Here is a 142,656-nt window from a genome sequence, read left to right on the forward strand (position 1 = left end):
CTACAACTGTAGGCTCCTGCTGTGACTGCAAAGACCAGGCACAATCTGCTGGTTCCCTTCCAGATCGCTTTGGCCTTTAGTTTCAGGAGAGAGTTTGGTGAGGAGGGAGGAAGGGAGACCCCCAAAGAGCCCCAGAAATGTGGTTAAAGCCAATTCTGCTGCTGTGCAGACTATAAAGACAGAGGATGAGATGTACCCTCCAGAGCAGTCCAGCATCAGACTAGACAAGAGGTAAGCCAATCAAGAGAGGAAATGGGATGTTACAACAGATTTATTTTTCCAAATGTGGCTTCAATTTTAGAAAGAAACACTCTCCCCCCACCCAATGCCGTGTTTTGTTTTGTTTTGTTTTTGTTTTGTTTTGTTTTGTTTTTTTCTTCAGGCATTTAATTTGTGTGCATTCGCTTTTCTGGTGGTGGTTTGTAAGCGACTGTCAGCCTGAGGGACCCAGTTTGGTTGGGGACATCGGGGTTATTTTTTGTTTGTCAGCTCAGTTGCCTGCCCCCTTCTTCTACGTGCGTTTTTCTGTTTAGCTTGTGCTCGATCCAAAGCTCGCTGCTGGCAGAGGGGATCTGCAGAGCCTGGCCTGAGCCAGCTCCAGCCCCAGCTCGTCCTGCAGCAGGCATCGCCCGGCCGCTGCATTTATTTCAAACTGCCTCAAATTCATGCTGAAAAACATCCCACAAAGCAACGTTAAATGACACATGCTTGTCTCAGAAAGCGGCTGCATGCAGCTCGGCGTCTCCTGTTTGTATTAATATCCAAGGGGGTGGCACCAAAAAGCCCATAACTGAGCTGTTAAATGAACGAGTGAACTATAGGAGTGAGTTTAAGGCTCCTAAATACCGAGGTTGGTAGCGAGGTTCTTCCCACCAGCACCAGGTGTTGAAGAGGGGGGTGTCTGGGGCAGGTTAAGCATCTAACCTGCATCGATAGGCAGTGGGTATGAAAGCATGGGACTAACATCTCAAACACCTTTCTTCTTATTTCTCTTTAAGGGAGAAAACAGCACCACACACCCACGTGGCACATCCTGGGGAGATACAATGTGCTTGGAAACATAATGTGTGCCCACCTGGTTTATTTAAGCAGCAATGATTTAATTGCACCAGCACCTCTAAGCCCTCGAGGGACACCTTGCTAGGGCAGAGCTCTGGTTGTACCTGGGGAGATGGGGATGTCCTTCTTCAAGGTAAGAGGTTTGTCCAGCTCTGAGCTCCAGGCCAGGCCCTGGGGGCTGCTCTCGGCCAGGGCTGCGGCCACGGCCAAATTTTGCTCCTGATTTCTTCTGGCCCCCACCAGGCAGGAGGAGGGCGTGCTGTATTTGGGAGCTGGGTGTTTCTGGACCGCTTGCTTTCCAAGGAACTTTCCATGGAAATTTAGAGGGGGGAAAAAATAAAAATAAAATTACCCTTGCTTTGGAGAAAAGCCTCCAGGACATCGTCAGGAACTTAATGTGATGAAGCAGAAACTGGAGCAGTGTCAGGCATTTAAACACCACCACAGGCTGTGCTCTGCTGTTCTGTGCAGAGCTTCAGCTGAAATTAACTGCAAAAACAATTAGATATAGATATATTTATGAATCTGATCCATACACCTCAGGCACTGGAGGAAGTCTCAGCACTACACCTCCTTCCCATCGATGCTGCCCCAAGCTTTGGCTGAACACATGCGTAGGGTGCAGGAGCAGACAGGGAAAGAGGTGTCTTTCATAGCACCAGCTGAACACAGCTCATCCAGTCCCAAATCTTCATTTTCAGACACGGATGATACCAGGACAGCCTCACACCCTCTCCCCTACCCTCATCCCATGGCACATGCCTTGCAGCCTTTACATTCAATACCCACGATAGTTTTCTTCCTATCTTCCCCGGAAAAGGCTGCTGATTTAATGCTTCCTCTTATATTTTGTTTTTCTCAGGAAGACTTCCCTCAGTACGCTGGAATAAAAATTTCAAATATATTGAGGATGATACAGGAGCTGTTGTTAACTGGGATGAATTTATCTCTTGGAGTCACTTGGCAAAAATAAATCTTTCATGTCCCTTGACAGTTGTAACTTCAATTGTAATTGTAAAATTACTGCTACTTATTGTCAAGATTATTAAGAAGGGAGAGAAACTGAACCAATCCTTATCCTCTTGCTTATAACCCCATGTCCTATTCCAAGTGAAAAAAATATAAATTTGTCTTTTTTTTTCTTCCATTTTTTCTTCTCAAGTTCAGCTTTGCTCAGATTTTCTTTCCACCCTCCCTGCAGCCCAAGTCCATCCCCTCTGGGTTGGGATGTGCTGAGAGTGCAAACAAAGCCATTTGGAGCATTTTGGGTCGAATTCCCCAGCACAGCATTTTAACGAGGGATTGTACCATTTTGCTTGTGCCCTGCTTTTAATTGTGCCAGACCCAAAGCTGAGGCTTTTGGCTACTGAGCAATGACTCAGATAGGACACAAAAAAAATAAATCTTTTCCAGCAAAGAGCACAACAGGCTCCTTTTTCTGCTGGAACAGCAGCACATGTCAATAGTGCACCAAACAGCCCCAGTATGCTCTCTTTGAACCTTATATACCCCTGCTCACCTAAAAAAAATAAAATAAAAATTAAAAAAAGAATGCTCCATGAGCATCCCTACAAGATCTTGTGCTTATTTTGTATACAAGAAAAAAGATATGTTATATGCATAAGGTAACATGAGCAGCTGCAGAATTTGCTGTGTTAAACCCTATCTAGAGAAAAAAAAAAAAAAAAGGAATGAATCAAGATTTTCTTTTTTAGTGACTCAAACTCTTGTTTTGGCAGCATGGCCCTCTGCGCCCTCCCAGAGATGAGTGAATTTAGTAAAAGCCCATCTAGATTTTTATTTTTTTTCCCCTCTTTTCATAACAACTTCATTACTTATTTCTGCAGCTGTAAAGATGAGGCCACAAGCCAAACTTTTCAACCTTGACCGATTTATCTGACATTTCAGACTGTTTTAAAACAGCCTGGACATGCTGCTGGCTCTAACCGCCTCCAAGCTGGAAATTCCCCTCTCCTTCTGTGCCTTTCCTTGCACCCCTCATCCTGCCCCCTCCACCCCCCCCCCAAAAAAAAAAAAAAAAAAAAAGAGTAATAATAAAGAAGTGGAAAAGGAGCCAAACCCTCTCCACTTGGATCAAGAAGCAATTCACCATTTCCATGGCATGTACAGCCATGTAAACCTTGCTGCTGTTGTACTTTTTTATTTTGTGCTTCTCCCTGACACTGAGCTTTTTTCACCTGGCTGGTAAAGCTTTTAGAAAAATGAAGGGAAAAAAGTTAATGATAAAAGAAAAAGAATGGAAAAAGATAACATAGACCAAGATGGTCCAGCACTATTCACCTGCGCACCTTGCCACATGGAAATGTTCCCAAAATGATGCTGATTTTTGGAGTGACCAACATGGGAAACATCGAAGGAGGGACTCAAAAGCTCCCCACACCCCACTTTGCAATATTTGTGCAGAATTCATTTCCCTTTGCCTGGGAAAATGGCATGTGCTGCTCTGCCGGGAGCAGCAGACTTTACAACAAAGCCTTTGCAGCACCAAGCCCCATCTGCCTCTCTGGGGATGTAAGGAGACAACCGCTGCATCCAGCTGCAGGTACCAACGTCCCCAGAGCCGCCCTGTAGGGGCAGCAGGCGCTGCTGAAATCTTTGTAATGTTTTAATTACCAGAAGTGCCAACAGAGACAGCGGGCTGAGCCTCGGGCAAACTGCTGCGAATCAAAGTTGGTTTCGTGTTTTGGGAGCCCAAAACCTCATCTTAACCTAATCAAGCGCTATTGTTTTGCACGCCTGTACTGACGTGGAAACAAATTACGTTTCCCCCCCTCTCGCAAAGGTTTTTCTTTTCCCAGCAGCTGGTGCTGGGCTCTGTGAGACCAGCAGTAACCTGACACGGAGCTTGATTCCTGACAAACACGGATTGCCAACAGCCAAAACCTCAGCGCTGTAAAACCGCTGCTGAGCTCCGAGGCAGAGCTGAAAACCCCGCGGCTGCAGGAAGGCTGCTGAAGCCGAGCAGGGGGCTCGCTCCTCACTGTGGGCAGCCCACTTGGTGGCCCCAATGCCTGCCCCCACTGTCACCATCACCATCTCCTTCCCCACCACCCTGCAGCCAAAATCCAGCCCGCGGGACACCAAGCAGCAGATGCCTGTCAGGATGCACTCCCTGCAGCTCCCTGCTCCGTCCCTGTTCGTCCCCTCTTCCCTCTTCAGCACTCCGGGCGGAATCACTTGGCAGCATGTATAAACCGGGATGTGCAAGAAAACTGATGTATCTTTATATGACAGTAATCATTTTGGGCTTTTCAGAGGCGTTCCCATTGAACTGTTTGGCTGTGGCTTTCAGGGTGGCAGCGGAGAAGGGGACGGAGGATTTGGGGCAGCACAGCACACCCGAAACACGGCCGTGCACCCCGCGTCCCGGCTGACCTCACCTCTGCCATCCAAGTGCCACTGGGGACGCAGTGATGGTACAGCATATAGCACTCCCCCATGTTAAATCTCACCTCCTGTGGCTCTCCAAATCCCTCCTCCCCTCACATCTCAACCCCACTGCCCCCCGGGGGGGGGTCTCCGCTCTCCCTCCTCGCCCCCCAACCACGCAGCTCCCCAAAACCCCATCTGCATGCGCCCCATCGGGGCGGCTCCGCCTGTTCCCCCCCCCCTTCTCCATGCTCGGCAGCGGCCTCCCCGGGGGAGGGAAGAGGCTCGGCCCCCTCGGAGGCGGCCATAAAGCGGCGCCGAGCCCCGACCCTGCTGCAGAGCAGCTGCAGCCATGGGAGCGATGATGGGGGGCCCCGATGGGGCGGCCGCGCGGTCGCTGCTGCTGCTGCTGCTGCTGGTCCTGCTCGGTGCCCTCCTGCTGCTGGCCGGGACCCACCGCCGAGCATCTCGGGGGGCTGTGGGGAGCAAGAGCCCACCAGGACCCTTTGCGTGGCCACTGGTGGGCAACGTCCTGCAGCTTGGCCGCTTGCCCCACTTGGCCTTTGCCCGCCTGGCACGCCGCTACGGGGCCGTCTTCCAGCTGCGGCTGGGCGGCCGGCGGGTGGTGGTGCTGAACGGCGAGGCGGCCATCCGGCGGGCGCTGGTGGGGCTGGGGGCTCACTTCGCTGGCCGGCCTGACTTCCCTTCCTTCGGGCTGGTGTCCGGAGGGCGCAGTGTGGCTTTTGGGGCATGCTCGCCCCAGTGGAGGGCACGCCGGCGACTGGCCCACGCGGCTCTCCGCGCCCGCTCGACGGCGGCTGAGGTGGAGCAGCACGTGGCGGCCGAGGCGGGGGACCTGGTGCGGCTCTTCCTGAGGCGCAGCCAGGACGGAGCCTACTTCCAGCCCTGCCCGCTCCTGGTGGTGGCCAACGCCAACGTGCTCTGCGCCCTCTGCTTCGGCCGCCGCTACGGCCACGCTGATGAGGAGTTCACCGCGTTGCTGGGCCGCAACGACCGCTTCGGGCAGACGGTGGGGGCGGGCAGCCTGGTGGACGTGCTGCCCTGGCTCCTGTTGTTCCCCAACCCCGTTCGCCGTGTCTACCGCGACTTCCAGGCCCTCACCCAGGAGCTGCATGGCTTTGTGCGGGCCAAGGTGGCGCAGCACCGCCAGACCTTCGACCCGCGCACCATGCGTGATGTGAGCGATGTCATGATCGCCACTGTGGAGCGTGGCAGCGTGTCCCCCCATGGGCTGGGGCCTGAGGATGTGGAGAGCGCCATGACCGATATCTTTGGTGCAGGGCAGGACACCACGTCCACTGCACTCTCGTGGGTTCTCCTGCTGCTGCTGAAGCACCCACAGCTCCAGCAGGACCTTCAGGCCGAGCTGGACCGGGTGGTGGGACGTGGCCGGCTGCCCACAGCCGAGGACCGGCCCCACCTGCCTCTTCTGGAGGCCTTCATCTACGAAACGCTGCGCTACAGCAGCTTCGTGCCCATCACCATCCCGCACGCCACCACAGCAGATGTGGAGCTGGAGGGCTACCACATCCCCAAGGACACCGTGGTCTTCGTCAACCAATGGTCAGTCAACCACGACAGCAGCAAGTGGCCTGAGCCCCAGCGCTTCGACCCCACACGATTCCTGGACGAGCAGCAGTGCCTGGACCGTGACCGGGCCAGCAGCGTCATGATCTTCTCAACCGGCCAGCGGCGCTGCATCGGTGACCAGCTCTCCAAGCTCCAGCTCTTCCTCTTCACCGCCATCCTCCTCCACCAGTGCTCCTTCCATGCCAACCCGGTGGAGAAGCTCACCATGGACTGCATCCACGGGCTGGCGCTGAGGCCACTGCCCTTCACTGTCACTGCGCGGCCGAGGCTCCCCATGCTCATCCAGCCCTGAGCACCGCACCCGCCTGGCTTGGGGACAGGAATGGGCAGCGCCAGGGTGGCAGGGGACACACTGCCTTGCACGCTGGTGGCTCTTGCCGCTGCGGAGGGTCAACGGCAGCGAGTCACCACAGCAATAAATGCCTTTGACATGGGACCTGTCTCTGCTCATTTTCTTTGTGGGGTGGCTGGAAGCACCACTCGTACCCAAGCCCTTGTCCTGCATCCTCCTGAGCTATCCAACCCTAAAACAGGTCAAAACTGCAGGGTCTGCCTCCCTCCCAGTTGCCCCAGGGTACAGCTAGAAGTGATCTGCTCTGCCTATGGCAGGAGTGGGACATTTGGAGTAGATGCACCTTGTAACTTGGGGAAAGCCAGGTGGGAGCTAAGGGAGGCAGGGGTGGGTCTTGTCTCCAGGGCCTGACAAGAGTTTAAGGACCTAGTTTTAAGAGCTTGTCCTGGTGCACAGCCCCATCAGTTGGACCTCAAGAGCACATCCTGCCCCGATTTAGGTGTGCAAGGAGGTAGGGACAGGTTTTGGGGGGGCTAACTCACCCCCCATCCTGAATTCTACTAGTGGTTTGAAGCAGATGAGCAGCTCCAACCTAAGTTAGCAGAGCTGGTTTTGTAATAGGGATGTGTATGACGCTCAAAAGGGCAGGCAGAAACTCCACACAAGCCAACGCCATGCTTCTCTCAGTTCCACCAGACTGCGGCCAAACCAGGAACCTTCAGAGGATGGGAGAACTCATCTCCTAATGACAATAATTTACCAATAGGGACTTCATCCTCCTTTAGAGACTTTAGCAAAGACGTGATTTAACTATCCGGGGTGGGGGAACAACGCAATTTTCCACTTGCCAAAATTGCAGCAGGATGGAGAGATGGGGAAGGTCCTCCTGCCCAGATGCTTGAAGCTGTGTCCAGCCCAGGTTTGAGCATCTCCAAGGACGGAGACTCTACAACCCCTCTGGGCAGCCCATGCTGGCATTTGCGCTCCCCATGAAAACGCTGCTCCCAAAACCATGTTGGGATTTCCCAGCGCTGCCGCCAGGAGATAATCATTTTGGTGAGCATGAAACGAGACGGCGGCCAGCAGCAGCTTCATAATACCAAGTTTTAAAAGCAAGATCAGGTTTTCTCTTCTGACACATCTGTGAAAACATCTCTTGGGATGTTGCAAGATAAAAAAAAACACAATGGTTATCTCAGCACCACCTGTTGCCAGTTTTACCACAGGTGGGTGTCTTCAGCTTTTATGGTCCAGATGGGAACCCTTTGCCCAGGAGCAGCATCCTCTGGAGATTCTGGCTCCTGCCTCCTTTAGCAATGCTCAGCCTTCCCTCCTGGGATCACAGGCTGGATATTTATTAATTTTATGGAAAAATTGAAAGAGATGAATGAACATGACATGTTACAGCCATGAGATGAGATTTGTGGCCTTATGGCTCTGCATAAACCCATCGGCATGTTGGCTGTGTCTTGCTTCCCCTTCTTGGCCCCAACACAAAGAAGGCGAGGACGTTATTACTCATTGGAAATCCTAAAGCTGTAAGATGGAGAAGGTGGGGAGAACGTGCTGGTAATATTGCTAATTTTCTCCTTGCCCCGATATTACTCCCTATGTAGCCAACCCAGAGCCCAACATGGGAGCACGGCTCTTACATCCCCATCCCCTTTATCATTAGAACTGAACAACCCAGTACTCATTACCCAACGATGGCTGAGGAGGAGAAAAACGCTCCCGGCTGAAGCCAAGAGTATCATTGCTCGTCTCCACGTTTCGCAGAGCCCAGCGATGCAGCAAAGGCAGAGCCATGTCAAGCCTTTCTCCTAGCTCCAGTCCCTACCCCTAAATCATTTAAAATTGGAGCTCTTCAAACCCGAATTGTGGCGATTGAGGCGTCCAGGTTTGACACGGCGCAGAAATCCTCCCGGACCGCTGGCTCGCGGCAGCGCTGTGCAAAGCGTGCGGCTGGAGCTCCTCTTTCTGTGGGGGGAGGAATCTGCTTACGACACTTACGCAAAGGATTTTGCAATGCTTTGACCACCTCATTTCTCAAGCTTAGGGAGAGATTTTGCCAGGAAATATTATTTTTTTTTAATGGGAGCAGGATGCTGGGAAATGCATTGTATATTTAGAGTCCCCTGCGTCCAAATCCATTCCCGCTCGCCATCCAAGATTACAGCCGTCTTTGCACGCAGGCAGGTGCTGCGCAGCTTCCACTGGAGCTTCTGAGCCACTGAAATGCTGGAATATGATCTCTATTATTTAGCAAAAGACACACAAGAGACCCCGTTGCAGAACTAAGCCTTTTACTAAGAAGAAAAGCAATCAGCGAATTATTAATCTTTCCTTCAAAACAATTCACTGCAGGTATGTAAGCAACCCAGAGCCTCTTCTGCTTTTCATAAACAATTTGATTATTAAAACCTTATCCAAAAGGCCTTTAACTTCTTCATCAGTCAAGCTGACATCCGCCCAGTAAATAAGAAGCTGACCTTTGTTATGGGATCCATTTATAATGGCAGGGACTCTCCATAGAGAGGGAACAATCCTGCGTTATCTTGTCTTCCTTTGTGGTCTTGAGCCCCTCTCACATTTTTATTTGGGAAAAGCAAAAATTGTCTTGGGAAAGCAAAAAATAATACACTAAGAGAACTAAATCTCCAGCTACTGAAGTTGTTGAGATCATGCCTGCGTGCTTAACTGAGACTGCAACACCTGTCTGTATGTGCAAAGCCTGAAACAGTAACTCATAAGCATCACAGGTCTATACAAAGCAGTAATTGTGTTCAGACCTCCTCCTCCTCCACCCCAATTTTAATCTTGATTTCCCTTCACGCTGAAAACGCTCCCCTACAGCTTATTCATTTTAATTCCCAGAAGACTCTGGAATGAGCTTATGCTAAATGACTTGGAGTAAAATAGTGACTGCTTATTTGTATCAACCCAGTGGTTTGCCATGCAGCACTAAGAGTTGCTGTAAAAACAAGATGGAAAGCCTACTGCAGTCCTCCCACTTTGGGTTCTTTCTCAAACCAAGCAGGATCTCAGCAGGTCAGGTTTTGCCAGGGTATTTCCAAGGAACTACGGATGTCACTGAACCAAAGAAATCTGGATTTAGCAGAAATCTCAAAGCCAGGGTGGGGGTCAGAAGGACCATTCCCTTCCTAGTAGGAAGCAGTGCTGACATTTCTACTCCAGTACTGAGTCAGAAGATTCCCAGCACATTGGAGAGGTGGTCACAGCTCTGGTATGCTCTTTTCATTGGAAACCAGCTTCATAACTGACTTCGTCTACTTTCAAATCCCTTTCTGAACAGGCTACGCTGGCCCAAGCCAAGGGCAATGCTGACCTCCTCTCTGTGATGTTTAAGTTGCTTAAAAACATTTTCCCAGCTGCATCCTCCTGCCCATGTCCATTCACTCCCTTGATCACTAAGGTAACATGGGAGTACTGCAAACTGTTACTTTAAAAGTCATTCAGAAACTTCTGCTGGCCCGAGAGTCACAGAGATTTCTGGTGACCAACAGGGTACCTACAAGTCCTTCCCTGACCTGGTGTCCGCAGTATCACACCTGCCTTGGGGCTAAGCCAAAGACTTGCCTGTGGCACAGGTCTCATCCTGCCCAGCACTGTTCTCTGCTTCTGGGGGGTTTCTTCTCTGCAAAGCAGCAGGTGTTGGCAGATTGTCCTCTGTTTATCAGCTCCAGATCATTTTCTTAGGCAAGCCTAAATTCTCTGTAAGGTGGCCTAGCACACCAGAGAAAATGCCCCAATTTCACCTTGAGGAGGAAATAAAAGGGAAGAGATTACAGAGGAGTTGCGCACTGATTCTGCACCTTGGAGAGACAAAGCTGCCTATGTGGTGCTTGCTGGTGCTCAGAAGGGCTTCTTCTGGGAAGGATTTCTTCCCTGCCTGTGACTGCGGGCAGCTCCCATGTCCTTCCCCTAGGGATGGGCTGTGGCTAATGTGTGGGTAATTTAACACAACCAAAAACACTTTTATGTATCCCCCAGACAGCCCAAACTTTGTTTCCCACTGTACTTACTCCTTTGCACAACCACCATATCTTAACTCCTCAACTAAGCACATTGTAAGGACGGCTGAAGCACAAGTTGTGTTGTTATTTACTCCATTCTGCAAAGTAAATTGGAGCACAACGAGGTAAAAAGTGCCAGGCGGTCTGAAACACCCCAAACAAATGCTAAGCACATCTTGCAAGCCCCTTGTTTATGTCTCCTGTCGGGAGAAGACAGAAGATGGCCTTTCGGGTCATGAAGGCTGAGCACAGAATCCTTACACCCTGTCACAACGTACGTTTATTTAAGAACGACTTCACCTGGAGTACATCATTTACCACAGTGTGTGGCTGCATTACTTTGGTGCATTTAAAAAACGTAAGCAGGAGTCACTGTATGTATGTACAAAATGTGCTACAGGTGTAACCCACATTATTTTATATATATTATATATAAACAGCAGTATATAAACAATAATGTTACATGTCACTCTCCCATAATTTCCTGCTGCATTTGGTACACCCACCATGCATACAGATACTGTGATATTATATAGAAGACTTCCTCTTGGCTATTGGGGTTCTTCACCTTTGTAAGTAACAACGTAAAAAGCAAGACAGCAACACAGGTAACTTTACACGGGATCGTTTCCTCCTGATTTATAAATACTTTATTTCCAACAGAGCAGCACAGTGAGGATAAATTAGTTAAATAGCTTCAGTTATTCTTTAGTATTGTAATTGAACCACAGGTAGGTATATTTTCAAGGAAGGCAAGACTAGCTCCAAGAAACTTGCCCTGCAATAAGTCTAGAAGAACATCTGGAGTCTCTCTACCCAATTTGCACTAGGCAAACCCAACTGGTGGTCGCAGAATGTATTCAGTGCAGGCATCGTCAAGAAATTCACATTGTGCTCTGGGATTAGTCTGCAAAGCATGTGCAAAATGGACAAAGTGACGATTTCTGTGTTGTCTGAAAGCTACTGAAGCGCCTTCCCCTTGCGAACAGGAGAACAGCTTCCCTCACTGCCATCCTTGCCAATATACGACATAGCACGAGCCTAACAGAGGACTGCAAATTCTATTGCTAAAAGAATTTAAAAAACCCCAAGCATTGCTGAATGGGAAGCATTTTAGTTACATGACCTTGTCTTATCCCCACATCAACCACGTTATGCTATTAGAATTAAATTATGTTAATTAGTCACATTCTTCTCGTTCATAACAAGCCAGGAAAAGGGAAAACCAAAAAGAAAAAGGTTCATTTGACTGTGTCATAACTTCCTGCAGATCAGCCTGAAAACAGCAAAAGGCAGCTTTTATCTGCACTTGAAAGGATCTGTGAGCTCTGTCGTCTTTCATCATAGCCTTGGATGCATAAATTAGGTTCCAGCTGATGTAGCAGACTAAAAAAAACATATAATGGTACACACTAAACTCCACCCCAGCTATTAAGCAGGAGTCGTGCCTCCAGAGGAAATCTTTCCTGTATGAAAACCAGAACAACAGATCCCTAAACTTCAGAAAGCCCAAGAAAAGGACAAGACCACACACAAAAGACAGAGGGAAGCAAAATGCCAGAGCCTGTTTTTAAGCCAAAACTTTTCAAGCCAAAAGCAGGCAATCAAATGCATGGAAAGCTTAAACAGAAGGTCCGAAATAGAAGAATAAATGAGATCTGAGAGTTATACTCATGTAAAATCATCCAAAAATTAACACCAACTGAGAAGAATTAACATAATTTAATTACCACCTTTTCCTCTGAGGAAGCAGGTTATTTTTACTCAAAGACAGAAAAGGTTCTGGTCACAGCCCAATGAGCCCTACACAATTACACCAAATATTTTCTCTCCCCAAGAAGAAAATTATTTCAGCTTCTATCAGTAAGAAAAACAAGCCTTTGGTATTAGTTTCTGAACGTGCTTTGTTTTGACTGTAACCCAAAGCTCTGTTTTTACAGCACTCTTTCTTGCAGGCCTTCATCAGAGGCTGCTTGGCTGAAGGTGTGCTTCCACCAGTAAGGCACCCTGAAAACTAACTAATATCTCTCCTCATCCATGCTCTTTTTAAAGCTAAGGGGACTGACTAATGCCATCACCTACATAAATGAGATCCATCCATATCAAATACTCAAATCTAAACCAGTGCAGGATCTGAAACATGAAAGGAAAAAACAAATCAGCATTTCTTCCCCAAGCCTACAATTGCTTGTTGTTTGGAAACAGACATTAAAAATAAATAAATATACATATACATATATGTATTCTTTTTAAAAAAGGGAGGATTTAAATCTTTGGAAACAAAGTGAAAGCTATCTCCAGAAAATACATAATTCAAAAGATGCTGCTAGCAGTTTAACTCATCAAAATACAAGTAGGTGAAGGCTTGAAAGTAAATAAGCTATGGACTTTTGGCATTAAAAATATTTCCTTTTCACACTCTTCCTACTACATACACTGAAAACATTTACTTTTAGAAGGCAGCAATGTTTAAGCAACACGCCAATTAATAAACATGTCTGATTAACATCACTCCAGGACTTGCTGACAGGGAAAGGCAATACGAGCACACCTAATAGCATGGCTGTTTTCAGAGCTGTTGTTTTTTTCTCCTCAGCAAAAAAACAAACCAAACTACATGAAAGAAGCAAGTTGCTGATCATCATCTTTCAGACATCACTGTTGAGTATTTCCCAGCTTGGTTTAAGCAACCAAAACAAAAACAGCTTACAAGCTCATGCAAATATTTAAGACTGGGTGTTTGGAGGGGAAAAAAATAAGGTCGTGCACTGGGAAATACTCAAAACGAAACAGATTCCCATAAATTAAAAAAGGCAGCCTGATCATGCTGCTGAAGAACTGAAAAGAAGAACATACATTAATGAAAAGAACATACATTAAGCAAAGCAAAGTCCTGTAATTAAGGGTCAGGTACCCACCCATCACAAGGGGAGCTCTGCACAAAGATACAGGGCTCAAATTTGGCTTGTTAGAGTTCAGTTCTCCATTTATAAGTACCAGTTCATACAGCTCCAAGCAAATAAAGCTAATTGCACCCTTGCCTGGATCTTTTAAGATGAGCACATCCTCAGAATTTCAGAGAGTTTAATTTGGACCAAAATAGAAATAGTTAAGAAGTGTAGAGTCTATAAACTTGGGAAGTTTGTGAGCTCGTGCCTACTGTGCATTTCCCTCTCAACATTATTTTCACAAAATAAAAGAACCATCTGTCTAATACACACGTGCAAGGGACTAAGAAGGTGATGGAGTGATTTACTCACATTTTTTTTACTCTGCGCTTCACAAACATTGTACAACACGACAGTGTGTAACAAACATTTAAAAAACCAGAAGTGTCCAGTTAGCTGCTAGCTAAAATTTAAAGGGACAAAGAAAGCCTTTCTAAATTCTTTGGGCAATTTTTGAAATTGGTTTTGCTTCAGCATTTTTGTCAGCATACAGCACAGTTCACCTTCTCCATTTGGTACTCAGCAGCTGTCAGAGAAAAGGTGAGCTGCCAGCTTCATTTTCTCAGTGCCAGTGCAATAGTCACCAAGAACTGGCAGAGGTACATGCTAGCAAGGTGTCAGCTCTGCCACAGAATATTCCTGTTCTGATAACGAGTGTTTCATCGTTAAATAACTGCTTTTAAATAGCTGTGAAGTTGTTACATCTAAACAACAGCAGCATAGTTTAGAGGGACACACAAGGTTTTCACTCTCATGTGAGTGATGTCAGTGGGAGAGAGTCCAGCAGTTTAAAATCTTATTACTCACTCCCCTGATGAAAGCAATGCACCTGTTAGAAGTACGTTCTTCTTGTGAAGGACATCATCTTGGTCCCTTGGTATTTACTCACTGCAGTGAGTGGTGCTGATTTCTCCTCAACAGAAATCCAGTATAGGTAGTTCAGGCATAGTTGGAAAGGACCAACAGGAATGTGTTTTGGACATGGTCAGTTTTTTCAAAGCAAGGACAAAAGGACTGACAACTCACTTATTTTAAGTCCTTTTTTTGTAGTGGCCTTTTCTTAAGTCATAGCATCAGTGTCCACTTGAACCAACAGGCTGCGGGAAGTGAGGACACCCCACAGCCTCCAGTGCATCAAGTTGATAAAAATCAGTGCTACACTGCCCACTGAGCACAAGGGCTCTCAAATTTATACACGCAGCACAGTGATACAAAGACATAACCAGTTATTTAAACTGATTAAATTAAAATATTTTACAAAGCAAATGAGAAAATAGTTAATGAGAAAAAAAAATTATATCTGCTGAAGACTTCCCCAGAGAGAGAGTTTATCAGTAAGCAGACCTGAAATTCAGGTATTTCACACCCACACACACATATATACACGTGTGTGTGTCTATATACTCACACATGTACATATCTATTTTTAGGGATTTGACTTTTTTTTTTTAGGAATTTTAAAATCAAAACATACGCAGTGCTGTAAGTAGGAAAATCATACAAAATTTTCTCATTAAATCCCACAGAGATCTTTTCCTGGAAATGCTGATGAGACGGCTGAGTGTTTATTCCTGTAAACTCCTGCGGCTTATCCATGAAGTGCAATCAAACTTGTCAGGATCGTGAAACCCCTTTAACTGGAAATTAATTGTCTGTGCAGTATCAAGCAGAACAAGCTCTTCTGTTCTTATTCTTCCCAGATTGACCGCATCTCCTCAAGTTCTCTCTCACTTTCTGCATCCTGGAAACGCAGCAAAAGAAGGGACTCATACACAGGTTAATTGAGACAGTTAAAAAATAAAACCTCCCTTTTCTTCTACAACCCCACACCAGGTTTTAAGTATTAATCCCATAGCAGCCTCACATTTTTCCTGCTAATGCTTTTATTTTCATATTTCTCTCTTATTAAAGTCTTCCAAGTCTGAGAGTTTCTCGTATGTTTGCTTTTGAGAGATGAGAACTGGAAACCAGAACAGCAGAAATCAGACCTTTGCTCCCTCACCGACTTTCCTGCTCTAGACCAGTGCCTTTGTTTTTCCTTTGCAATGTGATGGAAGTTATTTGATTGCCTCTTTGGGATGAGAGGAGCTAACATTTGCGAAGACTCGACCAGCCAAAGCCACTTCCTTACTAGACTCCCGCTTTTAATTTCGGATCAGAAAAGACAGTTAACTATTCCTGACTTTTCTGCCCACGGATCTTGGCTGGCCAATCCTGAAAATCGCAGTGCTTCTCTGGTTAAATTCTTATGCCTCCAATACAAAAAGAGAGAAAAAAAAAACCAACACTCTATCAGATATACCAGTCTAACTCTGTCTATAGAGATTTCTAAGCAGTGGATGGTGAGGAAGCGCCTCGTCTGGCAGAGCTAGGATATTTCCTTCTGCAAGAAGGGGATTTTTCTGCTTGATGCCCTGGTTTCCCCAGATCCATACAGAAGCCAAGTGGCTTATGCAGTACTGGATGGTGCCCTGCAGGTGGTAGCACAGGCAAGTCAGCATTGCTGGATGGTGGGCCAAGACTTCTTGCCCTTGAGTTTGAAACTCAGCAGAATACTTTTGCTACAGCAACCCAAAGAATAATGATGGCCTTAAAAACAGGGTGCCTGGAAAATCCTGCCAATCTGTATAATTCTGCCTTACATCCAGAGTGATTATTTCATCAGACAAAGGCTGAAGGTGTAAGATCTGGGAGACCTTGTTCACTTCACTGCATTCTTCGTGACAATGCAAAGAACATCAGATTGATATTAAAAGCTGCTGTGCCTTTATTCAATTTATGACTGGCTGTAATTTGATGGCATCTTCTACACAGCTTCTGCTTAACAGAAAAAGTGCAAAAGAAAAGTAAAGTGGAAAAGAGCTCCCAGATGGGAGACACTGCCACATGGCAGTTTCTAAAACAGTATGGGTTTGCTCTCAGAACTCTGTAAAATTAAGTGATACAAGAGCTGAAATAACATAGATATTAAAAAAAAAAAAAAAAAAGTACTGTGCAGCACACACAAACTTCTGAATGGCTCTGCACAACGAGATCTAGTTTGGGAGAGCCTGGGAGCTAACTTGGCACCAAGAGTTCAATCTAGGCTGCTCCCAAAGCCACAGAGGTAAGTAGAAATAATACAGAGCTCCAGTGCCAGGACAACCACTCAGCTTAAGTGTCCCCAACTGAACTGAGTTGGCTAGGAGAGACAGTGCCCAAACCAATAAACCTTCCCCAGCCCTGGTGCACTGGGAAGTGTACTGCAGTTGCTCTGTGGTTTTGCAGATATTCCAGTTGACAAGCTGCAGTTCCACAGACCTGCTAAATATGTGCAGGGCATTCAAATGTGTCTGCAGCCTAATCCTGGAAGTAACAGAGCATTTGTATGGTGTTGTGCTGGAATTCTAAGCCCCTCCTGGACACACTCTCAGCTTCTTAATATTTTTCATTATGTTGCTGAATTGCTTTAGGCATTCTCATAGCAGGTCCCAAGGAAGGAAAGGAATCTACGCCAAGGAGCAAACTACTATAAAGCCTGTGCTTGCAAGCTAGAACATCTTTTATAAAACAATTTTATCTCTGCAAACAGAAGTAGCTCACCATCAGTGTGTGATTATTGATTTTTTTCCCCCAAAATAAATACCTTAAATTCCGTCTGTAAGTCCCTTTTTAGTGAAGCAGACTCCCACCACCCATGAATACAATGTGGTTATAACTCTTTTAAGCATGCAAGAAAATTAACCATTTTCTAAGAGCAGATAGGAAGCATGAGGAGGAGAAATTTTAGCTTTCATTTAAAGCAACAGATAGGAACTACTAAACAACTGGGGTATAAAAATGTTTACAACCCTCAGTTCTTTAAATCTAATTCAGAGATAGTCTAAAATATTCTGATAAGATCTTAAAATCGTGAAATCTTTAACTGAAATAATTCAGTTAACCTTTAGTATTTAACACATTAATGTAATTGCATCTTATATAATGTTGAATGGCCTAGTGAATACATGCAAAATCAGATTTCCAGAGAAACCATCAACCTTAAATTATATGACTGAGATTTAAAAAAATTTCCCAATTATGTGGCTTTTGCCACGTAATACATATGTAGAGGATTTTACATAATCTCACTTGATTTGATGGGTCAAACACATACAACGTAAGATTAATTTTGGTTTCTTTCCTTTCTTGGAAAATAATCCTATTCCAGTGTCACTAAGAAAAATAGCAAAGACTGCTACCTCTTTTGTATTAGCTGGCAGTTCTGATGCAAGATTTGTCCAGAGAAGAGCTGCAGAATTGTTCCCCAGGTCCTTGTAACACTGTGAAGAAAAAATGACAACGTGAGAAAAGATAAACAGGAAAAACAAAACAGAAAAACAAGCAGCTGAACGTAACAGCAGTTCTGCAACCTGGCAACAGATAAAAAGGACTATTTCTCTGTCTTAAGCATTTGCACTGTGTAGTTTCGGGCTTCCAACATTTCCTGCAGTGTCCTTCATTCACAAAGGATTATAATCACCATCAGGTTATGGAATACTAGATTTTATTTTTGTTGTTTTGGACAAGGAGATTTTTTGTTGGAAGATTTTAAGGTGATTTTCACCATTTTCCAAGGTCTAATTTATTTCCACTTACACAACCACTATTACTCACACTGCTTTCATCATAAAACCTCTGTTCTGACAGCGTATCATTTTATGCAGCTTTGGTTCCCCAGGCCTTTGAAAATTAGGTCCAACTGCAAGCACTGTAACATATCATATTTGCAGGTCTCTGAGGTTTTACAGTAAGTGTGAACCATTTGTCAGCACGAACTCCTCTTCAACAGCACAGAAACAGTTATCTCTTTAAGCAACATGAAGGTTTTTGGTGCCTACAGAGTCATGTAGGCATTTGAGGACTACAAAAAAAGCATGCTAAAAGGAAGTGGTTGCTAAAAAAAAAATCAGTTAATCATTGTTGCAACTGCCACCAAAAAAAAACCAAACAAACAACAAATATATTCATTTAGGATCATGGCAAGAGTTAAAATTCTTGCAGGGCTATTACTTCAGACTCTTAAATGTTACTGCAGAGTATGTGCATGTGTGTATTTTGGTGATTTTCCTGTATCATGGGATAGTTCTGTAAGAGAACTCTCTGTTCTACTGTGAGTGCTGTCAAATTTCTGCGTCTGGTGAATTTGAAACAGATGGAGTCATGGACATCCTTGAAGCCTTCACAAATCCTGTGTCTCTTTATATCAGTCAAAAATATCAGTAGATGACTTAGATGACTACAAAACTCTTTTTTTTTTTTTTTTTTTTAGGTTTGACTCATTAGAGCACTAGTTCCTTAAAAACAATTTGTATTGAACTGAACTTTTAAAATGTTATCACAAAGGATGTGATCCAAAATGACAGAGGCTGGGATTGGGAAAAACAGAACAAACAAAAAAATAGATACAAGTACTCCTATTAACTTCCAAGTCCCTTTGTGTTCGCAGAGTGTTTCTGAAGCTCAGTCACACCACATCTGCCAAACGTGGAGAAATAAAAAAAGTAATAAAAAAAGGCCCAATAAAAAAAGTATTGGCCCATGTAGATTACAATTTAGCCACAGTGAAACCCAATTTTTTTACATCAACTCTGAAAATTCTCTCAGGTTATAACTTGCAATAATTTGCTGCTGCTGTAACTTCACAGCAAATGAGTTCCAAGTATGGAGTAAAGAAGGGAAAAAAAGACATTTAGGGAAAGATATTGAGTTTGCATGAATGCTGGCTATATTTACAAGCAGAGACAGAAGCAATCAAGAGCACATTCATTATGGTACATAAGCAGTCAAAACAAAAGACTAGCTGATGTACAAATACATAGTTTAATTTACTTAATAGACTCTTCACTAAGTAGATATAATGAGCTACAATGCATCACGGACAAAATCCAGCTGGTGTGAAGGCTACCACATCTCTTGCTGAATTTTCCACTTCTCCTTTATTTTTCTTTAACAAGACACTTACTGTGAAATAAATTCTGCACCCCAATTCCAGTCATAATGTATTTCAGACCAAGCAGATCCTATGACTTGTGTGCTACTCTGATAAAGCTCACTATCTTTGGGACATTGCAAATTCAGTAATTTCACAGAGAATGACTACAGCTACTCTTTGCTATGACCACTCTGGCTGATACTTCCAAAGCTATTTGGGTTTTAAACATTTCTAGACTCCAGCTAGAGGTCCTAGGAACTAAGCAGCAGTTTTAAGATTTAAGAGTTCAAACCCAATTATTCCCTCAAGGTAAACTCAATGTGAACTCTTTGCTCAGTCAGAGGACAAGGGGGAGTGGTTTTAAACCAAAAGCGGGGAGATTCAGGTTAGAGGTTAGGAGAAAATTCTTCACTCAGAGGGTGGTGAGGTGCTGGCACAGGCTGCCCAGAGAGGCTGTGGATGCCCCATCCCTGGAGGTGTTCAAGGCCAGGCTGGACGAGGCCTTGGGCAACCTGGTCTGGTGGGTGGCATCCCTGCCCATGGCAGGGGGTTGGAGTTAGATGATCTTTGAGGTCCTTTCCAGCCCAAGCCATTCTATGATTCTATGATAAACAAAAGATATTAGGAGCTTCAGGCATTCATGGCTTATTTAATCATTACCTTAAGACTTGCATCTGTATTAGTAAAATAGAGACACTTTATATGTCACCTTTTCCCCCATGATCATCTTCCTGTATACACCATATAAATCCAAGGTGCTGGTGGTGGCACTGAACCTCCAAACTGTGGCTTACAGGTTACCGTTGCTGCCTTAGAACAGAATTTTATAGAACAGAATTGCATCTATTGTATTTATGCTATAGAATTTTATCTGTTAAGAGCCAAGCAGGACGCTACACCGGATGACTCAAAGACAAAATCCTTCCTGAATTTTAATGCCTCTGCGCTAGATGATTTAGCTTAAGAAATGTTATTAACTTCTAAAACCTTGTTTCTGCATGGAGGAATTTACATGTGTTTAGTACTTTCCATCCGAAGAGGTATATGTATTTCTTAACACAAATATTACTTATCCTAGAACATATGACTTTAAAGCAAAAAGTGACTGGTTACCTTGGCAATGTATACTCTTACTGCTTTGGAAAATCCTGGGCTCAGCTCCTCGACCTAGAAAAGCAGAGGGGAGGATGGAACAGAGAAAAGCAGACATTAGGATATGTAAAGGACACAGTTAAAACCTGTATCAAGTTTTTTACATCTCTTAAAAAATAGATGAGTAAATCCCACTTTTCAAAATATATAAAATAGTGTAAGAACTTTGACAGGCTAGCCTGGCTGCATTAGTAAATGCCCTCATACTCTCAAAAAATGCCTGTGACTCAGCGAGTAACATCCATATACTTTGCTACTGTGAGTGCCAAGGAGGTTGCAAAGCCAAGTTCTCAGAAGCTAAGGGAAGCCCAGAAATATCCTGACTACCTCCTCCTGCCTGTGCACACACTCTTTTTCACCTCCTTGCCTAACCAGTGTCATCCACTTGGGTTTCTCCTGAATGTGCTGGTGCCAAACCTCAGGAATCTTCCCTCAGTTTTCTGTCTCCTCCTTACTGGTTGTTAATTCCCAATTTCTTTATTACTAACTTCCTTCTGCTTTCTTCCCTCCAGCTCAGTGCCAGTCATCACTCTCCAAGCATCCTCGTTCCAGGATGCTCCTACAACAAATGCCTGGATTCACCCCGCATCCCATCTGCACTCAAATTCAAATGCACTCAGTCAAGGCAGCAGAGCCTAGGTATCAGAGGAAGCTCTGAGAGCACAAGACAGACAACGTTCCTCTTGTTAATTCTGCTGTCTGGTCTTAGACCTAGTTCAGCTGGTGACTAACCCAGAGCTGCAAATTTCAGGATGGTTTCCATTCCCCTGAATCATGCCAACTGTGGCTGAAAGCTGAAGTGGATGCTGCTGAGCGTATGGGAAGTGCATTTGTTCAGAGTATAATTAGCTTCCAGAGTAATGGTTTTGTATCCTCTCTTTATATTTGACCAAAGCAAAACCTCAGAAAAATCCAAGTTCCCGTTTCAAACCACAGTGCCACTCTAACTTACTCTAACTCCTCTAATGAAAAAAAAAAGCAAAACGCTTTGCTTCAAATCTCTCTCTGAAATGATATATTCATTTTAGCTGAAATTTGGCTGAAAAGTATACTGCCTAGGGCAGACACCTATCACAAACTTACTTCTCACATAATTACCTTTTGGCAAAATTACAATAAATTGATATAAGTATGATATTCCCTGACACTTCACAGAACTGCTGGTGCAATCTATGAGTTATAAAGTGGTAGGGCAATTTGTTTCTGTAACGCTTCATCACAGGTGCTTAAGAGTAGTTCTCACAGGCACAGCCAGACAGTCTGTTTAACTCATTCAGATCATGCGACCCTTGCAACAAGAGCTATGAACGCTAAGATGTGACTCAGACCATGTCTTAAATTAATTTTTCATCAACAGGAGGACAAAAAAAAAAAAAAAAAAAGACAGCCAGAGCTCCTGAGAGTTTCTTTCTAGAAATACATATGCAACCTGTCTCTGAAAGCTTAAGAGTTGTCCTCAGAAGCCTGGAGAACCTTATCTGAAAGTCTTTTAATAAAATATTGAAAGAAACTAAAATGATAGAACACTGTGAATGTCTATGCAAGTGTTCCCAGGGAGAAACTCAAACTGATATTACGGAACATGAAAAGAATACAGTACAAATGCATTTAGTATCAAGCTATGAATTCTTTCATTTTTGCAGCTACTAAAAGGAAAAACAAAACCCTTGGAAAAAAATCTTAACACCCTGGATCTAGTTCTGATGTCTTCAAAATTCCATTTTTCTGTTGGGCTATTCTGTAATACAGGCTCAAAATTTTTTGCTTTCATCCGCTTTTCTTCCAAAGGCTCCAGTCAGTGGAAATATATCACGGAGCACTCGGAGAGTGATGAGCTTAAGCAGAACACAAATACTCAAATTCCACACTCATGGTTGCATGTCAGGTTAGTGACTCCCTTGCATATCACATTTCCATACCCTTAAGAAGTTTTGCAGTGCATCCTGTACGGTGGCTGTAGGAGGGGTTTCAAACAAAGCAGAAGCAGTCTTTTTTTCAAGCCATCCCAGATGGGAAACCTGCAGAGACAGTAGGATGAAACTATCAAACCCGGTGAAGACACAGCATGTGCAAAGGTATACAAAGACAATGAATTATCGAGTTCCTTGTAGCTGGCTCATGCACATGGAAGACAGACAATAATGTTGGGTGTATCTGAAGATTCTGGTCAAGAATGCAAGTCCAGCTACAGAATTAAACCTGATTTTGCTTTCCTTTGTCCCTGCCTTATACCACCAGTCACCTGCAGTTTCATCCATCAGCTGCCACATGCTGGCATAACCTTCAATACAGGATTTGTCTCTACAACTGAGTATCACAGCTGGGTAACAGTGTGGGTGTTTAAAGTGGTCTAAAATCCCAAACCTCCTTCTTGCAACCACACCTGTTCCTGGCAGTTCTCACCTATGCACTGGAGCCCAGGCGCAGATGTAGCCCTCCTGTCTCCCAGCTTAAATCTTGTACAAGAACGTGTTCTCATCATACATAAAGATCATAGACCCCTTGAGAGAGGCCAGCTAAAGCCACCAACACACATCCACATTTTGAGATGCAGGTAGCTATTATAATCATTTCTTGAAATCTTACTTTACTGTTCCTAGCTCCTCTCTCTAATATGAAACTCCCTGAGATTTTACTGGGGGAAAGATGCATACGATTCTAACTTCTGCTAAGACCATCTTTGTTTAACACCATGTAATTCTTGTAACAATTAGCAGAAGCACTAACTCTCATAGCAGCATGGCTGACTAGGAAGTCCAGAGCAGAATACAGAGCTAGGAGCTGCCACTGATTGAGCTTGCCGCTTCCCTGTAATTACCTAAGGCAATTATCTCAGTTACAATCTCTGCAATGTGACTTCATTTCTGACAGCAGCAAAGCACTTTCAAATTGCCTAAACTGAAAAGTAGATAGTTACTGCAAACTCTTATTTCTTTTTATAGGCACTAAATGTGATTTATGGCATTTGATTCTAAGCTTTTCCTTGTCAAGAAATATAAAGCAGCCGGCACACTTCTTGTAATACCTGCAATACTTTGTGTAGCAGAGGAAACACATGCAAAGGATTATACAGATATACTGTGTGCAGAAGCTCTTGCCAGCCCTGAAATGTCCTTGATTATATCCATATGTGTTAAAGGTTTGAAGGTAGTTTGTTTTTACTGAATAAAGCAAGGGAAGCAGTAAGCTAGTTTGCAGCTAGTGCTAGTCCATTCTTTGCCGTTTCACTTCCCATGCCACCTGCAGTGACTAACAAGAAAAGATTGGAGCCCCAAACCCTTCAGAGCTCCAATTTTTAGTAGTTCAGGGAGAATACTTTCAGCAAACTGCTTCTACTTGGAAAGAGACAAAAAAAAAAAAAAAAAAAAAGCCCACCAGGGAAAAAATGAAGAGCAGAATAGAGGCAGTATATAAGTGAAACAGCAAAAACCCAGAAGCTTTCATTTAGTTGCACAGAGGTACAAGCACTTTTAACGCCTTTTTTATTGCGGGACAGAAGTATTACAACAGCAAGAGTAACTGATATTGCCAGTTTGAAAATGCATTCTTCATGCTTTTAAAAACTCCTTCATGTTTTTAAAATCAGTGTGTCTTCCATACCATGAACCTTTCTCTGCCTCCTTCTGGCCTTTGATCGTGAGCACTGAGCACATTGCAAATTTGCTCAGCCAGTTCTTGTCCTGATCACCAACTCAGCCTTTCTGTACTATTTCTCTCTCACTACTGAGGGAGCAAAATTTATATAAACTCTCAAGAAAAACCTCTACCATTTAAAATCTACGGCTTTAAGCAGTAATACCAGTATGAAGGTATCATTTTAGGTTTAACAGGAGGTCAACAAGGGAGAAGGACTGCCTAAGACTTTGCAATTACAGTTAAGAAAACAACTTGGATGGAAAGCTCAGAAATTCTGAATGAGACACTATGTCCTGGCAGGCATTTCAATAGTGCTTTTATAAAAGCACTGAGGTGCTACACGTACAAGAACATGAACGTACAACATGTTCATTTTGTTACAAGAGGTTTCTGACAGTATTTGTCAGTGATGCGCTCTTCTTGGCACTGTTTCAGGATCGAAGTGAAGAATTTCCAGATCCCATGAAAGTGCAACTTTTAAACAATTTCTTCTAGCAACTAAGACATTTCCACACTGGTACTTTCTGATACAATATCTGAGTTCAGCAACTAAACAGAATGTGCTCACTGGTTATGGCTGGTGATTTCAGCCTACCTGTCTTTCATTCAAACAAGAAGCTAAATTACAAGGAGGAAAGAACAGTAATAAATATTAATGAACTATTTTACCTGGTAACACCACCTGCCCAAAAGATAGTAGGACTTTGGATCCTCTGGTTTCAGTGCAATCGCTTTATCAATGTGTTCCTATGGAAAATCATCACCAACACACATTATATTCTTGTTACAAGCAAATACAACATCCACAACAGCAGATGAACTTATGTAGAAAGAGGAAAGTCCACAATTTCTGAGCAATCAGTGAAATTACAGCTACAAAGATATTCCAAATTTCCTTAAAACTGTTTCAGCTGAGCACAGAACATCAGCATTTTATCAGCCTCAGAAAACAAAAACAAACAAACAAAAAACCCCTACATGTAAAAAAGTGAAGCTGTCCTTCACTTTATTCTATCAGCTTTTCATAACTTTGACATAACCAAATTACTGGTCAGGTGAACAACTGACAATGTAATAACGATATGTGGCCAGTTCTGTAGCAACCGGTGCATCTTCCTACCCTGCAATATAATATTCCTGTTCTGGTTGAAAGACAAATTAAGGAAGCTGAGGCAGATCAATTGCCTGTGAAAAATAATTATTTTGCACTTACTTAGGGCACAAGCAGGCTCACGGCAGTTAGTGAAGAAAAGTTGGTATCTTATTACCACATGGTAATTTCAAGCTTAAGGTTCTCAATCTCATTGTATGCATGTATTTTATTTGCAAACCTTTTATTCTTCTTTTTTTTTTTTTCCCTCCCACTATAGTGTGCACAATTGCAAAGCAAAACTAGTCACCCCCATCACGTGTCACAGGAATCGCCCTCCTCGGCTCAAACCACCCACGGAAAGCATCCCTTTGGTACCTATCACTTCTCTAATAAAAGCTGGAGCCAGTCTTAACTTATGACCACAGAAGTAAGCATTGAACAATACTCACAGAAAAACCAGCACGTCCTCTTTACTCACCTTAAAAACATACCCCGTTTGAATGCGTTTCTGAATGCTCTCATGTTCTGCTAACTGCCCACAAAGAATAGCATACCTGCACGGAGGAGACATTTGTGGCAAATCAGATTGTCAGTTTTAAATACACATTTACATTCTGCATGCATCTTTCCTCTGAAGATATAGGTGTGTTTAAGTTGCACATTGTACTGGGGAAAGCAGGGCATACTGCCCACATACACAGCAAGTATTTATTGCACAGAAATAGCTCAAAGGATGTTGACGAGTCAACAGCAGCGACTTGACGTGACATAAAGTTTGCTGCACTGATTGCTGAAGTCTTTCTTCTACATAAGACCAAAGCAGCACACTTCTACACTCTACATTTCTTCATTCAGCAATGAAATTGCGTCAAAACACAGAGTGCTGAAGAGCAAATCCTACAGCAGTGAGAGCCAGAACTGCTAAAAGCTCTAATTAACTAGAAGGATGCACAGCCATCTCCTACGCAAATCTAGAGCACGCTGGATGTCTACTTCGAGGGAAAATATTGTGAAAACCTACCTATATCCTACAGCCCCACACGGCCACCGAACTTGGAAAACAAAATAATATGTTTTGAGTGCTGCAAACTCACACCAATTCAGTTTTGTCTAGTAGGAGACCGCAAAATTTAAGCTTGAGAAGCACAGTGCTCACGAAAATTAGGTATTTCATGAACAGTGAAAGCAACTAGGCTTGGTTACCCATGGATTTACACCCTCCCACCTCACCTCCCCATGCAAGTAGTCCTTTCTTGAGCTTTCTTTCACCACATCCACAGCTCTAACATGTGCTTGTGTGGCTAGATTCTCTTTCTCGTCTCATCATACTGTGTCCCAGAGAGCCCCTGGTGATGGTTAACCACAGCAGATGTTCGTGCAGGAGTCTGTCAGACGACTCGAATCCCCAAGCCCACTTTCTTCAATGTCACGAAGAAAACCCACAAAACATTTCATACCTTATTGCTCTTGCCAGAACTAAATTTTCAGTGTGTAAATTACAATGCAAAGAAGTTTCGTCTCCTGAATGTTTACCTCATTCTTTTAAGATGTTAATTTTCTTTTGGAAAACTCTGGTTCAATTCTAAAATTCTTGTTTCTCACGACAAGGGAAAAATGATCTTAATTGAGTAAATCCCTTTCACCCAACCAAAAAAGTTCACAGCTGCATTGCCATAATCTGACACTTGCAGATGATGAAATGTTTTTACAATCTTCTGGAGCTTGTCTCACAACAAGCACAGCCTGTGTAAAGTATTCCTAACCAGAACACAACCAGGATTTAGGAATACACTCCAATAAAAAGCTTATTTTTTTTTAGACCACAAGATAAATTATTCTCATACACTTAATCTTGAAGTCTATAGCTCTGTTGGATGCACACGTATGGCTCCTCCAAACACATTGTTTAGGCTCCTGGATGTGTGGGTAGGCATTACATACAATTAGGTCAGGTTTAAGGTCCCACAACAAAACGTTAAGTCCTAGAAACACCCTTTCTTTTTAAAATGGAAGCTACCACATAACCTTCCTTTATTCCACTCCCTCCGCAGGGGAAGTCTAACACGTCTTCAAAGGAGCAATACATCCAATGGGCCACGAAGTGAGCCCTGATCCCTCCACCAGCCACCACATCAATGTCAAGTGGTGCCATATTCAGCTGTCAGGAGAAGATAAATATTACATTTGTTGACAGCCTGGTGAAATGTTAGTAAAATAAGCAGTAAATAACAGTCCTATCTTTGTGTCATTAAACTAACTTAAAAAATGCAGCAAGAGATTCCTCAGCTGGTTTTTCACCAGTCCCTGAAAGAGAAGACCCTACCAAACCCAGGCTTTGCACGAACTTTCCTCTTGTATCTGTGCTTCGAGGTCCAGGTCCTGGTGGTGCTTTTAACACATAAGACTCTGTGGTACTGAGACCTCTGAGGTCTTCAGATCCCAGCTTCCCTTCCTCTCCCTGTCTGAAACCCAGTGTGGTTTTATATTTTTCTTCTGCTTGTTTAGCTTGGTTTGCCTTTCAATATTGAAGCTATTTGTTTTAATTCCTTTTGTGAAATGCCATGGGATGAGTGTCACGAGAGGCAATACTCAGTTGCAGGAAGACTAACAGTGATAGGATGGATTAAAAATAATGAGTTTGGGAAGGGGATTTTCATCTTTTGTAAACATTTTGTAACTTCTGAAACACTGTTCAGATTGATGTCTCAGCAGTTACCGAAACCTGACGTTACAAGACTTGCTGGACAAATTATTAACCAAAACTACTCGTGAAGCTGACACTGGTCAAACCACAAGTTCCCACAGAAAGCTCAGCTCAGTTAAGATTTCCCCGTTCATTAGAAAATTAAACTCCATGCAATGGGAGAGCAGATACTACCAGATGAGTGACTGCTGCTCTTCCTGCCCCAATCCCCAAGTTCAAAACGCACAACTTTGTTGAAACTTCATTTTTGATGCTGCACTCTGGCTGACTCCCATTTACAAGCAGAACTTTTGGCCTTTTCACACAAAATACACAGCTCTCCACAGCCCAGTACCTCCAGCTTTGTGGTGAGGGTGGCCTGCCAACCCAAATACAGCTCTTATCTTTTTTAACTGTTTCAAAGAGTCACTAGCTAAATCTGCTGGTGCTCCTTGCTGCCTCAGACAGACAGTAAATTAAAAAGAAATGGTGAGGCAAGAGGGAATAAAAGGGGAAAGGGAAAGAAGTGGTGAGAAGCAGCTCTTTTGCAGAAAGCTGATAAAAGTGAAATGTAGTTTGGTTTATATTGCCAAAGATGAGTAAATCTGTAAGTTGGACCACTGAAAATAGCACGAAGACATGAAAATCCTTTCGTTTTATTGAATTCAAATTTTGCTTCGTATCTATTCAAGTAATTTTATGTCGCAATACCCAACGAATTAACAAGCTAGATCATATTCCTATTCAATTGACGCTAGCTGGGAATTGAAAACATCAAAACATCAAGGCTTGCCTGTAAAACTGTTCAGTGCTATTCAAAGAGCATTCCTAGTAAATCAAGAGAGCTTTCATCACACACAGACACGGAGATAAAAATCCATAGTTGGAGCTCAACCTCCAGTTACTAGAATCAGATTAAAGGCTAGGAAGAATAAAACATTTTTAAATCAAGCAAATAATTCAAAGAAGCATAGCTTTTAAAGTATACATCTTTATAAAGAATTTAGAAGTTTGTGCAATATTTTATGAATATTAACAGTTTTTCAACTTCCTGTGCACTGAGTCTCTTCACTTGTAAGGGAAGCAGACAGATAATTAGCATGTAGGTATTCAGACTGCAGTGAAACACACCAGAAATGAAGTGATCATTTATTTAGGAATTAGTACCTTGAGAGAGACAGCAGAAGCCCCAGTGACTTAACCTGGAATTAATGACCATCTGGTCATAAAGAGCTTGGAACAAAGGGGTCAGGCTTAGGCTTTCCTGAACTCAAAACAAGAGGAGACAAGATTGAAGCTAAAAATCAGGAAGCCAGAAGTACTCCTCCAGGCTTGTCCAGAGAACGTGGTGAGCAAGTTGGGGTGTGGATTCACATGGAACCAGTGACACTGCATTAATTCCCTATTCTGATTTACTCAGAGCACCACACTCCAATTGGAAGTGGAATTGCATAACCAGAAGATTCCCCTTTATTAAAGCCCAAACCATGCATATGGCAGAGTCTGTGTATTCTATACATATAACCTAGTTTCTCCACCAGCTTTGCAGCATCTGTGAGCCCCAAGCCAAAGTTTGGCTTTGACCTACCAGCAGCAGAAGTCGATGGTCTGTGTGCTGAGTTGCGTAATAGATGTTGGTTTACTTTGTATAAAGCCATGTCACTGCTGTGCTCACTGTGTTGTATGTCTGTGCCTTATATCTTCCCAGACAGGGGTAAGAATTCATCAAGCGCCTTGCTGGTTCAGCAAGGGAAATAAAATTCTAGTTTCAGGAAGAGTCAACATTTATGCTGATATGCTGAATTTACACGTGTGGATGGCTTAATAAAGGAACTTGAGATGGTGGCATACACACTAGAAATTTAAGCACAATGAATTATTCTGGATTAGAGCAACAGTAATTTCCTACTGTCTCAATTTCCCATGGAGATTAAAAATTTTAAGTATTTGATCACATCAAAAACCGCAGTGATGAACAATAGCTTCATCCCTGTTCTGACTTGCAAAAATACTTACAGCAACTCTTAACTGTAAATATATATAAAATGATTATATACATATAAAAATAAAATATTGATACATAAAACCAAGTTTGTATATAGGAACACTTTTCAGGATGCTTACCACAACTCCTTTGAAAACATTTCATTTAAATAAATTCTGAAAACTGACTGCTGGCCAAAGACATGAACTCATTTCTGCAGGAAATATGTATTAAAAGGTTGCAGCCTGCCTTAATCTCACAACTTAAAGGATATTTTATGTGAAAGATGGACTTGATTATCATCTCCACAAGCTAATAAAACAAAAGCTTGTAAATATTCCATCCAGACAATGAATGAGGTAAATGAAATGAACCCAAGCCCATGATATCCACCCCTTATCTTCCAGTACCAAAACGAGCCAGTTCAGATGAAGGGATCAGTTTTAACTTGGGAGTCATACCAAGCTTTGAGACATCGTAACATTTTAGCCTTCAAATGATCCACACAGATCACCATGCATGGCGTCCTTCAGCTCTGTGAATAGTTAGTAGGTAAGAAGTCTTTTCATGCACACGCAGATAAAAGAGTTTACTGCATAAGTATTTCTGTCTGCATTAAAGCTTTTTGCTTTATCCACACAGGTTTTGCACTCAGTCCTTTGGCTCTGTGTTTCAGAAGCTCAGTAACGTTTTCTTACCAAAGGAAAGGAGCTTGCTTCCTGTTTTTAGCTTATTATTAAGCCAAAGAGGTTTATACATGGTAGCTTAGTATCATTCACAGATGTGCAGAAGAGAATTTCTCAGACTTTCCAAACTCCAAGTACACAATGTCAATGGTCAGCACCCTCTTCCATGCAGCTTTCTTCAGATCTGTGAAACATTTCTGCACAAAAGTGGCATTTTCTCAAGAAGATGGCATGCGCTATTAGCTTCCAACTTTTATTTATCACAGCTGTCATAGGTAGGGTGGTCAAGGAAGCTGGAATTAGTTGGTAGTTTCCTGGATCCTCTCATTACCCTCTAAAATCCACATTGCATTTGCCACCTTTCACTGTTCACACACTAATACAAATTTAAATTGTTGTGTATCACAGGCAATATTTGTCAGTATCTCAATGTCTTTGAAAGACCTTAGTAGTGTGTTTAATTTCTTTACAGGGTCCCCTGTCACATTTTCACATTAACTTGAAAGAGTTTCTTCTCTGCTCCACCATACAGGACATTGAAAGACATCTTGTAGTTCCTGCAGTCTCCTCTGATGTTTAGATGGCATTTTTAAAGTACCATGATTAAAGGCTTCTTTCATTTTTATTAATGAGTAACCAGTATTTATTCTGAACCTCTAAAACACTGCCTTTAAACAAGCTTTGAATTATCTGCAAGCGCTTTACTCCCATGGTTCTTCCTGTACTCAAGCTTCCTTGTAGTCATTCTGTTTCTTTTGAAGTTATCATTAATTACTGAAATCTTTCCCATACTCCTACAAGGATGTTCAATCTCAATCCTTTATGGTAATGACCATAAAATAGTTTTGCAGTGTTATAGCACCTTGAACCTTACCCTGCTAATCACTTAATGCAAAACCATGACTTGTTTCTCTTTTAATGCTCTGGGGCACTGTCATATTCTTATCATGCAATTTACGATTAAAAAGAAAAAAATGCTACATTATGTTCCAACATCACACTGAGTTTTGGCAGAGAGCAAAAGGAGAAGTGGTCTCCCCACATTATATTTTAGGGCAGAAACTACAGTAATGTGCGTGCCATGATTTTCTATAGCTTGTGTGTCCCTATCTAAGCCAACTAGTGTCATGTATTTTCTATTTCAGCATGGAATTTAACTCACAGAAATACTCAGGCATCTGAGGGGGCGGGGAATCATACCAATCCACAACTACTATGAACTTCTTTAAGCCAGATAAATATATTTGTTTTCACTTTCTGCTGTAAAACCACAACTGATGCTGCTATAAATTCTGATTGTTTCATGTCAGACTGGTTCAAAGAAACCTGCATGTCTTTTGTCTAACTCAAGGGAGCAGGACTTATCAGAATTAACTACCATACACAACTATTTGGAAGTCCAATTTTTATTATTTTTTTTAGATTAATATTCTTCTTTTCAACCTTGACGTTTCCTAGACAGATTGATTTGAGAATGCTATGAAGGCAAGACTTCTAGCTTTACATAAGAAAAAGTAAAGAGAATACACTTTGAACAACACCCATCAGCACAGGTCTTTGAGAATGAATGCTCCAAATGACAACACTGTCAAGACTAATCATACTAAAACCAAAAATTGTCATAAAGTATGGAAATATTTGACAATTGTAGGGTCTACTTTACAACCCCCCTCTTGAAACCATCAGACATTTAAATAAATGAGCTTTCAGCTGCTCACATTTACCCTGAAGGCAAGCCTAAGCAAGGAAAGCAAACCTACAGAGATGCTTTTTTACTCAGCGTGACCAACTCTAAATCCTAAAACACTTGAGACTGCACCTTCAATTCTAGGACTGATTACAAAAGAATTAAAGAGCTAGTAATTCACGGTGACTTTTGCACAAGAATATTATTTCTTTCCTTCTCTAGTTGTTGTTCTGGCCAGGTAAAATAAGGCTTAGAATAGGAACGATGCTAATTTAGTGGGAATTCACATGTTCCTCTGAGCAGCTGGGAGGCTTGCTAAAGGCAGGGAAATGAATCAGCTAAGTGCAGGGTAAGAAATACAATCCAGAAAAACTTACCCCTAAGGTCCACAACACTTCCTTCTCATAAAACAGAGGTTTTAAGAGACGAATCAATTTGCTCTGCCTGCCTCCTGCTGTCAGAGAAAGACTGCACAGTTATAGAAGAAGACAAAGGCTATAGGAATGGCAGCTCAAATCCTGCAGCAAGGGTGCTGGTTTGAAGGAAAGGCTTATACTCACTCTGTAACTGGGAAGGTATTTATGAATCTCGGATCTCTTGCCTGTTTATAAAAAAGTTCACGCAGAAGCAACATGCTGAACTTCACTCTTTACACTGGGCTTCTTACTGAACCCAAACATTTGACAGATGCAGATTTCCTGTTCCAGGAAAAAAAGGAGGCACAAAGGGCTACCAGCTCTAAAGATGTCACCTGCACGGAATAGCTTATAAAGTTAAAATGAGCTCTGAAGACATGAGATTTATTATGAGAATAATAAATGCTGAAGGGTTAACTGAGGATAATGGTGCTAAAAGATGACAGATTTTGAACAAGATATCCCATACTCTTGACACCTGTGGTCATTATAATGTTGTATTTCTGCAAAAATAAAGGTATTTACACTGGCAAACAAAGAATACAAGAATGACCACACTATCAGAAGTTGTTTTTTCCTGGAAGTGAAAATAGCAGATGCATAGATAATAAACTAAGAAGGCAAGCACATAACAACACTTCCTCTGAATATTCTTTGGATCAGGCATTGGACTTGCTCTTGGAAGAATACTCTTTTTGTATTTGACACTTACTTTTTGAAAACACACAAGGTTTTAGTAGGCACGATGGCTTGGGGAAGGTTTTTTTGCAGCTTAAGTGTGGACATGATGTAAAGAACTTCTTTTGTTTGAGCCTGATGTAAACTATTTCCTTTTGTTTGAGCCTGATGCTTAACAACTTTATTTGATCTAGTTCTTGCTCTGGAAGAAAGTGTTTCCACTCTATCAACCCCTTGTCACTCAGCATATGGATATGTTGTATTCCTGTCAGTTATCTTTCCTCCAGCCTCACTAGTCTTAAACCTATTCACTAACTCTGTTTGTTTTCAGGTAAAAAAAAAAGTTCATCACTTTCCACCCTAAGCTTTAGGTGCAAGGACTCTGTAGGACTAAATAGCTCACAGATGTTCATCCAAATGACTTTTTAGTTACTTGGACAGGATTCTGAGACTACTTCAGCACTTAATGTTGCAGTCGTCGACCATCAGCTCTCGTGTAACAACTAATCTGGCAGCTTTGTGCATGTAAATTCCTCTTACCAAGGTTTAAAACTGCTTAAAGTTAAGTAAATTAACAAATATGTTAAAGCATTTAAGACAGAAATGCTTTTTTTCGTAAGCCACAGATTTGTTTCTGCAGTTTTTGTTTTGTTTTGTTTTAACAAGCAGGCTGAGAGAGCTGGGGCTGTTCAGCCTGGCGAAGAGAAGGCTCCAGGGAGACCTCCTTGCAGCCTTTCAACACTTAAAGTGGGCTTATAAAAAGTATGGAGAGGGACCCTTTACTTGGGTAGATAATGATAGGACAAGGGGGAATGGTCTTAAACTAAAAGAGGATAAATTATACTAGACATTAGGAGAAAATTCTTCCCTGTAAGGGTAAGTGAGGCACTGGACCAGGTTGCCCAGGGAAGCTGTGGATGCCCCATCCCTGGAGGTGTTGACCAGGCTGGATGAGGCCCTGGGCAACCTGATCTAGTGGGTGGCATCCCTGCCCATGGCAGGGGGCTGGAATTAAATATCTTTAAGGTTCCTTCCAACCCAAACCATTCTATGATTATTTTACTTGAATGTATGAATTTTTTTTCTCTATCCACCACAACTAAACTGCTATCTCCTAACCTACAAACTGGCCGATTGACTTTAACTCCATGCCAAGCACAACCACACCCAAGTACACCTATGTATAACTTTGCTGTGTGTACTAAGTAAATAAGTACTTATTTTAGTTAAATAAATTATGGATTGTAACTAAACATTTATTTAAAACATGAATGACTCAGCGGAGAGCAAAACAAGCTATTCTATGGCGTACAAGTAAGAACAATAAGCAATTTAGCAGGTCCTCTAGCAGTATTTTGTTAACAACAAAAGTATATCTGTTCTATATGAGTATGGTGGGAAAGTGGAAAAAACAAAACACATTAATTTCTTAAATTAGACTAGTTCCAAATCTTTTCAAGAAGCTTTCTTATGTCACACGCTTGTGCAACTTGGTGGAAAAAGTAACTGCAAATCCAAGTCTTTGTGACCAAGATATATTTGGATAAAAGCAACAGCCCGACGCATACAAATGAATAATTCCTACATCACATTAAAGGCTTGACAGAGAATATCACTTAAAATAATACCACTCTCAACTTGGAAGACAAAAATGTGCAACCCTACAAATCTGAGGATGAATTCATATCGCTCAAAACCACTTCCAGTTTACAGACAGAAAATCTGCTCAGAAGCTTTGGGCTGTCTTTAATTTTGGTGCTTCACACCAATGACTACCAATGAGTTCTTCACAGTTCATATAATCTCAATGTCTTAGCAACAAGCTCTCAGGGAAAAAATAGTACATGAACACCCCCAGCCCCAACAGAGCAGCCTTGCTACATTTGGGATACAGAAGTGTCTAGTGGCTTGATTTCCAAGTCTTGCCAGTGAGAGACACAAGAACAAAATACCAAATGAATCTAAATTTCCTGTTTTGAGAGAATTGATTTAGGGGAAAAAAAAGACAGATAGATTCAATTTTAGCATCTCCAGCATCCTTTTTGTGAAATTTTCATGGCTAAACAAAAGAAACATGGTATAGCTGCAACTGGTATAAAATTGATTTGCAGTTCATCGAAGGGTGAGGTCAGGAGCTTCATCACTGGAGGTCTGCCTAATCTGTTTTGAAAATATGCATCAGGAAGAACATGACTTTGGGTTTTCTTGTTTGCTTGTTTGTTCCGAGTAAGTTACCTGAATCTCCTTTACCCCAGTTTTACATGATTAACTGATCTTTGAGATTGACTGTGAACTAATGGATATTGAATGGAGTGGCAAGGAACTCCTCCAACATCAACACTGTTGCTATTAAACAACTTCATTAAGCTTGGTAATATAACACAGATTAAATTTAAATAAACAGCGGATTAACCTATGCTAGAAAGTTCATCTATTAATGGCAGGTGGCAGCAGAGAATTAAATTTAAAGGTAGATCAGAAGCAGCCCTATGCTGCACTAGGAAGACTGAGCTCAAGGAGTATATACAAGTTTTGACTACTAAATTAGAAAGGAAATAAGTATAGCTGGATAGAGTCCATGAAACAACAATAAGAATAGAATGCTTGCAGAACACCACCACACTAAAAGGTTATGACAAGCGGGTCTGCTTTCTTTCAAAAAAGATTGGATGGAGTAACTATTGTATTCTCTTACAAATAGTTCCTCGTGTTAATTTTTTTTCCATGTCTAGAGAGGATAGAACAAAGCTTTGGCTGATAGCAAGGAAAAAAAAACAAAACCCAACAACTTGACCTCATGACTATTGTCCCAGCTCTTTAACTGCTCTGTTCTGACAGGTTGGATGCAAGCCCCCATCAAAAAAGGGCAATACAGAAATCTTCCCATGAAGCAATCAAAACCGTCTAGGTTCCTACTTTCCAAAATTTCCTGCTGGAAAGGTAGCAATAATGCTGGTAAAATAACGTTTTTTGGAATAGCCTATGGTATCTGAATTCCTTCTTTAATAAAAGCTGATATCTGTTAATAGACCTTCTCCCTTCTACCACGATGAAGTTAAAAGTGAGTACTAAGCTGAAGTAGAAATTACAGCATTTATCTTTGGAATCACACATTTAAACATTTTAAAGAAAATATTGCTACTGACACATACAAAGCTGTATATCTACTGAAATTTGTGTGGTTAAACAGCTTCCATCTAAAAGACTGAGATGCAAATCTAATGGTATACTAAAAATCAAGTTGGAACGCTATTATTATTCCAGAACAACCTCTGTATTTCTGCAAGATTCATCAGAATCATAATTAATACTTGAAGATTTCATCAACTTCACCTGCTCCTCTCCAACAACAAGCCCAGACCAACTTATCATATTCTGAAGAACTACTGGTGGCCAAATTTTTCATGGGAACAGGGTACAGAATCTCATAAAAATCATTTTCTTACAGCTTGCTTCCCTTCACACCACTTTTATATTAATCATCCCTTGAGATATTTTTTTTTTTAAAAAGGGAATATGTTGGGGCCAATTAGTAGTTAATAGTCCTTGATTCAGAGATTACAGTTTAAACAAGACAGCTCATTTCTTCATGTCTAGCAAATAAAAAACAACCCACGGTCTGTGACATCAAGTTTCTTTGCTGTTTTCAAGAGAAGGACAGAAAGAAGGAAGGATAAGTGGTGCCTGCTGAGATTTCTTCTGTCCCTGCTCACAGTTTTCATTACTTTCGCCTTCCCTGGCTCTCCTCCAGCATCCCCACTCCTGAAGCCTCCATGGCTTGGGACAGAGAGGTGCTTCAGGATGCTGCCAGCCCTGGAGAAAGGCAGGACCTTTGGGAGCCTGAGGAATGCAATCAGGTGGCTTGAGCTGAATGCTATTGTTCCTCCTGTAAGTGCTGGAATATCATGCAATGAATATTCCTATTTGCTATAGTTGCTTCTGCCCCTAATTTGTTGTCAGTAATTCCCCTGTTTAATCCACCTTGGGAACACAAAAAGCTCAGCTCAGAAATCCAGGCATAACTCAAAATTGGCCAATTCTGGGCAGTAATCCATGAAGAGTTAAATCCTGAAGTACTGCCAATTGTTAAAATTAAAGCTATCTTCAAGTAATATCCGGAGTGCTGTCACTTCTCAAAAAAAAATGATATCCACCCACAGGACAGCCAAATGTACCAACTGAATTTAAAAGGGCTGTTACACCATTCAGCGACTATCAAGTGTGCAAGCTGATCTTTGAAAGCAACAGACTTGTAGAAGAGGGGGCACACACTTCAGAGGCTCATCCAGCCCAAGAACACATCCTCCCCTGATTCACATCAACATACATAATACCTCCAAGATGGGCCAAAGCTCATGACTTCTGCAATGACAGCTTTCAGCAGTCAGCATTTCATTTTCAAAACAAAATATTCAACTCAGACAAAAACTGGGAATACAGCACCTGCAAAATTTTTCCCAGATGGACCTCTGAAATCCCTTACTGCTCTGGTTGTACTTCCAATATTTCTTTTAACAACAGGAGCTGAAGCCAAGGCTAACACACTGCTCTCTGCTTTCCTGATCCTTACAGCTGCTGTTACGTGCGTGCTGTTGCACTGAAAACACACACATCAAAATGGGCAGGGGATTCTAACAAGGGTGAATCTGTTTCTCACGCTTCATCCGTGACAATGTCACATACTCACGTCTAAGCAGCAAACTGCACAGGTTTGTAAAATGATGACTCCTACATCCATTCCTGAAAGTAAACGAGAACAAATCTACAAGCTTGTGCTGTCCTCCTATTCATGAGCTGAAATCTGTTAACAAATCAAATTATTTACTTGGAAATATCTACCCAATTAAAGCAAAAGAATTACATTTATATCTGCATCAAAAATAAGAACCAGGTAATTATAAGAAAGGAGTACGTATGCATAAAGAACACTTGGCGTACTATCCATCAGCTCACACTATACAGATCTATTCGGAAGGCACTAAATACATCAGACACCCAAGACAACCCTTACATGTTTCTGTGTTCCAGAACAGTGCCTACAAGCAAAGCACAGCCAGAGGTCAGTCCTGCTGTACAAAGGCTGACTTGTCTGTGTGGCACTGATCAAATCTCAGCTCTGCTTCAACCATTCTGCGGAGATGGCTCTTTTGGGACCAGCTGAGTTCCAAGAGCACATGGCTACAATAGCAGCTTTGTACCAAACTTAATGTCAAGAAGACCCAGGAGATCCATGAAAGGACTCTCCTTCATATTTGGGCAGATCCAGACAGAGTCCCAGACACTTACTGCTTTCCCTGTTGTTCTTGAGAAACCATTTGCTATCATGCTGCCAAAGCCTTCAAATGATCCAGCCACAGAACAGTCCCAAGCTGCAGCCAGTCACTCTCCACTTGCTGTTGCCTTAGCCAGCACTCAGCAATTCCTTCTTGTTCACTGTTACTTTGTCTATAGCTTTTAAATATCACTCATTACTGCAATAACTATGAGACATTGAGAAGAAAAAGAAGCTTTGCTTGCAATGATGATTAGACTGTATGCAGAGTATCTCCTGTCCTGCTTAACATGCATCTCAATGTAAAGCCAATTAAACAGGGAATGATTTGTGCAACAGGAGCGAAGAATATAAAATAACATAGAGTGCAAGGAATAAGCACCAAAAAGCAGCAAAACTGTACCTTAAGCCATAAACATTAAGTTGCAATTGAGAAAACAGAAAATAACAGCCAACATGACATAATACACACATGAAAAATGCACCCATAGATACATACACAGTCACAAGCTTCAAGTGAAGAACTACTAAAATTGCTGGGAATATTTCTATTAAAACATCAATTTAATACATTGTGGAAAAAGATAGCATTGATTACTGTATATGGAAGTAAGAACAAAAAGGATCATCACATTAGAATTACAGAAATCCATGCTGCTCCTTTAACTCCCGTCTTAAAAAAAAAAAAAAAAGAAAAGACAGTCAAAATAGAATACAGAGAGACAAGGGGTGATGAGGACAATAAAATGATTCCTCAAAATAATCTAATAAAAGATTAGGAGTCTTCAGCAAGGGGACCGATACAGAAGAGAAACAACTGAAAGAATAAAACTGTAAATTAAGAAAGTGTGCATAATCAGCCCCTGCTCACTTCTCCATAAACCAAGAGCAATGGCATCAAATCAAAACCAAGGAAAGTTTTAAAACCTCTACCCACAAATTCAGAGCAAGCATTTTTTTTTCTACATGGAGCATGTTGCAGCACCTGTACTGGAGGATGGTATGGACAACATGGACAACAGAAGTACTGTGGAGGTGCAAACAGGACTGCACAAACTGGCAGAGCACAGGTCCATCAAGGGCCATCACCTGACAGTGAACGCACCTCTGCACTTCTGCCTGCTGCAGTTAAGGATGGCAAACCAGAGGAAATTGATCATTGTATACTTTCCTCTTTTCCCTCCCCTTATATTTTCCTGAACATTTTTTCCTAAGCAGACAGCATGATGAACTAAAAGTAATTCTGAGCAATATACTCATTACTCAAATAAAAGGAAAACAAACTATAATACTAGTCTTTTAGGATTATACTTTATCCCATGTTTTTCAAATATATGAACAATGTATTTCAATATCTTTCAATGTACTAAGCAGTATTTCATTAGCAATACATTTTTTCTCATGGTAAAATTAATTAGCATAAGAAGAGACTGTAATTAAAACAGCTTGCGACCATCCCATGACTCCAACAGAGCTGGAATGGGAATTAATTTCCTGTTAGATTCATGACAGCAAATAATCTCTGCATCTGATAAAGGTAGTTAGATATTCATCTCCAATAAATCCCATGCCTCCCACATACTGTTCTGCTATTTCCTTTCTCCAGCAGCCCTTTCTGCAGCTGTTCTTTATAATTAGAAGGAAGATGTTGATGTGCAGAAGCCTTACTCCTGTTTGGAAAAAGGACAGGTCTAACAGGACGAGAATTGTGTGCTCTTTCACCAAAGCTGTTATGGAACAAGTTCAGCATGGATTTTAACATGGCAGCGTGCTCAGCTGAAAAGGCTTGACATTTTGTGTTGGAAACACATGACTAAACGTCCCATTGCAGTAACTACTCTGCATGCAATCAAACTCTGTATTATAAAGCTAAGCTTTGTAAGTATATATACATTATACCCCAAATTAGAACCAAAATCCTGTCAACTGCAGCATTTACACAAATACTGCTTGGTTAAATTGCAGATCATTTCATCTTTTACCACAAAAAAAAAAAAAAAAAAAAAGTATCTTTGGACAAAGAAAGCCATGTGCCTCTACTGCTATTGTCTCAACTCATTTCAAAGATTTCAATCTCATTTGCAGAGTGACAAGCAGCATACACAATCAGACTACAGCAGTCCCGGACAGCAGACACTCTCCAGACAACTAAAAAAAAGCTATCTGATAAGAACGATGTTTCTCCTTCCTCCAGAATTAAGATAAATGTAGGAACACTGGCGCAGCACTAAGCCCACGCTAGCAGGCCTAGCCGACTGAGGCAAATACATCACACTCCTGACATAAAGCAAGCATCTCCGCGCAGCAGAGCGTTATTGAAATGTCAGTGACAGAGGAAAAACCAGCAATTAACCCAAGAATGTTGGAGGAACACAAAGGAAAAACTTCGTACATATTTAATGTGTAACTCCCAAGACTTTGCCCCCACAGCTGTGCAGCTGGCTGTGAGCTGGGCTGTAAAGGATATACATCTTACTCTACAAGGGGCTGAAAAGGGGCCAAAGGAAATAGAGGACTTGTGAAAGAAAATAAAGTGAGCCTCACCATGCTGAGCGCTCAGGCTAGCTTTCTGTAGCTTATCTGTGAGAGACGTTCTCTGGCAGCCCGTCTGCACCAGCACAGAACAGGACGCTCACAGACACATTTTCCCAGGGTCTGCACAATCACAAGTGGTACTGCTGGAGTTCAGCTCGTTTCTGTGGCAAGAGGCTTGCAGCATCCTGCTCAGGCACGTACACGGGCCCAAAAGTCGTCTGCTGAGCAAACAGTCGTCTTCCGCTTTCTACAAGGGGAATTTCCCAGTTCCCAGGAAGGCTTCTAAAGCAAACTTGCCTCCATTTCAACCTTTCACAATATATGCACCTAAGCTATCAGAAGCCCAAAGAAAACGCAGTTTAGTCTGCTAAATTCACACTGATGCTAAATTTAATAGGGCTCATTGTACTCATTCATCTCAAACCCATTTTGCCAATAGCTTATTTCTCCAAGCTTCATCTAGAGGTGCATCCTTAGTTTACTTCTATAACTGCAATGAAAGCTATTGTCTGTAAAACTACTACTTACGCCAATTAACCAAAGCTATTAAGAAATGTCTTTTTAAGGAAAATAGCATTAACGAAGTGTACATCAAATATGAGCATATAAGCTTTTTTTCCTTAAACAGTTTTTAAATGCAGCTCAGCTCACAGCAATCTCCAGTTTTCCTATCCTTCTTAAAAACAGGACAGAGAATTACATACCACTGATGACACTCAGCACTTTCATCCCATTTCTGAAAGGCAATCTCCAGCTCTTCTTTCCCTGCAAGTGGTCAGAGGTAAGAAATTCAGCCACTTTCAGTCCTAGCCTCCTCTAAGGAGGGAGGGACCTCACGTGGAGCAGGGGCAGAGTGATGGTGAAGGACAGTCAAGTGACAAAGTGGTATGGACCAACCACAACCCTTTTCCCCTGCACTGCCCGGGGGGACCAGGTAGAAAAGGATGGGGGGAAAGTGTTTTTAGTTTGCTTTTAACTCTTACTGCTCTAGACTCTTAGTGATAGGCAATAAATTATTCTTCCTCATGATGAGTTTGGTTTGCCCATTTCAGTAAATGGTAAGTGATCTCCCTGTCCTTATTTCAACCTGCAAGGTTTTTTTTTGTCATCACATTTTCTCCCCCTGTTCTGTTGAGGAGGGGGAGTGAGAGAACAACATGGCAGAGCTTAGCTTGCTACTGGTGTGAAACCACCACATCCATATATAATTTCACACCCTTGCAGTGATATGGAGCATCCAATATCACTCAAAGAGATCATGTGAATTTTAAGCACAGTAGCAAATTTTCTTGACCTGTCAACATGATTTCACCCTATTTGGAAGTACACTCATCTGTAACAAAAAATATCTTCCCTAACGTGTCAAGAAAAGTTAACAAAGTTTGCAATGGTTTTGTTCTGATTCATTCCACAGCCTTAGATCTAGAATTTGCCTCACTTCCCTTCTTTCCTCTAAGAACCTGCAGACTCAAAAAAACGAGAATTAAGCACCTATTAAAGGCAAAAAGAACTATCCAAATAGAAGGTAAATTTCACATTTTAAATGGCTACAGTGGTTTCCAGAAAATAATTATATTAGTTATAATATTAAAAAGTATATTTAGTTATTTGGATAATAAACAGGATAGAGATGTTTTAGAATAGAATCTTTTGTCACACATCTTTAATAAAATAAATATGATAATTTGTTTTGTTCTGACCCACCTACAAACTTGCCAAAAAATCAAATTCAAGACAGTAAAGGAGAATGAAATGAAACTGATTTCACTAACTAAACAGACGCATTTAGTTTTTTTTAAGTACCTGCACATGTCAGCAACACAAGAAAAAACAAATGGAATAAAGCAAAAACTTATCTTACTATCACACAGGATATATTTGAGATAGGTTTGAGAAACAAACTTGTACATTTTTAAGTAGCTTTTGGTCCTCTTATGCTGCCTTTCAGAATGCATACCACCAACCACCACAGTACAACCACATAATGCCCCCACACAGTCTGCAGTGCAGGGTTTGTAAGTGTAGCATCAGGTTTAAACACCCCCTTCTCCTTTCCATGAACACACAATTCCTTACCATCAGATGCATATGTTTTCTTCTCATCCGTGTCTTCTGTGATTTCATACATATCACTATATGCTCGGGCCAGGCGCCAAAGAAAGTCTCTCTGGTCCGCATACTGCAGTAAAAACATAAACGAGATGCACCAACTATGTAAAACATCCATTCTGCCATTGATAGAACAAGAGGGAAAAATCAAGAGAGGGCAGATACTACAAGTTGCACAGACATTTCTGAAACCTTAAAAGGTCCAAGTCTACAAGAACTGAAGCAGAACCTCAAAAGAGGAAATTGAGTGGCTGAATTTATAAGCTTACAATGTTACACTTCTGGTACTAATCTAGTGACTGCTGCCCTCTAACAAGGCCTCCCTTTACTTCAGAGGTTATACTGGGGTCATTTTTTTGGCAGTCTCCACTAACCTGAAAACACTGGAGGAAGAAAACAACAACAACAACAAAAAAACAACAACCCCAAACCTTACCACTTCATTAAAATCAGAAATTGAATGTTATTATTCACGTTTCAGTCAGCACTCAGTTTCAATTCCTGGGTCATTCTTGAACCAGAGGTGCACTAGTAAAACTGGAGCAGTTATATTCTAACAAATGCAAGCTTTTTTTTTTTTTTTTTTTAAAAAAAGTAAACTTAAAAACACAACCATCTAATCTGGTTTATTTTGCAATGGTGCTGTAAATATAAAAAAAGTGGGAGATCACAATAAAGAAGCATACAAAAGTATTTCAGAAACTGACAACTCCGCCATTTCTTCCCAATTGGAAGGAAAAAACTCCCTTGGAATTAGAAATGATCAAGTCATCTTTTATATCTTTCCCTCTGTAACTCATGGAAACACAGGAGTAGTACAGGCTTTGCTTTTTAAAACCTAAAAAGTTGTCTTTAATGGCTATGTAGTTCTCAGATAAATGCTAACAGAGGGTGATGGTACAACTGCAGCAAAGGCAGTCCTGAATTAGCCACTGTAGATCACAACAGCAGCAATGCTGCATTCAGCAAGGCACATTACAAGGCTGGGTGCATCACTGTGCACGGCCAGAGATAAAAGCTAGCTCCCTGTGACAGCTGGAGTAGAACAGACCTGTGCTACATTCTCTCACCTCAGCTGCAGCACCAACATAAACTGAATCAGGATAGTTTTGTATCACATGTATGACACAGTGACATATCCAGGTTATCAAAACACTAGCTGAGTTTATTGTATAGACATCCCGCTGTTACTTTGCATTTGTGCGGTGTTCACTCAGGGAAAGTGATGACACGATGTAGTGGAGCTCCAGGACAGATAGGGACTGGGAACTGGCTGCTGCTGTAGCCTGAACCGTTTTGGTCTTCAGCCAGCTCCTAGGCTGCTCCTGAGAAAGAGGGCAGCTGAAAAGGGGCCCAGTTGTTGTATAGAACCTGGATCCCACTAAGAAATGCAATTTCCTCTTTCCCAGCTACTTAGCTAAAAACACAAATCACTGCTGGAAGATATAAGAAGGCAACCTTTACCGCCAGTTTATTATTCAGAAGCAGCTGGAATCCCTCTCTCTTCTCTTGCTCATGTCCATTATGCAAGCGGTCAGCCTGCTGTAGTAGCTGACCCAGTCCTTCCTCCAGCAAGGAATCTAAGATTAAAGGTGTTTCATCCTCGTTGACAAGATCCAGGGAATCCCGGCGCACTGTTCTCACTGTTTCACAGCTCACTTCGTCCTCCCCTTCTTCACTCTCTCTCTCTGACTCCCGGTCATAGTCAGACTCCGCATTGGCTGTGGTGTACCTTTCAGGAAAAAAAAAAAAGGAAAAAAAAAAAAATAATGGAAAATTAGTCTGAGGAGATGCTGGGCTATGACACATATGGTACACAAAAAACAACTCTTCCTAACAGAGTAATGTATCTCAGTTTATCTCAGAGAATGCTGTGTGATACAAGCCTTTCAAATGACACACCATTCATTATTTCTCATGTAACATATACAACCACAAAAGGTTGAAGAAAGAAAGGAAGCCCCTGAAAAGTTAAGTAGAGCCCAGTCACAAGGTCCATATCTTGTCCACATACTTTAAAAGCTTCCCTTAGGCCTTTTAACTGTAAGAATTAAACACTAAGAAGAGAGCTAGAACAATTTAGTTAAATGCATGAATTGTAAAAGAAAATTTCAACAAAAGATCCAACACGCTCATCCACGTAGAAAATATAATTTGAGATTTTTAACCTGTTCCAGGAAATTCAGACATAATAGCTGTTTTGGCAATACCTAATACCTCCATTATATTGTTTGAGTGCTAAACACAAAACAGCTTGTTCCCACTGAAAAGGTACAAAACAGGAGGGGAGCAATCCAAACTATTTGGCTTGAGCAAAAGTCAAGCAAGGAGATGGCAGATGAGCCAAAGAAGGGCACCCCATGAACAAAAACCTAGGCAGTGATTAGCTGCTAAATTAGTCAAAAGAAACAGGATAAAGCTTAGATCAAAACTGCTGAAAATGGCTAAAATTCAGCTCCCCCACATCATACACAGGCACCTAAGTTGCAAATTTAAAGCAGCATAATATAATTGTGGTACAGTACCTACTTACAGAATGAGTGTGAGGGCATAGTTTCAAACAACTTGAAGAAGATTTCTTGACCTATTTGACCCCCTCACATTCTTCTGTGAGTGCTTAACTGGAAGGAGCAGCCCAAGTTAGCCAGGAATTTAAGAATTTGTACTTTTATATTCGGATTTCATTAGTTTATCTGTGTAGAAGGCAACCTTCCTGAAGCAGTAAGCTTCAAATCCCATAAATGTTTAATTCTAGACGATATTTGTTGCTGTTTCCTAATTAACCTGTGCCCAAGTTAAATGCTGAACTTCTAAAAGTTAGAATTAAAAGCTGTCACAGCCTGGGAGCATTCGGTAACTTTAGCTGTATTCCCTTTTGTCCTGGCCACACTGTTCTCCAAGGCAGAATCCATCACTCTGCATGTGAAGCTAGCTGCCTTTGTCTGGAGATACAGATATGTGACTAGTGTGCGTATCTAAAGAAAGCAGTTACACTAATTTGGCCACAGACAGATAACAAAGTACATTTGGCTATCAAAACTTCAGTTTTCTAAGAACCACCAATTATGCTCAAGCATTTCCCTTTCTGGTAGAAGGCAAATAGCCTCATTCACCACAGGCTGCAACTATAAATTTTAAAAAGTACTATTTTGTAGTTTAAAAAATATACAAATAAGACAAGAAGTAAAGTAACAGTCATCTGGCATCCCTGCACAATGTGGAAACCAAACACAAGGTGACGTGCTGAAGGTTTTTCATTAAATTCCGCACTGCCTACTTACAACATGGTGGTAGGTGACACTGGCATGGCTCTCATTCAGATCGAGCTAAAAGCTTAATTTCATGGTATTTTCTCACGGTTAATGATATTATTAGTTCCTTAGACTATGTCATTTTCAGTACTTAAACAAAAACTCCTCAAATTTCCTCTGTGGCCGAGATTTAGCCCAATTCATTATTTCCCATCCTAACCCACTAAGCAGCATGGCTGTGGGCTCCACTGCGGTGATATTGTTTCACTGCAACATTTCACTGGTGGCTGCAAAGATTTCAGTACTTAAACCACTTTCCACGCTGAAGGATCCTGAAACACAGTAAGGCCTTTAAAAACAAGCAGCAACAGGTGGCTCCTATACACTCCTTTCTTCACCACAAAAATGTGTTTTCTCCAAGACAGCTCATACAAGATGCTGCCAGCTTAAAAAGAGATGTAATGCTGTATATAATTTCATAAACTCAAGAGTTTTTAGAAAGATTAAGGGATTTAGATATTACCGGCCTATTTTCCCAAGTTTATGATGATGGAAAGTCCTTAAATGCTTTGGTATGTTGAGGCCTCTGGCTAGTACACATCCCAACAGAAAATGAAAACACACTATCTGGAACTGAAAAGCACATGGAAGGAGGTGAAGAAGCCCGAAAGACCAAAGCAGTGCCAAAGCAATATACAGAAATTAAGTTAGGTAACAGCCCAAGACCCCCAGGCTCCTGAAAGCTTGTGGAGATTTTTGTCAATTGTATGTGAAATCGGAGAAGATGTGGTTTATATGTGGTTTATATGTGGTTTATATGGTCCATGTGGTTTATAAAATAAAGCTGAAATGTGACTTTTTTTCACCCCCTGAATTTCATTAAAAGCATGCAATTGCCAGAAATGAATATACGGCTGAAACGTATCTAAGGATAGTCTTATTCTTCCTCCCAGCGGCTGCTAAAAAGCTCAAATATTCTTTTTCCAAAAAGTGCATTTTCTACCCTGATTTTCTACAATACAATACAGTATTTACATCTCTAGAAGAAAACACTGCATGCCAAAGGCAGCTGGTCCTGAACAGACTAACCTTACACTTATTTATGTAGGACAAATACCACAGTGACAAGATACACCATTCAAATATCCTATACATACATATATTTATATTTACCTCAAACGAGAGCTGCTTATCCATTAGTTCTTCACTCCAGTCATTAAAACTTCTTATAGATTTTAAATAAAAAGTAAAAAATCCCCTAACCATGAGAAGGTTCCTGATAAAGTAACAAGGTTTTAGAGTAAAATATGCCCCCACTCCACACTTCACTTGAGGTCCTCCAAGAAGAGTCTGAGCAAACCTTAGGATCCGTCCTGGCCTCTATTGTGACTTAAAAATTTCTAATGATCAGATGCCACTTGGGGCTGGTATCTGTTGAAAAATATCACCCTTTTCAATATGCTTTATGAAATATCTGTTGGCAACCTGATGATTAAACACATCTGTTGTTATCTGGATGGCACAGGTCCTGCCTTCAACTATATATATATACAGACAAACATATATATATATATATAATTTATTATGTAGCTTTCTGACACATTACACGACCGTGACTCACTTACTCCCAAATTTTGCTTTCATATGAACACACACTTCAGACGAATGAAGCAGTTCTATCACCTGAATGACACCATATCAGCTTTCCTGCCTCACCAATTCCAGTTACTGAGACTGAACACTAAAACGACCTATTTGGAAGTAAGAAAGCCTGCTTTCCCACAGATCTGTGTCCTTTGTTCTAGGAGGCTGCTCCAGTAATTGCAGCTTTGTGTCCTGATTACAAACCCATGTTGCAAAGTGTCAGTGTGCACCAGGTGACTGGTCATTACGCCACTACCAAACAGCACCTTTCATCCCAATTCTGCCTCTCTTTCTCTTTGTGCCTTAATTAACTTCTCTCTTTAAATTGTATTTCATGTCAACTTCATTGGGAAAATGTTTAGTGCCAGCACTGCGTGTTTTAGAAAATGTCTACATACTTCAAAAGCTGTAAAATTCATCTGATTAAGGCACAGTAGCCTTTCATCAGAAAGGCAGAAGTCTGGCACATGTATGCAGCAGACCTCTTCCTTTAATATCACAATACTTGCATTTATACTGGATTCTTTGTGTGTGTTCTTCAATTATACTGTAGTTTTCACCTGGTTTTAGATTAGAAGAACCTAAGCAACAAAAGTGATCACTGATACACACTGAGAAAAATTCACAAGAAATACCCGAGCCAACGACATGTTAGTTAACGGGAGTATGTTTAGATTTCTCAAGTTTTCCAGACATTCTAAAATGTATTATGTATGGAAATTTTATTTGTAGCCTGATAAATCTCTCACTTGATTTTCAGGCTGGGGTCCTAATACCCTTCTTCCTGCAAGGTTTCCTAATCAAATGTTTGTGGTTTTTTTTTTGTTTTTTTTTTTTAAGTCTCTCCTACCACCTCCCTAAAAGTCATGCTTGAAATCACAGCACTTATTTCTGGCAAAAGCTCCTGATCACCCATCATACATTAAGAATGAATTCCTGAAACTCCCAACTCCCACTAACAAACACCTTCTGAGGTTTTATCATGTGTGTGTGTTTGCTTCAAATTGTGCCGTGTCATTCAGATTCTCAGGGAGCTGTATCTGCCTTCAGCAATCACTATCAAAGTGTAATAAAAAAAATCTATATTCCAAAGTTATGATCCAGACCAACTGGAGCATTGCTGATTTCCCTATAGTACACTGTTAACTTTCCTACCAAGCTGCGTACAGTAGCAAAGACATGTCCCGTGCTGATAACCACCACTGGAAGGCTTCAGTTTTCTTTTTAAGGAGCAGTCTTTATCATTGGGGCCTCAGAGGGAAATAACTTTCCCTTACATAATACATCAGGTGGACTTATTGCAATAAAAGCAAATAAAACCAGGATGACAGCCAGCCAGCAGGGAAAAGAAAACAAACCTTTTCTTTGCATGACACTGCTCATAAGTAAGTAATTGGGCACCAAAGTCTATAAAAGCTGCCTCAGACATGGTGTTCTGCTTACCCGCCTTCGCTTTCTCCATCATCTGTGGTAGCTGCTCCCGAGTTGGCTGTGAAATAAATTGAACTGGACCCCGTGGAATCACTTCTTTCCCTATGGAACGGGAAACGCCTTCGGCGTGTCACTCTCTGCGTTTCTTCCAGATGGCACCTGTAAGAAAGGCAAAAAGAGAAACAAAACCCACTTGATGGTGAGATTCTGCTTCCGTATGCTACCTCTCTCTAGCAGATTCTATCCAATGTGCTCTATACCCCAAAAAATTCACAAGGTGACTTGCTCTTGCTTACACAAACATCTTGCTACCATCAGTACCATGGTATTCTACTCTTGAAGCAAGTCTGACCACAGCAATACATATGCAAAAGGATAATCATATCACATGCCTTCCTCTGATTTCCTCAGTGAACAAAGGCAGAGGAATCCTGAAGCCCCTTGCAGAACCTAAGACCTTTTATTATGTATCATATGTCACCTACAGTTGGCAGCACTTAATGACAAAACAGCAGTAACAAGAGACAAAGATTTACAAAACAAATAACCTTCCTAGTCTAGAATATGTCCTAAGCAAGTGTCAATACTTACTATTCCAGAAGAAAAAAAATGCAAACTTGGCTAAATATACATTTTTACATATTTTTATATTAATCTCACTGGAGGCCAAGACGCCAGTGGAAACTAAGGAGACTTTTTTTCCACTTTTTCATTCTGCACTTAACATACGCTTAATTAATCATGGCTGTTTTCCTGTGCTATGGAGTACAAAAGCACAACGATAGGAAAAGATGAGGAAGGAGAAGGGTCGATACTCACCTGACTTCACCAACGATTTCTCCAGCTAAGTGCTGCAGGCTGTTTCGTAGCTCCTCCACTTCTTTCCTTAGCTCTGCAATGTTTCTCAACATGAAGTCCAGGCGGTCGAGAACATCCACCTGTTCGTCCTGTGTCAGCAGAGGTGTGTACACAACACCATCTCCTGCCTCTACAGGAACTGGCATTTTGGACAGGGCTTAAAAAAAATGAGAAAAAGTTCATTAGATGCAAATGGAAAGGGATTTCTCGTAGGAAATCTCAGTTCAGCTTTGTTTTCAGAAAATGGAGGATATAAGAGTTAATCTTGAGTACTGCCTCCTGACCTGGCCTAGGGTTTTGGGTTCTTCCACTGGTTTACCACTCCCCTCTCTGACACCAGCACATAGCCACACCTAACAGTTGTGCAACACTAATCCAGGTGAATAAAGCTCTTTTAACTACACTTCCCTAGATATCCCTTTGTGAAAAATCTAGAAAAAGAGCAAAATCTATGCTGAACATCACTAGGACCACTGCAGAAAAGCAAATTGCTGTTTTTAAGAAGTCCTGACTGCAAATTAATTCAATTTCTGTTCTGCATACTTCTGTATCAACATTACATGTGAAAACTAGTCTACTTTTCTTTTGAATTGCAATCAGCTCTGGAGGCCACCAGCCAGGAGAACAACCAGCCTACAAGGTAACACGTGGCAATGAACAAGGGCAGTACAGCTAACTGTGGACAGACTATTCTGTCCCCAGTGTTAAACAAATGTTAAATAAAAATTATGTTAAATATCTTAAATAACAAATAAAAACGAACAACGATACAAGCCAAACCAAACCAACTAACCAAAAAAACCCAACACCCAAGCCACAACTCTATTCTTATTCAGGAAAACGAAACAGAAACCCAAAGAGCAGACAACGGGCTTCAAATTGCAGCTATCATCAACACACGTCATCGGCATGGGCCAACCTACAACATTTACCAGTTTGCCTGATCTTTTAAGTCTTCTGGCAGATACAGTGAGATCACCCAGCCCATACAAACAAATGAACATTTGTGAATTTTAATTCATTACCTCCTCACAGGACTGTTTACAAGTCCGTCCGTCCCCCCCCCCCCAACACAGAAGCAGTGACAGGTCTTTAGGTAACCCAGCCGAGGCATTCAGGTGAGAGCACTCTTTTTTTTTCCTTTTTTCTTGTTTTTTGGTCTTTTTTTTTGTTGGCTGCAGAGCTACGGGAGCACCTGTCCGTGGCCAGTCCCCTCCTGCCAAGCCCTGCTCCTTTTAAAACCCGAGCGATGCCACAAACAGACGCAGCCTCGTTTTCTACCCCTGCAGCTTTGCCCAAGCTTGGGAGAAAAACAAAACAAAACAAAACAAAACAAACAAAAAGGAATTAAAGAAAAAAGAAGAAAAAACCTGCCCCCACGTGCGTTAACCCCGCGCTCCCCGCGCCGGTCCCTACCCTGGCTCCGCCGCCCCACGGCCTCCGCGCAGCCCGGGCCGAGCCCGCCGGGCCGAGCCCGATCCCGGTCCTGATCCCGATCCCGGTCCTGATCCCGATCCCGATTCGGATCCCGCTCCGGATCCCGGCCGTCTCCCGTGCGGCGCCGCCGGAGCAGGCCGAGGCCGAGGCCGAGGCCCAGCCCCAGCCCCAGCCCCGCGGCGCCCAGCGCCAGTCCCAGCCCCAGCGACGGGCGGCCGGGCCCGGGCCGCGCCATGGCTGCAGGGGGACGGGGCGGGCCGGGCCGGGAGGACCCGGGGGGACCGGGGGGAACGGGGCCGGGCCGCGCTGTGGCGTCAGGAGGCGTCAGAGCCCCGCGCCTCGGCCGGAGGGAGGGGCCCGGCGGGGGCTGGGCCTGTGCGAGGGTGTGTGTGAGTGTCTATGTGTACATGTGTGTATGTGCACATGTACCTGTAGCAATACCTGTACCTACACTTGTACCTGCACCTGTACGTGCACCTACAGCAACACCTGTACCTACACCAACACCTGTGTTGATACCTACACCTACCCCATACACCTGTACGTACACTTGTACCTATACCTAAACCTGCACGTGTATCTGTACACCTAAACCTAAACCTACACCTATACCTAAACCTACACCTAAACCTATAGCTGCACCTACACCTAAACCTAAACCTACACCTAAACCGACACCTGCACCTATAGCTGCGCCTACACCTAAACCTACACCTAAACCTAAACCTACACTTGCACCTACACCTAAACCTAAACCTAAACCTACACCTAAACCTATAGCTGCACCACACTGCCCCAGTTCCTACAACTACACCACCACAATCCCTACACCACCACAATCACAGCAACACCACCACAAACCCTACAGCCACAGCACAGCCTCGCCAACAACCGTGGTGCCACCAGCACCCAACGAAACCCTTGTGCCAGGGACCTGCCCCATCCCTTTCTCACTGATACAGATATTTCGGGCAATGACTACAGGAGCACCTTCCAGCGGGCACGGAGATGGAAGGCTGAATTTCTTCGTGCGGTTATTACGTATAACCCAGGGCAGCACAAATTCATGGTCCTGCGGATATTAAAGATGTTATCAGAGTAACACCGTGCTGCAGCCTGCTGTTCCTGTTCGTCTCGTGTCGCACTTTAATGAAAGTAGTAAAAACAAGGTTTTGTGAAAGAAATAATTTCCGGAAATAATAGCTCCTGCTTGAGCCCCGTTACTCTTTCCCTTTAACCCCTCATGATTCAGCAGAAAAAAAAATTGGGCTGGTCAGGTGGAGTGTTGTAAAGACCTGATATCCCCACTGGATTTCATTTTCTTTCTTTTTCTTTTGGTTTTCATAAGCTCCTTTGGGTTTATCACCGTAACAGGCTCAGCTGCTCACATAATATCCTACAGCCTGCCTTCCCAGTCATTACCTTTTTGCCCTGAAACGTGCCAGTCCTGCAAACAACCCCAAAATTGCGCTGGTGTTTTTGTCATTGTCATGAAACCCTTCTGAAACAAAGAGATTGCTGCTGAAGGTAAAGCAGTAATAATGTCCTTTCCCATTTCCCCACAAATCCTTTTGCTGGGGCCAGAGGGAGGGCATAAATCCTAAATCATCAGTGAAGCTGCTGACACTACCAGACCCATCATGTAGGTTACTGGAATACAGTGGGGCTCTAGGGAAATGAACATGCATGTAGACTGATTTAAGTTCTTTTTATTTTCTAAATGCTTTACTTTTCCTAAAATAACCTTGTAATTTGGTTTTACAGAGACACTTTGGGTCTGTTTGCTAACAGATCTCCAGCAGACGTGCCAGACAGGATGCTGACGCTGTGACCAGTGACAAATGGCCTCGCATCTGACACACAAACCAGAGCTTAGCAAGAAGCACAGATGACTTTCAGAGGCATTTTATCCTTATCTCTCTGGGGGAGGAAGTCTATTTCTCCCACATGACATCAAAATGTGGAGTGAGAATCACCAGCTCCTCATAAAAACACACAGCATTATCACTTGGAGCAGGATCAAAGCCAACAGGTTGCAAGGACCCAGTGCTGTGGATGAACAACTTGCTTGGTAATTAGGAAGCAATTCTTCATTACTAAAAGGCAGTGGAATTATTTTCATACGCCTCAAGTTTTCATTAAGCGTGGTGTTCCTGGAATAGCAAATCTTTTGATGTAATGAGTGCTCCTCATCCCTGGAGCAGAGGGGCTCGCAGGTGACTTGGACCATCAGCTCTGGGTCTGGAATTGTGGCCTGAAGGCTGGTGGAGGGCTCTGGGAGCACTCTGCAGTGTGACATCTCTCAAAACCTCACTCTTTGCTGGCTGAAGGCTGGACAGCTTCCAGGAGTCTGAAATGGTTATTTTAGAGAGCAAACCATTCATAGGACTTGCCATGATACAGAGGGTGTAAAGAACCACTGGCTTTTGGTTGAGATCGCAGTATTTTAGTTGGAGATGGACTCTGCCTAAGGCAAGGAAGATATTAATGATAAAATTAATGGCAAAATCATGAGCTCCAGGCTTTTGCGTTTTAATTTCTCTATCCCACAGTAAATGCAGTGAATCTGTGGGCTGGTTATATTTTATAGAATTGTAGAGTGGTTTGGGCTGGAAGGGACCTTCAAGACCAGCTGGTTCCAACCCCCTGCCATGGGCAGGGACACCTCCCACCAGACCAGGTTGCCCAAAGCCCCACCCAGCCTGGCCTTGAACACCTCCAGGGATGGGGCAGCCACAGCTCCTCTGGGCAGCCTGTGCCAGTGCCTCACCACCCTCTGAGTGAAGGATTTCTTCCTAATGCCTTAACTAAAGCTCCCCTCTTTCAGTCTTGGGAGCTGCAAAAAGAAGGGAGTGTTACCAGAAAAAGCCACTGATGTCAGATGGGGAAAAGCAGAGCTCTTCATGTGCTACTGTTGTAACAGTGCGATGATCTATGGCAGAGCCAAGTGACCTTTTGCTTTCTTTTCCACAAATTATTGCTGCCCATGTCCAACCACGACTTTAAGTAGACAGGTCGGAGCCAGCGCCAAGGGGCGATAATTGCTTTCTGATGATGGATGGTACCGCTGGGCTGTACTGCACCGCATTTTATGGCTTGCTCTCACGCCACTGCCATGCAGAGTGCTTGGGCTGCCTCCCAGATTTCGGTATCTCGACAGGAAATTCAATACCAAAATATTGTGTGCAGGCTCTGTTTTTCTTTTTCCTCTCTTTTATTCCCTGCTTCCCCCCAAGAAAGAACCTTGTAAGAGCCAAAGCAGGCAGCGAGAGCAAGCGCCTGGCAGCACGCCACTCTGCAAGAGCCCTGGATGATTTTTTTTCCTTCTTTTTTTTTCTCTTTAATTTGCAGAGAGATGCAAGGGTCTGGATTTCACCTCTGGGCTTCTTCCCATGGCCAGTGGGATGGGAACACACTCACAGCAGAGACCACCTGGTCTGGGTCACCGGGTGGTAGATTTGGGTGCTCCTGTGGGAAGCAAACACAACCGAGTTGAAGTTAGCAGGAGAAAGCACTTCCTTTTCATTCACTGGGTAATGGTGGCAAAATTATGCCTCAGCTTCTCATGTTAGAAGCCAAACACATGTTTACACCAGAAAATAAGTGTTAGGAACAAACATTTGGCCTGTTCTGACACTAGGGAATTTGGGAAGACCGTTCTGGGCATGCAGGTGATCTGAAGGAGCAGGGGTTTAACCTATGGGGTGAGGTATCGACATACAGCTCAAAACGAATACATCAGGATATTTGGGGCACACTTTAGGAATATGACAACATCAACGTCCATTAGTTTGTTTTGTTGTTTCTTTGTTTTTGTCATGCCCAAACCAACAGGCATGATAGGAACAGCAAAAATTGTCTCTGAGTATTCCCTTTAGACTAGTGAGCAGAAATGTGTATTTTTCTCTCTCGATCCCTGCCGGAGTTAATCAGTAACCCGTGGCAGCGCAGATAAACTGGCCCCAGGTCAGGCAGGAAGGACACGATGTGCCACAGCCTGAGCTCGGCCACATGGGAACATCCTTCTGCCTTCTCCTGAAGCCTTATTTCTGAAGATCAGTAAGAAAAGTAGGAGCTGATTATAGTTGCTGATGAGGTGCATGGAAAGATTTCTGTGCAAGTTTTGAGGGTATAGAAATATTTGTTATTTGCGGAAATGTTCATTGTTTTACTTGTAGCTAGAGCAGGTGTTGAGGAAGGAATTCCTCCATCAGCTCCCACATAGGAAGCACTGATGCTCTGGACTTGAGATATGAGCTGCCCCTGAAATTTTGAAGGCATTTAAACCATCACATTTCCAGATAAAAGCTGCAGGGTCCTGGGCTCACTCCTGCCTGGTTCCTGGTCCTTTGTCTCCCCGTCCTTCATCTCCCTGTCCATTGTCTCCTGCTCCAGCACCTCTTGAGCCATCACCTCCTGTCTTTCAATTCCTGTCCTCCATCTCCCTGTCCATCATCTTCTTATCCATTATCCCCCTGTCCATCACCTCCCAGTCCATTGCCTCAGTATCCAATGTCTACTGGTCCACAGCCTCCAGGGCTATCATCTCCCTGTCCATTGACTCTTGCTCCATCACCCCCAGATTCATCATCTCCTGTCCTTCATCTCCCTGTCCATCACCTCCCTGTTCACTGTCTGGGTCCAGTGTCTCCTGATCCACTGCCTCCTGGGCTATCATCTCTCATCCTTCATCTCCAGGTCCTTCATCTCCTCGTCCATCATCTCCTGCTTGATCACCCCTAGAGCCATCACCTCCTGTATTGCACCTCCTCTCCTTCATCTCCCCATCCATCACCTCCCCATCCATCACGTCCTGTCCTTCACCTCCTCTCCTTCATCTCCCCATCCATTATCTCCCCATCCACCACCTCCCTGTCCTTAATCTCCCTACCCATTACCTTCCTCTCCATCACCCATCTCCTTCTACCTCCTCGTCCTTTTTTTTTTTTTTGGAGGGGGGGGGGACGGACGGAGAGCAAACCCAGGACCGTTGCGGAACCCTTGCGGTTTCTTGAACCACCCGGGCCACCTCGGGAGCCCCCCGGGGGGCTCCCCTTCGGGGAGGGATCTGCGCGGCGGCCGCGTCCTTCCCCGCGGGCGGAGCGGGGGCGGCGGCGGCAGGGCGGGACGGGAGCGGCCGCCCCCGGCCACAGCCCCCGGGGGTGGCGACGGCAGCGGTGGGGTCGGGAGCATGCCGTACCTGCTGGTCAGCACGCAGATCCGCATGGTGAGTCCGCCCTGCCGCTGCCCAGCACCCCCGGGGGCTGCGGGGCTCGAGGGGAGCGCCTGGGGAGAGGGGAGACAGAGAGGGGGGCGATGGAGATGGGGGAGATGGAGATGGGGTGATGGAAATGGGGGTGATGGAGACGGAGGAGATGGAGATGGGGTGATGGATATAGGGGTGATGGAGATGGGGGTGGTGGAAATGGGGGGGAGATGGAAATGGGGGGATCCTCGCGAGCACGGCACTGCTGCCCACAGCATCGCCCTGCACCTGCTACTGGGGGGCTTACTCCAAGGTGCTGGGGTTGCTGTTGGGTGAACAGGGCTGTGGGCAGCCACCCTTGCTCTCCTCCCTTCGTCCTGAGCCTTTGCCTGGGGGAGGTGGGGAGCAGGAGAGCACCCAGGTGCCCCTCCTGCTGCTCTGCTCCCCTCAAACAGTGAGCAAGATCGCTTGGGAAACTTGTTGCAGGAGCCTGTGAAAAGTCAAAGAAAGTAATCCACGTGTGCTCACCGTAGGTTTTTTCTCTTCCCCAAAAAGCCCCGCTGGCTGTGCCACGGTGGAAAACTGGCAGGGCGTTACTGGCAGGGCCACGGTGGAAAAAGGGCAGGGCGTTACTGGCACCAGGGTGGCTGCACAGCACCCAAAGCCACTGCAGGGACTGCAGCTGAGACCCGTTGTTCCCCTAAAAAGGCACAGAGGAAACCTTGCTTCCTAGTGATTGCTGCCCCACTGGCAGCCAGCACGTCCTGCCAGGCCCGCAGGAGCAGGCAGATGTCTAGAGGGTTCATTTTTTGTTTTCCCAAGGGGAACGATATCAAACACTGTCTGAAGGCCAAAGTGCGATGTTGCGGTTTTGCAACGGGAAGGGTGCGATGGGGAAAGGAGCAAACCAACAAGCTGGCAGGAGTCTGGTGAGAGATGCAGTCTGTCCGAGGAGTTTTTGTTGCACCAAAACATCTCTGCAACAATATTTGGTGTCACACCACGCACGCGTTTTGTAGCGTTTCAGGGAAACGTACGCAGCAGGGTGGACTGAAATACCTACAGGTTAATGCACTTTGCCCTGCAGACTTTGGAAACTCTGCTCTTTAGCAGCGCAAAGCAAACATTCACAGCCTGAAACCTGGCATCCAGCCATGGCTGGAAAGGGTCTGTGCTGGCAGAGCAGGGCGGGGATGGATGTTGCTGTCTTTTGCTGGCAGCAGCTGGGGTGGTGACAGGGACAGGTTGCTCGTTCCCCTGTGGCACACCTCCCATGGGATGAAGGCAGCCAGGATCAGATGCACAGGGACCAGAGGCTCTTCCTCCTCCTTGGTTTGTGTCTCCTCCATCTCTCCGTGCAGCTGAGCGTACCTGCATGTTTGCACAGTGCACGGGGATGTTTGGTTAGCAGTGCTGTGTGAGCACTCTGTAATTGGGGTCTGACAGAGGCTCACAGTTAATGTGCTGTTTGCTGGTTTGTAGATGGGTGCTGCCAGGGTTTTACCCTCTCTGCTCTTCAGCCTCCTCAGACCACATCCACCTGAGCTTTCCACACCAAATACCAATTCCCTACTGTTGCTGCTGTCAGGGTGCCTGGCTGTTTCATTGCCTACAGCCCCTGTCCTGTGCCAGGGCTGAGCTTCCTCCAAGGGGTGATGGAGAGGGGTCAGAAAGGAGCTGGGTGATGCTTAACTTGCTTTGGGTGCTACTCAGGGTTCAGCAGCCCCCTGCACGTTACAAATTACCGCTGATTAATGTAGGTTGATGATGGCAGTGCCAGCAGGTGGGGACATTCTTCCGAAAGTTTTCACTTGCAAACTTTTGTGTGTTGTGTTAAAAAAGAGAGTTAACAGGAGTACTAGCTCCACCTATTAGAATCAATTAAAAACCCTAAGTTTTTTTGTTGTTGTTGAAGGCTGTGGTCTTTGTTTTTTCTGGCTTTGGTGTTGTGGGCTGGCTGGGTGCTCCCCATCAGTGCGGGGACGGTCCAGAGGCAGGCAGTTATTCTGGAGGTCACGCTGGAGTTATACTTCTCCACTACAGCCTGTTACTTGGTTCTGGAAATTGTCCAGACCAGGAGTATCTCACAAAATAACACCTCTGGAGCACTGAGTGACAACGTCCCTGTCCCCTTCATGTGACATGTGTGAAAGCCACCTGGTGGCTTTGATGGAGCGATGACTCATGGCTGCAGCCCGCTGCTCCAACAGAGCGTGACTGCCCTGCCTCATCCCATGGGTGCTTCTCTGCCCGAACCACCCCACAGCACCTCCTTGTCCCCATCTTCTCACCCTTCCTTGCTAGCAGAGCAGTTCCAAAGCCACCCTCTGCCAGGACAGGCAGAGAGCCTCTAACTGGCCTGGGGACTCATTTCAAAACAGATTTGCTGGTTTTGTGTGATGAGGCCACGAGTCCCACCCCACTGCCGCCCTACAGACTTCCCAGAGCTGGATCCCAGGGAGCAGAGGCACCGTGAGCTCAGCCAGCAGGTGGCTCTCCAGGAGCAAAGCCACTAAGGTCCCCTCCTGGGACACGTGGGTGGCTCTGTCCTGAGCTGAGACACCTTGCCTCTGCTCCTGCAGGCAAAGGAACCCACATCAGTGCTTTTAAGGGTGGCATTGGAAACCTCGTTTTCCTGAGGACACAATTCCCTTCCTGGTACCACTCACTGTCCCGAGGAGCGGGGAGGGTTGACCACGCGGCTGCACATCGCTCACCGGCTCTGCTGCCTTTCCCTGCAGGAGGTTGGCCCCACCATGGTGGGAGACGAGCATTCGGATCCCAGCCTGATGCGCTACCTGGGGGCCACCAAGAGGAACATGCTGGGGAACCACTTGTAAGTGCATTTCCGTGATGTTTCAGGTTCTCTCCTCTCCAGATTTACCCAAGGGCATCGCTCCTCGTATTCACCACAGCACCTTCCAGTTGCACACCCACTTTTAATCCCAGCACTAATTGGATGCTGGAGGGGCACACACGTGTCCTTGGCCCTGCCTCTTAGTGCTCACCCAAGGAAACGCTTCCTGATACATCAGGAGGTGATTCTTTTTTTTTTTTTTCTCCTCACTGTGACCCCATTTTAGCTCCTTCTCCCCATCCTTACATGCTTGGGATGCTTCTCGTTGCTACCTGACACATGTCCTGGCTGAAATAAAACAGGCACAGTGAGCACTTTAATCTTTCTGCATAACTATCTGCCTTTATCCCATCCCTAGCTCTCAAAGACAGATCTCCTCTGTCTTGTTACCATTTCCAGCCCCAAGATGCTCAGGAGCAAATCGAGTCCATCCTCACTCCTGCACAGCCTTGCGCTGGCCTGTTTTGGTGCCAAATGACCCCAGATGCTCATCCACAGCCTGTCCTGCCCACTCCCCACCCTAGCTTGAGTTTTCTCCCCGTTATTGAGCACCTGAGCCAGCCCCTCGTGACAGCTCCAGATGCCTTTCCTTGGGCAGCTGAGCCCCAGGGTTAGAGCTGCTCCATGTCCCCAGCCTGTGCGTTCCTAAGCCATACATATCTGACACTTCCCTGCATCCCCACGTCTCTCTCTGCCCACACCAAGTTTGACAACAGCTTTCAGCAGGGTGCAACTTGGAAATACTGCCATCCCGTTTCTTACATCTTGGCCCACTTCCCTCCCCCCCCCCATTTGGTATCTCAACTTCTTGTTTTTCTCCAAGACTAAGCAAAACAACCCCCCTCCCAAATGCAAATTAAAACAGAGGGGAACAGTCAGATTTCTGCTCAAGCTTGCCCACTCGCGCCACAGCACAGAGGAGGAGTAGGAGGAAAACCAGGCGTGAAGCAGAAGGGGCTTCTTGGTCCCAGAATGTTCTCAGACTGCCGCCGGCGGGGCTGGGAAGACCCACCTCTTCAGCACCAGGCTGGCAAGCATCGAGGTCCAGCTCCTCCACTGCTGCAGCACCAAAAACCTAAAAGATTAAAGAGAAGGAAAAAAGAATAAAATAAAAATCAAAGGCTGTCTGGTGAAGAGAAACCCTCTCAAATGCAAACTCGGGCCACCTGCCTCTGCAGGAGGGCTGATCCTGACCTCTCCAATCACTCCTTTCCATCGCTTGCAGCTCTGGGGTGGGTTTGCAGGGCTGAGCCGTCTCCGTGCTGCTATTCCCAACCCTGTGGGTGGCGAGGAGATTGGCAGCAGTGTCAGCTTCATGCTGTTGCCTGTGAAGCCGAGCCCAGAAGCTGGCAGGGAGTTATGCAATAGGAGAAAGGAGACCCGAGGGGAAAAACAGAAGAGGCTTCAAGGAGGACAAAGCGTTCCTGAGATGGAGGTGACTCTAAGATTTGAGTAAGGGAACAGCAAAGAAAGGCAAAATGCGCCCCACACTGCCTGCCCCAAAAGCCAGGGAGGAGATGCAGAGTTGGAAGGAACAGGAGTGCCAGACTTTGCTTCTTTTGGGGAATTTTTTATTGCATCTCCTCTGCTGCAGCCTCGGTCTGTGGCCCGGTAGGTATTTTGGGCTCTTTCTTGCCCCACCTGCTTCTTGTCACAGCTTGTGTCACACCCAGGGTCACCCCACTGCTTCCCTGCAGCACATCTTCCCCGCGTGCGCTTGAGCAACAGGGGGTGGAGAAAACAACCCGGCAGGAATGTGGCTGCTGACACCCCGAGAGGCGCAGCGACATGCCAGCAGGGTGAGCCCCATCCACCCTTCTGCCAAAAAAACAATAAACGGCCAGGAAGGAAGGAAAGCACCGCAGCCAAGCAGGATTCTCCCTCTGCCTGGCTGCAGGGCTGCACTAGCAGTAAGCCTGGCGGTAGGATGCCACAAATCCTGCCCTTTCCGTAGCACTGAGTCCCAAAACCTTAAACATGACCTAAGGAGCTCAGAGGGAGCCTGAAAGAAAAGCTCTAAGCAGCACAGACCAGCTGGAGCACTGTAATACACAGATGTAGTGCTTAATTGTCTCTAATAAAGGGGAGCACGGATCCTGTTATGCAGTTCTGCACCAGCTCCTGCAAATGGCACATTGTTAAGCTGCATCAGCTTCCAGCACACATTGTCAGTCCCTTATCTGATGTGCAGGGGCAAAACCCCACAAGAATCTGGGTCAGGGAAGAGCCAGGCTCTGCCCAAGCCCGTGTGGGGTCAAGAAACCAAAAGCTGACCTTTGGCTGCTGCAGAACAGGGGCTTCTTGGGCAACCTGCATGCCCAGGTGGACGTGCATGTGTGGATGATCAGTCGGCAATGTCCTCCTGTAATTATAAGTGCCTCCTGTAATTATAAGGGTTCTTAATCAGTACTGCTGGGCCTGAAATGAAAGCTGACGCCTGCTTGTCAGATTGTGGGAGCTGAGGTCCAAGGCAGCCACTAGAGCCCTAACGTACCTGTTTCCCAGGGGCACAGTCAAAACCCATCCCCAAGGAAGCTAAAAGGACTGCTGTGCGTATCACCAGGAGATCGCTCCATCACTACTTTCTATTTAAAAGTCATTCCAAAACAGGCTAGAAATCCCCACGTTTGGAGGATACTCCTGCTCCAGCTCAATCCCATCCCCACGCACCACTCACTCGTCTAGTTTTGGCACATCTGGGAGGCAAGGCAGCTAGGGTCATGTACTTACAATGTGCAAGTGCAGAAGTCCTCTCCCATCTCCTCTGTTCCCTGCTGGCTCTCAGCTGGAAGGAAAGGCTTTACAAATGTTCCCAGCCACTCCATCCTGATTCAGACGGAGAGGGTGGTGTGCTCGATACACGTTGTGTGTGATCTTTTGTTTCATTCAACTCAGAGTTGTGTTTAAGGCCCTAGGCAACTCAGCTTGTCTTCTGCTTTTAGCTCAGCCAGTCAGTTTTTTAGGCTCCTACAAATAGCAAACAATCCCTGCCTCAGCTCCATCTGCATAATGGCAATAATATTTACCAACTTGAACATGTGAATCCGAAGGGTATGTAGCAAGCCTCTTAGAGAAAGCATCAAGTTCAAAGACACTTATAATAATACATATTATCTTTACACCACATCTATAATTACAGCAAAGTATAGTCTGTCTTGAGAAACTGAAAAAAACTTTCACATCTTAGTGTCATTTTAGGCTTTAAAAAGTATTTACCACTATTAACGTTTTGCAACCTTAGAAACTTTGCAAATGCTTTTTGGTCTTTTTTATTGTTACTGGTATGAAAGTCAGGACAGGCTTTGTTACGATGCCCAAGCAAGATCACCAAAGATCCCATAGCCCATCATTATCAGCTTATCTGGCACAGTGAGTCATCTAAGAAATGAACAATTATGAAGCTCATCCCATCTGCTTGAATAAATACTGCAGCCCAAATGGCTGTGTTAGAGGAACGGAAAGGCTGCCGAAGCTAGTGCTGAAGGATACATTTGCCGTTTTGGCTCTGCTGCTTCCCAAGCTCATTCAGCACGTTGTGTGTCTGTATTGTGCTGTTCTTCCTCTCCACAACCACCACCTAATTTCCTTGATGGTGAGAGCATTCTCACAGCCCTCAGGTCTTCTGCTGAGCCTGAAGGACCAGGTGGAGGCAAGGGTAGTTCCTGTTCCAAGCGCACAGGGCTGGCAGAAACTGTAAAGGAGCAAAAGCAAGGCAAAGATCCCAAGTATCGGTTCTCAGACATCCACAGGCATAAAACCACTGTGAATTGCCAGGGTAGAGGATCTTGTGCTCCACCTTATTTGGCAGCTGTGTTGAGCACAGAGCACTTCTATTTTTCCAAATGCCTAACGCCTTGCTAAAGGCAGCATATTAGTCTCCCAACCCCCAAATTTCAAGCACAGGCTCTCAAAAGCCCCTGACTCACAGACATGCTTTGACATACATAGAATATTGGCCTCCCATTCCTTTGAAACACCTGAATCAGTCTGTAAAAAGCTTCCAGAACAGCCCAGCCGTGTAAACAGAGGCCCAGCTGCCAGCAACAGCAAACAGGGGCTGGTAAGAAGGAGGTATTGTGCCCAGCAAGTTGTTAGTTCGGTCTGCTACTTGCAGGAACGTGGGAACAGCAACTCTCATAGTGAAGAAAAAGCCCTAGCTGGTGTGTGCTGTTACAACACTGTTTGAAGCTGCTGTCCTACATTTTTTCCTGCTTTGCAGAGACTACCCTATTTTTCCATGGATTCTGAGCTATGCATACTTGCAAACTCCCACCGCTGCAGTTTCAGCCCAGTTAACCATCAACCATCATAGCTTTGTACAGCTGATCCCCAAACCACACTTCAATTTAAAGCTGAATTCCATTCCGGGCAGGCTTTTTCCTTGGTTTAGAAGCTGTGGGTTTTGTCTTTCCCCATCTGGTTAACCAAGATGTTGCAAGACACAGGCAGTATGCCAGCTGCGGTCACTGCAGTGTTTTATACCAGTTTATTAGCAATGCAGACTCAGTGCCACAAGGAAATTCTTTTCTCTTCCTTCTCCACCTCATATTTCTCCTTTTGCCTGCTTGCAGCTGGGAGTACTACGTGGATGATGCACCACGGATAGTCCTGAACAAGCTGGAGAGGTATGGTTACCGCGTGGTCAGCATGACAGGCGTGGGCCAGACTTTGGTGTGGTGCCTCCACAAAGAATAGCGAGGAGACTTCTGCACTCCATCTGGGGAAGGACCCTGCTGGCGATCACCTCACACAGGACTTAAAGCAAGCTTTTCTCCTTGAGTTATTTGTTTCTGTTCCAGATGCTCAGGTGTGGGGGGAGGAGTGTTGTAGGGGCAAGTCTTCACCTAATGGAAACTCACCATCCCTGCCATTTCATAAGGCCTAGGGGGAGGAAGCTATCCCAGCCCAGACTATATCAGACACACACAACAGATGGCTTTAACTCCACATTCATCCAAATGGCAGTCTGGCAAATACCATCCTTTTACATTTTAATAATCTATTTAGCATGCATTGGAAGGAGCTCAAATAACAGACTTGCCTGTCCGTTCCTCAGGGCTGTCCTGGGGGTACATGCTAAATGGGAGCTCAGAATATGCCTCCTCCCAGACCTAGGAGGGCAGGGATGGGAGGTCAAGCATGGATGGCATACTGCCTCATCCCCAAAACGAAAGCAGAAACTGCTAACCTCACACCATGCTCTTTGAGAACCCCTCCACTCAGCAGGAAGGCCAATTTCCATCCCATACTGGATCATGGTTATCAGCATCAGACTTTCAGTCCAAAGAGTGCCATTCAAGCATAACATGGTGATTCCTGAAATACCTTAGATCAGCACAGAAAGGTTTTGTGAACATTTCAGGTATCGGCTCTGTAAACATAGCAGTTGCAGTGCTGGATTGTCTGGGAGTGGGCATCAATTCTGCTGTAAAGGTAACCCCAATAAAATATTTCTCTGAAGAGACCTACATCTTTGTGTGGTTTGTTCTGAGGTGCCCAAAGCCTGCTGGATTCACAGCTCCCAGCCAAGCTTTCAGGAATTACAGAGCTCCAGGTTTTGAAAGGTTTGGTGTTTGTTCAGATAACACCTCTCAAAATCCTGTCCTCTGACTGAGCAGCTACTCTGAGTACGCAGACTGACAGGGTAACACTTACTCTGAAGCTTATGCAGCCATCTTTCCCTGTTCTCTGGAAAGCACTGCAGTCACGTGCAGTCTGTATTCCTACAACAGTTTTAAAAAAGGATGTTTATTGGCTTAATTTAAGAAACAGCTTTGGAAACGGAATGATGGGGTGGGGAGAATCCATACTCTCTCCTGCTAGGTGTGAGACTCTTCCTCATCTTCCCGCTTGAGCTGTTCAATCAGCTGCTGCCTCTCTGCAGCTTGGCGCATCCGCATCATCACCAGGCTCTCGTAATCCCGCTCTGAGACCACAGATGCCTGAAAGCAGAAAACAAATGCAACCTGTAAAGGACAGCACATATCACAAAGCTCCCACAGGTCCCCCCTCCAAAAGCCACACTGAGAACACCCCCATTTGAGTCAGGCAGACCATTCATAGCAGTATGACACCAGGGAAATCAGGTAAGGTGTGAAAGCTGCCTGGGCTACAGAACATGGTTGGCTTCATAGCAAACAGTGCTACTGACCCTTGATAGCATCAGTGGAAAGACAAAGGATAGGACAGGCAGGGTGCTTGAAATACCCTCTTGATCCCCAACTCCTCTCACCAGCTCACAGAGGTTGGATGGGGAAACACAGCTGGTTATTTTGGATGACAAGCTTGCTCTGCAAGTCCAGCACACACTTCATCCGTTACAAAGGCTAATGCCATAAAATCAAACCCTTGTGGTTTAGGCACGAAAGCAGCTGCACAGAAAAAAAAACAACAGGTACGTTCCCAAACTTGGCGCAAGAATTTCAGTTCTCGAAAAGCTCTTGGAGCCTTTCTGCTGTGTGTGGTAGCAACTGTCACGTCAGCTAAGTGGTGACTGCAGACTACCTAATAAATGTAGGCAGCAAATGACAGCTGCTATCTCCGAGCAAAGTGGCGGTTTTGGCACTCTGCTTTCAAAAGCCTTTTAGCGTTAGTAGGTGGCCTTACTGATTTCAGATGTATTCAACGCGCCGCAATGCTTGGAAACATTCATCTCATTCGTTTGACAGTTCAGGCAGAAATAAAAGCATCTTGACAAAAGGTGAACAAAAAATCACACTAATTTTTCTAGGAACTAGATTTAGTGGTGATTTAAGGACATCTTGAACAGAAAATAGAAAGGCTGAAGACAATCAAAAAACAAAAGCTTCTGCAGGAAAACAGTGCAAGGGTAAATTTGCTACCATGTGCCAGCAAAGTGGTTCCTCCAGCTGCAGGGTGCCTAGCTGTGAGGACAAAATAGAAGCCCACAATAGATGAAAAAATGGGGGAATTAAGAGACTGGTATGCTGTAATTGGTGTCTTTGGAACTGCATGAATGAAATAACCTTTTGGTACTGCGCAGCACAGATTTCCATAGTGTTTGAGAAAGCACCAGATTGTATCAGACCTCAGTGGCAGAACGAGGTTTCTTCAAAGCTTCTGTCCACTAACCACAGATATTTACTGACATCTGCTTGGCTGAATGAAATAGCCTACATGAGACTCATGCAAATGAGTCACCCATACAAACCTGAATCACTACCTCACACTCTGGATTTACATTTAAAACAGAGAAGAGATTATTTCCGGCCTCATTTGGGAGCCCTGCTGATACAACAAGCCATCAGAAGTGACAGTAGGGAGAGCACAAAGGGAAGAAGCAGTCTGATTCAAGATGGGCTACAAGTTGACGTTCACACTGACTGTTCTCAAGCAATCTGGGTGCCTCTGAGGGAGCTTGCTTTCTCCTCAGGCAGAGTGTGGGCTGATGCTTTGCCACTTTACACACCTACTTCCTGCAATCCTGACAATTACCAATAGTGTAAAACCCAGTTTCTGACGTGGCTGACTCAGCAAGGGCTTGGCTCAAAACAAATACATACGCACAGGGAACTGCAGCCGGGGAAGCAGTGACAAGAGGCACACGAAGAGAAGGCGGCGTGGATTTTTACCGCTCTGGGTCCAACCTGGCTGAATCATCCCTGGACTTGCTTCTTCCACCATCCCAGCGTATTGGTGAGAGTGGTGGTCACCGTTCTCCAAGAACTTCAGCAGTCTCTCTCCTCTGCCTGTTGGACTCAGGTGCCGCTCCGACACAGCGTAAGTCTATTTTGCATTCAATTTTCCTAACACTCATCTTTTACATCTTCATTTTGCTGCTTTTTAAATTTCCATTCCACTATTTCTTTGGTTTTCTTCAGTGTGACTGAGTCACCAGATCCCTTCCTAACCACCCACTGAGATTTTTATACCGTGCCCTTCACCATGAAGGTGGCTGGTTACCATGGTACCAGAGTGCCCTTCTGTTCTAGATGCTAGATTAAATCTGTTCTCATGGTGACTGTGCCTTTGCTATTCTTCACCAGCTTGTTTCTGCAGCACAGATTTAATAAGCTCAGACATCGCCATTCCTTCTCCACTGAAGGAGGCTCCCTAACATGTAAGACGGGGCAACTGCTCCTGAACACAGGGATGTAGTGTGTGAAGTTTGCATTTCCTGCAATACGAGCTTCTCTGTTTTCCTTCCAGCTACAGGAACAGGGAAGGAAGAAGTTGTTCCTGTTGCGTGGCTTGCTGCTGAGCCTGCGACTGAAGTTCAACACCTGACTGTGAAGAGTCAGCATTTTCTTTCTTCTCTTTGCCTTTCATCAGCATGGATACTTGGCGGAGAGGATCCATTAAGTCCACAACGTTCTTCAGACGTTTCTCACTCAGGAGACACAAAAAGCTGGGCAACCAAGTCATTATCTTGAATCAGAACAGCCACACACTGGACAGTGATGGACAGTGCCAGAAGAGGGAATGCTTGAGGGAACTGAAGGACAAGTCTGATTACCTGTCATGTCAGAGTGAGCAAAACCTAGCCAAGGCACAAGCACCTCCTAAGCCTCCCCGGCTGTACCTGGACAGTTCTAGCTGCCCGAACATCATTGATCATACAGATTCTCACTCTGATGTCTCCTTTTCTGGTGCTGCTCATCAATACCACAAAGCCACTCAAACTCAGTTCCACAAGGAGCAGGCTACAGACTGCGGGACCTCAGAGACTGGTTCCCAGAATGGCACCACTCTTTCTGATCTGTCTGATCCTTTCCTGTCCTTCAAAGTGGATTTGGGGCTATCGCTTCTTGAGGATGTTCTGCAGACCCTCAGGAAACAGAATCCAAGAGATTACGCCATTTGAAGGTATTTATCATTTAACATATCACATATACCTACTGCTGGTGCCAGTTTCTCTAGTCCTAACAGGAGGAAGGATACTGCATCACCCCTGTTGTGTGTGGTCTGTTTTGTTGTTGTTGCCTTACCCATCACAGACTGTTCTTGTCCTTGCCAAGAAGTCCTCTGGAAGGGAGCAGACAGGTTCCGTGCCTAGATGAGAGCACTGTCTGCTGGAACCTTGTGGGCAAGTTTCCATTCTCAACGCTGGGAATTTCCCACTCTTGACTGTGCATCTCCAACTCACAGAAGAATGGCATTGTTTAGCAAAAGACTTGCTATTTGGGGGATGTGGCTGTGACACTGCAGAGCACGGACAGAAAGGGGTATGGCATACATCACTTGTGGATAAGCAGGCAGCTTTTAAGGGGACAGGAGCAATTGTTTTCTCAAAACCTATGGCAATGGTCAAGAGACAGAAACTGATGTTTCTTCTCCCACCACATTTGGATGTGAAGAATCAAAGCTGTTCCTCTTTTTTTTTTTTTTTTTTTTTTTTTTTTAAAATGTGAGTTTTTCCCCTAACTCAAGTGCAGTTGGCACTCCCAACCTGGAAACAGGTAAGCATCTATATAGGCTCATAATGCAGCAAGAGCCGTTCATTTAGTCTACTAGCAGAAGAAATTTCTCTAGATACTGCTGCTTGAAGCATGCATTGATCTATCAGCTGTACAGACATGGAAGAATAAATGCATCTGTGATTGGAAATGTCTTGTTGCCTCATTTCATTGGTAGCAAGCCAAACCAACAAAGGCCAGGCATCAAGAGCACAGGTCCCTTATCCACAGGGACCAAGACTTATCCTCTCTGGCACTTCAGGTTTTTATGAGGGTGGGGAAAGCAGCATTGCTCTGCTTTTCTGGGCTGGGAAACGGCTAGAGCTGCTGGTATTCTGTCCTCCCCTGGAAGGGAAAATGCACACAGCTCAGGACCAAGATGTAGTGTTGAAATGAACACAGTTCTTCACCCTGCAGGCTGGAAGTGCTCTGCCTGGCTGAATACCTTTTAGGCAGGATCAGGGGTGAACTATTAAGAAGACACTGCAGAAGCTACTGGGTCACCAATGTCTTAACTTCTTTCATAGCTAGATCAGATAGCAGGTCCCTTTTAAAAAAAAAACAAAACAAAAACAAAACAAAAAACAACAACAACCAAAAAAAATCACTACAGACCTCGACAGCCATAAGCTTTGGAAGTAGGCTACAGCAAAGCGCTCAGATTGCAGAGAAGGCACAGACAGCTCAACCTACAGCCTGATAGGAATCTGGTAAAGTCAGATAACATGAATTTGCTGAAACCTCAAAGGAGCTTAGAAAAGATGCAAGAGAATGCCAGACAGAAGGCGTTTGTCAGCACATTACTGTGGCTGAATGGATGGCCCAAAACAAATGTGGTGCACTGGTAGGGAGATACCACTAGTACAGACGCAAGGCTGACCTTTTCATGAAGAAGTGCTTCATGCCGTTGTAGAGGCAAAAGGTGCTCCTCACAGCACTGTATAGTCCTTGTATGCTTTGAGCCACTCAGAGCTGCAGCAATCAAGCAATCATTGCTCTCAAATTGCCTAGAGTAATAGCAGTTAAACCACAGCTTTCGTAATTCAAGCTTAACACTCCCATTCAGCTCCAGCAGTTCTCCGGAATCTGCTCGACACCACTCATCCCTTGCTGTGGGACTAAACAAGCCAGTAAAAACCATGGAGGCAAGTAATTTGCAGCTTGCCACCTCCTCACAACACAACCTTTCAGCAGGCAGTCTTGCTTTCCCCTAGGAACTGCTTCCAAAGCTGCCCTGGTCGAGCCTGTCTGTGGCTCTCTATTATTTGATGACTTTGGTGCACAGCTCCTGGCTGAGTACCCCACGCATAGAGCACAAGTGGATGAGTAGTGAGTGTGTTGCCATGAGAACAGTGCAGCTCTTCAGCTGTTTTTTCTGAAGCAGAGCAGGGAAGGAGCTTCATTTGCACCGAGTGGGAGCAAGCAGGGGGTGGAATCAGACAAAAATAGGAGCTACCCAGAGAGAGCAAAGAGGAAATGAGGGCAGCTTCAATCAGTATGAAATTAGTGCAGCTTGAAAATGAGAATGTAGTCTGTGATGGATGGAAAGCCAGACTGGGTATGAAAGGATAAGGAAGTAGATCGGGGCAGTGGCAACTGATACTCAAAAGACCTCATTTTGGATAGTCTAGAATTTAAGAGCTGAGAACAAAGAGGATAGGACACCTAGAAGCAATACAGCCAAGAGAAGTGATGACCAAGTTACATGTTTTGGAAACATTTTAGTGGAAGCAGCAGAGGGCCTTGAGGAAGGCATAGTGTAGGGAGTAGGAAAAGGAACCAGAGCAGCTCAGAGACCTTAGCCTAGACAGCAAGGCTACACTGCAGAGTTGCAGCTGCTTACACAATAGCAGTAGAAAGAAAAAGCATTGCAAATGAAACTCCTGGGAAAGGATACAAACCACTGGCCATAACTCCTCACCATTTTGAGAGCTAGCACAGGACTGATGAAGGTGTGCTGGACAGAAGTGAGTCACCACCTCCACGCAGCACGAACACCACCAGCTGCTTTAGCCTGCCCTGCCTTGCTGCTGGCTCCACCAGGCTAATCCTCTGCAGCAGGCAGACGCTGCAGTTGCAAACTAACAAAGCTTTGTCTTGGCTTCTTTCCACGACCAAAATTAGTCAAATGCTAAGTCTTTTACAGTGGAACCCACCGAGGCAAGAATCCATTAACAATTTTTGCACTGGTGACCCCCTCAGGTATGAATGAACTCTTCAGAGCCAGTTCTTGTCTCCACTAGTGAGGGACAGTCAGACTTGATTCTGCTTTTTCCCAAATCATCTTCTAATGCTCACCCAACTCTGGGAATTTGCTGTCTGCAGGGCTCACTGGTTCTACATCACACATGAAGATCTGCTTGGCTATTGAATTAAGATGCTCAAACTGCCTTGCCTGAGATCCCTGGGAAATGATGCTGGCTCAGCCCAGGCTGTTCAGACAGAATATACAACTCTAAACAAAACTACGACAGCAGCAAGGCATTCTGATGTGTAAATTCTGTAAATAAAATACCAGAAAAGTCAGGAGAGAATGCATTGAACAGTCTCACAAGCCACTACAATATTTAGGCCATGAACACATACAAAGCTGACAGACAGACATGTGGACTGAGGATACCTATAGCACATAAGGCAGGGGAAAAGGAGAGGGAAGGAAGTGTCACATGAAGTTTGAACTGGAACTCAAATAACCAGAAGATCTCAGGCCCCTTCACACCTTGTCTCAGGGAAGGAATTAGTAACTAGACCAGAGAACAGGCAAAACATGAGATATACTACACTTAGCTCTACAGCACAGAATTTAGCATGCTGTAAAAGAAGCGGATATAGTTCCTACTCCAAAGAGGCAACAGGAGCAGGGGGTAACTGACAGCCAACAATTGGATGCAGCATTGCCTGCTCAAGGAGAGATTTGGCTTCTATGTTTAAACCACTAGTTGTTGCCTTTTACGCATTTCGTGACTGAAACAACAACTTCAGATTGATCATCTGGTGGAATAAACAGGAAGCAGCTAAGAGTTATAAAACACCTTGTACCTGAAGCATCTACGAAGCTTTAATAGCACTGGTGAAGGCAACCCAATCCAAACAATAAGGCCTCTTTACAAGGATATTCAATATGACTACTTTCTTTTCCCTCCTGCAAACCCCAAGAACATACATGTAGGTTTGGTTTCAGCACTGAAATTCCATCCTCTTGTGATTGCAGTAACCAAATCTCTCTAAAGCTGCCTTCTAGGAGAGCTGTTTTAATGAGCTATCAGCCAGAGGTTTCCCACAACATCTACTAAATTCACAGAATGGCATTAGAGGCATCATGTTGAGGAAGAAGCATCCTTATTTTTCAGAGACACATTGTGCAAAGCTCCAGTTGCTCAAGTAGCTTGTGTCTCAGTGTGCTGCTACTCAGGCAAAAGGTCCTTTAAAAAATGCCACTGCTTCAGCATAAAAAGGATCATCAGAAAGCCAAACCTTTCACTAAGAGCTTCTTTTCCAGCTCTGCGAGGAATCAATGCATCTTAGCATAAATGCAAAGCACGCTTTTAAATTTGGGTTGCTATAGAAACAGACTAAGGTAACAGCAGCCTATGTTCTCCTTACCTGTGAAGTCCTAGGCTGACTACTGCTGTCAGAAAGGACAGTGCGGGGATTGTTCTGAGGCTGGCCTTCCAGCCACGAAATCTTTAGAGGATTATTTGTCAGGCCAACTTCATTCTTCACAGCCATCTCCTATCAATGAAAATATTCCATCACCATCTGAATTTTGGGTCACGCTCCCTCACATTTCACTAACAGTCTTAAGAGATTTTCTATCTCAGCCTGTTATCAATGCCAATGAAGATTTCACAGCTGCCCTACATGATAAGCACCCTTCAAAGCTCATACCCACATCAAGCATGGACAGAACATACCACTGCCAGTACTTCTGATAAACAGGGCACAGACAATTTTTCTTTTTTTTTTTTTTTTTTTGACTGTTTGAATATATCAAGTGAAAGAACAGTGACAAGGAATAAAGAGACTCTTGTAGTGTAAATTTAAGTTGATGGAACTACTAAAACATAAGTAACTGATGCATTCTGCTTCCACAGTAACATGAATTATTATAACTCACTGTGAGTCAAGACATTTAGATTTCTTTTAAACTGCAAATGCCTGATATAACCTCTAAGACTCATTAAGCCCATCTCCACAATTGGTAATTCACCCTCAGTGAGAGCTAGTTAAATAGCTTAATGTCTGCTCTTTAAAGCAGTCCCTTCCCTCAGCTGCTTACCTGCACAGCCTGCTTGTTTATGTGCATGATCTGCTCTGGGTTTATGCCTCAAGCTTTGACACTCCCTTCATGCATCTATACCTTTAGACTCTCATTACCCTTCTCCACTGCCTTAATGACAAGGCAGCATTTCCAGGCTGTCAGACAGCAAACCCTTCCCTTCTGAAGCACCTTCTTGCCCACTTTCCACTGCACACATCTGTGGTCTCCACGAGACTTACAGCAGCCTTAACCGTAGCAAATTCCACAACTGCACTCCCAGTCTTCCTACTGGAGATCAACAAATTTAGCACATCACCATACTGTTAGGAGAGAGAGAAAAAGAAAAGTTAATAACGAAACAAGAAGTTTACATATGAAGCAACTGCAAAGAAAAAGGGTATCTTCACAGATAGAAGGCTTGAGCTGTCACCCTTTCTGTCTTGCACAGGCTCCCATTCATCCCAACCCATCACAATTCCTGTCCCTCCAGGAAACAGTGCTGGAGAGACATGTAGCTACACACTTTGCTTCCAGTGAGCCCTAATGCAAGAAGGCTGTTCAGCTTAGTCAGAGCTGCAGGAGATACTCATATGAAGGGAAAATATAGACCACATGCTGGGGTTAATCAGATCAAAGGTTTGTCTATTCCTGCCTCCAAACTCCCCACAGAAGTTAATGCATAGTGCTTTAAGTGAAGGTAAAAGTGCACCATAAGCACACAGCCTGTCTAAACCTTATAAAGGATATGAACCACTGAAGGGGAAGAGTTTGCATTTGCTCTGTTTCATTAGGAGTCCCTGCTGGGAACAAGACAGAAGTGCACCTCAGGAGCAGTTACAGATAATGGATTGTGCCGATAATCTCTGGAAATGGCATGATCAAGAGGGCTCAGCAGAGAAGAAAATGAGCTACTCTGGTTTATATGGAGCTTCCCAAAATTTACTATCCATTCTTATAGCATTGAGAGCAGGGAAAGATCACGGAATAGAGAAACAGACAGGACCTTTTGGAGAATCCGCAACAGAACATCTTTTGAGTATCCCCCTCCTGTCTCATCTTCTTTCCTGCATTTCCATTTTAGCTGGGAAACAAATGCAACAAGTTAATTTTGTCCAGCTGAACATACGTTGCCACACTGAATACAGCTCATACCACCTGCACAATAATCAAGTTTGCTATTTACAGCTACAGTCCCAGAATTGCCAAGACAATGACTTCAACATCAGCATGAAAAGGAAACAAATTATTTGTGGAACAGTGAGAAGAGCCTTACTGGAATTAAAATTAAACTTGAAGGCATATTAACAGCTATATCAGGGTAAAAAACAGAAGTTTCTCAGTGTCTAAAGCAGAGATGGCTGAAAAGTTCAGATCAGAAAGCAGAGGAGAAAAAGATAGGGGAAGAAGGGTGCTTTAAACACAACAACACATGCATGGGGGAGCTGTTGGCATGCATGATGTGCATTAAGTAGAGGAGATTCACCACCTCTGTACAAAGGGGCATGCCAGTTCAGCAGAGGAGTCCCTTGCATTTTCCAAAACTCCAGAAGTTCTACCAGTTTTTACCAAAACCCATCTTTCTAGAAATGTCTTACTTTGAGTTTGGGAGTTATTCTGCCTTCTGCTCCATTTCCTTCTTGCCTGCCTACAGAGGAGAAAGAAAATAAAGATGAAAAGGACATGGTTAAAAATTCATCAGCTAAAGAGCATTAGCACAAAATTTGCCCTGAGAATGTAGTAAGCACACTTCAGGATTTCTTTTGCACTAGATCAGTTCAGCACCCCAAAAATATTACACAACAGTGTCAGTATGAGCTATAATGTAAACTGAATATCAGATGCCTGCATTTTTTTTTTTCCATGATGCCCAGGCTGCCCATGATCAAGGTCAGAAAATAGCTGAGTTAAAAGCACAAGTGTGAGACATGCTATATTCTGTGACATTTCTCCCTGCAAAGCGGTTGTGCTGGTAGGAACAAATGAGGAAAAATAAGGGAGGACAAAAAAGTGCTAAAACATAGCTTAAGAATTTAATCTGGCCCTGCAACTAAATACTTAATAGTGAAATACTTCATAGCAATCTGCTCCTGTTCCAAGGACCAAAAAGTGATTTATGGTAACTAAATGCTCAACACCCTTCCCAACTTCCAATATGTGAAATTAAGAGAAGTTAGCGTGGGCTGAACAGCTTACAGACTGTCATACAGGAAACCAACCCATGGTGACGCCAAAACAGTTTCTGCATCTGGACCTCTGGTGCTATTTTTTTTTTTTTATTATTATTCCTTAGAACAACCTTTTTCCTGTGAGAAAGCAGAAAATCTTGCACTATGTCAACAGCCAGAATGCAAAAGGGGTAGGAAACAAGAAAGACCAAATTTTTCTATTGAACTGAAGCCCTAAACAGCACTCTAACATGTTTTGAAAAGCAGAACAGTATATAAAACTGCATTTTAAGCCCACAGAAATACAGAATACTTAAAAAAAAAAAAAAAAAAAAAAAAAAAAAAAAAAAAAAGGCAAATCACTAGAGAAATGTGTGGATGGGAGTGAGTTTCAAGAATCCCAGAGCCTCTAAGATCTAGAGGGAGAAAATTAAATTCCAGGAGGTAAAACCTCAGCAACCACAGACTATGCAAAACTTCATTCTCCCCACTGCGTCTCTTTTGGATACTAAGAATTTTCATGGGGATACATAGGTAATAACCCCAATGACATGTGGTGGGTTTATTTTTTGGCAACCTTGAATCAGTCCTTATTGTGTGTGCAACACTGACTGCTTTAATTGTGACAGATGAGTTGGACTTTAGGTTTCCTTCCAGCACACCTGTGGGGATCCACATCAGACCCTCCACATTTAGTGCTTTAGAATATTTATTGAAGAGGAGCAAAAATATGCCACATAAGAAAAAAGCCTCACAGAAAAGCTCCTCTTTTGACTTATCCCTGAAAAAGGTGCTAAGTCAGATCCTATACATGGCAATGTGACCAAGTCAGAAGGCTGCATTTGCATGCAAGCCCTGTTCCACCTGCAGAGAAGTAAGAGTCCTATGGGCAACTTAGTTTGGCTAAGGACTCCAGTCTCACCTATTCTCACCTTGGATGCGCTGCTCTCTTTCAAGCCGAATCTGTTCTCGAATGAGCCTCTGCTGCTCTTCAAGCTGACGAGAGCCTTCTTCACGCAGCCGTATTATCTGGAGCAGAGGTAAGACAGCATGGATATTTCAGTGCACAGTTCCACACTCGGCTCATGCCAGCTGAAGACTGCCAAGGACCACTTTTGTCTTATCCCCATATCCTGGGGACAAACCTCCCCCTCGTTCCCCCATGCCAGCTCCACTGCTCATATAATTGCACCCCTCGTGATTCTAATGACACAGTCCCTGCCAGCCAATATATACCCCATTAACTGTTACTCTCTACTACACAAGAGTAGACAAAGAACCCCAAACCCTGGGACAGCAACATTTGCCAGACTGCTCCACATGCCTCTTTCACAGAGCCCATTAATCCAAAAGGCTGAGTGACTGCTACACAGTTTTTTCATCTCTTCATGTGGTTTGCATCATGAATGTAAAGTCTTTCAGCAGTTCTTCTCAAATGCAGTTTAAGAATTTAAAAGTGATCATTACCTCTTGTTCTAAGGTCCTTGTGATCCGGATCTCCTCCTCTTCACTGTCACGGGTCTGAGCTTCTCGTTCCCTGGCTTCAAGATCTGCAGAGAAAAAACAAAATTAAAACAGTGCAAAGCGAATTTTCACTACTGACACTGCTGTCCGGAGGTGGAGGGAATGACCCCAAACTTTGCTTTGTCTACAACAGATTCAAAAGTAGAGACCTGATGCTCTGCTCTCTCTCCTCAGCCCAGGCACAGCCATATATCAGCAGTCCTAATGGTCATCAGAAGTCACACTTGCCATCCCTAGCTATGACTACTAGAGATTTCAGATGGCTAGTAGCCATGTTATACTGGATGTAAAAAATAGCCATCACAGATGAAGAGCAGTTTAACCATTAGTGGTGAATTCCAGCAGCAGCAGAAATGCAAGCACCCAGCTAATGAAGACTCCAAGCCCAGAGAAAATTAAGATTTATTACCAAGCTTCACTTTCTTTCTCTTCTCATCAAGTTTTTGTGTCCTTTCTGCTGCTTGCTTTTTAGCTTTTCTCACTTTGTCATATGCCGCCTGTCAGAGATCCAACAGAAGAGTGTAAGTACACATAAAGCAACATGGAAAAAAATGAAAGCTGTGAATAAAGGAGAGGTCAGATACTGAAACACTGCTGTAACAAGAGGTGAAGCATTTTCTGCTTCTTGCTAACACTTCTAAAAATGTTGGCCGTTAACACAAATATCCTGAAAATTAAGAGGCCTCAGGATTTCCAGACAGAGCCTGAAAGTATGAGGAATTCTAGGAGTAAATGCAAAGTGGAATGTAGAAAAAAATCTCACCCATCTTTAAAGGTGGGAAAAATAAATTTTTTTCAGAAGCAGGCCAAAAATAGCTTTAGGGGCACTGGAAACAAATCAGATTTGGCTTAGGGCATAGTTTTATGATTAAAAAGGATTTATTTTATGTGAAGAATTTACTTGCAGGACAGATGCTTGACTTACATGAACATATCAAGAGCAAAGAGCATCATTCTTCAGTTGCAATAGCACATTAACATTCACATAGAGAGACTTAAGAAGCAGGGTAGACTGGCAGCTTTACTGACATCTGCTCAAACCACTGAATAATTTGTTAATTCCCCTTCAGAGCCTTTCTGTAGTAGGTAAAGCATGGCCCTACACAGCAGCTCAAACATCACTTGAGCATTTTCCTTGCTTGAATAATTGTTCATGAGAGCTCTGCTCTTGGTTTTAAATAAGAAAGTGGTATTTTCCCTTCATGAAAGCAAACCACTTCCTAAACACTTTTTTCCTTTTTAAGTGTAGAAGCCAAAAACTCCTTGGATACCAAAAGCACCATTGCCCCTTGGGTCAAACATTACAATCTTTGCCAATATTTGAAAAGAGAAGAGCTATTTCATGCTTTTAAATCTTACGATCTATAAATTTAATATACATTCTCTCAAGTAGATGGATATCCAGATGGATAGGGTTACTTGCTCATACTGGCCTGCTTTCATTTTGTTTTTATTCTTTCCTTTCACATATTTGGATTACTTTCAGGCCTTGAGCAGTAGGCACCCAAACACTTCCTTGCAGCAAGAACAGAGTCCAAGCTACATCTGGCAGTCTGCAAAGCTTGTGCGGCAGAAGAAGAAAGATGACTATGAGCTTTTCACTTTACAAGTCTCTCATGCCCCATTGAAAGAAGTGTTTTGAGTCCTAAGTGATAACAAATCTAGATACTATTTATGTCAGACCTTGATTTCCAGCAAACTGCAAATACACTGTTGTCACACAAATTTAAAGCACTCCTGAAAGTGGTGGTTACTTTTTAAAAGACAAATATATCCCAGTTGAGCACATTATTAAAACAGTGTCTCACATGAGCCACAAAACAAAGCTACTCCCAGCACATCAGATCAGGAAAAAAACATTTGTTGAAGTCCTTACCTGGTGCCTACTATTTGGTATCACAGACAACAACAGGGTACAGACAAGACTTGCATTCATGAAAGCTCAGTTGGAGAAGAGAGCACAGAGCAAGGCAGACAGGATGAGATTTTCCACTACTTCTCCAGCATGCACACACAGAATAACACCACACAATCCCACCATTATGGAGGGAGAGGCATCCTTACCCTTGCTGCTGCATCTGTTAGCACAGCTAACGCCTGAGACAGTTGGTGGAAGACTTCCGCTGGGAATTAGAAGAAAAAAGGGTAAGATGCAGAAAACCATGGCAGTGGCTTGGAGATGAACCAAAAAAGACAATCCCTTATGGAAGAGACCTGCAGAACATCAGAAAGAAAAAAAATCTTTCCAAAGCATTTTGTAAGCCAACCTATAACTAGAATCTGGTTATCTGGTTATTAAACCTGTGCAAACTAAGAAACAAAAACTGCAATCACTTCTTTTTAAGAGAAGCCTTGCAAACATGAATTCAATAGAACCCATCTACAGACACAATTCTTCAATTTGCAGCCAGACTGAACATTACAAACAAATTGTCTCAAAAGTAGCTTTTCAGCCCGAGATCCAAACTCTCCATTTTACAGCAATATTGTTGACCCTCTTCCTGGAGGAATACACACATAAGCTGGGGGTCTCCCCACACACTTAAACGACCTTCCAACCTTCTGCATACATCAAAGCCTCCAGCTCTATTCTCATCACCACTGAAAATATTTTTTCCTGGTGGCAAACCCTACACTAGTTTTAAAACTTCAGTCTATAAGACTGTAGCCTATCAATTTGGAAAACACAAGACACTGAACAATGTTTCTTCTGAGGTGTCTTGATGAACAGAGTCCTTCCAATTACTGATATAAATGTAAAATACTTTAAAAAGTATTTTAAAGTAAAAATTTAAAAGCATGTTATTGAAGTTCTGATTGTTAGAGGCATAAACTAAAATAGTGACCAGCCAGTTAACATTTAAGACAGCCAAAGATCCATGATTCAGGTATCGCGTGGGAAGATTTTGAGTGGTACAAGTAAAACTTCAACACTGACTTAACGCTTGTATTTTTAAAATAAGCATGTATGCATTCAATTTTAAAACCCTGAGATACCTGATAGTGCTGCAAAGAACTCTTAATCCTGCATATGTATGCATTACATGACACAAAGCCAGGCGTTCCCTTAATCACATACAAAGAGACCTGACGTTAAACAGTTGAACACTTCCAGGAGTCTCCACACGTGAAAATAAACACGAGTGGTTTGCAGCCATATAGTTTCATCTTACCTGCTCTGGGATTGTCTGGGTTCTTATCTGGGTGACATGTCAGGGCCTTCTGGCGGTACGCTTTCTTGATCTGCAAGAGCCAAACAGAGATCTGCCAGTTATATCATTTAGTCCACGTTGAGACTTGAACTTGGAAAAAACACACACTACAGAATCAAAAAAGCAACTCAGGGTGGACCCCTTGGGCCTGGCAAAAAAATAACGTCCAGTTCTGATGTTGACTACACCGTTAATCCATCACACTGAAAATACCTTTCCCTGTTTTCACCAGTCTCCTGCAATAAGGCAAGACTTCTGAAAAGCTCAGTTTTCTACTTCAGTGCAACGACCTGCCCTTTTAGATCACACTGTTTTGCAAAGATAAGCATTTGAGCCCAGGGTACTTGGTAGGCTGGCAGCCACATTTTGAATGAGTTTGAGCTTTTCAAAGCTGGAAGTTTTACCTCTAGGTACACTGTATTACAACAGTCAATTCTCCTGATCATCAAGGCCAAGTCTGGTTCACAGAGGCAGTTTAGCCAGAGGGATACCAGTTCCTTGCAGCTATAGCTCTTTGGGACATTTACTGAGCAACAATTGAGCTTGGCAAGGTAAAGAAATTTTGACCGAAGACTGCTTAATCTCTTCTACACTTCACAGAAAAATTGACAACTTTATGGGCTAAGTTACTAGTAAAGTTTTTAATAAACTGAGCTCCCATTCTCAAGAAAGCATCTGCATGCAAGAAAGGAAAGGAACAAAAGCTGCTCTGCTCAAGTGCCAGTTTTTTGTTAGATTGTGTGGAATTAGTGGTGGCCCAGCACCACCTGGTGGACAAAGCTGATGGAAGGAAAACGTGCAGCTGAAGCCTCACAGGCCTAATCCTGTCTCTTCCATAAGAGAGACTCCAATAAGCGAGTTAAGTCACCACTATGCCAGAAGCTGTTTACATGGCAAGTTCAGATAAGGCTTCTCTAAGCAATGAAGTTACTTAACAGTTTTTCTCCCCTTTGTTCACATCTTTTCAGCAAAATCTCTCCGAATACAAATGGTCCTTGCATTGGTTGCTTCACATATTTTACATCAAGGATCAGCACTCTAAAGTACACTTGTCAATGTAAGGCACATCATAACTTCCTATTTGTAATGTCCTCCTCCTTTTTTCAGCCCCAATAACTAGCTCAGCAGTGAAACTGATGCCACCTGAAGCCCTTCATCTCATTCAACTCTATGAATTAATTGTATTTGGCTTGTTCACCTGTTTTGTGTTTACAACAGAATTTCCTGTTAGCCCCTGGCACATTTGCTGGTTAGGCAGTCTTTTAGTTCTGAGTTTTACCTTATTGTACTTTTACTGCTCTTTACCACCTTAAAAAAAAAAAAAAGTGAGAAAGCTTAAGGTAAGAAAAGTTTTCCTTTTAACTTCGTTCAATTCATAGTTTTACCCTGAGAGTTACTTCGCTGGAATATGTCACCTTCCCAGTTCAGTGGTGCAAGTCATTTGAATGTTTAGCACTGACTTAACTACTAAATTAACAAAACAACATAACCATGTAATTCCAAACCCGGAAAACTAACGAGATTACTTCCAGGAGCCTACAGCGCCTAGAACGCCCTCTAGCAACTGGATTCCTGGCAAACACCGGAGGAACTTTGCTTGTGAGAGTACATAAACGAGGCAAAAAGAACCAACTGGCTGGGGCTCGCTTCAGGAAGAAGCCTGGTACCAAGCGGGCGCTTGGAGCAGCCGTGAGGGGAGGAGGAGAGCAGCCCCTAGCCCTGACCCAGCCCCGAGCCCCCTCCCGGCCGCCCAGGGCCAGCCGGAGAGCGGCAGAGCAGGGCCGGGGGCGCCCAGGACGGCTGAGGGAAGGGGGCGGCCTCGCCCCGAGCCTCCCCACGGCGCTGACCTCCTTCTCCGACGCCTTCTCGCCGACCCCCAGCAGCCCGTACAGGTCCAGCTGCAGCAGGTCTTTATCGACCGCCATCTTGGAGCGACCGGCTTCTCCCCGCGCCGCCGCCGGGCCCGCGCTGCCTGCCGGGAAATGTAGTCTTTCCCCCGCCGCCTCCCCGCTCTCAGCGCTAGGAGGTGCCCACGAGCCTGCCTACATGTACCAGAATGCCCCACGCCGACGGGCTGCCCTGCCTCTCCCAGAGAGCACAGCAGGGCGCGAGGCTTGCTGGGTGACGTAGTTTGCTTGGGGCCACGGTCAGCGTAGCCGAGCTGCCGAGGGACTACAAATCCCATCGGGCCTTGAAGGGGAGGGACGGTTTTCGTTCCCCGCAGTTCTAAACTCCTCCCTGTGGAGAGTTGTGTCAGCGTTACACGAAAAAAGCACCAAAACAAAATATAATTATGCACCGGCCTCGCAGCCAAGCTGCGGGGGACTGTATTGGGGAAAGCAGTTCACAAAGCATGAGCCACGCTACAGGCCTCCCCCAAAACATGCTAAATACGCCCTTATTAGGGAAAAATTCACACTTTCTGTAGCACGTATGATGTGAAATAAATGGACCTGTGATAGCTAGCAAATGGGTCTGTCTCCAGTAGATTAAAAGACTTAATTAGAAGTATTATTAGAGTCATTTTGTAGGTATGACCCTTGCATTTTCATCCTTGATGCGAGTGCTAGCACATCTGATAGCTGTTGTGTTAGGAGACTCCCTTTTTCGAGGCTCTTCTTGCACAGTTACCCAGTACATACTGCTGTTCTCTTTCTCTAAAGGGACTATACAGCAGGAAGAAACCGTGGGTGGCCTTACAGGTAGATAGGGACCAGGATTTTTGGAAGGTCTCCAGTCTAACCTCAGGTCTAAGCCAATCTTCATGCCTTTGGCAAACCAGGTCCTTTATGCCTCAGCTTCTCTTTTTATATTTAGGGGGAGAGAGAAAGTGATATTCTCCCCTTTAGCCACTGCTTTCCTTTCAAGCAGAACACCATGTAGTAAAGCTATCTGGACTTCTTCCCTTTAGTGCAGGGATTGTGTATCACTAGACATTGCTGTACTGTCTGCCACAAGGAGATTGTGTCTGTAGTCTTTATCACAGGGCAGACAGTTTGGTGAATACCACGGAAGACATTGCACAAGCATGGATAGCTGCTTACCTTCCAGACAACATAGCTCCATGAACATGTTGAAGGTATTCTCTAACAATACAGACACGCAATTATGTAACCTACCTTCAGACACAGGCAGTGTCATGGTGATAAGTCAGGTCCAAGTCCAAACCAAGAAGCCACTTCACAGGTCAGGTGAGTGCCAGATACATTCAGAACAACAAGATATGGCTGAGGCCAAGTGATGAAGTTAGCGCACAGGTTGAGGTCTGGATCAAGAAGCTCCATTACCAGGTAGGGACCAATACTCATCTGACACATCAAAAGGAGAAGAACAGCCCAGGGCTGAGCTTAAATAGAGCTCCTGGGCCAATGCATGGAGGGATGGAGGGTCCAGGTGAAACTGATCGGGGCAATTAAGACTTGGTGCATTGAGGGCCCTGACACAGGCCTTTATTGTGTTGCTTTGGGCACTTCTTGCAACCCCTCTTAATCTGATGTGTGAATCCAGAAATGAGAGACATGAATCATGAAAGCATACGATCACCACAGGCGATCCTTGTGTTCCTCACTTTGTGCAGAAGAACAGACAGCAGGAGGAAAGACTGAGGAACCAAGAATGAGCAGACAGTAGATTTCCCAAGTTTCAGGGACTGAGCTAGAACTAGGCAGAAATGTCTGAAGTAAATGTTTCTGTGCTGCTCCAGTGCGTATTTGGGCACACCAAACCTTCTCAGTTCCAGCCAATGTGCCATTGTGTTATGTGGGATGGGAGGAATGAAACCATTGCTCAGCAAATCCTGTGGTTTCCTAGTGACATTGTTAGGTAATACGGCTGGATTCTCACATGAGGGAAGACCAGCTTGTATAAATTCCTTGAGCTTTTCTTAGGACAAGATCCTGCAGTCTTAAACCATATAAAGATATGTGGTTGTTGAAATGCATACAGAAAAGCCTTGTCCCATCAGTCAAGGCTTTCAGTGGCTACAGTCATACTTCTTAAACACCTGAAACTGATTTCTGGAATGAATGAATGAATAAATAAATAAATAAATAAATAAATAAATAAATAGAAATGTACGTCTGGTTTGTGAAGTTAATTGCCATGGATGCAAAATTGATTTGTCAGAGATTCTTATGTGGCTTCTCTTTGTCATGCCTGATACAAACACACCAGAGTTGTCTGGGATGTCACGTTAGTGTTGGGTGACATTTAGACAGTCTGGTTGAGAGAGCTGTGGTTGTGGGAGATGCTCATCAGTGTATGCTCTAACTTCTGCCTTTGGAGAGGTGGGAATAGAGTGGGTGAGAAAATATTTCTTACGTCTTCAAGAAACGTGTAGACGTACAACTTATTAGCATGGTTTAGTGGTGGAGTTGGCAGTACTAAGTTAAAGGTTGGACTAGATGACTGTAGAGGTCTTTTTCAACCTGAATGATTCTATGATTATATGATATTAAATGGAAAGGAAACAAATGACTGCCCATGACACATTTATTTTCCTTTACCAAAACAAAATACAAGCGACTCAGAAATTTGGTTGTTCCTGTGTCTCAAGTGTTTGCTTATCTAGCAAGGTCCATCCTTGGTGCTGATACCCCTTCCTTCCCCAAAGCCATTCTCTTCTGTGGCTGAGATGTCAGAATGCATCATACGATGCACTGTGTCCATTAGAGGTGGTTTCCAAACTTGATAACTTATGGGAAAGTCATGATGCACTTTCTGAAGCTGTTTCTCACCTCCTTGTTTCTCAGGCTGTAGATCAGGGGGTTCAGCATGGGGACCACCAGGGTATAGAAGACTGTCGAGATTTTCTCCTGCTCCATCGTGTAGCTGGAGCTGGGTTGGATATAGCTAAAAGTAACAGATCCATAGAAAATGGTGACAGCTGTCAGGTGAGAGGCACAGGTGTGGAAGGTTTTCTTCCTGCCATCATCTGACTGGATCCTCAGGATGGCAGAGAGGATGAGCATGTAGGAAACAGCGATGACAAAGAGGGTGAACAGGGCAATAACTACAGAAAAAGCTATTAGCAAAGTCTCATTACGATGGGTATCTACGCATGCAAGTTGCAGCAAGGGAGGTATGTCACAACAGTAATGATTGATGAGGTTGGGTCCACAGAATGGCAACCTCAGCAAGCCACAAGTGTGAGTCAATGAATTCAGGAGTCCCCCCATATATGATCCCACCACTAATTGCCTACAGACTCTCTTGGTCATTACAGTTGTATAGAGCAGTGGTCTACAGATGGCTACATAACGGTCATATGCCATGGCAGCCAGCAAGAAAACCTCTGTAGTGAGCAAAACAGCAGAAAAGAAAATCTGGGAAAGGCACGTGGAATAGGAAATGGTTTTGCTCTGCACTAAGAAGCTCACCAGCAACCTTGGAGCAAAGACAGTAGAATAGCAGAGGTCAATCAGAGACAAGTTACTGAGGAAAAAATACATAGGAGTGTGAAGTTGGAGATGAGTCCAAATCAAAACGATCATCCCAAGGTTCCCCAACAGAATGATGATGTAGATCCCTAAGAATAAGAAGAGAGGGACCTGCAACTCCAGATGATCTGTCAATCCTAGGAGGATGAAATGGGTTATCGTGCTGTCATTCCTCCTATCCATCTGACTTAAGGGATACAACAGGAGATCTGCTGAATTACAAAGAATGGTCAGGATGAAGAAGGCGGTATTCATTACACAGAGTAACACAAACTGGCAATTTGAGGTTTATTCTGAAATTGTAGTCTGGTTATGCCTTCAATGCTGAATCAAGATAAGGTACGAAAACATTTGTCCTTATAATTTTGTTTCATTCCAGGCCAGGTGGTGTTTGTGTATCTAACAAAATGCAGCAGCAAGTAACACATTCCTGAGCTTAAATCTCTACAAGCTTATGTGTAATGGAGTGAACTCTAAAAGCGAGTGCATGGCTTCTTTTCCACCTAGATGATTTTAATCCGTGATTCTTTTACCTTTGCCTCACTTGCTAAAATATTATGTTGTCCATATATCGATTGTCTAGATTTCTTCTGGAGAGGAGAGGAAAGGATACACTAAAACATTAGAAAACTCTTACATGGAACTTTTTCAGCTCTACAACTGTTTCTGTCACAGCTAGGGTTACTAATTTTAGCTAGTTACTTCTTCCTCATCATTATCAATACAGTTGATGAAACTCCTCGATATCAGATGCCAGATGTTTGAACCCTGGCACACAATCCAAACAGAAGCCTAGAAGACATAGCTTAGTGGAAGATTTGGAGAAACAGGGTTTGAGAACACTATTTTCACAGAAAACAATGATGAGAAGTTAACGGTCATTTCCTACCATTATTTAGCTACTGAAGGATTAGCTATATATTCAAAGGTGATTTCTGATATTCTTAAAATCAGAAAAAAAAAATAATTCTGTCTGCCTATGCTTGTGTCTAGCTACCTTTATACTTCTTTGTGACCAAAGAGCATCATACACACTAAGGGAGAACCACAGCTCAGGGCCCACATAACCCAGGAAACTGAAGGGAATAAAAAGTTTCTGTGTAGTGAAGAGGGAGCCACAATGAAGCAAAGAGCTAAAGAGAAAGAAAGAAAAAAGTAGAGAGAGCTTTGCACAGTGTAGCAATTTAGGAGGGAATCATCTTCTTACCAGTGCATCAAGATCTTTGCAGCCAATACACAGCAACATGCTGTTTTCTTGAACAATGTGCTGTTGTAATGCACATTGCAGTTTCTTACCTTTGATTGACTTCTATACAGCCCAAATTCAGACTGGTAGAATTAGGTAGCCATAGACCTGAAGCATATGTTTTAGTCGGAGGTTAGACCTCAAACAATTTTAGCCTGTTGTCTTGTAGTATTTTCTTTTTCTTCTTGCTTTTCTTCTTAATGGAGTGATCTGGTGCATTTTTCTAGGCTTGTTAGCCCAAGAAAGTACAGCAAGTTGTTGGGCATTGTCAGGTTGGACTGTGTCAGGTTGGACTGTGTCAGGTTTTGCAATTTAAAAGTCTAGTTGCAGATGTACCAGAAACGTGGGGTATAATTGCTTCAGGTGAGTAATGGTTGCTCAGCCTTAAACTCTCTTCAGAGCATGTGATTCTTCCATTGCTTTTAGGAATTCAGTAAAGTCAGTGCTCTAGGAAGAGTTTTCCTTTTAAAGGAGAGACCTGCTGTGTGCTCTGGGAGCTGGAGTTTTTACCCTACATGTTTTACGTCAGGCTCAAAGGGCCCAGTGATTTCCCTTGATGCTGTTCTTTCAGTGTTTACAGATTGCTCTCCTGAATCTAATGGTCTGAAACTTGAGCAGAAGAAAAGTGCAAGGAGTTAACTTCCATATCAGTGGCTCTATTACAACCTGACTGATAAGTGAAATGTAAATCAACAATTGGAAGTTTTCCCTATAAAGAGTTTAAAGACAGAATTCTTTGGAGAATGCTAATACTGACTAAGATCATTCAGATATTGTATGTAAAAACTTTTCTACTTACTTTGACTGTCAGGATAGCAATGGCAGTCCTCCAGACCTCTCATCCTTGGTCTTTGGTTGAAATAACACATTGGAGGAAACTCTAGACAAGACTGTCCTTTTCCTGATGGGTAAAATGAGTAAAGAGTAAGAAGGACGATATCCAAGGGCTCTGTGTGCAAAAAGTAGAGAAAAGCCTTCCAGAAAAATATTTTGTATTTGCTCTACTTCACAAACATGCTCAAAACAGTGTCTATAGATATAATCTGTCTGCTTCACTCTATTAAATATTCTGCCAGCTGCCGCCTTTAATCTGGCTAATGTGTGACATTACGGATAGGAAACCGGAACTCGGACATATCAAGATCCAGAGACTAATTAAGTCAGATTCGTTGCTTAAGTCTTGAAAATATTAATCTGAGAACAAACAACTACACCAAACTCTTTCTAAGCCAATGGAGAGAAGTAAACCTTTATGGAATCCTACTTCTTAAGGAAGTATCTTTGGATAGGATGATTGTTCTTGTGGTGCCTATAACCCACCACTGACACAAAACATTAATTATTCTAATGTCATCGGTTCATTACCCAGCTGTCCTTTGGCTGTAATGGGAACTTAAACCATCACGATGACTGTTCAAGTGAGGTGAACTGAATCGTCCTGTTAGCGGCACAGGGTTAGAGCCACAGATGTTCTGACTGACCCCATCTCTGCAAAACAGACAAGTATTCTGGGGACAGAACTGCACGTGAGATGTGATCTTATTTTTTTCTGTAGACATCTTCTGTTAACTGCTCTAAAAGATAAAGTTCCTTGCTTTGACATGAATATTCTTGTACTGTTGTTTTAAAGGGAAATAAATCCTACTTATCCCACTGTCACATGAGAGAAAAAATGACAACTGGTATTGGATCTGGATACTGGAGTTTAAAGAACCCCCAGGATCTGAGCTTTTATTTTACTTGACTACCTCATACACCAACTCACTCGTCCCCTCCGCCCTCCAGCATTGTATTTACAATATCTCAACTTGTCTTCCCGGTGAGGAGGTGGCTGCTGGTCTGTGAATGCCAGGCAGAAAATCCTGCTGGCTGGGACATTACTGACCAACATCCCCATCAATCATTTCCATGCCACTTTTTGCTCTCCAAGATCTTCTCTTCTCTCACTTCCAGCGTCTTTCCTCCAGCCAAGACCTACAGCTGCTTCATTCCATGACTGCTTGTTATTCAGAAAGTCTTCTTCTAGGCACCAGCTCTTCTTCTCCAGTGTCCCAGGCTCCAAATTTTCCCAATTTAAAGTCTAGGTCCAGATGCACAAAGCATGATCAGCCTTCTAGTAAGTTTTGTGTCCTGCTTCTTTATTAATTGGAGGATTTGGAAAGCACTATTTCTATTTAGACCAGGTGTTATCAACATTTACAACCAATAATCTGCCGGAAAACCTTTCTGGTGTTATTTGTCTCTTTTCTGGGATATTTTGCTGATTTATTATTTTTATCTTTTTCATGTGTAGAAGTATTAAATATAAACAGAGTATTTCATTATGCTTAGAAACAATGAGGGGAGCTCACCTGTTCAGATATAGACATCTGCAATGGCTACCACAAACATGAAAATGTAACCTTCTCTTCCAAAACTTAAACTTCTTTGTCCAATACAGGTATCTACACAAGTTCTTGTCTTGGGCTTCATATTAAGTCAAGAGAAAAATCAAGCAAAGCAAACAAACAAAAATGCATTTTTGGGGCTTGTTCATCCCCTGCTAACATGAGTGGGTGTCTAAAACCACTTAGATGACTGTGACCAAGAAGTGTCGATTTTTGGTTGTAATTATAAAGAAAAATAAGAGTAACCAATTTACAATGGATATCTATATTGTGGACACAACAAGTTAAACAGGAGGAGTTCTGCCTACTTAGAGTGTAATGTAACTTCAAGAAAATGAAGTGATGTGAATGTGCTTTAGCAGGCACTGTATGCACTTTCTGCAAGCAACTTCTTTAGAGGTTAATTAACACAATTGTAAGCTCCAGTGCAAGTGGAGGGCAGGTGGCAGCTTCTTCTCTCTCCTGTTGTTGCATCTGCCTAATTTGCACATGAACAAAGTGAGATTGAGAGCTGATCCTTCTTCACATAAGGCTTTGATACTATCACCATCTAAAAGCACAGATAAATGCACTGCATGAAAGCTTGGTATTTTTATTAGCTCTTGGTCAAGTGTCTTCATGCAAAAATCAGCCAAGCAACCACTTATGAATCTGTTTCTCATAGGCAGTGGATGGAAGGACTTGAAAGTAGCGTTTTCCAGTTCTGTGTTTCTTTCCTTTTACAAGTTTGACTGGGATGAGTAATGTGTGAAAGTACTCACAAAAACCCAATTTCATACCCACCAAATCCAGGTGGGTCTGAATGTAACTTGACATCGCTGAATATCAGGTTTTGCACTCTAGCTTTACCCAGGTAAAACCACAGGGCACTGGATAACCTATCTCTTGCACATTTCTCATCATGATAGCTGCTACTGAAGAGCATCTCCTTATAACTTATAGACAGGTTGAGTGATTTTGGGTGCCTCTTCTCTGGAAGACACTTTATTACTTATTGACACTGCATAGAAGTGAAGAGGACAGACAGCCTGCTCAGCTGACAATTCTTGATGGCAATGGAATGATGTAGACTGGCAGAAAAGTGAGTTGTTTCCCAAACTGGCTTGGGGATTTTGCTAACTAACTTTCTTCTTAATTTAACAAGAAATAGTGATTTATACAGCTGAGACCTTACAGGACTTTTAATATAGATAATCCTAACCCAAAGTTATCCTGGGCTCCTTTCTGTGGGCTGGGCCTCATTAGATACAGCTATGCCATTGAAAACAAACAAAAACAATCAGTGAAACAAAACAAAATAAAAAATAAAATAAAATAAAATAAAATAAAATAAAATAAAATAAAATAAAATAAAATAAAATAAAATAAAATAAAAACAAAAACAAAAACAAAACAGAAGCAATAAAAACAAGTTAGGCAGGATTCAACTCTGGAAACTAACACTGTGAGCATGCATTTGTAAGTCTCTGTCTTTCGAGGTAAAGAGTTAAACATTTTCCTAGAAGCTCCAACCAAAAACATGAATATATGTTAAGAGAACCAAACAGTAGAAGGAGGCAATTTTTACCTTCTCCTCCAGGAAATCAGTAATATGTTAGGAAGATGAAAGAATACAATTGCAGGGGAAAAAAAATGTTTCTTGGTTTATCCTACTGTTCATTTAGCTCTAACATCCTAAGTTCAATGTTTAAATTATAGCAGATAGACTAGTAAAAAAAAGATCACTCTAAATCTCATTAGTTCTCTGAGGTACTAAAAAGTTTCTGCCAAAGTTTCTCTAATTTTTCAGTTATGTTTGATTCTTACATGTTTATAGTTGGTATAGTATAAATACAAACATTGCTACCAAACTGATACCTCATTCTCTTTTCACCTTTCCTAGGGAATCGGCTATTATTCTGACGAGCAAGTTGATGAGCAGCATTTTTTCCTTTTCATCACCCTTCTTAGAGCATTTTTCACCTCCTTGTTCCTGAGGCTGTAAATCAGGGGATTCAGCATAGGAACTGCCAGCGTGTAAAATACTGCAGAGATTTTCTCACGATCCAGCGAGTATCTTGAACTGGGCTGTACATGGCTCAAACTCACAGGCCCGTAGAATAGGGTTACGGCCGTCAGATGGGAGGCGCAGGTGGAAAAGGCTTTGTACCTGGTTGCAGAGCCCATGCTCAGAACAGAGAAGAGGATGTAGATGTAGGAGACGATGACAATAAGGAGTGTTGACATAGCTATGATCCCTGAGAGGGTTACAAGCACTAGCTCATTCACGCGGTTGTCAGAGCAAGTGAGTTGTAGCAGTGGGTTTGTGTCACAGAAATAATGGTTGATGGTATTAGGGCCACAGAATGACAATTTCAGTAAGCCACAAGTATGTACCGATGAGTTAAAGAGTCCCCCTAAATATGATGCAACCACAAGGCAAATACAGACTTTCCTGGGCATAAGAGTGGTGTAAAGTAGTGGGCTGCAAATAGCTATGTAGCGGTCATAAGCCATTACAGCCAGCAGAAATCCCTCTGTGGTCACAAACACAACAAATAAGAAGTGCTGGGTGACACATGCTGAGTAAGAAATAGTCTTATTCTCCACTAAGAAGTTTATCAACATCCTTGGAACAAAAACTGAAGAATAACAGAGATCCACAATTGACAAGTTAATGAGGAAGAAATACATGGGTGTTTGCAGCTGGAAGTCAGTCGTGATCAAGCCAATCATACCAAGATTACTTGCAAGCGTGACAACATAGATTAGTAGGATCATCACAAAGAGCAGGGACTGTAGTTCTGGGCGATCTGTCAGTCCCAAGAGGATGAAGTAAGTTACTGTGGTGTGATTGCTTGCTGCCATCCTTACCTCTGTAACAGATTACCTGCTGAGATAAGATGAGTTGACTATACAGTTAAAAAAGAAAGAAAGGTTGTTTATGTGTAGGAGTAACCTACTGTAAAGAAGAACAAGGGCTGAGATTAAATACCTGGATCTTGATTCCCTTTTGTGCAGCAGCAATTTTTGAGCATGCTCAAAAATGCCTATTTTCATCAATCAGACCAGCCTCACAGGGGGATCCTCTGTGCCCATTGTGCACAAGCTAATAGTAGCAAGCTGCCTAGTGGTGTTGCTTGTGGACAGCAGTACACATCTGCAACACAGCTACTGAGTATTATTTTTAGGTGATGCAAAGTTTGACATGCAGGTATCACTCGTGACTTTTGAAACACGTATGATAAACACTGAATGAATTCTGCAATTTTCTTCATCTTTTCAGCAAGGTATTTCATGTTATTTACTCATCAGGAAAGACTGAAACTCACCAGAGAGAAGGTATCTCACCTAAATCCTTAGCACTCTCTTTGCTCTATGAATGTGTCCTTTCCTCCTCAGTCACTAGTAGAGGGAGCCTGCACGACTTGCTCAGCATTGTGCCTTGGGCAGCACAAGGCTTTCTTCAGAAGACACTCTCAGCAGCTTCTTTCCTTCCTTATGTCAATGGAAGAAGAGATGACATGTAACAGTAGTCAACTTTTTAAAACACCAACATAGAAAGAGAGAGAGTTACACATTGGGTCTATTTTATGACTAAATTAATGAGATCCAAACCTACTTTGTAGAAGAGAGTCCAGGACAGGGTGGGAGACGAGATCTGGTCCCTCCTCTCATGACTGATCCCATATTTTATCCACAAGCAAGCCACACAAAGTACATAAAAGGGGGATCATAGCCTAATTTTTAGGTATCTGGGTCTCTTGTTAGATTTTGACTTGAGATCCAGAGGAGACTTTTTCAGGCAATCATGCAATTACCATTTACTTGTCTAAATTTAATCTAGACTTCCAGGTCAACTAGGCTACTTCTGTGATCAGTGTATGATCAAACTATGGTGTAGCCAACTACTCATCCTACTTATTTCACCTCCTTCTCTGAAGGGAGTGAGCAGCCTGAAAGCCTATCAACAGGGTGAATTGCCCTCTGGGGGAGTCCCGTCTTTTTCCATTAATCAAAAAAGCAGCTGAGGTGTTTAATTCTGAATGTAAGTGATCAGTGGAGAAATCTAAAGCTCAGTGAAATCTATCCCACAGAGATTGTACCCATTTTTATGTGCAATGTTTGGTCTTACAGTTGAAACTATCTGACCATCCTGCTGACCTTACAATTAACAACTTACACAAAGCAAACAAACAAGAAAAGTTTTTTTGAGCTCTCTGGATGTGCAATACAGAGAGCAATATTGCTTTATTGCTTTTCCCAGTCTTTCTTGTGCATTCAGATGCTGAATTTTTAAAGGAGTCTCTCGGCATGTGTTTGTCAAATACTCAGAGCATGGGACCTGTCAAGGTCCGTCTGGCAGGTCAGTGCTAAAACTGTCAAGGACACACCTGGTTTTTGAGGCTCAGACACACTTCTTGAATCTTGAACTTCCAAACACTCTAGCACTGCAGGAGTCTGGATTTAACTCTCAAGGATGCCATCACAACCTAGGTTTGTCCCTATAAAGGTATCTTCATGTCTAGCTTTCAGCTCTTTCATGATCTTCCCTAAGTGATATCTGCAATACGTAATTTCTCCTTAGAGAAGATATGCAACCAAAGGATATGTATGTGACCAGCTCACTGCATTGGCACGGTAGTGAGAGGTGTCTGCAGACATCTGGGAAGAGAAAAAATAACCCTTGTCCCTCCACAGAAAAGAAACATTATTGTTCCACACTTGCATGTGGCACAGAAAAGCCACTCATCCCTCAGACCTGAGAGGTCATGTCAGGACCTGCTACTGCAAACATTTGCTACTTTGACTATTAGGAACTGAACAAACAACTGAGTCTTCAGCTAATATTTTTCAGATTGAACACAAAGGACATAATTAAAGTGTCCTCGTGGGAGGCTTTAAATAGGCAAACAGAGGTCTGGTCTCCCACAGCAACATGCATGAAATGAGTATGCTTACAGTCCTTTATGGCCCCATTTATTGCAAATCCTGTCTGCTTTATTAAGACAAAGGAAAAGAGAAAGGAGACTTGGGGATATTCTGTGTCTGTAGGACACTGGAAAGATCATTGTTGAACTTCAGTCTAAAAGGAACACAGATATCAAACTGCTTGTAGTCATTTTTGAGTCAGTCCCCTCTCTCATCCCATCATTCATGCAGTTGTATATAATGTAGGGCATGGGCAGGGCAGACACAGTCCTGGTCTTTCTGGCTGACATGTCCATTGGGCGGACACAAAGTTTGCTGATACCAGCAACCCATGTTAGATAGCCTGAAATGCAGGGGCTCATTGCTCTGGTTAGTTGTTTTTCAGAAGTTGTTTCATGGTTGGGTGGCTGGCTGAAAGAGAATGCATGACTTTTTAATACCCAGTCATGAAACTCCACCCATCCTAAATTAAAGTCTTTAACTGATGGAGAATCTATCAGAATTGAAGTAGAATTTTATATTTGGTTGTTTATATATGCTGATGAAACAAAATTTAAAAAAGTAAAATTTTAGTAGTCCCTGTTTTCCTGGCTGACCACATAACAGACAAGGTGTCCTCTTTTGGAAAATAACAAATAGGAGACTAAGAATATTGTAATGATGGCTCTTTATCTAGTTGAAAAGAAAGGGATCGTGTGAAAGATCAAGAAAAAGAATTTATAAAGTATTTCAGTAATTATCTTTCTGTTTTTTTCTTAATCAGTTTTGAGTGATCACAAACATTTTGTTCTGCTTGGTTGTGTATGAAATTGCTACATGCAGTGTTTGAGGAGAAGGAGGGAATGGCTTGTGGAAGTGTCTTTTAATTTGTAGGGTTCCAGTGGCAGGGTAGTGATGAGGGCTCTCACTGTCAGGTCTGTGAGACCTCATGGATATGTGCTGGAATGCTTGGTTTATTCTGTACCTAGAAAGTACATCAAGGATTAAACTTTTATACAAACCCTGTTGTGTTGGAAGACACTGCAGGCAAAAGGCAGATACATTTCTCATAGTTTACCGCTCCTATAAGTAGATGTCATCTACCTAGAGCAACTCCTGCAACACCTTTAACTCCTGCAACACCTTTAGTCCTACTTCTGTGAATTGAGCTGGTTAAGATTCAGTCTTCGAGACTTTCACCAGTCCAAGGTTGTTTATTTTCCTCACTGAAGATCTGATGTGTATTTGAGAAAGAAATCATAACAGTGGTTCTCAAAGCATGCACACTTGGAGCAAAATGACACACAATTGTACAAACCACTTCCTGGAGGATTTCTATTGATACTATTACCAATGGCACATGCTTACAAGACAAGTTTCACAGAATCACAGAATTTCTAGGTTGGAAGAGACCTCCAAGATCACCAAGTCCAACCTCTGACCTAACACTAACAGTCCCCACTAAACCATATCCCTAAGCTCTACATCTAAACGTCTTTTAAAGACTTCCAGGGATGGTGACTCCACCACTTCCCTGGGCAGCCTGTTCCAATGCCTAACAACCCTTTCGGTAAAGAAGTTCTTCCTAACATCTGACCTAAAACTCCCCTGGCACAACTTTAGCCCATTCCCCCTCGTCCTGTCACCAGGCACGTGGGAGAATAGACCAACCCCCACCTCGCTACAGCCTCGTTTAAGGTATCTGTAAAGAGCAATAAGGTCACCCCTGAGCCTCCTTTTCTCCAGGCTGAACAAGCCCAGCTCCCTCAGCCGCTCCTTGTAGGACTTGTTCTCCAGGCCCCTCACCAGCTTCGTCGCCCTTCTCTGGGCCTGCTCAAGCACCTCCATGTCCTTCTTGTAGCGAGGGGCCCAAAACTGAACACAGTACTCAAGGTGCGGCCTCACCAGAGCCGAGTACAGGAGGACGATCACTTCCCTAGCCCTGCTGGCCACACTGTTTCTTATGCAAGCCAGGATGCCGTTGGCTTTCTTGGCCACCTGAGCACACTGCTGGCTCATATTCAGCCGACTATCAACCATCACTCCCAGGTCCTTCTCCACCAGGCAGCTCTCCAACCACTCATCTCCCAGCCTGTAGCTCTGCTTGGGGTTATTGCACCCCAGGTGCAGGACCTGGCACTTGGCCTTGTTAAACATCATGCAGTTGACCTCAGCCCATCGGTCCAGCCTATCCAGATCCTCCTGCAGAGCCTTCCTACCCTCGAGCAGATTGTGATTCAAAGATCGAAGCCGAAATTCCTTTAAGTGGTATATTCTTTATTGCAGCGCTGGATGCACGGGGGATCTCTCCACCTATCGTGCATACCCAAAGCAAGAAGCAGTCTTGAATTTATACAATCAATCTATCAATATTCTACAAGCACCTATACATATGCATTACCTATCCCCGCCTTCCCTCGCTTCTCATGCTAATTAGCCTTTTGGCACCTTGCGCCTGCGTAGAGCCTTCCAAGAATTGTGGGCAGGGGTCTTTGGGACGTGGGCAGGGGTCTCTGGGAGGAAGACCCCGAGTCTTCCTCACAGTGTACTTTTCACCTTTGGTCAAGAATCTGCTGAATTGGCATGTTTCTTAATTGCGAGAGCTGGTTGTTGCCAATTCTTCCGTTTGTTGTATCTTTATAATGAATTCCAATGTCCAGTTTTGAGATTTATAGTCCTTACGTTTGTTTCTCTGTCCGTCTGCCGCTTCCTTATCATGAGTTTCAGTGTCTTGTTTCGAGATATACAGTCCATGTCTGGGGATTGTCCTTGCCTCCCCAATGCCTCCCCAATACCTCCTTAATCAATCCCCCCTTTTCTTTTCCCATGCAAATTCTTTTGCATCAGATACTTTCATTATTTACAGTAACACAACAAAGCAGGCATCTAAACAACATGCACACAAATATTCCTAATACTACTAATATGATTAGAGCAATGAATACTTGTTTCAACCATTGGAAATTGGGCAACCAGGAGGTTAACTTATTCCATATTTCACTAAAACTCCATGAAAGATCATCTTTACTGATCTCATGTAGGATCCTTGTCTGCTTCCATATTTCTTCCAGGTCGGTAGAGATCCTTCCACTCTGATCTACATACATACAACAACTTGTGTTTATTACTGTACAGACTCCCCCTTGAGTGGCCAGTAACAAGTCTAGGGTCATCCGATTTTGTAATACTACCTGTGATAAACTAGATATCTCTTCTTGTTGAGCCTTTATAGCATACAGAATTTTGTTTTCTAACTTCTCTATAATTGCAGAAATATTAACTATTGCCTTTTCCAATTCACTCACTCCTAACCATGGGATAAACCATCGAACAAAACTATGAAAAGTGGTGTGTCTCTCTATCAATGGATTGTTAATTTTTCGTCTGATTCTCTGGATATGATTTCTCAAGTAGGCTCGAGGCACTACATCATGTACTGTCATATTGAGGACTACCGCTCCAAGAGTGCAAGTTCCCTTCCAATTCTCGGGCAAGACCTTACAGGCTGTATCATTGCATAGCCAATACCACCCTTTTCCTTCTGGTACTGGCCAGCTGGTTGAATTTGCCCAACTGCTAGTTGTACTAATATCAATTGTTCGATTACAAGATGTCTGATTCCCCACATAAGTAGTACCTGTATTTATACAATCCTGTTTTCCCATACCCTTAGGCGGGTTACACCTTTGTACACATACATAGTAAGATTCCAACGGCACGAAGCTACTAACTTCTAGTTCCAAAACTTCTTCATATTTTCGACCCCAAGATGTGTTTTCCCACAAATTAGTCCAAGATAAGTTTGCAGGCAAGGGAATCCCGATTAACGATACACCCTTATTCCCATGCTGTGGCAGATGGGTGCATACCCAACAGTTCGTCTTATTAGTTACTTGAGAAATTGTTTGTATTAAGGTCAGGTGTAAGTTCTCATCCCAAGTTGCCCACCCCGAATCCGAGAACCGCACCTCTGCAATCATTAGGATCTGGAAAAACAGAAAACTTTTTCTGGAAAACTTTTGTTGGTCCAATTGGAGCGGTGGTCCATATCCTCGCCAGGGCCTTCTTCACCCTTGAATTGTGGATCCAAGCTGCTTGCTCCTTAGTTTTAATGGCGGTATGTGTTGTCAGTAATACTTGGTATGGTTCCGTCCACTTTCCTTCCATTTTTCCTGTAGGGGTTGTCCTGAAAAAGTCTTTATATATATATATATAATTCCCGAGCTTAAAGGGGTGGATTGGTTGATCCAACCCTCTAGCCCTGGTCCCTAAAACAAATTTATGTACTTTATTTAATTGTTTCTGAAGTTCAGTTATATAAGCATATAAATATTCTGATCCTAACTGCGTTAGGTCCTCTCCACTAAATAGAAATTGCTACGGCCTTCCATATAAGATTTTGAAGGGACTCAAATTCCCTTTTATTCTAGGTTTAACTCTAATTCCAAGTAATGCTAAAGGGAGGGATTGAGGCCATGACAAATTAGCTTCTTATCCAATTTTAGTTATTTATTGTTTAATTAAATGGTTCATTTTTTCTACCTGTCCACTTGCCTGTGGTCTATAAGGAGTATGCAGTTGCCAATCTATCTTTAGAATCTTACTTATCTGTTCTACCACTTGTGCACAAAAATGTGAAACTCTATCAGAAGACATTGCTACTAGAATCCCAAAGCATGGTATTATTTCATTTAACAAGACTTTAACCACTTCTCTTGCTTTGTTTGTTCGACAGGGAAAGGCTTCAGGCCTTCCTGAAAACGTGTCAGTCAGAACCAGTAAATAATGATACCCCTCTTTTCTAGGGAGTTCTGAAAAATCAATTTGCCACTGTTGCCCCGAATAATTTCCTTTACCGATTATTCCAAATTTTATTCTATTCTTGGTATTGGGGTTATTGTGTAAGCAAATGCTACATTGTTGAGTTACTTGTTTTATCATATCGTCCCACTAATGTCTGACTCAGGCTCTTATGCAGTGTGCCAGCTCCCCAATGCGTTTTATTGTGTTCTGTAAGAACTATGGGCCATGTCAAACTAGAGGGTATTACTATGTGGTTATCTTTTAAATATACTCATCCATCTGGCTTCATTTTACCTTTCAAATCTTAATTAATTTTAAGTCTTCTTTTGTATAATTTGGATATAGTTTGGATTTTACCGTCTGGTATCAAAGACAATGCCTTCACCTCAGTTATTTCAGCTGCCTGCTTAGCCTCTGTCAATCGATTTCCAATTTCAAAATCGGTGTTCCCCTTTTGGTGTCCCTGACAATGCATGATAGCTACCTTTTCTGGTTGTTTTACAGCCTCTAACAATTTTAAAATTTCTTCAGCATACTTTATGTGTTTTCACTGAGCGGTCAGCAATCCATGTTCTTTCCAAATTGCTCCATGAGCATGTACCACGCCGAATGCATATTTAGAATCTGTCCAAATATTTACCCTTTTTCCAGCTGCCAGTTCCAATGCTCTCGTGAGAGCAACTATCTCCGCCTTTTGAGCTGATGTTCCAGGGGGTAAAGGCTTAGACTCGATTACCTGCTGAGTAGTTGTTATAGCATATCCAGCTTTACGTTGTCTTTGCGTAACAAAACTGCTCCCATCCGTGAACCAAGTTTCTTCCGCATCTTCCATAGGCTCCTCCTTAAGGTCTGGTCGGCTGGAATACACAGTCTCTATAGTTTCTAAACAATCGTGAATCACAGGTTGTGCCGGAGCATCACTAAGAAAAGAGGCTAGATTCACAATATTAGTTATCACAATTTCCACGTTGTCCTGTTCTACCAATATTGCTTGATATTTCAAAATCATCAATTCTTGTTTAAGTTGTTTAAAGACTTTTTGTGCTTCTCCAGTCCAGACTAACTTTGACTGGTTAATCTTTATCAATTCACATAGAGGCTTTACCAATAGTTCATCATTATAAATCCAAAGGCGACACCAACCTGTCGTTCCTAAAAAGGTTTGTAGCTCCTTTACCATTTGAGGTTCTGGAGTCCGGCAAATGACTTCCTTATGTTCAGTTCCTAGTTCTCGTTGTCCTTCCGAAATTTCAAATCCCAGATAGGTCACACTTTGTTGAGCCAGCTGGACTTTCTGTCAAGAGACTTGATATCCATTTAAACCCAGAAAATTAAGACGACTTATAGTCCATTGAATACAACTCCCTTTAGTCTCGGTAGCTATTAAGAGATCATCTACATATTGTAACAAAGCACCTTCAGTGTCCGGAGGTATCCATGTTTCGAGTTTCCTTGCTAATTGGTTTCCAAAAATAGTGGGGCTATTCTTGAATCCTTGAGGTAGTAATGTCTACGTAAGCTGCGTCTTTCTGCCTGAATCGGGATTTTCCCATTCAAAGGCGAATAGGTTTTGGCTTTCTGTGGCTAAGCTAGGCAGAAGAAGGCGTCTTTTAAATCCAGTACGGTAAACCAGACTTGACTATTCTTTAATTTAGTCAGCAAAGTATAAGGGTTTGCCACTACTGGATGTATTTCCTCAGTGATTTTATTTATGGCCCTCAAATCCTGAACTAGCCTATAGCTTTTTCATCTGCCTTTTTAATTGGCAATATGGGTGCATTGTATTCTGATTCACATTCAATCAATAATCCATACTGTAAAAATTTATTAATTATCTCTTTAATTCCTTTCCTATCTTCTATCCTCAAAGAATATTACTTAACCTTAACGGGTTTCTGTCCTGGCTTTAATTTAATAATTATTAAGGTCACATTTTTAGCTCTTCCAGGGACTTCAGTAGCCCACACTCCTGGACATACTTGATCTGTGATCTCTAAAGGTATTTCACTTTTAGGGTCAGTTTGTATCAGTGCCAAGCTTAACATATTTATTAGTTGTTTTTCTCCTATTCTTAATTCCATTTTCCCTTTTTCAAAGACAATTTCTGCTCCTACTTGCTCTAATAAATCTCTACCTAAGAGTGCCCATGAGGAGCTAGGCATATATAAAAATCTGTGTATGCCCCATTGTTTCCCTAACTTGTACTTCAAAGGTTCACAAAAATAAGCCTTTTCGGTTACACCTTGTCCTGGTTTCAGTTAGAACAGAGTTAATTTTCTTCCTAGTAGCTGGTAGAATGCTATGTTTTGGCTTAGGATGAGAAGAGTGCTGATAACACCCTGATGTTTTAATTGTTGCAGAGCAGTGCTTATACCAAGCCAAGGACATCTCAGCTTCTTGCTCTGTCCTGCCAACAGGCAGGCTGGGGGTGCAGTAAGAGCTGGGAGGGGACAGACCCAGGACAGGTGACCCAAACTAGCCAAAGGGGTATTCCATACCATCTGATGTCAGGCTAATACCATCTGATGTCAGGCTAAACAATACATAGGGGTGGCTAGCCAGGGGGAGGGGGCCGGACTGCTCGGGGCCAGGCTGGGCACCGGTCAGCGGGCGGTGAGCAACCGCACCGTGCATCACTTGTCCGTACACACCACTAGTAGTGGTACTATTATCATCATTGTATTATTATCATTATTATTATTATTTTGTCTTATTAAACTGTCTTTATCTCAACTCACGGGCTTCAGTTTCCATTTCTCTCCCCCGTCCCAGAGAGGGAGGGGGAGGGTGAGCGAACAGCTGCGTGGTGTTTAGCTGCCGGCCGGGTTAAACCACAACACACCTTTTACCCTAACATAATAATTCTGTGAAGGCATTAATGCTTGATTTAGAACTGAATACGTTGCCCCATATCAATAAGAAATTTCACTTCCATTCCTCCGCTAGCTTCATTATAACCAGTGGAGGATCCGCTAGGGTAGATTCCCCAGGTCCCCGTTATTCCTGTTGAAATCAGGGGTCGATTACCCTAGGAAAAGGCTAGTCAATTTGTCCTCCGAAGCCAGGTCCAAACCGTTTTGTTTTATTTATTTATTTATTTATTTATTTATTTATTTTCATTACATTTCAGAGTTGGTCCAAAAATTCCATAGGGGTTTCTTTTAGACCTTGTTGGAAGCATATTCTCAATTCCCAATTCATCCAGGTTTTAGTATTTACTTAACCGTTCATAATTTTCAGGATGATTCGGGTCTTAGTGGGGGTCGGTCAGGGGAATGCAATTGTCCACAGTTCCCTGAGCGGTCCCATCGGCAATCTGAGCTCGCACATGAACTCAGGTAGTTTTAAGAGTTAACTGCTTTTCTGTTTCTGTGACAACTCTCTCGGACTCATCATGGTCCCTTTGCCCCAAAGGGCTAACACCCATGATTTTAAGATCTCTGCCTCTGGCAGAGGCAGAACTATTATCATTCCTACATCCTCTTTCCCTGCTCATTCAACTTCAAACACCTTTAACACTTTCAACAACCCTTTTAACACTTCCTTTATCTTTCTCCAGCCTGTACTTCTCTAATGCCATCATCAAAGGCTCAGTCAGGGGCCAACTTAATTCCGTACCTTTTCCCACCAAGATGCTGAAACAACATCAGTATACAACATTTCATCCTGTTCTCCTTCTCAAAAAAAAGCAACATTAACTGTAGCAAAATATTATAGTTTAAAGTTCCATTTAGGGGCCACTTTTCTCTACATTCCAGCTTATAAAGCGGCCACCACTGATTACGATATTTTATCAATGTTTTCCTGTTTTCACTTCCACCGGCAGATCCTCCAATATCCTTCCAGTGACTTAAAACACATCCTAACACACTTTTCTTTAAAATTTCACTGCTTGTTTGCCCCCCCATTTTCCAGTTTACACTTTCAGAATACACATGTTACTTGCAAAAGCGTATCACAAAACGTATCACTCACAAAAATACGGGCACGCATTATCTTTCAGTAGCGATGTCACAAAACTATTACTATTACCAGGAATATTGCCAAAATCACAATAACAATAGTCAGAGTCAAATTCCACATGCGATAAGTCAGAAAACCGAACTGTGTAACACCGTAACGATATCTTTCTTATAACAATGCCACGAACCTACTATTACCACCAGGAAAATAGCCAAAATCGCAGTAACAATAACCAGAGTTAAATACCATACTCCATGAGTCAGAAAACCGAAATAGACAACACAATTCCAGATGGACCTTAAAGCGAGCTCTTTCCTTAAGGTCCCCAAATATACTTATGGTGCTTACCACAAAGTATATACCAAACACTGCCTCGCAGAAGATCACCTTCTGACTTACAGACAGTTCCAGATACAGATGGACCCCAAGGTCCCCAGATATACTTGTGGTACTAACCACAAAGTATATACCAAATACTGTCCTGCAGAAGTCACCTTCCGACTTACTGGACAGTCCCAGATGACCGGTCTACCAGAAAACCAAACCAGAATAAAGAATATACTCACTTACAATGATGGGGTCCTTGTCTGCCTCCGCAGTGATCCGGTGAGTCGAGGAGTCCCTCCGGGAAATCCCGGGGGTACCCTAGGGAGTCCTGTTCCCAGCGGGTCCTGCGGTCCGGCAGAGAGGTTGTCCCATCTGGGTCGCCAGATTGATTCAAAGATCGAAGCCGAAATTCCTTTAAGCGGTATATTCTTTATTGCAGCGCTGGATGCACGGGGGATCTCTCCACCTATCGTGCATACCCAAAGCAAAAAGCAGTCTTGAATTTATACAATCAATCTATCAATATTCTACAAGCACCTATACATATGCATTACCTATCCCCGCCTTCCCTCGCTTCTCATGCTAATTAGCCTTTTGGCACCTTGCGCCTGCGTAGAGCCTTCCAAGAATTGTGGGCAGGGGTCTTTGGGACGTGGGCAGGGGTCTCTGGGAGGAAGACCCCGAGTCTTCCTCACAGTGTACTTTTCACCTTTGGTCAAGAATCTGCTGAATTGGCATGTTTCTTAATTGCGAGAGCTGGTTGTTGCCAATTCTTCCGTTTGTTGTATCTTTATAATGAATTCCAATGTCCAGTTTTGAGATTTATAGTCCTTACGTTTGTTTCTCTGTCCGTCTGCCGCTTCCTTATCATGAGTTTCAGTGTCTTGTTTCGAGATATACAGTCCATGTCTGGGGATTGTCCTTGCCTCCCCAATGCCTCCCCAATACCTCCTTAATCAATTGACACATGCACCTAACTTGGTGTCATCTGTGAACTTACTGAGGGTGCACTCAATGCCCTCATCCAGATCATCGATGAAGATATTAAAGAGGACCGGCCCCAGCACCGAGCCCTGGGGAATGCCACTAGTGACTGGCCTCCAACTGGATTCGACTCCATTCACCACGACTCTTTGGGCCCGGCTAAACAGCCAGTTTCTAACCCAACAAAGCGTGCGCCAGTCCAAGTCAAGAGCAGCCAGTTTCTTGAGGAGAATGCTGTGGGAAATGGTGTCAAAAGCCTTGCTGAAGTCAAGGTAGACCACATCCACAGCCTTTCCCTCATCCACCCAGCGCGTCACTTTGTCATAGAAGGAGATCAGGTTTGTCAAGCAGGACCTGCCTTTCATAAACCCATGCTGACTGGGCCTGATCGCCTGCTTGCCCTGCAAGTGCTGCGTGATGACTCTCAAGAGGATCTGGTCCATGAGCTTCCCTGGCACTGAGGTCAAACTGACAGGTCTGTAGTTCCCCAGGTCTGCCCTCCGGCCCTTCTTGTAGATGGGCGTCACATTTGCTAGCCGCCAGTCAACTGGGACCTCCCCCGATAGCCAGGACTGCTGATAAATGATGGAAAGCGGCTTGGCCAGCTCCTCTGCCAGTTCTCTCAGTACCCTTGGGTGGATCCCATCCGGCCCCATCGACTTGCGCACATCCAAGTGCCATAGCAGGTCACCAAACAGTTCTTCGTGGATAGTGAGGGCCACATCCTGCTCCCCATCCCCTTCCGCCAGCTCAGGGTACCGGGTATCCAGAGAACAACCGGTATTGCCGCTAAAGACTGAGGCAAAGAAGGCATTAAGCACCTCCGCCTTTTCCTCATCTCTTTTAACTAAGTTTCCCCCTGCATCCAGTAAAGGATGGAGATTCTCCTTAGTCCTCCTTTTTGTGTTGATGTATTTATAAAAAAGGTTTTTTGTTATCTTTAACAGCAGTAGCCAGATTGAGCTCCAGATGAGCTTTGGCCTTCCTAATTTTGTCCCTGCACAGCCTTGCTACATCCTTATAGTCCTCCCTAGTGGCCTGCCCACTTTTCCAAAGATTATAAACCCTCTTTTTTCTCCTAAGCTCAAGCCACAATTCTCTGTTGAGCTAGGCTGGTCTTCTTCCCCGCCAGCTCATCTTTGGGCCCGTGGGGACAGACCGTTCCTGCGCCATTAAGATTTCCCTCTTGAAGAGCGCCCAGCCTTCCTGGACCCCTCTGCCCTTCAGAACCGCCTCCTCTCCTTCTTTATTTTCTTATTAGACAACTTCAAAGTCACCTTTCAGATTGCCTGGTTGCTATGTTTTTCAGAACATGCACAAATATTTTGAATCTTACAATGCCGCTATTAACTTCCTTTGCATTAGTCCTACGGACAACAGCTGATAATAACAGTAATCACAAGGAATAGTTAAAACCTTGAGGTAAGATTTAGGTACCTAAACTTGGGCAGATGAAAATTCAAAAATGTTGACCTTGGCTGGTCATGTTAGATCTTTCCATAGTCCACAGAGAAAACAGGCAGCTTTGGTGGCTTTACCCAGCTGGGCAGCTGAACTCCACCACAACTGCTCTCTCTCACTTTCCCTCCTCAAAAGGAAAGGGTGAGAAAATATGATGGAAAGGGCTCAAGTGTTGAGGTAAGGACAGGGAGATCACTCAGCAATTATATTCATGGGCAAAACAGACTCAGCATAGCGAGATTAATGAAATTTATTACCTATTACTAACAAGCTAGAGCAGTGAGAACAACAAAAATAAAAATAAAAACAAACTAAAAACACTTTTCCCCATCCACCCTCTTCTACGTCCTCCCCCTGAGTAGAGCAGGGGAATGGGAACTGTGGTCAGTCCTAACACTTAGTCTCCGTTCCTCCTTCATGGTCGCTCTCTGCCCCTGCTCCATGTGGGGTCCCTCTCACGAGATGTCGTCCTTCCCAAACTGAGCCTGCGGGGACTGCCCACAGGCAGCAGCTCTTCAGCTCTTCAAGCACTGCTCCCACACGGCTCCATCCCAAGGGGGTCCATCTATCAGGAGCAAACTGCACCAACACGGGTCCCCTGTGGGCAGCAGCTCCCCCCAGGCCTCCTGCTCCTGCATGGGCTTCTCTCCATGGGCCACAGATCTGGCCTGGGGCCTGCTCCTGCAGTGTCCTTCAGGCCAACATCCACCTTCTCCACCAGGGGCTCTTCCACAGGCTGCAGCGTGGAGATCTGCTCCATGTGGGACCCATGGGCTGCAGGGGGACAGCCTGCTCCACCAGGGGCCTCTCCACAGGCTGCAGGGGAACTGCTGCTGCATGGCTGGAGCACCTCCTGCCCTCCTGCTACCCTCACCTTGGGGGCTGCAGGGCTGGTTCTCACTTCTTGCTCTCACAGCTGCTATTGCACAGCAGTTTTTTTTCCCTTTCTTAAAACTGCTCTCACAGAGGCACAAACAACATCGGTATCCAAAGACTTCAGAGAACTTGCAGGTGACTTAAAACCTCTGTAATGCAGTGCCGTTGTGTTATACTGACTTGGAGTTTGCTGAAATAAAGCTTTAGTAAGAGGATTTATCTGTCTTTCCATATTGCACATCCTTCAATTAGCAATCTTAGAATTATAGAATCATTTAGGTTGGAAAAGACCTCTAAGGTCACCAAGTCCAACCGTTAACCTAGCACTGCCAAGTCCACCACTAAACTGTGTCCCTAAGTACTGCATCTATGCCTCTTTTAAATACTTGCAGGGATGGTGACTCAACTACTTTCCTGGGCAGCCTTTTCCAATGCTTTACAATACCTTCAGTAAAGAAATTTTCCCTAATATCCAACCTAAGCCTCCCTTGGCACAACTTGAGGTCATTTTCTCTTGTTCTATTCAATGTTGTTTGGGAGAGGAGACCAATCCGCCACCTCACTACAACCTCCTCTGAGGTAGCTGTAGAGAGCAATAAGGTCTCCCTTGAGCCTCCTTTTCTCTGGGTTAAATTACCCAGCTTCCCTCAGCCACTCTTCATAGGCCTTGTTCTCTAGACCCTTCACCATCCTTGTTGTCTTTCTTCGGACACACTCCAGCACCTTGATGTGACTGGCCTCCAACTGGATTTAGCTCCGTTAAATCTGGATTTAACACCGCAACTGTTTGGGCCTGGCCACTCAGCCAGTTTTTTACCCAGCAAAGCGTACACCTGTCCAAACTGTGAGCAGCCAGTTTCTCCAGGAGAGGGCTGTGGGACACAGTGTCAAAAGCTTTACGAAAGTCTAGGCAGACAACATCCACAGCCTTTGCCTCATGCACTAAGTGCATCACCTTGACATAGAAGGTGATCAGGTTAGTCAGGCAGGACCTACCTTTCATAAACCCACGCTGAGTGGGCCTGATCACCTGGGTGTCCTGTATATGTTGCATGGTGGCATTTAAGAAGATGGCACTATGCTCCATAACCTTTCCCAGCACCAAAGTCAGACTGACAGGCCTGCAGTTCCTTGGGTCCTCCTTCTGGCCCTTCTTGCAGATGAGTGCCGCATTTGCTAGCCTCCAGTCAACTGTGACCTCATAATCCACATCCAAAACAATGGGGGTTTTGTACAGATTCACCCCAGATGCCACTGTGGAAGGCTTTCAACACATTAAGACTTTCCTCTTCAGCAGTTTCCTTGCAGCACATTTCACGCCATTGTTTCTCAAGCTGTATATTAAGGGGTTGAGCAGAGGAATGCCCACCGTATAGAACACAGAAACAGTTTTATCAGTGCTCAGCAAGTGGCTGGAGCTGGGGAAGAAATACATGAACAGGATTGTGCCATGAAATGTGAAAACAGCTGTAAGGTGGGAGGCACATGTGGAGAAAGTTTTTTGCCTGCCCTTGGCAGAACGGATCTTCAGCACCGTGACAACGATGAAGAAGTAAGAAATGATGGTGATTGTAAAAGTGGTTGCCTCAAACAAGGAGCCAAATACAGTAACAAGGACCTTGTTGAGATGGGTGTCACTGCAGGAGAGTTTTAGGAGAGGGAGGAGGTCACAGAAAAAGTGATCAATGACATTTGAGCCGCAAAAGGACAATTTTAGCAAGCCATGGGTGTGTATCAGTGAATTTACAATACCCCAAAAATAGGATCCAGCTATTAACAGTACACAAACCTTTTTGGTCACGGTGACAGTGTAGAGCAGAGGGTTACAAATGGCCACATAGCGGTCATATGCCATTGCAGCCAAGAGAAACATTTCTGTGGTGGCAAAAAGTGCAAAGAAGCCATACTGTATAAGGCAACCACTATATGACATTCCTCTTGACACTTTTAAAAAGTTGAGCAGCATATTGGGAGTAATGGTGGAAGAATAACAGACATCTAAGAAGGACAGGTTGCTGAGGAAAAAGTACATAGGGGTATGCAGGTATGGGTCAAACCTAATGATTAGTATCATTCCTAGATTGCCCAACAAGGTCATCCCATAAATCAAAGAAAAGACAGCAAACAGTGGAAGTTGCAGGTCTGGTCTATCAGTTAATCCTGTGAAAATGAAGCTAGCCACAGTGGTATGATTCTCTTGCACCATCATTTTCATTTAAGTGTTGCCTGCTGGAGTAGAAAAGGAAAGCCACATATCAGAGCATAGGATGGATTGTCAGCATCCCTCACTACAGTCCCTGTGCCACTCATCCCCTTCAGTTTTGGCTTTTACACCTAAAATTATAACCAGTTATCTCATTTCTTTCTAGGTTCCATTGGTCCCCTTTCTTCTCTTTTATTTTCCATAATTACCTTTCTCCGACATAAGATGGAACAATCCCTGCTATTCAAGAAGATACATAGACCAGACCCATCAAAATCCATGGAGCTGAATTTTGGAGGAAGTGAAGGGAGCTCAAGAAATTTTTTAGCCTACCTCCACGCTCCATGGTAGAGTTCCACTATGCCAGTGGTATTCCTGAATTTGAAGCAGTCCTTGATGCCCCATACCAATGGAGAATTCACAGCTTCTGCAAGCGTGCCTTTTACCCTAATGCACTTTTGAATGAGTATTTCAAAACATAATGACTAACATTTTCTAAAGTGGTTGATATTTTGAGGTGATTTTACTGGTTTGTGAAATAACTAACAGTCTGTTGGCAGACTGAATTTTAGAAGGCATCAAGCACTCACTGTTGCCCATTTCTTGGAATAACTTTGAAGAAATGGTCCCAAATTAGGGGCTTGTAAGCACACTGTTTTCACCACACACATTTGATGCATGTGACTATCTCATTTGTACAAGCTGCAGTAGCAGAAACCCAGGAACAAATGTACAGGAAAAGAAGATTAAAACAAGCAGTAAGACCTAAACCATTTTAACCAGCAAAGCAGAAAAAACTCTGAGAGACAATGAAAACTCCTAGGTACTTCTTAGCTCAGAGTGGAGAATATTGTCCTCATAAAGAGCCAAAACCAAGCATTCATCAATAAATAAGGCTGTAAGCTGGCATCATAGCTTTCATACAATCATAGAATGTTTTGGTTTGGAAGGGACCTTAAAGACCACCTAGTTCCAAACCCCTGCCATGAGCAGGGATGCCACCCACTAGATCAGGTTGCCCAGGGCCTCATCCAACCTGGTCTTGAACACCTCCAGGGATGGGGCATCCAAAACTTTGCAGGGCAAAATCCATAGCTTTAAGTCTCTTTCATGCTTGCTCAGTACCTTTGAGACATCATATCTAAGTCAAAGCATCTTTTAAAAATCTCAATAAGTCATAATATCTTTTTAAAATGTTCTTAAAAGCTACAAAGTCATATTTTTTTCTTATTTCCAAAGCAACAGATGAAGAAGCCTCATTCATGTTGTTTATGCTTTACTCCTTAAGCAGTCATTTCCAAATTTGTGATGCTGTTTTGAGAGATTCCAGTTTAGGAAGGTACTTACGTTTGAGTGAGGTGCCTCTCTCCTGATTTCAGCTATCTGAAAGGAATGCTTCTAGTGTTAGCACTTTCCTAGGTTAGGATACGATGGTCACTTCTGTTGTAAGATAGTTGCCTAGGACAGGTGACTTGAAACAAACTTGAAGATGATCATTTCTTCTCATGGAGTACCACTGTAGCAGAGACTAAGGTGATGTGAGAGTGCCCAGACAGATTAGCTTAGATCATTAAATGTTAGAAGATACAGACCTTACTTTATGCACCTGGAAGACCAAAATGCTCTTCCATCCATTGAGCTAGATTCATGCACAGGAAAAATTATCTTACATTAGGTGTTTATGACACAACCTAGACATCTGTAACTAGCATTATTAATAAAGAGTAAGTCTTAAATGTTTTATAGCATATCTGAAAAGTACCAGTGTTTATGTTGAAAGAATCATGGTGTGATTTACTATTGTGATGCATTTACCATGTGGGGCATTTTCATTATTTGGATATTGACAAATTCAGTCCTAAGAACCTTTTACTTCCTGCCTTTGATTCATTATGTCATTATCTGCTATGTCCAGTCTTACATGATGGAAAACAGAAAGAAGACCATGAAAAGTTTTATAATTTCCTAAAGAAGGCTTACCACTGTGTTCCTCTCATTAAAGGTTCAAGAGAAGATTGATCTTCCAGATGCTTTTCTTAGAACAAAATACCCTGTAAGGTAAACATATTTCATGTTAGAAACAAACATTGGCATATTGTTGCAGAAAATATCACAGAAAATAATTGTATTTTCTTTTACCTGCTTCATTTCATTCTAGGACTGGTTCTATATCTGTGTTAGAGAAAAGTTTATTGGAAAAAATACATGTATTGGAAGAGTTTGGTGTAATTTTTCTGTGGAGACACTCAGCATGAATAGGAGGAAAACAATTTTGAGAGACAGGGAGAGAGAAATGACTGATAGCATTGAAGTTTGATGCTTATTTTGGTTTTGCAAAGATAACACCTCTTGCTTCTCTTCCGTCCAGTTCAGGATAAGGAATATCAGTAAACTCCAAATTATTTAATTCCATGGTCATCTGCAATTTATACTTACTGCTATAATACTTCCCTGTGTGAGAAGGGAACCAGCCCCATTGTACATGCAGAGAATCCCTCTCTCAGATGAAAAAACTTGTTGAGATGGAAATGAACTCATACTTGCATTTATATTTTTTCCATCCAGACACCTGGAACAACTGACCAGTACAAATTAATACTACTATTTCAAAACAAGCTTTCAGTATAGAGTAATTGCTCTCAGTTGAATTGTCCCACGAGAAAAGCGATTTATGTTTACAACTGCTTCTATTATTATCAAGTGACTTAAGAGTATTTCTACAGGCTGGAACTAATCAGTGCAGCCAAAGCCACTCAGAGATTGATACAACTCATTTATGAGCTACCATCATTATGTCGGCTAGTTGTCCAGTGAGTATACTGGGATCCTATACATCCTAGTCACTTATAGACACCTATATATCCCTCTCTAAATGTTTATTCTGTGAGCTGAGTCACAACAAAAAGCATGACTGTATCCTGAACAGGCATCTGCTCTGATATTCTGGCATTGCAAGTGCAACACTATTTTAGCAGAAATAGATTAATATATCTATGCAAATCTATTCCCCTTCTCTCCTTGCTTTGCTCTGTATCTCAAGCATGAGGTCTCAGCTTCTCATCTCTAATTATAGACAAGCTATTTTTTGTTTTGTTTTTGTGGATATACTCACCTCTCTTCTGCAATGCTATGCTGAGATATTTGTTTCAGATCCAACTGCCCCTAACTGTCTTTGCACTAGGGATGTACAAAGGGTAGGGTCTGGTTTTGTGTTGCATTAAGCGGGAAAGTGGACTCACCAATAACAGTATCTCCATGAAGACTTACTTTGGACAAAATAGGGAACTGGTAGCAGAAAATTCTTACCTGGCACTCCAGTAGAAAGGTGGGCACATGCATTTCTACATGTTTAAGAAACAGTCAACCTAAAGCTTTAAAATAAAAAGAATGCCTCAAGTTGTGTCTGAAGGCAAGCATGGCATGATGGTGAGGAATATTCATTTCATGACTGATAATGCTCCTCACTGATCTTCAAGGCAACCTTATGTAGGGCTGTGATATTAATCTAGTTTGACAGTAACTGCATGGACAAAAGCAAACACAGAGGTGTGGAAAAGCTCTGGTAAGAAATATCTTAAGATTTCAAAACTCTAAAGCATTTAAACTTAAGTCATTCAGGATGGAAATCCCCGGCTTATACATGGCTTAGAACATCCTTTCTTCTTCTTTTCAAAACAGACTTTTATTATTTTCCTATTATTTCATGCTTCTGCAAAAGGAAAGTATTTGCAATGCCTCTGAAATCCCATGTGATGGGATCAGCCCAAATGGGCCTCCACACTCACCTCGGAACTAAGTCCCGTCTCAGTTACACTCTTACACACACAGGCAACTAGATCCCACTGAACGGTATACTCCTTAAACACTTACAACTCTGACATCTTCGTTTGGATCTTCGCACGCAGAATTACAGGCAAAATACAGTGCTACAGCTGGCAAGGGAGCTCATAAAAAAAGCAAAATCTTTGCTTACCTTTATTCAGGTTCAAGATATCATTAGTCCTGACCTGAATCAAACAGGAGCCACGAAATGGTGGGGCGCCTCTCCTAGATCAAACCAGAATTCAGGAATCAAAGCCATCCCAGAAGAGCCCCCAGTTGTTATAAATGGCTCAGTCTTCAAAACAGGACTATAATCAAAGTTTACAATTTATTAAAGGAATAGAGGTAAGCAAACAGCGCTGGGTGTGCCGGGAATCTCTGCTCCACTAAGACGCACACCAGTTACATCAAGCAGCTGATTTTTATGCCCCTAGGCTAACACATATTCATTACTACTTCTAAAAAACCACAGGGTTATTATAATTAGTTTCCGGAATCCAAACCCTCCTACTGGAGCATGCGTAACAGTCTCCGGTGGTCCCTCTGGGGGGGTCTCTCATGCTGAAGGCTCATAGTCTTCCTCCCTCTTGTCCTTCTCCTTTGTCCAACTTGGCTGTATGTCAGAGACTTGTGCAGCGTCCCCTGCAAGCTTTGTCTTTTAGTCGATCTTCAGCTTTCCCCATCTCCTTAACCTCCTGGCTAGATACCAGAGACTTGCGTCGTGTCCCATGCAATAGTCATAATAGTTAGCAGCTATTCTGAACCCCCCCCAGGTATCAGAGACTTCAAGGAAAAGCCTACAAATACATTTCCCTTCAAGCTCTCTGTTGACATGAATTGCTAAAACATTCCTTTGCAAGGTACAAGAACTATGTACATTAACCACTCTGTTTTTCTTAGACTTGTGCTTATACAAGGGTCTGTAGGTCAGAAGGTCACATTCATCATACCACGTGGCCCTAGCATTGTTCCATACTGACACGAATCAGATGAACACATTTCACACTACTGTCACTGTTGAAGACAGGGAAAAACTTCTGAGCTCTCCCATAGGATCGTCTGAGGGCTCCTCAGAGAAGGTAGCGTTCCCAATCCCCCGTCCATATCTTCTTCTTGCATCCCCCCAGGGTAACTGTACCTGCTGCTTCCCTAAAGTACCTGTGCACCAGTGCACGGAGCGTGGGAAATAAACAGGATGAGCTCAAGGTCAGCGTTCAGTCACAGGGCCATGATCTCACTGCAATCACTGAGACGTTATGGGACAGCTCACATGACTGTAACGAAGTCATGGAGTGCTATGTCCTCTTTAGAAGAAACAGGCTGGGGAAGAAAGGGGGTGGGGTTGCCCTATATGTGAGGGAGCAATTAGAGCGTACCCAGCTCCAGCTGGGGGAGAGTGATGGACAGGTGGAGAGCTTGTCATTACAAAAAAAAAAGAGGGGGGAGGCTGGTATGGGAGAAACGGCATTGGGGGTACACTACAGGTCTTGAAATCAGAAGGAGAAAGACAATAAGACTGGAAGATAAAAAATATCACCCCAGTCTTCAAGAAGGGCAGGAAGAAAGATGCAGGAAACTACGGATAAGTCTCACCTCTGTCCCTGGAAAGGTACTGGAGCAGCTTGTTCAGGATGCCATCGGGGACCAGGGCTGGCGGACCAGGGTGTTGAGGGATTTCTTGAAACAGCAAAAATCCCATGGCTTGCTGTAGCTGAGCAAACCAAGCTACCAGGGCAACTCTGAGAAGTTCCCATGGCAGTGTTCCCACATCGCCCAATTGAGGAATTCAGAAAAATATTGTTACCAGTAGCTGGCTTCAAGGACAAGGTCTATGTGACTGCTAATCTCAAGGGGTTGTTTTCTTATAGTTGTTTGTCTGAGTGCTTTAGACCAATAATCTTGTGTGAAACACTGTCCAGCACTGTTCTCTATAAAGGTGGAGGACCTAGGGGCTGGAGGACCTAGGGGCTGGAGGACCTAGGGGCTGGAGGACCTAGGGGCTGGAGGACCTAGGGGCTGGAGGACCTAGGGGCTGGAGGACCTAGGGGCTGGAGGACCTAGGGGCTGGAGGACCTAGGGGCTGGAGGACCTAGGGGCTGGAGGACCTAGGGGCTGGAGGACCTAGGGGCTGGAGGACCTAGGGGCTGGAGGACCTAGGGGCTGGAGGACCTAGGGGCTGGAGGACCTAGGGGCTGGAGGACCTAGGGGCTGGAGGACCTAGGGGCTGGAGGACCTAGGGGCTGGAGGACCTAGGGGCTGGAGGACCTAGGGGCTGGAGGACCTAGGGGCTGGAGGACCTAGGGGCTGGAGGACCTAGGGGCTGGAGGACCTAGGGGCTGGAGGACCTAGGGGCTGGAGGACCTAGGGGCTGGAGGACCTAGGGGCTGGAGGACCTAGGGGCTGGAGGACCTAGGGGCTGGAGGACCTAGGGGCTGGAGGACCTAGGGGCTGGAGGACCTAGGGGCTGGAGGACCTAGGGGCTGGAGGACCTAGGGGCTGGAGGACCTAGGGGCTGGAGGACCTAGGGGCTGGAGGACCTAGGGGCTGGAGGACCTAGGGGCTGGAGGACCTAGGGGCTGGAGGACCTAGGGGCTGGAGGACCTAGGGGCTGGAGGACCTAGGGGCTGGAGGACCTAGGGGCTGGAGGACCTAGGGGCTGGAGGACCTAGGGGCTGGAGGACCTAGGGGCTGGAGGACCTAGGGGCTGGAGGACCTAGGGGCTGGAGGACCTAGGGGCTGGAGGACCTAGGGGCTGGAGGACCTAGGGGCTGGAGGACCTAGGGGCTGGAGGACCTAGGGGCTGGAGGACCTAGGGGCTGGAGGACCTAGGGGCTGGAGGACCTAGGGGCTGGAGGACCTAGGGGCTGGAGGACCTAGGGGCTGGAGGACCTAGGGGCTGGAGGACCTAGGGGCTGGAGGACCTAGGGGCTGGAGGACCTAGGGGCTGGAGGACCTAGGGGCTGGAGGACCTAGGGGCTGGAGGACCTAGGGGCTGGAGGACCTAGGGGCTGGAGGACCTAGGGGCTGGAGGACCTAGGGGCTGGAGGACCTAGGGGCTGGAGGACCTAGGGGCTGGAGGACCTAGGGGCTGGAGGACCTAGGGGCTGGAGGACCTAGGGGCTGGAGGACCTAGGGGCTGGAGGACCTAGGGGCTGGAGGACCTAGGGGCTGGAGGACCTAGGGGCTGGAGGACCTAGGGGCTGGAGGACCTAGGGGCTGGAGGACCTAGGGGCTGGAGGACCTAGGGGCTGGAGGACCTAGGGGCTGGAGGACCTAGGGGCTGGAGGACCTAGGGGCTGGAGGACCTAGGGGCTGGAGGACCTAGGGGCTGGAGGACCTAGGGGCTGGAGGACCTAGGGGCTGGAGGACCTAGGGGCTGGAGGACCTAGGGGCTGGAGGACCTAGGGGCTGGAGGACCTAGGGGCTGGAGGACCTAGGGGCTGGAGGACCTAGGGGCTGGAGGACCTAGGGGCTGGAGGACCTAGGGGCTGGAGGACCTAGGGGCTGGAGGACCTAGGGGCTGGAGGACCTAGGGGCTGGAGGACCTAGGGGCTGGAGGACCTAGGGGCTGGAGGACCTAGGGGCTGGAGGACCTAGGGGCTGGAGGACCTAGGGGCTGGAGGACCTAGGGGCTGGAGGACCTAGGGGCTGGAGGACCTAGGGGCTGGAGGACCTAGGGGCTGGAGGACCTAGGGGCTGGAGGACCTAGGGGCTGGAGGACCTAGGGGCTGGAGGACCTAGGGGCTGGAGGACCTAGGGGCTGGAGGACCTAGGGGCTGGAGGACCTAGGGGCTGGAGGACCTAGGGGCTGGAGGACCTAGGGGCTGGAGGACCTAGGGGCTGGAGGACCTAGGGGCTGGAGGACCTAGGGGCTGGAGGACCTAGGGGCTGGAGGACCTAGGGGCTGGAGGACCTAGGGGCTGGAGGACCTAGGGGCTGGAGGACCTAGGGGCTGGAGGACCTAGGGGCTGGAGGACCTAGGGGCTGGAGGACCTAGGGGCTGGAGGACCTAGGGGCTGGAGGACCTAGGGGCTGGAGGACCTAGGGGCTGGAGGACCTAGGGGCTGGAGGACCTAGGGGCTGGAGGACCTAGGGGCTGGAGGACCTAGGGGCTGGAGGACCTAGGGGCTGGAGGACCTAGGGGCTGGAGGACCTAGGGGCTGGAGGACCTAGGGGCTGGAGGACCTAGGGGCTGGAGGACCTAGGGGCTGGAGGACCTAGGGGCTGGAGGACCTAGGGGCTGGAGGACCTAGGGGCTGGAGGACCTAGGGGCTGGAGGACCTAGGGGCTGGAGGACCTAGGGGCTGGAGGACCTAGGGGACCTAGGGGCTGGAGGACCTAGGGGCTGGAGGACCTAGGGCTGGAGGACCCTAGGGGCTGGAGACCTAGGGAGGACCTAGGGGCTGGAGGACCTAGGGGCTGGAGGACCTAGGGGCTGGAGGACCTAGGGGGCTGGAGGACCTAGGGGCTGGAGGACCTAGGGGCTGGAGGACCTAGGGGCTGGAGGACCTAGGGGCTGGAGGACCTAGGGGCTGGAGGACCTAGGGGCTGGAGGACCTAGGGGCTGGACGGACCTAGGGGCTGGAGGACCTAGGGGCTGGAGGACCTAGGGGCTGGAGGACCTAGGGGCTGGAGGAGACCTAGGGGCTGGAGGACCTAGGGGCTGGAGGACCCTAGGGGCTGGAGGACCTAGGGGCTGGAGGACCTAGGGGCTGGAGGACCTAGGGGCTGGAGGACCTAGGGGCTGGAGGACCTAGGGGCTGGAGACCTAGGGGCTGGAGGACCTAGGGGCTGGAGGACCTAGGGGCTGGAGGACCTAGGGGCTGGAGGACCTAGGGGCTGGAGGACCTAGGGGCTGGAGGACCTAGGGGCTGGAGGACCTAGGGGCTGGAGGACCTAGGGGCTGGAGGACCTAGGGGCCTGGAGGACCTAGGGGCTGGAGGACCTAGGGCTGGAGGACCTAGGGGCTGGAGGACCTAGGGGCTGGAGGACCTAGGGGCTGGAGGACCTAGGGGCTGGAGGACCTAGGGGGCTGGAGGACCTAGGGGCTGGAGGACCTAGGGGCTGGAGGACCTAGGGGCTGGAGGACCTAGGGGCTGGAGGACCTAGGGGCTGGAGGACCTAGGGGCTGGAGGGACCTAGGGGCTGGAGGACCTAGAGGGCTGGAGGACCTAGGGGCTGGAGGACCTAGGGGCTGGAGGACCTAGGGGCTGGAGGACCTAGGGGCTGGAGGACCTAGGGGCTGGAGGACCTAGGGGGCTGGAGGACCTAGGGGCTGGAGGACCTAGGGGCTGGAGGACCTAGGGCTGGAGGACCTAGGGGCTGGAGGACCTAGGGGCTGGAGGACCTAGGGGCTGGAGGACCTAGGGGCTGGAGGACCTAGGGCTGGAGGACCTAGGGGCTGGAGGACCTAGGGGCTGGAGGACCTAGGGGCTGGAGGACCTAGGGGCTGGAGGACCTAGGGGCTGGAGGACCTAGGGGCTGGAGGACCTAGGGGCTGGAGGACCTAGGGGCTGGAGGACCTAGGGGCTGGAGGACCTAGGGGCTGGAGGGACCTAGGGGCTGGAGGACCTAGGGGCTGGAGGACCTAGGGGCTGGAGGACCTAGGGGCTGGAGGACCTAGGTGCTGGAGGACCTAGGGGCTGGAGGACCTAGGGGCTGGAGGTAGGGGCTGGAGGACCTAGGGGCTGGAGGGTTGGGGCTGGAGGACTAGGGGCTGGGGACCTAGGGGCTGGAGGACCTAGGGGCTGGAGGACCTAGGGTCTGGAGGACCTAGGGGCTGGAGGACCTAGGGGCTGGAGGACCTAGGGGCTGGAGGACCTAGGGGCTGGAGGACCTAGGGAGGCTGGAGGACCTAGGGGCTGGAGGACCTAGGGGCTGGAAGGACCTAGGGGCTGGAGGACCTAGGGGCTGGAGGACCTAGGGGCTGGAGGACCTAGGGGCTGGAGGACCTAGGGGCTGGAGGACCTAGGGGCTGGAGGACCTAGGGGCTGGAGGACCTAGGGGCTGGAGGACCTAGGGGCTGGAGGACCTAGGGGCTGGAGGACCTAGGGGCTGGAGGACCTAGGGGCTGGAGGACCTAGGGGCTGGAGGACCTAGGGGGCTGGAGGACCTAGGGGGCTGGAGGACCTAGGGGCTGGAGGACCTAGGGGGGGCTGGAGGACCTAGGGGCTGGAGGACCTAGGGGGCTGGAGGACCTAGGGGCTGGAGGACCTAGGGGCTGGAGGACCTAGGGGCTGGAGGACCTAGGGGCTGGAGGACCTAGGGGCTGGAGGACCTAGGGGCTGGAGGACCTAGGGGCTGGAGGACCTAGGGGCTGGAGGACCTAGGGGCTGGAGGACCTAGGGGCTGGAGGACCTAGGGGCTGGAGGACCTAGGGGCTGGAGGACCTAGGGGCTGGAGGACCTAGGGGCTGGAGGACCTAGGGGCTGGAGGACCTAGGGGCTGGAGGACCTAGGGGCTGGAGGACCTAGGGGCTGGGAGGACCTAGGGGCTGGAGGACCTAGGGGCTGGAGGACCTAGGGGCTGGAGGACCTAGGGGCTGGAGGACCTAGGGGCTGGAGGACCTAGGGGCTGGAGGACCTAGGGGCTGGAGGACCTAGGGGCTGGAGGACCTAGGGGCTGGAGGACCTAGGGGCTGGAGGACCTAGGGGCTGGAGGACCTAGGGGCTGGAGGACCTAGGGGCTGGAGGACCTAGGGGCTGGAGGACCTAGGGGCTGGAGGACCTAGGGGCTGGAGGACCTAGGGGCTGGAGGACCTAGGGGCTGGAGGACCTAGGGGCTGGAGGACCTAGGGGCTGGAGGACCTAGGGGCTGGAGGACCTAGGGGCTGGAGGACCTAGGGGCTGGAGGACCTAGGGGGCTGGAGGGACCTAGGGGCTGGAGGACCTAGGGGCTGGAGGACCTAGGGGGCTGGAGGACCTAGGGGCTGGAGGACCTAGGGGCTGGAGGACCTAGGGGCTGGAGGACCTAGGGGCTGGAGGACCTAGGGGCTGGAGGACCTAGGGGGCTGGAGGGACCTAGGGGCTGGAGGACCTAGGGGCTGGAGGACCTAGGGGCTGGAGGACCTAGGGGCTGGAGGACCTAGGGGCTGGAGGACCTAGGGGCTGGAGGGACCTAGGGGCTGGAGGACCTAGGGGCTGGAGGACCTAGGGGCTGGAGGACCTAGGGGCTGGAGGACCTAGGGGCTGGAGGACCTAGGGGCTGGAGGACCTAGGGGCTGGAGGACCTAGGGGCTGGAGGACCTAGGGGCTGGAGGACCTAGGGGCTGGAGGACCTAGGGGCTGGAGGACCTAGGGGCTGGAGGACCTAGGGGGCTGGAGGACCTAGGGGCTGGAGGACCTAGGGGCTGGAGGACCTAGGGGCTGGAGGACCTAGGGGCTGGAGGACCTAGGGGCTGGAGGACCTAGGGGCTGGAGGACCTAGGGGCTGGAGGACCTAGGGGCTGGAGGACCTAGGGGCTGGAGGACCTAGGGGCTGGAGGACCTAGGGGCTGGAGGACCTAGGGGCTGGAGGACCTAGGGGCTGGAGGACCTAGGGGCTGGAGGACCTAGGGGCTGGAGGACCTAGGGGCTGGAGGACCTAGGGGCTGGAGGACCTAGGGGCTGGAGGACCTAGGGGCTGGAGGACCTAGGGGCTGGAGGACCTAGGGGCTGGAGGACCTAGGGGCTGGAGGACCTAGGGGCTGGAGGACCTAGGGGCTGGAGGACCTAGGGGCTGGAGGACCTAGGGGCTGGAGGACCTAGGGGCTGGAGGACCTAGGGGCTGGAGGACCTAGGGGCTGGAGGACCTAGGGGCTGGAGGACCTAGGGGCTGGAGGACCTAGGGGCTGGAGGACCTAGGGGCTGGAGGACCTAGGGGCTGGAGGACCTAGGGGCTGGAGGACCTAGGGGCTGGAGGACCTAGGGGCTGGAGGACCTAGGGGCTGGAGGACCTAGGGGCTGGAGGACCTAGGGGCTGGAGGACCTAGGGGCTGGAGGACCTAGGGGCTGGAGGACCTAGGGGGCTGGAGGACCTAGGGGCTGGAGGACCTAGGGGCTGGAGGACCTAGGGGCTGGAGGACCTAGGGGCTGGAGGACCTAGGGGCTGGAGGACCTAGGGGCTGGAGGACCTAGGGGCTGGAGGACCTAGGGGCTGGAGGACCTAGGGGCTGGAGGACCTAGGGGCTGGAGGACCTAGGGGCTGGAGGACCTAGGGGCTGGAGGACCTAGGGGCTGGAGGACCTAGGGGCTGGAGGACCTAGGGGCTGGAGGACCTAGGGGCTGGAGGACCTAGGGGCTGGAGGACCTAGGGGCTGGAGGACCTAGGGGCTGGAGGACCTAGGGGCTGGAGGACCTAGGGGCTGGAGGACCTAGGGGCTGGAGGACCTAGGGGCTGGAGGACCTAGGGGCTGGAGGACCTAGGGGCTGGAGGACCTAGGGGCTGGAGGACCTAGGGGCTGGAGGACCTAGGGGCTGGAGGACCTAGGGGCTGGAGGACCTAGGGGCTGGAGGACCTAGGGGCTGGAGGACCTAGGGGCTGGAGGACCTAGGGGCTGGAGGACCTAGGGGCTGGAGGACCTAGGGGCTGGAGGACCTAGGGGCTGGAGGACCTAGGGGCTGGGAGGACCTAGGGGCTGGAGGACCTAGGGGCTGGAGGACCTAGGGGCTGGAGGACCTAGGGGCTGGAGGACCTAGGGGCTGGAGGACCTAGGGGCTGGAGGACCTAGGGGCTGGAGGACCTAGGGGCTGGAGGACCTAGGGGCTGGAGGACCTAGGGGGCTGGAGGACCTAGGGGCTGGAGGACCTAGGGGCTGGAGGACCTAGGGGCTGGAGGACCTAGGGGCTGGAGGACCTAGGGGCTGGAGGACCTAGGGGCTGGAGGACCTAGGGGCTGGAGGACCTAGGGGCTGGAGGACCTAGGGGCTGGAGGACCTAGGGGGCTGGAGGACCTAGGGGCTGGAGGACCTAGGGGCTGGAGGACCTAGGGGCTGGAGGACCTAGGGGCTGGAGGACCTAGGGGCTGGAGGGACCTAGGGCTGGAGGACCTAGGGGCTGGAGGACCTAGGGGCTGGAGGACCTAGGGGCTGGAGGACCTAGGGGCTGGAGGACCTAGGGGCTGGAGGACCTAGGGGCTGGAGGACCTAGGGGCTGGAGGACCTAGGGGCTGGAGGACCTAGGGGCTGGAGGACCTAGGGGCTGGAGGACCTAGGGGCTGGAGGACCTAGGGGCTGGAGGACCTAGGGGCTGGAGGACCTAGGGGCTGGAGGACCTAGGGGCTGGAGGACCTAGGGGCTGGAGGACCTAGGGGCTGGAGGACCTAGGGGCTGGAGGACCTAGGGGCTGGAGGACCTAGGGGCTGGAGGACCTAGGGGCTGGAGGACCTAGGGGCTGGAGGACCTAGGGGCTGGAGGACCTAGGGGCTGGAGGACCTAGGGGCTGGAGGACCTAGGGGCTGGAGGACCTAGGGGGCTGGAGGACCTAGGGGCTGGAGGACCTAGGGGCTGGGGGGGAGGGGACCTAGGGGCTGGAGGACCTAGGGGCTGGAGGACCTAGGGGCTGGAGGACCTAGGGGCTGGAGGACCTAGGGGCTGGAGGACCTAGGGGCTGGAGGACCTAGGGGCTGGAGGACCTAGGGGCTGGAGGACCTAGGGCTGGAGGACCTAGGGGCTGGAGGACCTAGGGGGCTGGAGGACCTAGGGGCTGGAGGACCTAGGGGCTGGAGGACCTAGGGGCTGGAGGACCTAGGGGCTGGAGGACCTAGGGGCTGGAGGACCTAGGGGCTGGAGGACCTAGGGGCTGGAGGACCTAGGGGCTGGAGGACCTAGGGGCTGGAGGACCTAGGGGCTGGAGGACCTAGGGGCTGGAGGACCTAGGGGCTGGAGACCTAGGGGCTGGAGGACCTAGGGGCTGGAGGACCTAGGGGCTGGAGGACCTAGGGGCTGGAGGACCTAGGGGCTGGAGGACCTAGGGGCTGGAGGACCTAGGGGCTGGAGGACCTAGGGGCTGGAGGACCTAGGGGCTGGAGGACCTAGGGGCTGGAGGACCTAGGGGCTGGAGGACCTAGGGGCTGGAGGACCTAGGGGCTGGAGGACCTAGGGGCTGGAGGACCTAGGGGCTGGAGGACCTAGGGGCTGGAGGACCTAGGGCTGGAGGACCTAGGGGCTGGAGACCTAGGGGCTGGAGGACCTAGGGGCTGGAGGACCTAGGGGCTGGAGGACCTAGGGCTGGAGGACCTAGGGGCTGGAGGACCTAGGGGCTGGAGGACCTAGGGGCTGGAGGACCTAGGGGCTGGAGGACCTAGGGGCTGGAGGACCTAGGGGCTGGAGGACCTAGGGGCTGGAGGACCTAGGGGCTGGAGGACCTAGGGGCTGGAGGACCTAGGGGCTGGAGGACCTAGGGGCTGGAGGACCTAGGGGCTGGAGGACCTAGGGGCTGGAGGACCTAGGGGCTGGAGGACCTAGGGGCTGGAGGACCTAGGGGGCTGGAGGACCTAGGGGCTGGAGGACCTAGGGCTGGACTAGGGGAGGGGACCTAGGGGCTGGAGGACCTAGGGGGCTGGAGGACCTAGGGGCTGGAGGACCTAGGGGCTGGAGGACCTAGGGGCTGGAGGACCTAGGGGCTGGAGGACCTAGGGGCTGGAGGACCTAGGGGCTGGAGGACCTAGGGGCTGGAGGACCTAGGGGCTGGAGGACCTAGGGGCTGGAGGACCTAGGGGCTGGAGGACCTAGGGGCTGGAGGACCTAGGGGCTGGAGGACCTAGGGGCTGGAGGACCTAGGGGCTGGAGGGACCTAGGGGCTGGAGGACCTAGGGGCTGGAGGACCTAGGGGCTGGAGGACCTAGGGGCTGGAGGACCTAGGGGCTGGAGGACCTAGGGGCTGGAGGACCTAGGGGCTGGAGGACCTAGGGGCTGGAGGACCTAGGGGCTGGAGGACCTAGGGGCTGGAGGACCTAGGGGCTGGAGGACCTAGGGGCTGGAGGACCTAGGGGCTGGAGGACCTAGGGGCTGGAGGACCTAGGGGCTGGAGGACCTAGGGGCTGGAGGACCTAGGGGCTGGAGGACCTAGGGGCTGGAGGACCTAGGGGCTGGAGGACCTAGGGGCTGGAGGACCTAGGGGCTGGAGGACCTAGGGGCTGGAGGACCTAGGGGCTGGAGGACCTAGGGGCTGGAGGACCTAGGGGCTGGAGGACCTAGGGGCTGGAGGACCTAGGGGCTGGAGGACCTAGGGGCTGGAGGACCTAGGGGCTGGAGGACCTAGGGGCTGGAGGACCTAGGGGCTGGAGGACCTAGGGGCTGGAGGACCTAGGGCTGGAGGACCTAGGGGCTGGAGGACCTAGGGGCTGGAGGACCTAGGGGCTGGAGGACCTAGGGGCTGGAGGACCTAGGGGCTGGAGGACCTAGGGGCTGGAGGACCTAGGGGCTGGAGGACCTAGGGGCTGGAGGACCTAGGGGCTGGAGGACCTAGGGGCTGGAGGACCTAGGGGCTGGAGGACCTAGGGGCTGGAGGACCTAGGGGCTGGAGGACCTAGGGGCTGGAGGGACCTAGGGGCTGGAGGACCTAGGGGCTGGAGGACCTAGGGGCTGGAGGACCTAGGGGCTGGAGGACCTAGGGGCTGGAGGACCTAGGGGCTGGAGGACCTAGGGGCTGGAGGACCTAGGGGCTGGAGGACCTAGGGGCTGGAGGACCTAGGGGCTGGAGGACCTAGGGGCTGGAGGACCTAGGGGCTGGAGGACCTAGGGGCTGGAGGACCTAGGGGCTGGAGGACCTAGGGGCTGGAGGACCTAGGGGCTGGAGGACCTAGGGGCTGGAGGACCTAGGGGCTGGAGGACCTAGGGGCTGGAGGACCTAGGGGCTGGAGGACCTAGGGCTGGAGGACCTAGGGGCTGGAGGACCTAGGGGCTGGAGGACCTAGGGGCTGGAGGACCTAGGGGCTGGAGGACCTAGGGGCTGGAGGACCTAGGGGCTGGAGGACCTAGGGGCTGGAGGACCTAGGGGCTGGAGGACCTAGGGGCTGGAGGACCTAGGGGCTGGAGGACCTAGGGGCTGGAGGACCTAGGGGCTGGAGGACCTAGGGGCTGGAGGACCTAGGGGGCTGGAGGACCTAGGGGCTGGAGGGACCTAGGGGCTGGAGGACCTAGGGGCTGGAGGACCTAGGGGCTGGAGGGACCTAGGGGCTGGAGGACCTAGGGGCTGGAGGACCTAGGGGCTGGGAGGACCTAGGGGCTGGAGGACCTAGGGGCTGGAGGACCTAGGGGCTGGAGGACCTAGGGGGCTGGAGGACCCTAGGGGCTGGAGGACCTAGGGGCTGGAGGACCTAGGGGGCTGGAGGACCTAGGGGCTGGAGGACCTAGGGGCTGGAGGACCTAGGGGCTGGAGGACCTAGGGGCTGGAGGACCTAGGGGCTGGAGGACCTAGGGGCTGGAGGACCTAGGGGGCTGGAGGACCTAGGGGCTGGAGGACCTAGGGGCTGGAGGACCTAGGGGCTGGAGGACCTAGGGGCTGGAGGACCTAGGGGCTGGAGGACCTAGGGGGCTGGAGGACCTAGGGGCTGGAGGACCTAGGGGCTGGAGGACCTAGGGGCTGGAGGACCTAGGGGCTGGAGGACCTAGGGGCTGGAGGACCTAGGGGGCTGGAGGACCTAGGGGCTGGAGGACCTAGGGGCTGGAGGACCTAGGGGCTGGAGGACCTAGGGGCTGGAGGACCTAGGGGCTGGAGGACCTAGGGGCTGGAGGACCTAGGGGCTGGAGGACCTAGGGGCTGGAGGACCTAGGGGCTGGAGGACCTAGGGGCTGGAGGACCTAGGGGCTGGAGGACCTAGGGGGCTGGAGGACCTAGGGGCTGGAGGACCTAGGGGCTGGAGGACCTAGGGGCTGGAGGACCTAGGGGCTGGAGGACCTAGGGGCTGGAGGACCTAGGGGCTGGAGGACCTAGGGGCTGGAGGACCTAGGGGCTGGAGGACCTAGGGGCTGGAGGACCTAGGGGCTGGAGGACCTAGGGGCTGGAGGACCTAGGGGCTGGAGGACCTAGGGGCTGGAGGACCTAGGGGCTGGGAGGACCTAGGGGCTGGGAGGACCTAGGGGCTGGAGGACCTAGGGGCTGGAGGACCTAGGGGCTGGAGGACCTAGGGGCTGGAGGACCTAGGGGGCTGGAGGACCTAGGGGCTGGAGGACCTAGGGGGCTGGAGGACCTAGGGGCTGGAGGACCTAGGGGCTGGAGGACCTAGGGGCTGGAGGACCTAGGGGCTGGAGGACCTAGGGGCTGGAGGACCTAGGGCTGGAGGACCTAGGGGCTGGAGGACCTAGGGGCTGGAGGACCTAGGGGGCTGGAGGACCTAGGGGCTGGAGGACCTAGGGGGCTGGAGGACCTAGGGGCTGGAGGACCTAGGGGCTGGAGGACCTAGGGGCTGGAGGACCTAGGGGCTGGAGGACCTAGGGGCTGGAGGACCTAGGGGCTGGAGGACCTAGGGGCTGGAGGACCTAGGGGCTGGAGGACCTAGGGGCTGGAGGACCTAGGGGCTGGAGGACCTAGGGGCTGGAGGACCTAGGGGCTGGAGGGACCTAGGGGCTGGAGGACCTAGGGGCTGGAGGACCTAGGGGCTGGAGGACCTAGGGGCTGGAGGACCTAGGGGCTGGAGGACCTAGGGGCTGGAGGACCTAGGGGCTGGAGGACCTAGGGGCTGGAGGACCTAGGGGCTGGGAGGGACCTAGGGGCTGGAGGGACCTAGGGGCTGGAGGACCTAGGGGGCTGGAGGACCTAGGGGCTGGAGGACCTAGGGGCTGGAGGACCTAGGGGCTGGAGGACCTAGGGGCTGGAGGACCTAGGGCTGGAGGACCTAGGGGCTGGAGGACCTAGGGGCTGGGAGGGACCTAGGGGGCTGGAGGACCTAGGGGCTGGAGGACCTAGGGGCTGGAGGACCTAGGGGCTGGAGGACCTAGGGGCTGGAGGACCTAGGGGCTGGAGGACCTAGGGGCTGGAGGACCTAGGGGGGACTGGCTGGAGGACCTAGGGGCTGGAGGACCTAGGGGCTGGAGGACCTAGGGGCTGGAGGACCTAGGGGCTGGAGGACCTAGGGGCTGGAGGACCTAGGGGCTGGAGGACCTAGGGGCTGGAGGACCTAGGGGCTGGAGGACCTAGGGGCTGGAGGACCTAGGGGCTGGAGGACCTAGGGGCTGGAGGACCTAGGGGCTGGGACCTAGGGGCTGGAGGACCTAGGGGCTGGAGGACCTAGGGGCTGGAGGACCTAGGGGGCTGGAGGACCTAGGGGCTGGAGACCTAGGGGCTGGAGGACCTAGGGGCTGGAGGACCTAGGGGCTGGAGGACCTAGGGGCTGGAGGACCTAGGGGCTGGAGGACCTAGGGGCTGGAGGACCTAGGGGCTGGAGGACCTAGGGGCTGGAGGACCTAGGGGCTGGGAGGACCTAGGGGCGCTGGAGGACCTAGGGGCTGGAGGACCTAGGGGCTGGAGGACCTAGGGGCTGGAGGACCTAGGGGCTGGAGGACCTAGGGGCTGGAGGACCTAGGGGCTGGAGGACCTAGGGGCTGGAGGACCTAGGGGCTGGAGGACCTAGGGGCTGGAGGACCTAGGGGCTGGAGGACCTAGGGGCTGGAGGACCTAGGGGCTGGAGGACCTAGGGGCTGGAGGACCTAGGGGCTGGAGGACCTAGGGGGCTGGAGGACCTAGGGGCTGGAGGACCTAGGGGCTGGAGGACCTAGGGGCTGGAGGACCTAGGGGCTGGAGGACCTAGGGGCTGGAGGACCTAGGGGCTGGAGGACCTAGGGGCTGGAGGACCTAGGGGCTGGAGGACCTAGGGGCTGGAGGACCTAGGGGCTGGAGGACCTAGGGGCTGGAGGACCTAGGGGCTGGAGGACCTAGGGGGCTGGAGGACCTAGGGGCTGGAGGACCTAGGGGCTGGAGGACCTAGGGGCTGGAGGACCTAGGGGCTGGAGGACCTAGGGGCTGGAGGACCTAGGGGCTGGAGGACCTAGGGGCTGGAGGACCTAGGGGCTGGAGGACCTAGGGGCTGGAGGACCTAGGGGCTGGAGGACCTAGGGGCTGGAGGACCTAGGGGCTGGAGGACCTAGGGGCTGGAGGACCTAGGGGCTGGAGGACCTAGGGGCTGGAGGACCTAGGGGCTGGAGGACCTAGGGGCTGGAGGACCTAGGGGCTGGAGGACCTAGGGGCTGGAGGACCTAGGGGCTGGAGGACCTAGGGGCTGGAGGACCTAGGGGCTGGAGGACCTAGGGGCTGGAGGACCTAGGGGCTGGAGGACCTAGGGGCTGGAGGACCTAGGGGCTGGAGGACCTAGGGGCTGGAGGACCTAGGGGCTGGAGGACCTAGGGGCTGGAGGACCTAGGGGCTGGAGGACCTAGGGGCTGGAGGACCTAGGGGCTGGAGGACCTAGGGGCTGGAGGACCTAGGGGCTGGAGGACCTAGGGGCTGGAGGACCTAGGGGCTGGAGGACCTAGGGGCTGGAGGACCTAGGGGCTGGAGGACCTAGGGGCTGGAGGACCTAGGGGCTGGAGGACCTAGGGGCTGGAGGACCTAGGGGCTGGAGGACCTAGGGGCTGGAGGACCTAGGGGCTGGAGGACCTAGGGGCTGGAGGACCTAGGGGCTGGAGGACCTAGGGGCTGGAGGACCTAGGGGCTGGAGGACCTAGGGGCTGGAGGACCCTAGGGGCTGGAGGACCCTAGGGGCTGGAGGACCCAGGGGCTGGAGGACCCAGGGGCTGGAGGACCCAGGGGCTGGAGGACCCAGGGGCTGGAGGACCCAGGGGCTGGAGGACCCAGGGGCTGGAGGACCCAGGGGCTGGAGGACCCAGGGGCTGGAGGACCCAGGGGCTGGAGGACCCAGGGGCTGGAGGACCCAGGGGCTGGAGGACCCAGGGGCTGGAGGACCCAGGGGCTGGAGGACCCAGGGGCTGGAGGACCCAGGGGCTGGAGGACCCAGGGGCTGGAGGAGATCCTCAAGTTCCCCAACCCATGTCAAATTTTTTACCCAGGAGCACTTACCTGCCAGTTTGCGAACTTGACTCACTGCTGAACAACTTCACGGGCAAGTAGCACCACCAGGGTTTTCTCATTCTGAGTAGTGACCACCGATGTTACTAGGTCATAGAGTGTCTAAAACTATTTCACAGAAATTGTAGAAAAGACGATGAAAAAGCAGCCTACTTGGGTTGGGAACGCTGAGTCCATTTCACCAGGACAGCAGAAAAGCACCCTAAGTAACCTGAACCTCATACTCCCCTGGAGTGGCAAGTTTTCCCATACCTCCTCATGCTTCCTTTATAGCAAAGGTCAAATGATCCCCACCTGGTAGATTTCACTTCACATGTGTGGAGTCATGAGACCTTGTGGAATAGGCTTATCAACCTAGGTTTCAATGTTTAAGGTTCAATTGCTCCTTATCGCTAATAGAAATAACCTGACAAGGGGCTTAGTGGTTAGAGTTGACCTAATGAATTAAATACAAAACGTATGTAAGGCTCATTTCTGCTAGTCATTCTGTGAGGAAAATTAGTACAGAGCCTGTTAAAATAAGATCAATAAACTTAAATAAAAGAAAAAGGAAAATGACCTAAAAGGCAAAATTGCCGTCATAGATTTTCATCTGTCTAGTCACGACAGATAAAGAATATAGCAATCAGAAAGACTTTGCTTGACATTAATGTTGCTTAAATTTGCTTTTCTGAGATCTCTTCTTTATGCAGGACTTTTCAAAATCTAGCGCCATGACCTCCGACTGCAGTATTTACTTTGGCTGCATATAAACTATCACGTATAAATGCCAGGATATGGATCCTCACTCCCTGTTCAGGTCAAGGACCAGGCTGAAAGTTTTGGCTTCAATTTGGTTACATGACTAATTGCTGTCATCATGGTTTCCCCTAGCCAGCAGCTAAGCACCACACAGCCGTTCGCACAGCCATTCATTCGCTCAAGGCTTGTTGGAGCTGTGCCAGGGGGAACAATGGCAAGGCTGGGGGATAAGGCAATGACCCAGCTGAAGTGCATCTACACCAATGCACGCAGCATGGGTAACAAACAGGAGGAGCTGGAAGCCATCGTGCAGCAGGCAGGCTACGACTTGGTTGCCGTCACGGAGACGTGGTAGGACCAGTCTCATGACTGGAGTGCTGCAATGCCTGGCTATAGGCTCTTCAGAAGGGACAGGCAGCACAGAAGGGGTGGTGGTTTGGCTCTCTGTATTAGAGAATCTTTCGATGTTGTGGAACTCGAGGCTGGGAATGACAAGGTTGAGTCCCTGTGGGTTAGGATCAGCGGGAAGGCCAACAAGGCTAGCGTCCTGGTCGGGGTCTGTTATAGACCGCCAAACCAGTATGAGGAGACTGATGAGGAGTTCTACAGGCAGCTGACAGAAGTTGCAAAATTGTCAGCGCTTGTTCTTGTGGGGGACTTCAACTTCCCTGACATATCCTGGAAGCACAACACAGCCCAAAGAAAGCAGTCTAGGAGGTTTCTGTGGAAGAAGCTTCCTGACGCAGCTGGTTAGTGAGCCTACCAGGGGTGGTGCCACGCTAGACCTTCTCTTCACAAACAGAGAAGGACTGGTGGGAGATGTGGTGGTCAGAAGCTGTCTTGGGCAGAGTGACCACGAAATGGTGGAGTCCTCTATTCTTGGAGAAGCCAGGAAGGGGACCAGTAAAACCGCTGTATTGGACTTCCGGAGGACTGACTTTGAGCTGCTCAGGACACTGGTTGGTAGAGTCCCTTGGGAGGCGGTTCTGAAGGGCAGAGGAGTCCAGGAAGGCTGGGCGCTCTTCAAGAGGGAAATCTTAATGGTGCAGGAGCGGTCTGTCCCCACATGCCCAAAGACGAGCCGGCGTGGAAGAAGACCAGGCTGGCTCAACAGAGAGTTGCAGCCTGAGCTTAGGAGAAAGAAGAGGGTTTATAATCTTTGGAAAAAAGGGCGGGCCACTGAGGAGGACTATAAGGATGTTACGAGGCTGTGCAGGGACAAAATTAGAAAGGCCAAAGCTCATCTGGAACTCAACCTGGCTACTACCGTTAAAGACAACAAAAAATCTTTTTACAAATATATCAATGCAAAATGGAGGACTAAGGAGAATCTCCATCCTTTACTGGATGCGGGGGGAAACCTTGTTACAAAAGATGAGGAAAAGGCGGAGGTGCTTAATGCCTTCTTTGCCTCAGTCTTTAGCGGCAATACCGGTTGTTCTCTGGATACCCAGTACCCTGAGCTGGCGGAAGGGGATGGGGAGCAGGATATGGCCCTCACTATCCACGAAGAACTGGTTGGTGACCTGCTATGGCACTTGGATGTGCGCAAGTCGATGGGGCCGGATGGGATCCACCCAAGGGTACTGAGAGAACTGGCAGAGGAGCTGGCCAAGCCGCTTTCCATCATTTATCAGCAGTCCTGGCTATCGGGGGAGGTCCCAGTTGACTGGCGGCTAGCAAATGTGACGCCCATCTACAAGAAGGGCCGGAGGGCAGACCTGGGGAACTACAGGCCTGTCAGTTTGACCTCAGTGCCAGGGAAGCTCATGGACCAGATCCTCTTGAGAGTCATCACGCAGCACTTGCAGGGCAAGCAGGCGATCAGGCCCAGTCAGCATGGGTTTATGAAAGGCAGGTCCTGCTTGACAAACCTGATCTCCTTCTATGACAAAGTGACGCGCTGGGTGGATGAGGGAAAGGCTGTGGATGTGGTCTACCTTGACTTCAGCAAGGCTTTTGACACCATTTCCCACAGCATTCTCCTCAAGAAACTGGCTGCTCTTGACTTGGACTGGCGCACGCTTTGTTGGGTTAGAAACTGGCTGTTTAGCCGGGCCCAAAGAGTCGTGGTGAATGGAGTCGAATCCAGTTGGAGGCCAGTCACTAGTGGCGTTCCCCAGGGCTCGGTGCTGGGGCCGGTCCTCTTTAATATCTTCATCGATGATCTGGATGAGGGCATTGAGTGCACCCTCAGTAAGTTCACAGATGACACCAAGTTAGGTGCATGTGTCAATCTGCTCAAGGGTAGGAAGGCTCTGCAGGAGGATCTGGATAGGCTGGACCGATGGGCTGAGGTCAACTGCATGAAGTTTAACAAGGCCAAGTGCCGGGTCCTGCACCTGGGGTGCAATAACCCTAAGCAGAGCTACAGGCTGGGAGAGGAATGGTTGGAAAGCTGCCTGGTGGAGAAGGACCTGGGAGTGATGGTGGATAGTTGGCTGAATATGAGCCAGCAGTGTGCTCAGGTGGCCAAGAGGCTAACAGCATCCTGGCTTGTATAAGAAGCGGTGTGGCCAGCAGGGCTAGGGAAGTGATCATCCCCCTGTACTCAGCTCTGGTGAGGCCGCACCTTGAGTACTGTGTTCAGTTTTGGGCCCCTCTCTACAAGAAGGACATGGAGGTGCTCGAGCAAGTCTAGAGAAGGGAGACAAAGCTGGTGAGGGGTCTGGAGAACAAGTCCTATGAGGAGCGGCTGAGGGAGCTGGGCTTGTTCAGCCTGGAGAAAAGGAGGCTCAGGGGCGACCTTATTGCTCTCTACAGGTACCTTAAACGAGGCTGTAGCAAGGTGGGGGTTGGTCTATTCTCCCACATGCCTGTTGACTTGACGAGGGGGAATGGGCTAAAGTTGAGCCAGGGGAGTTTTAGGTCAGATGTTAGGAAGAACTTCTTTACCGAAAGGGTTGTTAGACATTGGAACAGGCTGCCCAGGGAAGTGGTGGAGTCACCATCCCTGGAGGTCTTTAAAAGACGTTTAGATGTAGAGCTCAGTGATATGGTTTAGTGGAGGACTAGTTAGTGTTAGGTCAGAGGTTGGACTCGGTGATCTTGGAGGTCTCTTCCAACCTAGATCATTCTGTGTTTCTGTTGCAGTCTCCCAGCTCAGAGCCAACCACTTATTAGTCTGGTGCAATGGATTTGTGTGTTCCTTGCACTAGCTGGTCCTTCACCTCCTCTTCACATACAAGGACACGCGTCTCTTTCACGCTCCTTCAGGAGTAAACAAGCCAGGAGAGATTAAAGCCTCTTTCTTCAGGTCAGTAAGATCCCTGCCTTTGGTTTCAGTGAGAATTCAGGCCCTAACAACTCAAGTGTCTTCTGGACGGTGTTTCTTCTGGTAGGATGATTTCATTTCCCTTTTGAAGACTTACAGGGATGTAGTAACAAAAGCAAAGGCATAAAATGGTACCTGAGGCACAGGCTACTTTTCAGCCTGCAGCAGACTATAGGTATGATATCATCCTTTGATATCATACCTATATCATATATCATGTTATCATATCAGGAAACATAGAAAACTGCCTGTTGCTTCTCAGGTTTAAAGTTTTCCCTTAAAAGGTGTATGCAAAGGTGTAATCAGCTGTCTGAGTACAATTCTGAGGTATACACGAGCATTTTCCTCTCCCCTTCACAACTTGGAGTGCAACAGTTTTCATCATACTGTTATAAATTCCAAGTCAACTTAGCATTAGATTAGCATGAGATTTATTTATGGGGTTAATAAAAGGCAAGTAAAGAGCACTGGGTGCACAGGGAGTCTGGGCTCCTCCAACATGCACACACGTTACGTCAGGCGGCAGCTTTTTCTGCTCCTAGGCTAATACATGTTCATTACTACTTCTAGAAAAGGCAGTGTTATTATAATTAGCTCCCAGATTCCGAACCCTCCCACTGGCACATGCGTATCAGTCCCCGGTGGTCCCTCGGGGGATCTCTCATGCTGAAGGCTCATAGTCTTCCTCCCAGGCTTTGTCCTTGTCCTTCTCCTTTGTCCATCTTGGCTGGATATCAGGCTTGCCTCTAACTCTATACAAGAAAGAGAGAGAAGCACACCTTTCTACTCTGTCAGCTACTGGCAGACCTAGAGAGAAAAAAAAAAAAAAGTTGTTAATTAAAAAGTAATGTTGTTTTAAGGCATTTCACCAAATATGTAATATTTGGTAGAAACAAGACAACAATTGAAAGGGAAGAAGAAACAGTAGAAGGTACTTGCATGGCCTTAATTTACATGGCAATGGACAACATCGACAATCTGCAATGATTTACAAGTGCCTTACACCATTCACCCTTGAGACAGAAAACTGGGATTCCCATATGATGTAAGGGGAGTGCAATCCCTCTCAAAATACGAGAGCCTGGGGGACGCTACTGAGTACTGAAAATGTTAAGGCTAGGCAGCACCAAACTCAACAGAGAAGGGAGGCTGAGTCTCCCTGGCTGTTCACGTAACAGACAAGGGCCTCAGCTTTTAGCCCTAAGCAACAATTCGTAGTGCCAGGCGGGGAACTAGTTCTTAAGCCAGGGACCATTTCAGCATCTTTAAAGCTACAGAAAGGCTTAAAGGCTCTGTGGAATCATGTTCCTGGCACAAAAATCTGGGGACCAGGACTGGGCAAGTGGGGCGCAAGTGTGCTGGGGAGCAAGCTCTCTGGGCTGATTACCAGGGCTTTAAACTAGGTTTGATGGGGGAAGGGAGGGGAGCTAAAGGTGACAGAGAAGGGCTGGGGGAAGTCCTCACTACTGTTATAAATGGCTCAGTCTTCAAAACAGGACTATAATCAAAGTTTACAATTTATTAAAGGAATAGAGGTAAGCAAACAGCGCTGGGTGTGCCGGGAATCTCTGCTCCACTAAGACGCACACCAGTTACATCAAGCAGCTGATTTTTATGCCCCTAGGCTAACACATATTCATTACTACTTCTAAAAAACCACAGGGTTATTATAATTAGTTTCCGGAATCCAAACCCTCCTACTGGAGCATGCGTAACAGTCTCCGGTGGTCCCTCTGGGGGGGTCTCTCATGCTGAAGGCTCATAGTCTTCCTCCCTCTTGTCCTTCTCCTTTGTCCAACTTGGCTGTATGTCAGAGACTTGTGCAGCGTCCCCTGCAAGCTTTGTCTTTTAGTCGATCTTCAGCTTTCCCCATCTCCTTAACCTCCTGGCTAGATACCAGAGACTTGCGTCGTGTCCCATGCAATAGTCATAATAGTTAGCAGCTATTCTGAACCCCCCCCAGGTATCAGAGACTTCAAGGAAAAGCCTACAAATACATTTCCCTTCAAGCTCTCTGTTGACATGAATTGCTAAAACATTCCTTTGCAAGGTACAAGAACTATGTACATTAACCACTCTGTTTTTCTTAGACTTGTGCTTATACAAGGGTCTGTAGGTCAGAAGGTCACATTCATCATACCACGTGGCCCTAGCATTGTTCCATACTGACATGAATCAGATGAACACGTTTCACAATCCCCTATCTCCTTTTTCATGGCATTGATTCATGTTTTCCTTTCCAATCAAGTCAATACTTGCCGAATTGATACCTTGATACCAATTTTGGATCTTTTTATTATTATTATTATTATTATCATCAGGGTTTTCTCCTTCCCTGGTTCTGTGTCAACAGGTACCGCAGATATTTGCATTCCTTGTATAACCAAGTGTATTAGTCAGGTAATACAAGGTATTAAACATGGAATTATTAACAATCCTCCACATATCCCCAATACAACCATCCTTATTTTAGCAAGCCAATCACCACCCATAAAGTCCCCTCCCATCATTCTCTTAGATCGATTCCATTTGAAAGCTGAACTGGGACATGTGCAATTTTCTTCATTTCTTTCATTTCTTTTACAGCTTTTCTTTCTGTTGTTTAATCCAGCGGGCAGCTAAAACAACACACGGCTGTTCGCTCACCTCCCCCCCTCCTTCTCTGGGATGGGAGGGAGAAATGGGAAAGTGAAGCTTGTGAGTTGAGATAAAGACAAAAAGATAATAATAATAATGACAATAGTGAAGATAATAGTACTACTAGTAATAATGTGTATGAAACAAGTGATGCACAATGCAATTGCTCACCACCCACTGTCCGATGCCCAGCCTAACCCTGAACATTCTGGCCCTCCTCCCAGCTCTTGCACCCCCAGCCTGCCCACTGGCAGGAGAGAGTGAGAAGCTGAAACGTCCTTGGCTTGGTGTAAGCACTGCTCTGCAACAATTAAAACATCAGCATATTATCAACACTCTTCTCATCCTAAGCCAGAACATAGCATTCTACCAGCTACTAGGAAGAAACACCCTCATCATCAATCTCTAAACAGCAATTACTAAGGTTAAATTTTCCACAGACTTCTCCTTCTCTAGTAAATAATCCAAAGCTAAGCGATTTTGATACAAAGCAGTTCTCATCTTGGTATTTTGCTTTGCAATTAATCCGAGCGCATCTCCAGTTTTATTTACAACTATTTCTATTACAGTTTGTAACCTAATTATTCTATTAAGTATATATATTGGGGTTCTATAGCCCCAGGATCCATCTTCTGCCCATGTAGCTGGATCATAATAAGCAAACACCTTCAATCAAGGGGTTGGGCCCACTTTCAGGGTCGATTTGGGTTTGTGTTCCCATTCAGCCTATCAGGGTGATCCAGCTCCTGGAAAACGAATCACAGATTTATATGGGTTTTTAAAAAAAGGTTCTTATGTTATTTTCTCAGGACAACCTGACCTTAGTGTGGGAGAAGTCCAGTCGAGGCCCTTTCACTCGGCAGTCGATACCCATAGGGGTTGCCTCCCTTGGTAGACCATACATACCGCAGTGGAGGGTCCTGCCCCGGCCTTGCCTTCTCCCTTTCCTCCCTTTATGCTTGTCCCCTTTATTTGGCATCCTTAATTCATTCAGAGCCTCGTTGCCAGAATATTAGTTCTTCTGTAGCTTGAGTTTCAGTTCCCCAGGAGCGGACTCAACCCTCCAAGTTTCAGTAGTTACTGGTCCTTTTATTCTGGATGCGTGAGTCCAACCCCTTTCTGCTGTGAGGTAGTAAGTAAAACAAGGTACGATCCCTCCTGTCGGGGGTTCAATGATTCTTCCCTCCAGGTGTTTATTAAGACCTTGTCTCCTGGTTGTATTTTACGAATAGCAAATCCTAAAGGTGGTGTTTGAGCCATCATTCCAATTTCTCAGCTCTTGTAATCTCCTTCCAATAATAATTATACATTTCTGGATGCTATGATCCTCAACTACATTGTTCCCTAGAGGCATCCCTTGAGAAGAAGGCATACCACATAACATTTCATATGGTGATAATCCAGTCTCACTGTGTGGTTTAGTCCTTATGTTTAAAAGTGCCAATGGTAAGCATCTCGTCCACGGCATTTGTGTCTCGATCATTAATTTAGCCAATTGTTGTTTTATTGTTTGATTCAGTCTTTCTACTTTCCCTGAGCTTTGTGGGTGCCACGGAATATGGTATTCCCACTGAATACCTAATGATTGACATAATCATTTTATTATTTTAGAAGTAAAGTGTGTGCCCTGATCAGAATCAATGTACTGGATTATCCCATATCTAGGTATCAGGTATTCTAATAGAATTTTTACCACCATTTGTGCCGTAGCTCATGCTACGGAATAGGCTTCTACCCATTGTCTTAAATGATCTGCTATTACCAATAGATATTTTATCCTCCCTACTTTAGGCAATTCAGTTAAATCAACTTGTACTTTCTCAAAAGGCCTATAAGCTGTTTTTCCTCCCTCCCATGGCTGCTTGTCGAAACACTTTCTTATTTATCTTCTGACAAGTTAAGCAACTTTGTACAATTTGCTTTGCTATTTCAAAAATCCCAATGCAACCAAATTGTTTAAGTAAATGATCACCTAACGCCTTTGTACCCCAATGTGTTTGTGCATGCAAACGTCCCAATATTTGCTTCGCATAAGCTTTTGGAGGAGTTGTAGACTCAGATGAGGGTGGAAAGGCCTTGCAGAGAGATCTGGGCAGATTGGAGAGCTGGGCGATCACCAACCACATGAAGATTAACAAGAGCAAGTGCCGGGTCCTGCACCTGGGACGGGGCAACCCTGGCTATACGTACCGACTGGGTGACGAGATGCTGGAGAGCAGCCCCGCAGAGAGGGATCCGGGGGCGGTGGTTGACAGCAAGTTGAATATGAGCCAGCAGTGTGCCCTGGCAGCCAGGAGGGCCAACCGTGTCCTGGGGTGCATCGAGCACGGCATCGCTAGTAGGTCAAGGGAGGTGATTGTCCCGCTCTACTCTGCACTGGTGCGGCCTCACCTCAAGTACTGTGTGCAGTTCTGGGCACCACAGTATAAAAAGGACATGAAACTGTTGGAGAGTGTCCAGAGGAGGGCTACGAAGATGGTGAAAGGCCTGGAGGGGAAGACGTACGAAGAACAGCTGAGGTCACTGGGCCTGTTCAGCCTGGAGAAGAGGAGGCTGAGGGGAGACCTCATCACAGTCTACAACTTCCTCGTAAGGGGGTGTCGAGAGGCAGGAGACCTTTTCTCCGTTAACACCAGTGACAGGACCCGCGGGAACGGGGTTAAGCTGAGGCAGGGGAAATTTAGGCTTGACATCAGGAGGGGGTTCTTCACAGAGAGGGTGGTTGCACACTGGAACAGGCTCCCCAGGGAAGTGGTCACTGCACCAAGCCTGTCTGAATTTAAGAAGAGATTGGACTGTGCACTTAGTCACATGGTCTGAACTTTTGGGTAGACCTGTGCGGTGTCAAGAGTTGGACTTGATGATCCTTAAGGGTCCCTTCCAACTCAGGATATTCTATGATTCTATGATCCTAAGTATTTGGAAGATTGAAAAACGGGCTGTGTGAAAAAGGTGCCTTAATGTGAATGCAGATTTTGCCTTGTGGTAAGTAGAAACAGGTTGGGATGGATACTGGTGGAAAGATTGCTACTTTGACTAAGTGGAAATCATGAGAATGTGCTGTTGTTCATCAAAGAAATACTGTTTTCACAATATGCAGGTCAAAAGCAGTATGAAGAAAGTCTGTCATCTTCCCTTCAGGCCTGGGTCTCAGCTGGGGACTGCTTCCTGAACAGGTCCAGCAACTTGAAGAGAATTGAACTTCCTCCCAAGCTCTATGAAGCAGAGTCTCAGCTATCAGGGGTAAGCGTCTTTCTGTGCAAGAAAGATGACAAGCATAGAGGCGCAGCATAGAGGCGCAGCATAGAGGCGCAGCATGATTATATGTATGTTACATATGTCCTGCTAATATCAAGTATTACAGAAAATTGATGCCAAGCAGACAAAACAGAGCTCTAAAAATAACATTTTTGTCCTGAGATAATTGCATTTCTTTCTTGTTATCAGCCATTTGTGGAAAAGTACTAAATTTAGTTTATTATAAGGTGCTAAACCATGAATGCTTGTAAGGAGGGTATTGAACAAGTCCGTGTCAGCACAGAATAGAAGAACCTTATTCTCTCCAATGTCTTTCATTTTTCTGTCAATGACACTTGAGAATTCACATAAAAACTTGTGACTATGAGAAATTATTTGTACATAATGACCTTTAACTATTGCATGCATCAATTCAACAGATGAATTCAGCTAAGTGTAAAAGTAAAATTGTGTTTCCCTTGGGTATAGCAATCATGCTTGCCTTGCAGGGATTCATCTATCTGTAATACCACTCTGTTCAAAGCTGCACACTGGTATTCTAAAAAGACCGTAACTCCCTTGATGATTGCTACTTCTTGTGGAAAAATAGCAGGGTGCCTGATCAAGCCAATTGAAGACATAAATTATTGGGTGAGTGGGAATCAATATTTTATTAGAAGCACAAGGTTTACTATGATGAACCTTGCAGACATATGCCTTTCTGTTTATAGGTAAATCATTAGATTTCCTAAAATAGACAAGTCTGCTAGACAGTTGATTTTTTCAGCTTGAGGCTATGGGAACCATCATGTAGGCATAAAGGGAGAAGGTACAGAATGCAGAATGTAGCTATAAAAATCCTCCTGAAAGGAAAGGAGATGGAGGAATATACAAAATGTGACTATCAACCTATACAACCAACATGCCATTCCATGGCATCTGCTCCTTGCTTTCAGAACTTCTCTTGAACCTTACATTACTGTTGGCAGTGTGCAAAGTATTAAATCTAACATATTTTACAATGTTGTTTTTCATGACAAGCTGATTCTGGGTGAGTCTGAGCATTCAGGTGAAGTTTGTTTGTCCAGATCCTACAAGGTATTCAAAATCCTCTTATACTTTATCCAGAAGCTTTGAAGACCAGGACCCAAGACAACATGGGGCTAACAGGAACTGAAGCTCCTGGGCTCCCAACAACAGACTTCTGAGACCTCACAGAAGTGGCCTTTTACTTTCTGCACTGAGGAAAGCAGGACATACAAGGTCTTTCTGTGAATGTTAGGAAGAGAGCTGCTAAACTTGCACAAGCCCCATGGAAAACTTAACGTGTCTTGAGTCATAGTGCACTCTTCGGCCACAACACTGGTCTCTGCAGACATCCTTTAGGTGCAAATGTATTTTTGGCATATTTCCAATATATTTATCTTTCCTCAAGTCATCTACACAGGTAGGTGTGGTTATGAAGAATAACCTCACATGGCTCCAGGAGACCGTCAAGATGACCAGTCACATATTTGTACTACTAAACCCCACTATTCACTAAAATACAGCTGATGAACTCTGGTAGTTCCCATCTGCAAAAAAAATATTTAAAATAAAATGTAGTCTTAAGTGGGATGCCACAGTTAAGTGAACGTACTAGAAATTTACACCCTTACCCAGAACTGAATTTTCCCTGAAATCCTCTGCAAAGGGTACATCAGGATTATTCCCTTCTCAAACCCAGTATCAACTATTACTGTAATTTGTAAGTTGAACAGAAATAAGACTAGAGAATTGATTAATGATGCCTGTAATCAGGTATGTGACTTATTTCTCTCTCTCTCATCATCTTGTCTCAGCTTGTAAAGTTTTTGCTGTTGTTTCATGGAACAGACTTCCTTCCTGAAATCAATATCAGTGTACAAAAGGCATAATCTAACTCCCATTCTGGCATCCATGTACTTATCACTGTTACAGACAAGATACGGTACCCCACATCCTGCTGCTAATGTGCGTATCACCTCACTGACTTCAGAATGACTTTTTTGGCCAGTACCTGTGGGCACTGGGAAGCCCTGTGAGTCAATCCAAAATAAATCTAGACATAGTCAGCAGTTTCATATCTGAACAGTTTGCATCATTTGTCACTCAGGCATACTATTCTGAAAGTAAAATAGCTTTGGGCCACTCCTGTGCTGCATGGCTGCTGCTTGGGCCAGGATATGCAGTGCTGTGAGCACTTCTGCCTCCTCAGCTGAATTATTTTGGTATTTGCTGGTGATTGTGGAGATACTAATTTGCATGCTGCTCCTTCTGGAAAGAAATTAGCCCTGGTGTTGTGCCCTACTGTACATCCATATGTGCAACATTAACTGCACCCAGATCCATCTGCTCAGACCCATCTTCCTCCATCTGCCACCATGCTCCATGTTATCCATAGGACATTGCATCAGAATTATGAATCATCCTCTCTAGGCTCTTGATATCTTATTGTAACAGATGAGAATAACATATATTCCATAATAATGATCCTGGATATATCTGTCCTTTGTTATATTAATGATTCAATAAGAAAAGAGCCAACTAGATGACATTACTAAATTACTGACCTTTCAGGCAAAAAGAGCTAAAGTCTAAGTCTGTGTCAGTAGCACAAGAGAAAGTATACCTCTGAAATAATGTATTTGCTTCTGGTTTGACTGGAAATCAATACGTGAGGTACAATCCAAATTCTTGTTAGTATTACTAACAGAGTAATTCCTAGAGTGCAAATCTGAAGAGCAACACTAAGGACAAAGAAATGGGATGTTCAACAGCTATGACATTTTGGTGATTCACCAGTGAGCAGAGAGATTTTAATTTATTAGTAGCAAAGAACAGGTGATCCCATAATAGAAAAGAAGCATCTCTCTGCTGCTTATTTGATATGATGAAATCTTCACTCCATGTCAATTTTTAAAGGAAGTGAATTGCTTTGTGCTGTACTGTCTGAATACTGCAGAGTACAAAGCTCCACAAAAATTATCCAGGTGCTGCACTTAACAAGGATTCTGGAACTCAGTACACTTGGTTACCCTAAAAGAAAGCTGAGAAGTTAGTTGGTCATTTTCTTGGGCATTAAGTATGTGACAGCAAGCAGCAAGGAGGCATCACAGGAGCAGGTGACTAGAAGGTGAAGTTTGACAGTCACATCTGAAAGAGGCCAGGTTTCCTTTTGACAAAGGTGTTTAAATATTGGTGAGTTCCCTACACAGCAGCACCATCACATGGAGTCTCTAAAAGGATGAAAAACAGCTTCAGAAGTCTATAATCTTTTTTTTCGAAGAGAATATTGTGTTCAAGTCTGCTAAGTAGATGACCAGGGTAGTCTGTGCTGGCCCTTGAATCCATGAAACCTTTTTGCTTGTCTTGAATGCAAGGATTTTCCAGAGTAGCTGTGGGACCTAGGGCTACCCCTCTGCAACAGAAGTAGCACAGCAGCCTGCTATCTGCTCTGTGCCATATGAAGGGGAGAACAGCTTGTACCTTGGAGAATTTTCATTCCTGCTGCTCCTTCAACATTGCTACTACTGCCACTACTGCAGAAATTCAGCAACCCAACACCAAGGCCAGAAACAAAATCAAAAAGAACATGAGGCTGGGTACACGCAGTGAGTGATCTGTAACTATGACTATTCATAATAGGAGATAAAAGGAGAAAGACTATTTTAAAGCTGCATGGTGTTTTTTTTCTCATACATTATAGGCTAGCATCCAAGGACTAAGGCATCAATGCACAGGGGTCTCCAGGCCTCCCACTTCTCTGAGCTTCCATTTATCTGGCAGCTGCTGCTTGCCCTTGGGCTATCAAGGCTTGGCTTAGACTGTTTCCACTGGATGACTAGTGGTGTGTTCTGGTATCCAGATA

At 46.1% G+C, this 142,656-nt stretch overlaps 8 protein-coding genes and 1 long non-coding RNA gene across 10 annotated transcripts; 3 read left to right on the top strand and 6 right to left on the bottom strand.

Moving 5' to 3' along the window:
- Positions 1 to 4,813: 4,813 nt before the first annotated feature.
- On the top strand, positions 4,814 to 6,352 carry LOC311210197 (cytochrome P450 1B1-like; the record flags this gene model as incomplete). Its single annotated transcript, XM_084287987.1, has 1 exon — positions 4,814 to 6,352. The coding sequence occupies one exon, from the start codon at positions 4,814 to 4,816 to the stop codon at positions 6,350 to 6,352; it is 1,539 nt and encodes a 512-aa protein (XP_084144113.1).
- A 4,383-nt stretch (positions 6,353 to 10,735) lies between these two features.
- RMDN3 (regulator of microtubule dynamics 3) lies at positions 10,736 to 52,119 on the bottom strand. Its single transcript, XM_084287350.1, has 12 exons — positions 51,819 to 52,119; positions 50,364 to 50,559; positions 49,557 to 49,703; positions 44,683 to 44,950; positions 43,186 to 43,288; positions 41,814 to 41,874; positions 25,647 to 25,722; positions 24,745 to 24,822; positions 22,359 to 22,457; positions 20,401 to 20,454; positions 17,555 to 17,635; positions 10,736 to 15,075 (listed from the first exon to the last, which is right to left on the bottom strand). The coding sequence occupies exons 1-12, from the start codon at positions 52,072 to 52,074 to the stop codon at positions 15,022 to 15,024; spliced, it is 1,473 nt and encodes a 490-aa protein (XP_084143476.1). The 5' UTR covers positions 52,075 to 52,119; the 3' UTR covers positions 10,736 to 15,021.
- A 4,911-nt stretch (positions 52,120 to 57,030) lies between these two features.
- Positions 57,031 to 65,179, top strand: GCHFR (GTP cyclohydrolase I feedback regulator; the record flags this gene model as incomplete). The annotated part of the gene is made up of 3 exons (XM_084287988.1): positions 57,031 to 57,066; positions 59,787 to 59,881; positions 64,474 to 65,179. The coding sequence occupies 3 exons, from the start codon at positions 57,031 to 57,033 to the stop codon at positions 64,595 to 64,597; spliced, it is 255 nt and encodes an 84-aa protein (XP_084144114.1). The 3' UTR covers positions 64,598 to 65,179.
- Positions 61,092 to 62,913, bottom strand: LOC311210585. The gene is made up of 3 exons (XR_014618532.1): positions 62,633 to 62,913; positions 62,177 to 62,264; positions 61,092 to 61,179 (listed from the first exon to the last, which is right to left on the bottom strand). It is a non-coding gene; the product is annotated as an uncharacterized lncRNA (long non-coding RNA).
- A 421-nt stretch (positions 65,180 to 65,600) lies between the features above and the next one.
- On the bottom strand, positions 65,601 to 82,434 carry DNAJC17 (DnaJ heat shock protein family (Hsp40) member C17). Of its 2 annotated transcripts, XM_084288582.1 has the most exons (12): positions 82,328 to 82,434; positions 80,442 to 80,511; positions 79,333 to 79,391; positions 77,678 to 77,765; positions 77,212 to 77,294; positions 76,677 to 76,773; positions 75,175 to 75,224; positions 74,583 to 74,660; positions 73,819 to 73,899; positions 72,922 to 73,050; positions 65,713 to 65,844; positions 65,601 to 65,625 (listed from the first exon to the last, which is right to left on the bottom strand). In XM_084288582.1, exons 1-11 carry the CDS (start codon positions 82,403 to 82,405, stop codon positions 65,722 to 65,724), a joined length of 936 nt encoding a protein of 311 aa, XP_084144708.1. In that variant the 5' UTR covers positions 82,406 to 82,434; the 3' UTR covers positions 65,601 to 65,625; positions 65,713 to 65,721. The 2 variants fall into 2 exon arrangements, with proteins under 2 accessions (XP_084144708.1, XP_084144707.1); XM_084288581.1 differs by lacking the exon at positions 65,601 to 65,625 and having other exon boundaries at positions 65,637 to 65,844.
- LOC311210584 (uncharacterized protein C15orf62, mitochondrial) lies at positions 68,196 to 68,726 on the top strand (the record flags this gene model as incomplete). Its single annotated transcript, XM_084288583.1, has 1 exon — positions 68,196 to 68,726. The coding sequence occupies one exon, from the start codon at positions 68,196 to 68,198 to the stop codon at positions 68,724 to 68,726; it is 531 nt and encodes a 176-aa protein (XP_084144709.1).
- Positions 82,435 to 85,174: 2,740 nt separating the features above from the next.
- Positions 85,175 to 86,101, bottom strand: LOC311210199 (olfactory receptor 5J3-like; the record flags this gene model as incomplete). Its single annotated transcript, XM_084287989.1, has 1 exon — positions 85,175 to 86,101. One exon carries the CDS (start codon positions 86,099 to 86,101, stop codon positions 85,175 to 85,177), a length of 927 nt encoding a protein of 308 aa, XP_084144115.1.
- Positions 86,102 to 91,444: 5,343 nt separating this feature from the next.
- LOC311210200 (olfactory receptor 5J3-like) lies at positions 91,445 to 92,398 on the bottom strand (the record flags this gene model as incomplete). The annotated part of the gene is made up of 1 exon (XM_084287990.1): positions 91,445 to 92,398. One exon carries the CDS (start codon positions 92,396 to 92,398, stop codon positions 91,445 to 91,447), a length of 954 nt encoding a protein of 317 aa, XP_084144116.1.
- A 15,724-nt stretch (positions 92,399 to 108,122) lies between these two features.
- Positions 108,123 to 109,061, bottom strand: LOC311210201 (olfactory receptor 5J3-like; the record flags this gene model as incomplete). Its single annotated transcript, XM_084287991.1, has 1 exon — positions 108,123 to 109,061. The coding sequence occupies one exon, from the start codon at positions 109,059 to 109,061 to the stop codon at positions 108,123 to 108,125; it is 939 nt and encodes a 312-aa protein (XP_084144117.1).
- Between the last annotated feature and the right edge of the window lie 33,595 nt (positions 109,062 to 142,656).

The sequence above is a fragment of the Netta rufina genome (assembly GCF_964035555.1).
Source record: "Netta rufina genome assembly, chromosome: 5".
NCBI classification, from domain to species: Eukaryota; Metazoa; Chordata; class Aves; order Anseriformes; family Anatidae; genus Netta; species Netta rufina.

Excerpts from the sequence above, each read along its gene's own strand:
- RMDN3 (XM_084287350.1), bottom strand. The coding sequence starts at position 52,074 with ATGGCGCGGCCCGGGCCCGGCCGCCCGTCGCTGGGGCTGGGACTGGCG. Across the intron at positions 22,458-24,744 it reads TGGGCAGGTGGTGTTACCAG|GTTTCCCATCTGGGATGGCT; the intron begins GTAAAATAGTTC and ends CTGTCTCTGCAG. Across the intron at positions 20,455-22,358 it reads CACTGCAAAACTTCTTAAGG|GTCGAGGAGCTGAGCCCAGG; the intron begins GTATGGAAATGT and ends CTGCTTTTCTAG.
- DNAJC17 (XM_084288582.1), bottom strand. The coding sequence starts at position 82,405 with ATGGCGGTCGATAAAGACCTGCTGCAGCTGGACCTGTACGGGCTGCTG. Across the intron at positions 73,900-74,582 it reads TGTTGCGGATTCTCCAAAAG|TATGGTGATGTGCTAAATTT; the intron begins GTCCTGTCTGTT and ends CTCTCCTAACAG. Across the intron at positions 73,051-73,818 it reads TTGCTACGGTTAAGGCTGCT|GAGATGGCTGTGAAGAATGA; the intron begins GTAAGTCTCGTG and ends TTTCATTGATAG.